The 138,533-nt window shown below is 52.4% G+C and overlaps 7 protein-coding genes across 10 annotated transcripts; 3 read left to right on the top strand and 4 right to left on the bottom strand.

Moving 5' to 3' along the window:
- Window positions 1-347: 347 nt before the first annotated feature.
- On the top strand, window positions 348-5,795 carry TMEM54 (transmembrane protein 54). Its single transcript, XM_058660828.1, has 6 exons — window positions 348-600; window positions 2,389-2,582; window positions 4,595-4,654; window positions 4,796-4,984; window positions 5,097-5,231; window positions 5,538-5,795. Exons 1-6 carry the CDS (start codon window positions 363-365, stop codon window positions 5,610-5,612), a joined length of 891 nt encoding a protein of 296 aa, XP_058516811.1. The 5' UTR covers window positions 348-362; the 3' UTR covers window positions 5,613-5,795.
- A 556-nt stretch (window positions 5,796-6,351) lies between these two features.
- On the bottom strand, window positions 6,352-13,578 carry HPCA (hippocalcin). Its single transcript, XM_004591609.2, has 4 exons — window positions 13,498-13,578; window positions 10,794-11,192; window positions 6,748-6,853; window positions 6,352-6,641 (listed from the first exon to the last, which is right to left on the bottom strand). Exons 2-4 carry the CDS (start codon window positions 11,169-11,171, stop codon window positions 6,544-6,546), a joined length of 582 nt encoding a protein of 193 aa, XP_004591666.1. The 5' UTR covers window positions 11,172-11,192; window positions 13,498-13,578; the 3' UTR covers window positions 6,352-6,543.
- An 11,661-nt stretch (window positions 13,579-25,239) lies between these two features.
- FNDC5 (fibronectin type III domain containing 5) lies at window positions 25,240-31,041 on the top strand. 2 transcript variants are annotated; one of them, XM_058660827.1, is made up of 6 exons: window positions 25,240-25,512; window positions 26,914-27,029; window positions 28,079-28,277; window positions 28,555-28,644; window positions 30,397-30,530; window positions 30,911-31,041. In XM_058660827.1, the coding sequence occupies exons 1-6, from the start codon at window positions 25,305-25,307 to the stop codon at window positions 30,914-30,916; spliced, it is 753 nt and encodes a 250-aa protein (XP_058516810.1). In that variant the 5' UTR covers window positions 25,240-25,304; the 3' UTR covers window positions 30,917-31,041. The 2 variants fall into 2 exon arrangements, with proteins under 2 accessions (XP_058516810.1, XP_004591782.2); XM_004591725.2 differs by lacking the exon at window positions 30,911-31,041 and having other exon boundaries at window positions 30,397-30,721.
- Window positions 31,042-39,954: 8,913 nt separating this feature from the next.
- Window positions 39,955-76,229, bottom strand: S100PBP (S100P binding protein). Of its 2 annotated transcripts, none has more exons than XM_058678422.1 (6): window positions 76,097-76,229; window positions 67,005-67,843; window positions 66,207-66,292; window positions 62,490-62,593; window positions 43,830-43,917; window positions 39,955-41,173 (listed from the first exon to the last, which is right to left on the bottom strand). In XM_058678422.1, the coding sequence occupies exons 2-6, from the start codon at window positions 67,839-67,841 to the stop codon at window positions 41,032-41,034; spliced, it is 1,257 nt and encodes a 418-aa protein (XP_058534405.1). In that variant the 5' UTR covers window positions 67,842-67,843; window positions 76,097-76,229; the 3' UTR covers window positions 39,955-41,031. The 2 variants fall into 2 exon arrangements, with proteins under 2 accessions (XP_058534405.1, XP_058534410.1); XM_058678427.1 differs by lacking the exon at window positions 76,097-76,229 and adding an exon at window positions 75,932-76,086.
- On the bottom strand, window positions 61,590-62,143 carry LOC101524500 (small integral membrane protein 29-like; the record flags this gene model as incomplete). The annotated part of the gene is made up of 1 exon (XM_012928791.2): window positions 61,590-62,143. A coding segment is annotated over one exon (336 nt), but the record flags the coding sequence as incomplete, so codon positions are not given.
- A 197-nt stretch (window positions 76,230-76,426) lies between the features above and the next one.
- Window positions 76,427-104,509, top strand: YARS1 (tyrosyl-tRNA synthetase 1). The gene is made up of 13 exons (XM_004591610.4): window positions 76,427-76,553; window positions 83,241-83,387; window positions 83,519-83,694; window positions 86,376-86,505; window positions 88,113-88,193; window positions 92,159-92,251; window positions 94,390-94,525; window positions 94,902-94,987; window positions 98,548-98,683; window positions 100,240-100,337; window positions 101,129-101,322; window positions 101,721-101,862; window positions 103,923-104,509. The coding sequence occupies exons 1-13, from the start codon at window positions 76,497-76,499 to the stop codon at window positions 104,031-104,033; spliced, it is 1,587 nt and encodes a 528-aa protein (XP_004591667.2). The 5' UTR covers window positions 76,427-76,496; the 3' UTR covers window positions 104,034-104,509.
- A 1,493-nt stretch (window positions 104,510-106,002) lies between these two features.
- Window positions 106,003-135,861, bottom strand: KIAA1522 (KIAA1522 ortholog). 2 transcript variants are annotated; one of them, XM_058678403.1, is made up of 7 exons: window positions 135,489-135,861; window positions 111,148-111,318; window positions 111,009-111,064; window positions 110,715-110,838; window positions 110,094-110,210; window positions 107,409-109,991; window positions 106,003-107,018 (listed from the first exon to the last, which is right to left on the bottom strand). In XM_058678403.1, exons 1-7 carry the CDS (start codon window positions 135,721-135,723, stop codon window positions 106,996-106,998), a joined length of 3,309 nt encoding a protein of 1,102 aa, XP_058534386.1. In that variant the 5' UTR covers window positions 135,724-135,861; the 3' UTR covers window positions 106,003-106,995. The 2 variants fall into 2 exon arrangements, with proteins under 2 accessions (XP_058534386.1, XP_036350128.2); XM_036494235.2 differs by lacking the exon at window positions 135,489-135,861 and adding an exon at window positions 122,936-123,127.
- Window positions 135,862-138,533: the final 2,672 nt, after the last annotated feature.

Below are 138,533 nucleotides of genomic sequence, written 5' to 3'. Positions count from 1 at the left end.
GACGGGAGTCTCCTTTCTCAAGTTCTCTAATAAATCTTGCTTTAAAACTAAACTGTGCCCGCACGAAAATTCTTCTTTCCTGCGAGACAAGAATTGAGGTTGCAGCGGTGTTGGGGGGTCAAAAAAACCCTACAACACCTTCACCAGGCGACTTTTTCCACTCCTCATCACCCACCACGTCGTGACAACCCCAGCTGGCCCGCACACGGAAGCCCTCACTTCACTCCCTGGTCCGGGCAATCGATCACGACTCCTCTGGACCTCCGCTTCCGTCTGAGAAATGGGCATAACCGCAGTGGGGATGGATGGCCTGGCAGCGCCTGCGAGGATCCCCAGCGCATTCCGAGGGCGGGCCGAGAGCCATGACTCAGCCGCAGGCCCCAGGCTGCCCAGCCGGTCCGACCGGCCAGGGATGCAAAGGGGCCGCCCGCCCGCGGGGTGACGGGAAAGGGGGCGGGCCGTGGGCGCGGCGCGCTCAGCCAGGCTCCCAGGCGGCGGGCAGCGAGGATGCAAGCGGGACCCCGCGGCGGCCCGCAGCCCCAGGAGCCCCGCTGAAGCCGGCTGGCGACCCGAGCACTGGAGACATGGGCCTGCACTTCGGTGAGCGGCGGTGGGCCAGCTGGGTGGGGGGCGGCACTACAGCTCACCCCAGTCCCTTCTGCAGGGGGCAGAGCACTGTGTTGGGAGTCCAAACCCGAAGAGTCCAGGGCCGCCGGAGCAAGTTTTCCTCCCTGGGCCTCAGTTTCCCTAGCAGTGAGAGGGTGGGAGGAGGACAGACAGGTCCCAGCATGTTGACACCTTGCCACAGCTTTCTTGGGGAGGGCCCCTGTCACCCCACACGCAGGTGGAAGAAGCAGTGCTAGAGAGGGGACCCAAGCTTGGGTTCTCAGTTTGTCCTGCTTGCCCTGGGCAGTCAGCAGGGGGAAAGGGCTCGGCCAGCAGGATCTGGCCAGAGGAGTCCACCCCATGGGTGTTCTCCCTGCCACAGTGAGGCTGCCCTGTGCTCAAGCGGGCCCAGAGAGTGCCCACTGTCCAGACCTGAAGGCCACCCTTTCCTCATGGGTAGTATGGGGACAGGAACAGCTACTTCCAAAAGCTGCTCTGACTGTGCAGTGAGCACCCAAGAGGACAAGGACCAGCCACCATGCCCAGTTCTCCCTGACTGCCCTGAGGCTCTCCGTCCAGTGCTGCAGACATGGACCCCCAATGGTGTTTACCTCTGGTCTGTCACCAGTGTCTTGGTCCTGGGCTGCTACTCTTGTTCTTCAGCCCAGCCCCAAGCCAGGTGGTGTCTCTGCTACCAGGCAGGTAGGTGGGTGAGGCAAGGTGACACCCAGCCCCAGGGATGGAGCTGTGTGATCCATCCTGCTGGGCCAGCAGTTAATCTTCAAGACACCATTCTAGTTCCACAGTGCCTGTCAGCGCATCTGCCTGACCTCTGCTGCACCTGCTCCGGTCCCAGGAGGGCCGTGACCAGCCAGTGGAAAATCTGGGGCCAGAGGTGCCAGGGACAGGTGCACAGCAGGCCAGGGAGTGACCACAGCCCTCCCTGCTATCTGGGGAGTGTGTCTGGGAACATCTGGGTTAATGGTTTCTTTCTTTTATTGCTTAAAAGCTACAAGAAAGGTGGGGAGACTGAAGGAGGTGCTGTTTAGTTCTGGAGGCTGGCCACAGCCATCTCACAGAGCTGGCTGGAGTGGGGGGCTGTGGGGTCAGGAGCTGGTGAGTGCAAAGCCAGGACCCCTGGGGTAATTTCCAGAAAGCAGCTCTGGAATAGTCTGTGCTGCCCATGGAGGACTCCCCGTCCCTGAGGATACTGGGACAGGCACAGGAGGTTCTGGGCAGGCACCTGACCCCTTGGGTGGAACTTGAACCTAAGCAGCAATATCTTTGAACTCCAGCTTCCCCTCTTGTCCCTACCCAGCACCCCCTTCCACACACACACATATACCAAGGCGACTTACTTTTCCCAGTACCCCCAGGGTGGTTCCCACTGCCCGTCCGTGTTCAGGGACCCTCCTTCCCCACGGAGAGACAGGTGGAGTTTCTTGCCATCTTATAGATGGAGATTCAGAGGCTTGAGTGCCTTGCCCCGGGTCACCCAGCTTCTGGTGGTTCAGTCTGGAGCACTGAGTGGCTTCTGTATGCCAATCCCTATCGCAGCCTCAGCTTGGTACCTGCCTGCTGGACTAGAGGTTCGGGGTGGGGGTGAAGGACCCTCCCTGTGACCATGGATAAGGGAGGGGAGGCTCAGAGTGGACTAGGGACAGGCCCCTGTGGCGTCCAGATGCAGGCCTAGGACCCAGCATTCCTCCATGCTGCCCGGGCTTTGGGTTCCTCCTCTGCCCAGCAGGATAAGCCAACCCAGGGCCCTGACTGTCCCCATAGGTGCCCTGAGTGTGGGGGACTTCCGGAAGGTGCTGATGAAGACGGGCCTGGTGCTGGTGGTGCTGGGCCACGTGAGCTTCGTCACGGCTGCACTGCTCCATGGCACGGTGCTGCGCCACGTGGTCGCCCCCCATGATGCTGTGGCTCTGCAGTACTGCGTGGTCAACATTCTCTCAGTCACCTGTGCCATTGTGGTACGACCAAGGTGGCAAGATGGTAGGGTGGTGGGTAGGCGGGAAAGGTTTGAGAGGTCTTCCATGAGTACTCACCAGGGCCCCGGGGCAACTAAGCAGAGAGCCCCAAGCACTAACCCCTGCTCTACCACTGTGTCGAACTGTACCCATCCCTCCAAAACTCTGTCTCAATCTGTTCATCTATAAAACGGGGATGGAAATGGTGTCCACCTGAGAAGGTTCCGATGAGTACTGAATACGATCATCTGCATAAAGTGCGCCATGCGTAACACATAGTTAGTGCTCCAAACATAGAGAAATATTCAAGTTGGACAGAGGGCAGAAGGAACACTAGGTCAGTTTGGGGGAAGGGTGGGGTCTGGGAAGGTCTCACAGGGGTGGGAGGGTCTCTGAGCTGGGCACTGATGGGCCAATAGGAGTTCACAGCTGAGCTGCAGTGAGCATAACTAGGGGAAGAGGCAGGCTGGGGCCAACAGGTAGGAAAGGAAGCTGGGACGGCATCCCAGGTCATGGGGCCTGGCAGGTGCAAAGGTGTGGCAGTGTGCAAAGTTGGGATCTCTTCTACAGATGCAGAGCTGAGCAGATGCATCCGGCAGGAGCTCAGCAGGGAGGGCTACTCTGTACTCACTGCTCCATACACAGCAGCTATGACTGGCTGGCCAGGCCCGGCAGATACAAGCATAAAGAAAGGAGGGTGGTACTGTCGAGTTGCAAAGCTCTATCCTGCTGGTCAGCAGAGGCAGCCATGAGCCCTGGGTAGCATCCCTGCCTGATGTCCATGCTTGGAGCAAAATGCCTGTCCCCGGCCCCCTGCTTGGCCCCAAGGCTGAGGTCTGTGAGGACAGGGGGGGTGTCGGGGGGGAGAGGGGGTAGGGCAGTGTCCTTGAACCACTGCACCTGTCTGAGGGGCAGGAGACCCACCGAGGTGGGACAGCCTCGTCTCGGCCTCCCTCAGGTGTTTGCCCATGGCTCACCCATCACCACCTCTCTCTCCCAGGGCAGAATAGAGACCCAACATTTACCCAACCTCCTGGTGCTAGGAAGCAGCCCTCAACCGAGCCTGCCTGTGGCTGACCCAAGGGCGCAGCCAGCAAAGCAGCAGCAGGACCAGGCCCAGAGAAGCTGAGGCATTTGGCTCAGTGAACCGAAGCCATGGCTGGGAGCCTGGAACAGTAGCCTAGTGGCTAAAGTCTTTGCCTTGCATGCGCTGGATCCGATATGGGTGCTGGTTTGTATCCCGATTGCTCCACTTCCCAGGCTTGTGGCCTGAGAAAGTAGTGGAAGATAGCCTAGGGCCTTGGGACCCTGCACCCACGTGGGAGACTTGGAGGACATTCCTGGCTCCTGGCTTCAGATCAGTTCAACTCCATTGTGACCATGTGGGGAGTGAACAAGTGGACGGAGGATCTTTCTCTTTGTCTCTGCTCCCTCTATAAATTTTACTTTCTAATAAAAATAAATAAATCTTTAAAAAAAAAAATGCCATGGCTGGGCCAGCCTCCACGGCTCCATCACAGGCCTGGTCCCTAAGGAGGAAGCTGGGCTGGCCAGAAAGCAGCTGCTGGGCTGCTCTGGCAAGCCTGGCTGAGAATGGGCAGGGCTGGCAGGCAGGGGCATCCTGGGGCAGCCCGCCATGCTCTTGCCAGGATTTGGGGCTGTATGCCATAACACAGCCTGGTTTGTTTTCCTTTAACAGTTTCTTGCCACTTGCTTTCCTTCCCGACCTTTTTCACTCCAGGGAGCTGCGCCCGTACACCCTGGGATGGGCATGCTCCCCAGAGTGCGTCTGCAGGCAGGTGGGAGCCATAGGCCCTGACTCAGACTCAACAGCTTGGCAGTAGGGAGTCACAGAAGAGGGGGTGGGCAGGGACAAACCATGCTCTGGAAATGTCCTTCCAGGGCCAGTCCAGTGCCTCAGTGGGGATGGAAGCGAGGCCCACACTTGGGGTGCCAGGACCTGGGCTCTCTCCAGGTGGTCCTGACCGCCCCACCTGCCACCTGCTCCCCTCCAGGTCATCACAGCTGGCATTGCAGCCATCGTGTTGTCACGCTACCTCCCCAGCACCCCTCTGGTATGTGGCACCCCTGGGGGCTCAGGCAAGGCTGAGCAGGGGGAGAGGGAGGAGGGGGCAAGGCACCGTGCAGCAAGGGCCTGGGCCGGCTGTGGGGTCCCAGCCCTGCATCCCCTGACCAGTGCAACCTCCCTCCCGCAGCGCTGGGCAGCATTCAGTTCCAGTGTGACCTGCGCTCTCCTCTCTCTGACCTGCGCCCTGGGCCTCTTGGCCTCCATCGCTGTGACCTTTGCCACCCAGGGCCGGGCCCTGCTGGCTGCCTGCACTTTTGGGAAACCTGAAGTACTGGCACTGTCCCCCGACTGTCCCTTTGACCCCACACGCATTTACGTGAGTGCCTCCGCTGGGGCCAGGCACTATCCAGGTGCTACATGGCAGGGGGAAGGTGGCGGTGGGCAAGGGCCCACGGAGCCCACTCATGTCGGCTTCCGTGGTTCCACAGAGCTCCAGCCTGTGCCTCTGGGGTATCGCGCTCATCCTGTGTGTGGCTGAGAGCGTGTTTGCCGTGCGCTGCTCTCAGCTTACCCACCAACTGCTAGAACTGAAGCCCTGGTGGGGGAGAAGCAGGCACTACGCGGTGAGTCCCCCCCCCATGGTGGTCCTGACTCCCCATCATTCTAGATGAGGCCCCACCTCCCAAATTGGGACCAAAGCAGGGCAGGAGCGGGGAGGGGCAGTGCATGGAGGGTCAGGCAAGGTCAAGGCTTTCTTGGGCCAGGGAAGGGTCTGGAGGGAGGGCAAGGGGCAGCAGGGCTCCACCTAGCACCACCCCTGGGTCCTAGTACTGGCCCCATTTACCCTCAGAGATCCCTCCCCACACCTCACCTCAGAGGAGACCCTGGCCTAGATCCCCATAGACTTGGCAGTTTGGGTGTCTCTGCAGGTGCAGGAGAACGTGGAGCCTACCGAGGGCCAGGATCTGCTGAGCAGTACCCCGTCTGTGCCACTGACCCTCTGAGAGCCAACGCCTTGCCTGGGCCCTGCAGTTGCTGCACCCATGTCCACACGAAGGGGGACCAGGCCAGGTGTCCTAGAGCCTTCCAGGGAGACCCCAGAGTGTGGGGCCTGCTCCCGGCCACCCAACCCACTGCACTGAGACAAGACTTTATTGTGAAGTTATTAAAAAGGACACAGATGCTCCAAGTAGTTGCATGCACGGGGTAGGGGGCTGGGGGCGGGGCTCGGCCAGGGGGCTGTGCAGCTCTCCACATGGGCTAAGGTGCCGGTGCCCAGCTGCCTGTGGGGCTGTGTTTGCACTGCAGGAGGGTGACAGACAGGGGTCCTGGAGCTATGTGTGGCTGCCTGTTCTCATCCACGTGCTGGGACAAGGCGGGGTACGCTGGAGCCTGCAGCCCAGGTGGGCTGGGATCCCAGGGCAGCCCCAGGCAGGAGAGCTACCCCCCAGGAAAGGGGTGAGACCCCCTTGCAGGCAGGGTAGGATGTGTTAAGCAAGCTTTTTCCCAGGCCCCTCATTGCTCTCCCCAACCCAACCCCACAGAACACCCTGGAATCCCTTTGGAATCCCGCTCTCCCCACCTCCCCTACACAGGGCTCTCTTCTGCCCAGCTGAGAGACCAGCAAGCTAGCGGGGAGCCTAGCTGCGGTGGGTGGACAGGACCTTGCTGTGGGGAGACAGGGGCCAGCTGATTCAAGTAAAGGAGCCCGCTGCTTGTGCTGGCTCTCTCTCTCTGTCTCTCCCTCTCTCTTTCTGATGCTTGGACCCCGGGAAGGGGGCTGCAGAACTCCCTCTGCCAGAGCTCCCCCCCCCCCCGGCCCCACGGCAGGCCTGCAGACCCCATTCTGCGTCTAGCCCCCCGTCTAGCGCCTGGACAGACACAAGGAGAAGGAAGCCGGGAATGCAGGAAGCAGGGGACTCGGGCTGCCGGCTCTCAGAACTGGGAGGCGCTGCTCGGGTCGCACTGCAGCAGGCGCACGATGGACGGGTCGCTCTTGGCCCCGCGGATGAACTCCTCCAGGGAAAGCTTGCCTGGGGACCAGAGGAACGTGATGAGGATGTCGGCTGCGGCAGCAACCGCGACCCAGGACGCGTCGTGCAGAGGGGCAGGGGAGGGGAGCCCGGCCCACCCGCTCACCATCGTTGTTCGTGTCCATCTGGCGGAAGATCTTCTCGGTCCTCTTCTCCGGGGTCGACTCGTCCTCAGGCATCTTCATCACAGACGAAACCATCTTGTAAATGGCCTGGGGGGGGGGGGGAGGGGGGCGAGAGGAGAAGGTAGGAGTCAGAGGAGCCCGTCTGAGCCCCCTACCCAAGACGTGTTTGCAGCTGGGAGTCCGGGAGGCTTCTGCAGGGGAGGGGGCTGCAAATGGGCTTTTGGAGAGTTCTGCTGGCAGAAGCCGCTTTGCACGAGCGGGCCTGCGGTGTGGAAGCTGGAGAAGGGGGTCGGCAGAGATGTGGGGAGTCTAGGACGCCAGACTGATCGTGCCCGGGACGAGGTGCCTAGTGGGTGCAGATTCGCCGCACCCACCCAGGACCTGGGCCCAAGGGGTGGCACTGGGCTTGCTGTGCTGCTTGCGGCCGGCAGAGGGCGCAGGGCCGCGTCCGGGGCTGGAGGCAGGAGGAACCCAGAGGGGGCGGGAACATTATGCAAACGAATGCAAATTGGCATCCGCTGCGGGGCGAGGACAACCTGTTCCCTGCTGGGCAGAGGGAATTCCCGAGGAGACCCGAAGGAGAAGCTTACATGACCCTGGGAAGCACGCGCGGCTTGGCCTGAGGAATGGGCTGAGTGAGACCAAGGACCGGATCTGTCGGTCGCATTGGTCTCCCAGCTTTATCAGACCAACACCTCCTCCAGGAAGCCTCTCATCTCCCATCCTATAAACTTCCCCTGCCGGATCCCATCTCAGCCCCCGCGCTGGTCTCTTCCAGCCGCTTTCCTGGGGTCCGTCCCCCACATGCTGTCTCTCTGAGCTTTTTGCAAGTACAGATCTCCACGGCCACGTCCGCAGCCCAGCAAGCCGCCCCCGCACTCCATCAGGCTCAGGCCTCCCGCCAGACCCAGAGAGCCCCTTCTGGAGGCTGCCCCACGCTCCTTCTGCTGCCGCCCACTCCTCCTTGGGGCTCACTTTACACGAGGCTTTCTTGGAGAGGCCTTCTCTGACCCACCCCACCACCACCACCACTCTTGCAGTACTTCTATCTTGGTAGGACTGATCCAAGAACCGGGCACCTGTGGTCAGCACCTGAGGGACACCCCTGTTTAGAGACCAACTGCCCCAAGCTCCATGTCCAAGCCATCCACCCCTGACATTCAGGACACCATCTGCTTGCTACTGGCCTCTCCACCAGTGGGGTGATTCTGTCACAACGGGCACCATGGGCCTGTCTGCATGGCCAGCTTTGGCCTGGACAACCCGCTTGGCCACCTGGTAGACGATGCTTGCTCAGCGCCAAGTCCTTTAGATGCACCCATTTTCCAGAAAGGAAATAAGTTGGATGGAGAGAGAGATGGAGGGTAGGGCAGGAGTTGTGCGCACAGCATCCCACATCAAGTCCCAGTCCTGCACAGCCACTTGACCTCCATGGGCCTCGGTGGCCCCATCCATAATTGCACCTCCCTCCTGAGCACTGTGTAAGAGGACTCATGCGTCCATGTATGAGTAGTGGCTGGCTACAACAGCCATCCCTAAACAGCAGCTCCTGTTATGTCCATGGGGTCATGAGGTTCCCCCTATCTACTCAGTCCCCTCACCCCCATCCCTCCACATGTCACCTTTGCCCCCAGTCACTGCACATTTCTCTCTTACCAGAGCAAAGGCACCTAGAGACCCAACCTCTCCCGACCCAAGATGCCCACTGCCAGCCCAGGGCCAGCTCCTGAGAAGGACCGAGCAGCTACTGTCCCCTCCCCTGGCGACAGCCCTTCTCCTGGGCCTCTTAATTCATTGTTCGGACTTGATGCTGGCTCCCATTGTCTCCAGAGCCGCCTCGCCATTAATCAGGTCCTGCAGTTGGCAGAGTGCTGTCTGCTCCGACTGTCTGGGGGCTCCTGGGCTGCCAGCAAGGAGACCAGAGACCAGGGAGCAGACAGCAGCCACACAGGGGTCTCAGAGGGGCCCATGGAAGGGGCTGGCATGATGGTTCCAGCAGGCCACAGGGTCTCCTGGTGCAGCCCTCACCCAATGGGAGGTGCCCTGCTGCTCCCATCAGCAAACCCAGAGCTACCTGCCACCCCCGCAGCCAACCACTGAAGCTAATATTTGGCCCATGGGACATAACGAGGATCATGGAGGCTTCCTGGCCTACACCTGCTCAATGCAGAAGAGAAGGGGCCAAGAACTTGGCTCAGCTGTGAGGCAGGAACACGCAGGGGCCCTTCAGAGAGTGGCCAGAAAGGACATCCTGTGACTGCAAAGACGGGGGGGAGGTGGCAGAAATCACTGAGGGGCACCAGCACTGGCCCAGTGCCAGCTGCATGTCCTGTCCCGCTTCGAGGCCCAACAGCCTCCACTCCACAGGTGAGGAAACATGCAGGCACCTGGTGGACAGTTTGCTCAACAAGTCAGCAGGGCCCAAGGCCAGGCTGTCCTCAGGGCTGGGCTGCTGGTCTACAGGGCAGGGCCTAGAAGGACCTCTGAGCAAGCGCCTGTGTGCTGCACAGGGATTGAAGTCAGGTCCCTACCTCTCATCAGGTCAGCATCTCTGGCCCCAGCCAAGAGGTAGGGTCAGCTCCAGCTCTGAACTGGAAGTCAGCACTCCTGACTGAGCACCCAGAGCCATCACAGGAGGATGCAGTGCGTGCTGGGATACAACCCAGCAGGGTAGGCCATGGCTTGCGATGCTGGCATCCCATGTCAGAGTGCCTGGCATTGAGTTCTGCCTCTGCTTCCCTTCTGGCTTCCGGCGAATGCACACCTGGAAGGCAGCGGGTATGCAGGTTCTGCGGCCCACATAAGATGGAGTTAGTGTTCCTCGCTCCTGGCTTTGACCTGGCACAGCTACCGGGGCATCTGAGCGGAACTCCAGCAGATGCAAGATCTCTCTCATTCTTTCTATCATTCCACCTTTCAAGTACATAAAAACAAATTAGTGTTTGAGTCTGACATTATAGCCTAGTAACTAAATCCTCGCCTTGCATCCACTAGGAGCTCAGATGGGCGCCAGTTCATATCCTGGCTATGCCACTTCCCTTCCAGCCCCCTGCTTGTCATGTGGGAGACCTGGAGGAAGCTCCTGGCTCCTGGGTTTGAATCAGCTCAGCTATGGCTGTTGTGGCCACTTGGGGAGTTAAAGCAGATGGATCTCTCTGTATTTCTTTTTCTCTGCCTTTCCAATAAAAAATAAATTAATTAATTAATATTTCAAAAATTGTTCTATATGATGGTCTGATTTTGACTCTGCTTACATGCTGTGTGACTTTGGGAAGATCATTCCACCTCTCTGAACCTCATGGGGTGGCCGAAAGGAGGCAATGAGCACCTGGCTGTAAGTTCCTGCCTCAGTGGACCCCAGATCAGTTAGCTGGAAGGTGGCTGGGTATCCAGAAGTCACGTGGACAGTGGAGCCAGTCTGCCCACTCACAGGCTGTGTGGCCATGGGCATGCCTTACCCCTCTCAGCACCAGAGGATGGAGAAAACAACCCTGGCTTGTCCTCTACAGAAAGCCAAGTTAGGAGACGCAAAGAAAAGCTGAGGACTTTTCCAGATCAAAGGGACCAAACAAGACATGATAAGAAAACACAGCCCATGACCCTAACCAGAGGGGAGAAAAAAAACATGATGGAGACACTTGGCAGAGCCGGCATATCTAAATGAGACAACTGCATTGTTTCAATGCTAATTGCTCTTCAATAATCACATTACAGGTTATGTAAGAGAACGCCCTGATTCTTAAGAAACACATCCTGTATATTCAGGGGTAAAGGCTCCGTGTTCAGAGCAAAGCATCCCCCACAGCGGTTGGCACGCACACACACCAAGGGGACCAAGCCACAGTGACGAGCTGCTCACCTGTGACTGGTCAAAGGGAGCTGAGAGTTTTCCCAACTTTGCTTTAAGTCCACAATGATTTTTTTTTCTACTAAAGAACTTCAACGGGATTATAGGAATTGCACCTACCCCACGTGCCTCTGGAGAGGAGGATTAAAAGGAGTGGCGGCTACAAGCCCCCAGGCCCACCTGCACAATCTCCAGCATCTCCTCGCGGCTGATGTAGCCGTTGCCGTCCAGGTCGTACATGCTGAAGGCCCACATGAGCTTCTGCTCCAGGCGGCCACGTGAGGTCACGCTGAGCGCGATGATGAACTCCCGGAAGTCGATCGTGCCATCGCTGTTGGTGTCAAAGGTGCGGAAGACGTGCTCGGCGAACTTGGAGGCGTCGCCATAGGGGAAGAAGTTGGCATAGATCTTCTTGAACTCGTCCACGTTGAGGATGCCCGTGGGACAGTCCTTGAGGAAACCCTTGTACCATTCCTGCAGCTCCAGCTCCGAAAACTCCGTGTTCTCCCGCAGGTCCTGCAGCATCTCGGGCCGCAGCTTGCTGTTCTGCTTGCCCATGGCCACTGAGCCAAGTCCCACCTGGGTCCCCAAGAGGGTCAAGGGACACAGAGGAGCCCATCAGGTCCTGCTGGTCACTCAGCCCCACTGCAGATCTCTCTCTCTCTGTCTCTCTTTCTCTGTCTCTCTCTCTCTCTCATACACATACACACACGCACACACACACACACACACAAACACACACACACAGCCTCTCCTTAGACCTGGCCCAGGGTCACAGAGCCTGCACCCAGGTGTCCTGCCTCTGGGACAATCTCCACCAGGCCTCCCTAGCGCTGGCTGCTCCCTGGGATCACAGCTGGAGAGGATGGAAGGGAGGAAGGCTCACACCCGCTGAGACCCCTCGTGGTGCCAGCTAGGGAGCCTGCACAAGCATACATCATTGCTACCTCTCAAGCAGGTGTTGAGGGAGTACCCCCCGTTTTTCACATGTAAAATCAGATTTAGGCAGTCAGGTTGCCCTGCCATGGCACAATGGGGTGACCCCCCCAGGGATGGCACAGGAAGGGCACAGGGACCTCTCCCCCTTTCCCCATCACTGCTCCCTCTCTGCCTCCCACACACCTGCTCACCACAAAACACACCTGTGGCCCAGACACTGCCCTGCTTCCAGGGCCACAGGTGTGCCTGACAAGAGACAGTATGGAAGCAGTGTTGGCCTGGGTTCTGGAGCCAGATCACCAGGACCAGAATCCCCTAGACTGTCTTTTAGCAGCTGTGTGACCTTGGGTAAGTCCCTTACATGCTCTGTGCCACAGCTGTAATGAGGGGAGGGGAGGGGACACTAATAACAGTACTGAACCCATAGGCTCGTGATGGGGATTCAGTAGGTAGATGCGTGCGCGGTACTTAAGAGACATGCCTGCACAGGTAAGCGCTACGTCAGTGTTAAATAAATAAAAACGACTGACGTATGCCCAGATGCACCCGAGACACGCATGGCCCTGTGCAAACAAGGCTGACACATACCACTGTAACCCTGTCACACACACAGCAGCCCACACCCCATCCACTGGGCTCTGGACCCCCCTTCCCCACCCCTGCACACATGACAGCCTCTCCTCCAGCTCCACAACCCTGACACAGGGCACCACGCACAACCCCCACACCCCAGGCAGCAAGACACAGCAGCCCACGACCCCACATGTCTCACACACCATCACATGCCCACTCGCATGCCGACACCTCTCACATGGCCAGCCACACGTGGGACCTCCAGGCACCCCTGCCATCTTTCTTTCTTTGGGGTGCTGCCAGATCCCGGAAGAAGGAACTCCAGGCTTTCTCCCACCTCTGTCACTGAGAACCCCAGCCTAACTGACTCTCCCCAACACTCACCCATCTTCTGTTCCCCAAATCCCTTCAGTGCAAGAGGCTGGCTCAGGCAGTCCCCAACAGGGATGTAAGGGTGTGTGCCAGGGATCCCCAACCAGGCTCATACTCCAAGCAGTGAGTGAGCAGGCAGAGGGGGTTCCTAGAGGGTGCCTGGGTCCCGTGCACATATGGTTGAGTGCGGGCGTGAGAACACTCGTGTGCCCACATAGCCTGGGTCTCCCTTGTGTCTCTGTCGTGCCTGTACATCAGATGTTCATGCGCTGATGTGACCAGTTAGTGCAAGGGGAATGTGCCCGACTGGCCATTGGGGGCACCTGCGTGCCCACGAACCCATGTCCCTCCTGTCGCCATCAGCCTGTTTCCCCCTGGCTGAAGATTCCACTGAACAATCATGGGGAGTGACTGCATATGCTGGGGCGAGGGAGTGTGTCCACCCCCCTCTACTCCCGGACTCAAGGGCCAAGGAACTGGGTCACCAGGGCGGTGGGGAGAGAGACGTGCTGGCCAGGGGAGCTCCTCCTGCGCGTCCTCTTCACTCCCACCCTCGCAGCCCCACCTCCTCATCGGAAGACTCTGGGGTTCTGCGGAGCCCCCGGGGCCCCAAAATGGAAAGAACCCCCAGCTCAACCTGAGACAGCCATCCCGGGGACCCCTCCAATTTCTCCCACCCACCCATCCCCTCCCTGGCTCTGGCCCTGAGCCGCCCGCGAGCCCTTCCGCGCGGGGAGAGCGCTCGGAGCCTGCCCACTCCTGGAGGGGGCGCGCTGGGCGGCCGACCCGGGGTTCCCGGGTGCGGTGGCCCCCCTCGGCGGTCAGCACCCTGGAGAGCGCCCCGTTCCCCGTGGGAGTCCCCGGCGCAGCCGGCGGGGTGGCCAGATGCCCCGGGGGTGCGTGCAGCAGCGGCGCTGGGGGAAGCCCTGGACGTGGTCCCCGACTGCGGGAATGATCCCTCCCCGCGTCGCCGGCCCCGACCGGAGCAGCCCCCACTCACCCAGCCACGCCGAGACACCGACTGCGCAGGGAAGGCGGCGCTGCTGCGGCGCGCGGCGGCAGAGGCGGCCGGAGGGGCGGGCGGGCCTGCGAGGGAGACGCCCCGCGGCGTTGGCCCTCCCCTCGGGGGGTCCCCCCCAGGCCCGGGGAGCGCCAGGCTCCGCCCCGAGAGGGGAGGGGACGCCCTCACTCCCCCGACCCCCTCTCCAGGACTTGCTTTACCCCTGGGTGCCGGGGGTGGAGGATGGGGGGGGCAGTGTGCAGGGCCGAGGCGCCCCCATCTCTGGGGCCGCGCGACTCGAGATTGGAGGGGCTGTAGATGACGAGGCCTCTTTGCTAAGCTGGGACCGGCCCCGTGCACTTCATTGCCATTCTCCCATCCCCGCCCGGGCGCCTCGAGGGCAGAATCCTGATCTCGGACTCTTGCTGCCCCTAGCGCTGCCCCAACTCCAGAGCTGAGCCGGGGGCTCCTCGGAAAGGAGAGGGGAGGGGCGCCCATCCTTCCACCACCCCCCAGGTCTCGGTGTGGAGGACACGTCCCCCGCCCCCCTCACCTCAGTGAGCCGACCCACACCTGGCCGCCTACCCGCGACCTCATTTCCCGCCCCCGCCTCAGATTTAACCCCACCTCCCAACGTCCAGGAAAACTGCTCCCTGTCATCCCCCACCCCCAACCCCGATCGGGGACACCCCTCTCTTCGGGCATAGGTGAGGGCAGGGGGCGCCTCCAGCCGGGGATCAGAAGGTGAGAGGACCCCCTGCCCTGCCGCAGCTTGCACACCAGACCCTCCTGCTCCAGGAGGCCACCCCGCCACAGCTCCTCCTGCCGGCGCCTGAGCCACGATGATCCCACATCCCGAGCTTAAAGCGTGTCCTTTCTCCATCTCCAGGAATGACCCTGACTGTCCCCACTTCACAGAGAAGGCTCGGAGTCGCGTGGTGACGTCACCAGGGGGCTGACCGCCACAGAGAGGTGGCCGCGGGGCTCAGGCTGGGAAGGGAGCCACGGGCTGGCCTTCCTTCATGTTTCCATCATTTGCCGAGCTGACCCAGGGTAAGAGGTGGCCAGGGTGGCAGAGGCGGGTGCAGCGTGGGACTCATGGCATGTGCCCCCCACCGAAACGGCTCCTCCAGGGCAGCATTCTGTGGTGTCTTGGGGTCCTCCACACCTGGGAGGCAGCAAGAGGTGTCCCCGGAAAAGCCGGGAGGCAGACTGTGCGCCGGACTGCGGCCAGCTGGGCGCCGGTACATCCGGAACACGAGCTCCACTGTGAGCCTTGGCTCTGGTGCTGGGACCCCCATGGAAGCGTGAGAGACGCCAGACGAATGTGGGGGCGGTTCCCAGCTGCCTCCTGCGCTAGGAGGTGGGGAGCTGCACGGTTCGCCCCCCCACTCCATTCCAAGCAACTGACTGGCTCTCCTCCGCTCTACCCACCAAGCCTGGAGGGGCCTGTCCCGTCTCCTGGCTTGGTCCCCTCTGGCCTGCCTGAGGCCAAATCTTGCCAGCCTGGTCAGCTGGGGGGGTCTTTTCTCCACACTGGGTGGGAGTAGGAGTGGGGCTCCATTTACCTCCACCTGGAGTAGTTCAGCTTCTCTCTTGCCCTGCTCATCACCTGGCCCCAGATTTGCCTCCTCCAGGCTGGCTTCCAGATTTAGTCCCTCAACACCATCTCTTTAGGTTCTACTGCTTTTCTAGGCTGAAACGCCTAGGCACTGTTTGCAGAGCCCCCCCCGGCTGTGTCCTGTGCCCTCAGCATCCAGGGACTGCCCCTCCCGCTGGGCAGTCGCTGCACCTAGAAAGAGCAGGGTGGGTGGAGGCAGATGGGGTCCAGGGCCGAGGTGTGGAGGACTTTGCTTGGCTAATTCCCATCAGGCACTGAGCAACACCCAGACCCTGACCTGATGCCCCGAGTACTGCTGGCAAGGGGGCCTGTGTCCCTTGCTTCGAGGCGACCAGAAGCAAGGGTCCCCTATCCTCAGAGTCAAGCAGATGGCATCAGACATACAGTGACCCTACAGCCAGCAACCCTGCCTCCTGGAGCGGCATCCAGCAGTAGGTGGACAGGGCGCAGGGAGGGCAAGTCCCCAGCTAGGGAGCAGTGATCCGAGCGGGACAGAAGCCAGAATGGCTCCCTCCTGTCACCGGAGAGTCCAGGGCCTTGGAGGCCAGAGAGAGAGAGAGAGAGAGAATGAGCACTCTCTGTGGCGGTCAGCCCTCAGTGAGCCCAGGGAAGCGCGTATGTCACTGCCACTTTACAGATGTGAATACTGAGGCTTGGCCCAGTGTGATTCCCTGTCTGGGGTCATAGAACAAGACAGCAACAGTCAAAACTGGAAGCCAGTGCCCTTTGGCTCAGGAGCATAAGCCCCCTTCTGGAAGCCCCTCGAGTAAGGCAGACCTGTGTGATCCCTCCCCAGCCCCCTCTGCGGCCCAGCCCCCTGCCCACCCTGTCATCTCTGGTCCCAAACGGTTGGGAAAATCCTGATGGAAACAGATGGTGGGGACAGATGGAGTGAAAAGCATCTCAGGGCTGAATGACACAAACAAACATTGATAAAGTGATTAAAACCTCAAGCCACCCCTCTCCCGAAGGCCCTGCCCACCCTCCCCAGAGCCCAGTGAGCCTGGAAGTGGGGGCTCCCAGGGGCCTCCAGATGCCAGGAGTCTTAGCCAGAGCCATCCCGACTTCTGCCCTCTCCGCTTTCTGCCAGGGACCACCCCCGGACCAGAGCTCAGGGCACAGCGCTGCCAGGAGCACAGCCCAGAAGGAGGGGGGTGGGGAGGAGGGCTGGCTGTTCCTGAGGCAGCAGGGCCGAGGAACCCATGACTTTGCTGGAGGCAGGGAGGGGTGGGACCGGGGGCAGAGAGCGGCTGGAGCCACAGACCTGCAAGGCTCTGGGCTGGGCGGGGGAAGTAGAATGTGGCTGGCGTCCCTTCCAGGGAAGCCCCCCTTTAGAAGCAGGGCTCCAGAGGCAGCTCAGCTCATGTAGCAGCCTTGCTTTGCCACCTCCTGGCCACGACCCCAAAGTGGGGCTGACCACATGCCCCTGGTGGAGAGTACCACTGTAGCTGGTTCCTCATCCAGACACAAAGAGGATAGTAACAGCACCTCCCTTCAAGGGTTTGTGGGAGCACCTGGTTCCTGCTGGTTTTGGATGCCTGGCTGAGATCTTGGGTACAGGTCCTGCTGGCAGCTGCAGGGGTAGTGGGGGATGGTCCTTAATCCCTTGCTCCCCACTCCCACCCCAGCAGAGGCAGCTGAGCCCTGCTGCAGGCAGGCAGGTTCACCCAGTACCCATGGGCAGGGGCAGCTAGCCAGCTCCTCCAGGTGATGGGTGGGAACCCGAACTGCCCAGGGGGCAGCTCTGGGTTCCTACCCTGCCAAGGCCTTTTCCTGGTTTGGGGAGTATGAGCAGAACCGAGCTTTCTGTCTTCTACCTCTCTCTTGGTACACCCTCGTTTCCAGCTGCTCCCGGGACCTGCTCCCCAAAGCCCACAGACAGCTGCAGCTTGAGCCAGCCTGTGTCCAGCTCCTGGCTGGCGCTCACAGCCTGCCTGACCCTGGGTCCTCCCCACTCCCCGCCCTTCAGCCACCCAGCAGGCATGTGGCCCCTCACCTTCAGGATCCAAGGACTTCCAGGCCCCCAGCACTGACTGATGACAATTGGGGCAGGGCAAGTGTTATCCAGTGGCGTAGCTTCCCAGCCAACCTCTGTCCAGCCCAATAAACTGTCTTCCTGCAGAGCTGAAAAGGCCTCAGGGTTTGGCAGAAGAGGGACAGTCACTTGCCTGAGGTCACCAGACAAGCCCTCCCTTTGGCCTTTGTTCCAAGCACAACCTCAAGTATAGAAACATTTGGATAGTTCTCCCTCCCAAGGTTCCAGGGCTGGAAGCTACATTCCCTCCCTGCTCCTGCTCTGTCAGGAACCCAGGGAGCTGGATAGGAACTGGAGTAGCCGGGACTCAAACTGGCATACATAGGAGATACTGGCACCACAAGTGGGGGCTTAGCCTACTACACCACCATGCTGTTCCTGGGTTATTCCAGACTTAAACCCTAAGGAATGCAAAAGGTTTCAAAAGGAAAGTTGTTCCCAAGCTGCGATCTGCCTCCCAGGAGCCTGGCAGCCACCCAGCTCCACCGGGAAAGCCAGGAGCTACCCTGGTGACTGTCCTTGCCCGCTCCTCAGTACCTGTTGAAGAACTTGGACTCCACCTCTGTGTGGAGCAATGGGGTGGGGGGATGTTAAGCGGCTGGGCCACCAATGAGACCCAGTGTGTGTGTGGCACCTCCTTGCAGAGCTTCTGTGAGTTGTGGAGTGAGGTGCGCTTTCCAGGGGCCTGCCCTGGACCCCCTGCAGGCTTGGGGGTGCACACGGCTGGCCCAGGCAGGGACCAGCTCATCCGCACCTGCAGCTCTAGGATTCTGCTGGCACCTGCTGGTTTTGCAGGTGAGGACACAGAAGCCCAAGGGGCTGGCTTGGCTGCCCCGAGGCTGTGCCTGGCACCAGCTCTGTCTCTAAGCTCCTTCCAGTGGGTCCAGGTACCTTGAAGGAGGGGTGGGGAAGCTTCCTAGAGGGTCCCAGAAGCAGCGGGTCACCAGCTCCCGGGGATCTCCCAGCTGATCTCTCCACACGCTGATCCCACTGCTGCCACCTTGGGCTCCCCTGAGACTGGGGACTGCCTCCTGTTTCCATGGTAACAAAGAACGAAGGGGCCTCCTGAACCAGTGCAGAGATCCTGTATTGGCACCTGCAAGCGCTAGGGCAGCCTTGTACATGCACATACACACACCACACCAGTGCACATGCAGGCATACTGTGCCTATACCTGCACACCCTTGCCCCTTCATGAACACGCATGCACACTTTCGCAACGCAGGGACACGCACCCTGTCAAAGCCCTGGCCTACTCACCCCGAGCAGGATCCCGACGCCGTCCTGCCTGACATGACAGTTCCCCTGACCATCCTGGTCCTCCCTGGTCTGGAGGTCTTTAAGAGTCTTCGCAGCTCCTCACCGTAGGCCAGCTTCTGCCTTTTCTCATCCACACGTGGCTTCTTCTGTCGTCCGCACACTGCCAGCGGAAGGTAGGTAAAGCAGTTGGCTCTGGAGTGTTTGGCTCCAAGCCTTGGACTTGTGCCTTTTTCCACCAGACCCCGTAAACATCATTCTGGAACCCCAACCCTACCCAGCCCACCCCGCCAGGCACAGATGGGTTTGTCTGTCAGCAGGTATGGCCCAAGGGGTGGGCTCCCAGTCCTGGCCTGGGCGCTCTGTCATTCTGGGTCATTGGATTACCTCTGGCCATTCACAAGATGTGGACAGCAGGGGCTTGCCCCCGCCACTGCCTTTCCCCAGCTGCTGAAGATGGAGCTCTGAATGGCAGGCAGGGCCCAGCACCCACCCCTGCAACCAGTCCACTGCTAGGGGAGCTGCCTGCATCCCCCTCCCCCCGGCACCTGCCACTTCTGAAAAAGCAAGAGCCAGCTGCTAGCCTGCTCCCACCACCTCCTCTCCAAGCCTCTTGGGAGAAGCAAGCAGGCCTGAGGCTGGAGGCCAGAGCTTAGCCAGGTGGGTTGTGGGGAGCCTCCCAGGAGAAACCTCCCAGATCTGCCAGTGAAGATGACAAAGAGCTTTTTGCCCTTTTTGCCACTGCAGGCATCCCAAGTGGATAGGCACTGGATGTTTCCTGGGTAGGAAACCCTCCTCCCATCATCACATAGCCTCAGCTTGTTGGCCACCCTCAGTGTGGCAGCTACTTTGCCTTCAGTCCTCAGGGGTCCAAGCTCACAGAACCGGAATGGGCTCATTTACAGACGAGAAGTCTGAGGCTCAGAAAGACTAAATGGCTTGCACGCAGTATGATGGCACCGGACTGGTCTGTGCCCAGCTGGATGCAAGCCTCTTGGTTGGAGCCTGCAGCTCAGCAGCCTCCACCAGCTCTGGGGCTCTGGGTCCTCACCGGGTCCTTGGCTCAGCCGGCTGACCCTGGTGGTGTTGTGGTCCAGTCGGCGCCCTCTGCTGGCCAGCAGGGTCTTGACTCCTCAGAAGCTGTTAAGGTGGACAGCAATGTCTGGGATGCATAGAGGTGGGTCCCACATCTTCTCTTCTGCCTATGAAAGCAGGTCCCCGGGCCCTCTGCAGCCGGCTAGGGCCTGAACTGAGAAGAGGGGCTCCAGGACGTCTGCCCTTGGACCCCTTGCTGGTGGGGAGCACATCTCGTCCAGCTGCTCCCACTTCTTGCCCCCCTTGGCTACTTGGATTCCTTAGCTAAAGAGGAGCCTTGAATTGGCAATAGTGACCATGGCGGACAGATGGAAATCTGTTTGGAAAAGCTGGGGCCCACCTAGGGTTGGGGCACCTGCAGCCACTAGCTGGCTCTGTGACGTGGGCAGGATCCTTGGCCACTAGACTTCCCTCCAGAATGGAGGGACTGAAGGGGGTCTGAAGAGGTCCCCGCGGCCTGATTAGGCAGCCTCCTGCCCCCTCTACCAGCCCCCCAACCTTTCCTTTCCCTTCCCCTCCTCTCCACCCCCTTCATCACCTCCCCACTCTGCGGTGGATACTATTATTAGCTTCCTCTCCCAGGGGAAGCATTTGAGGCTCTGAGAGGTGGCGCCAAAGGCCCAGCATCACCCCTCCTCCCTGCCAGGTGTTTCAGAATCTGACCATGGGGAGGAGGGAGCTGACACCTGCCTAGCTTCCTCTCTCCGGTTCCGTAGGCATTTCATCCATCAATGACTCCTCCAAACAGAGCCCCTCTCTCTGTCACCTGCTAACTTCTGGCTTGCTCCTTGCAGGTCCCCAGTTCCTGTTTTTCACAGGGCAGCCAGACACACATAGGCAAAGGAAGCCTTTACAAGTAGAAATTGGATCACATTTACTCTCCTTCCTGAAGCTTCCCCTGGCAAGTTGTCCTGCATGCCCGTGAGGCCTTCTGCCAGCCAATCCCAACTGCTCTCATTTGTCTTTTTTTCCTTTTTTTTTTTTTTTTTTGCATCAGCTTCATTTGTCTTCCTGGCCTCCTTCCCTTTCCAAAACCCACCAAGCTTGTTCCTGCCCCAGGCCCTTTACACCTGCTGTCCTGGTGACCGCAGTACCCGCCCTTCCTGGGATGTGGTAAGCTCTTTCCTCTGGTGTCAGTTTGGAGGGCACCCTGTCAGCACACCTGCCATGACCCCACTCGGCCATGCTGGTCTGTAGTACTCCAACTTTCCCATAGCCCCCACACATGTTTCACTCAGCTGTCACTCCAGGGTTTTGGCTCATCTGTCGCCTGGAATGTGAGATCCAGGGGGATCTGGGCTCGTTCGCAGCTGTGTCACTGAGGTCAGCGTAAGACCTGGCCCTTAGTAGATGCTCAAGAAGGGCTTGTCAAGTGAATAAAGCCCTCCTGACCCCACTTCCTCTCTCAGAACAGTCTTTCTTTATATATGTGTGTGTGTGTGTGTATGTGTGTGTGCGTACGCATGTGTACATTTGTTTTTTATTTGAAAGGTCAAGTTACAGAAAGAGGAGAGAGAGAGAGAATCTTGCATCCATTGGTGCACTCCCCAAATGGTCAAACAGACCTGAGTTGGGCCAGGGTAAATGCAAGAACCAGGAGCTTCTTCTGGATCTCCCACCGAGTGCAGGGACCCAAGCCCTGGGGCCGTTCTCCACCCCCAGGCTATCCGCAGGGAGTTAGATCAGAAGTAGATCAGTACCAGCCTTTCTCGAGCCCTAGGGTCCCAGCCCAGAGGCTGAGGCAAGCCCCGCCTCTCTCTACCTTTGTCTCCATGGTGCTCTCACAGGCCTCAGGGCCCAGGATTCCCTTTTTTTAAAAAAATAGTTATTTATTTTTATTAGAAAGTCAGATGTACAGAGAGGAGGAGAGACAGAGAGGAAGATCTTCTGTCCGATGACTCACTCCCCAAGTGGCCACTCTCCCACGCGGGTACAGGGTCCCAAGGCATTGGGTTGTCCTCAACTGCTTTCCCAGGCCACAAGCAGGAAGCTGGATGGGAAGCAGGGCTGCCAGGATTAGAACCAGCACCCATATGGGATCCTGGCACGTTCAAGGCTAGGACTTTGGCCGCTAGGCCACGCCGCCGGCCCCCAGGATTCCTATTTCCTTCTGCCCCTTTTCCTATCTGACTACCAATACTTAGGAAGCTCAGACGTCACCTCCTCCCAACACCCTCTCTGCTTTCCTCTGTTCTGCCTCTGTAGATGCTGAGTGCCTTTTGTTCCAGAGGGTAAGCTCCTCTCTTTAAGAGAATCTCTCTCCTTTTCCCTAAGCTTGGGAGCCCCTCGAGGTTGGGGCTGTCTAGTTCATCACTATGTACTTAGCACACAGCCCCAGGCTGGCCTGGCATAGGCCCTCAAGGCACACTGTTCTAGGTTGACTTCATCACTGTTGGAATGGGAGAATGGAGGATTAGACAGGCCAAAGTGGTATCTCCCAGCCGTACAGCTCATAGCAAGACATTGGTTCTCTTTGGGTCTCAGTTTCCTTGTCTGTAAAATGGGACCCCTTAGTCCCAGCTTAGGAGGATTTGGAGACTTCTTAGGTGTGTGAAACGTAGAAGAGGAAGGAGAGACAGGTGCATGGTGCCTCCTCCTGTCTTGTGGCCATGGGCTTCAGTTCAGCAAACTCCTCCAAGCAGCAAGCCCTCTCCAGCCTGCTGGAGCTTTCTCTCTTATTTCCATTTAAACATTTCCTGATTGTCATCTTCTTGAAAGATAGAACAGAAAGAACGAGGCAGGCAGGGTGGAGAGATCTTCCATCCACTGGTTCACCCCCTTCCCTCAAATAACTGCCATAGCAGGGGCTGGACCAGGCTGCAAGGAAGATACCAGAACTCAGTCTGGGTCTCCCATGGGGGTGGCAGGGACCCAAGCTCTGGCCCCATCACCTGCTGCTTTTCTCAGTGAAGGACACCGATGTGCCTGGGCAAGTCTTGGGCCCTGGCACCTTGTCCTCTGAGGTGCTTAGAAGTGCTGGTGGCAGTGGACCAAGCCCTGTGCCCAGAGTCACATTACTGAAAGCTCTAAATGATTGCACAGCCCACTGGCTGTGTGAGCCAGGGCAAGCCTCGCATTTTTCTGATCTCCAGTCTCCTGATAGGGAAGCTAAGAACACACTCCATCATGAAATCTACACAATCCAAGAGCCACGCCCCAGCAGGTGCTCAGTTACCCCTCCCCCTAGCAACTTCCTGGGCTTCTCCTGATTCCTCCTATGATGGGGGCGGGGGCATCTACCTAGGGAACACCTTAACCACAAGCCATAGTCTAAGAGGAGGAGACTTCCAATGCCAAACGGTTCTTTGTGATCTGGCTGGAACAGTTGCATCCCGAATTAGGTGTTGGGACAGGCAGGAGGGCCTAAGAACTCCTGACTCCACCAGGTTCAAGTGTGTAGGGGACCCGCCAGCGCCCCTAGAGTTTGAGGAGCCCTCCAGAGACTCGCAAGGTGGCTCAGGATCCTGGACAGAGGCACGCCCTTCAGCCCGCACCACATTCTTCCATTGCTGCAGAGAGTTGCTTCAGACTAGCTGCTCGGCAACGGTGTGAGAAGGTCAGCTACATCCCATGCAGCCAACAGTTCTTGAACACCTGCTGTGTCTTGGGTTTGGTGCCAAGGGGTGATGCACCTAGAGCAGCGGTTCTGACAGCCCCTACTCAGGGCACGTGCTAGGCCCCTCCAAATCCTGCTAGTTCTTCCCTCCCCAGTCCTGCTCCCACAGGATCCTGAGCAGAACTGAGGTGGTGTCCAGACATGATGAGGCCTCCAAGTTCCTCCCCAGTCCTCCCAGTCCCCCCACTCCAGCCACCTTCCCTCAGACCTCCCAATCCCAGCTCTTGCCATCTCCCAACTTCCCGACGCCTGACATCTACCTGGGCTCTTACCCCCAGCGGCCAGCAGGTGGCGTTGAGGGCCCCCTCTCCCCAGGGCTGGACTCGGGCAGCTGACCCCCGGCAGGACCCTCTCCCTCCCCTACAGCCTGGACAGGAGTGGATTCTGTGGCCTTTAGCTGATCCCGCACCTTCCTGCTGGCTCCCGTGATGGAGGTTCCAGCTGCTCCTGTGGGCCCCCGGTTGCCTTTTCTGCCTGATGGGTGGGGTAGAAGGGTCCCTAGAGGCCAAGCTGCAGCTGGTGGGGCGGGGCAGGCAGCAGCTGCCAGGAGAAAGCAGAGAGTGGAGACACAGAGAAAGAGAGGAGAGAGGGAGAGAGGTGCCATAGCTCCTGGCTCCTGCTCGGGACAGGCCTGCATCCCCGCTAAGTTCCCCTACAGGATAAGGTACGTGGTCCTGGGAGGTGGGGGACAGATGGGGGCTGGGGTGGCGGAGGGCAGCCAGACTGCTGCTCAGCAGGAGCTGCCTCCCATCTCCCCTGTCCAGGGCATCAACCAGGAACTTGGGGCCAGTGGAGGGGACTCAGGGGGTGGCCTTGAGGGCCTGCTGACCACTGCCCTTAACTGTGTGTCAATCTGCTTTGTTGATGGGGGCCCCAGTTTCTTAATCCAAGCCCAGTCTCCTCCCCCAGGGATCTCAGCAGTGTCCTGTGTGATGGCTTCCTAAAGTGTCCCCTGAAAGAACCAGCCCTGCCAGGGCCTCCCGGGTGGGCAAAGGTCAGACAGTGGGGGAGGGGCTCACTTGGAGGTGGTGGCGTGAGGGGACCCTCCAGGACGGCGTGGCTGGGACCCTGCTCCCTGCTTCTCTCCTCAACCCGGAGGAGAGAGGGCCTCAGAAAGGACTACATCACCAGGTGAGCCCCGCCAGCTGCCTGGTGGGCCCTGGGGAGGAGGATGGGTGTGGGCAAGGGCACCTCTCTGGTGTTCGTGGACTGGTAGGAGGCTGTATGGACAGAGGCCCCCGGGGTGGCTGTCCCCTCGGCACTGGGGGAGGGATCACCTGAGCCCTTTCTAAGTGGCCTCACCAGCCTGGGGTCCCCAGTGACCCACGTACTTAGCAGCCATTAGTGTTCAGAGGGTTGGGCCAGGCCTGGGTGCATGCTGGCAGGCAGGCAGGCTCTTAAGAGATTGTTCAAGATGTCAATCTTGTAGCAGAGGAGCTAGTATTGACCGATGTTCTAGAACCCCTTGGAGCGGGGGTGTCAGACGAGTCCTGCTGCTGTGGGTTCCCAGGGTAGAGGAGGCCTTAGTGGGCTCCTGGGGGTGGGTGTGGAACCTGCATGCCTGTAGGAGCCAACACAGTGCAGGCACACGGAGCGCACTCATTCTGGCTCCCACAGTGGGGGTGGGAGACGATAAAAATGGAGACCCTAGAAATGGACTGGGCTGGGGATCCTAGGATGCCACTCCTGTGCCTCGGAGTGTCTTCAGCAATCATGGAGCCCCTACTGTATGCACCCACAGTATGCTTGCCCCTCCACTAACTCCTGCCTCAGCCAGCTAGGCCTGGCTCTGGCGGTGGGGGAGAAGCCCCTGGGGCAGCTCTGGGGTGTGTTTGTAGGGGAGTGGTGAGCATCCCCAAGGCACCTGCCCCACCTTCTTGGGAGAGGGCAGAGCTGGGGCCAGGTCGGGGCTCGGGGTGGGGGCTGGGGGCGGCAGGGGCGCAGAGGGCCCCGCAGCACCTGCGAGGAAGGGGTGGCAGGGTGGGGTGGGGGCGTGCTTCGGTCCGCTGCAGCCCTTGAGTCCCGGCCTGGCAATCGGCTCAAGAATGGGGGCGCCCTCCACCCCCGCTCTGGTTCTCCCCGCAGCGGGGCCGCCCCGCCCCCCGGGCGCCCGACGTGGACGCGGCCGCCGCCACCGCCACCGCCGCCGCCACCGCGCGGGAGTCGCTGTCCGCGGAGCCGACATGCAGGCGGCACGGGGCGGCGCGGGGCGGCCGGGCCGGGCGGGCCGCGGGCCGGAGCGCGAGCGCCAGCGGTCGCCGGACGCCGGAGCCTCGTCCCCCTGCGCCGCCCCGGGCCGAGCAGCCAGAGGGGCCGCCATGCGCCCCGCGCCGCCCCGCGCCGCGTTCCGCCTGTGGCTGGGCTGCGTCTGCTTCGCGCTGGTGCAGGCGGGTAAGGGGGCCCCTGAGCCGGGTCGGTGGGGGGCGGGCTGAAGCGAGCTCCTCTCCCGCCCTACGCGCCCAGGACTGCCGTGTTCTCTCCCTCCCCCTGGCCGTGGGAAGTACCCCTCCTCCAACCCAGCACCCCCTCCCCCCGCGGCTTCCCTAGTCTTGACCCCTGCACCTGTCCTTGAGCCTTCAACCCCTTTCCTGTCCTTCAGCCTTGGTTTCTCAGGGTCCTGTGATCCCAAGACCGGAACACCGTTCCCCTGGCCCCAGCATTCGCCTCAGACCCCCTAGCTCCTTTCTCTGACCTAGAGAACAGCTGTGGGCAACCCCCCCGCCTCCACTCACCCCACCTTAGGCCTCTCTCTCCCGCCTCAACGACCTGGTGGGGCCCTGCAGGCCAGCTCTGCAGGCCCTGGCCTGGGATGCACCCTGAACAGGTGCAGTGGCTTTGGGCCTGCCCCAGCGGCTGGCTATCCTGTCCCTGTCCCTTCTGGCTACTGCTGGCTGCCTGTCCCTCCCTGTCGGTCGCTGGTGCCCTCCGCTTGTCTCCCCAGCTGTCTGTAACACTTCACTTGCTCGTCTGCTCACCCGAGCTGTGCCCGTGTCCTTTTTGCCTCCATCCCCACGTCTGGCCTGTCTCCTTTGGGCCTTGTGTCCACTTGGCTGTACGGAGTGGAGCCGCAATTCAGGCCCTGTGGCAGCCCCTGTCCCCGTGGCGATGGGAACAGGTGTGACCCCACTCTGCTTTGCCCCTCTCCCCCCACCAACTCTCATCTCTGGGTCTCCATTGCTCATCTGTTCCATCCAGAAGGTCCTGTCCTGCCCTCTGGGCTCCCTGCTGAGCCGCCCCATGTGCCTCCCAGGGCTGGCAGGGAGTGGAGAAGTGTCCCCAAGCTGCACTTTGCCTGGTTGCCCCTTGTCTGGGGTGAAGGTGGGGATCTCGCTTCTCCTCACTGCCATCTCAGGGTGCCGCCCATCCTAGGCTCCTCTCTGGGTCTTTCTCCTCCCATCAAGGTCACAACTTGACCGTGCAGCAATGAAGGTAGAACACTGGACCCGGAGTCCCTTGGTTTACTTTCCAACAGGCTGGGTGTTTGCTTCTGTGCCACTTTGCTCCCCCAACCCTGACTCCAGGCACCCAGCCATTACACCCAACCTTGGCTTGGGCCCCATCCACTGTAGCCTGAGACCTCTGGTGGGACCAGCTTGGGGTCAGCAGGGGGTTCTCCCCCAATCCATCTCCACCCGGAGCTGGGAATTGTGTAATCTTCCCCCTTGGCCTGGCCTGGCCTGGCCTGGCCCGGGTTTGCTTTCTCAGTTCTGAGCGTATGGGTCCTGGTCCTGGCTGCACAGTGTCGGGGAGAGGGGTTCTTAGGTTCAGATGCCTTCCTGCCCCGCCCCGCAGACAGCCCCTCGGCCCCAGTGAACGTCACCGTCAGACACCTCAAGGCCAACTCAGCGGTGGTGAGCTGGGACGTCTTGGAGGACGAGGTTGTCATTGGGTTTGCCATCTCTCAACAGGTAATCATTTGTGCAGGCACCCCAAAGGGAGGGCGCCACGCTGAGGTGGTGGTGGGGTGGAGGGCAGGTGGAGAGGAGGAGCCAGGGCCGCAGAGAGCAGATTGCAGACCAGGAATCGGGCCCCAGGAGGGAGTCATGAGGGAGTCAACGAGCGAGGCTGAGGGGCCTTTGGGAATGAAGAGCTGCATGGCTCTCGCATGCACCTGGGTTGAAGACCTGGCTCCAGTCCTCACAGGGTGTGTGGCCTCGGGCAGCTTTTTTAAGGCCTCTGATCCTCAGCTGTGAAGCAGAGAATGGGGCCAGCATTGTGGGGCCTCAGGTTAAACTGCTGCTTGAAATGCCTGCGTCCCATATCAGGGCACTGGTTCTAGTCCTGGCTGTTCCACTTCCTCTCCGGCTTCCTGCTCGTGCCCACGGAAGGCAGCAGAGGATGGCTCAGGTAGAGGCCCTGCTGCCCACATGGGGTGGGGCCCAACCACAGCTATCGCAGCCATTCAGGGGAATGGACCAGAGGATGGACATCTGTGTGTTCCTCTCTCTCTGACTCTGCCTTTCAAAGACATAAAATACATCCATTTAAAAACATTTTAACACACTGATTTTTTTTTAAAAAAAGATGGGTTTATTTATTTATTTGAAAGGCAGAGTTACAGAGAAAGAGAAAGGGAGAGACGGTGAGAGAGGGCAATTTTCCATCCACTAGTTTACTCCCCAGATGGCTGCAAAGGCCAGAGCTGAGCCAGGAGCCAGGAGCTTCTTCCAGGTCTCTAATATTATGGTCCAAGCACTTGAACCATCCTTTGCTGCTTCCCCAGGCATATTAGCAGGGAGCTGGATCAGAAGTGGAGCAGCTAGGACTTGAACCAGCACCCATGTGGGATGCTGGTACCACCAGTGTCAGAGCTTTACCCACTATTCCACAGCACTGTCCCCAAAACCACACATTTTTACAAATGGCAAGCATGATGGCTGCGGTGTGGGGTGGTCAGGATCGTCACCACTGGGAGTGGCCAGGTTTTAACAGCCGTGGCCGGCACCTGCCTTTGCAGAAGAAAGACGTGCGGATGCTGCGCTTCATCCAGGAGGTGAACACCACCACCCGCTCCTGCGCGCTCTGGGACCTGGAGGAGGACACGGAGTACATTGTACACGTGCAAGCCATCTCCATTCAGGGCCAGAGCCCGGCCAGCGAGCCAGTGCTCTTCAAGACGCCGCGTGAGGCAGAGAAGATGGCCTCTAAGAGCAAAGGCAGGCTGGGCTGCTGTGGGGGCACAGGGGTGGCGGGGAAGCGGCAGAGCATCTGTTGCCACAGCCTTCCCCGGATAAGGGGCCCTCAGGGGGAGAAAGTTCTTGCTCTTTTCCCCAGGGTGCTGGGTAGCATCTCCTACCCTGGGACCGCCTTCTCTGGCTGCCGGGCCGCATGGAGCCCTGCCGGGTCCATGAACCCCTGCGTACTGGGTATATGGACACCTGCCTGGGCAAGGAAAGGAACCCTAGAGCCAGGGTCTGTCTCTGTCTTCTGCAGATGAGGTGACCATGAAAGAGATGGGGAGGAACCAGCAGCTGCGGACGGGAGAGGTGCTGATCATCGTGGTGGTCCTGTTCATGTGGGCCGGTGAGTTTGGGGGTTGGGGATAGCCATACCCCTTCCTCACACACTTAAGAAGGGATCTAATGGCATCTGAGGGTTCCCATCACCGCCCCCCCCTTACCCACGAAGTAGCCTCTAGTAGCCGCCTTGGAGCATCCCTGGAGGCCTTTTCTTCCTCTCCTCCCTCCAGTGTGGCTCAGCCTCTGCACTGGACACACCCACAGCCAAGGCCATGGCCAGTGCTCCTCTGCCTCTTCTGGGCTGTGATTGAAAACTTCAGGCTTGGGAAGCACTGAGGCCTCAGACCTGGAACATTCTAGTAGCTCCCTCAGTCTTCTAGATTTAGCTCAGTGATCCCCTGTGGGCACAGCGTGTGCCTCCCTCCCTGCTCCACACCGCCGCCCCACCATCTGCGAGGCTGGCCTCAGGGACCCCAGCTCCTCTGCGCCTGATTTGTCTTCCATGGACTCCCTCTTGGTAACGGGGCTCACCCCTTGGCCCAGGAGCTTCCAGAGCCTGAAGACAGTTTCATTCACCCTGGTATTCCGTGCAACCAGCAGGTTCTGAACAGCCATGTCTTTCCACCCCATAGCACGTCCTCTTGTGCTTGCAAGAACTCAGGGTGGAGGAAGGCATGACTCTACACCTGACTCTAATTCAGCATGGAGCGTGCTGCAGCAGCCCCATGTATGGATGCAGAGGAGAGGGGAGGATTCATTCAGAGGCTCGGGGTAGAAATTAGAAAGAAGGCAACGTGAGGCTTGGGCTTCAAAGAATGGACAGTGAGGAAGGGTGTGTCAGGGCCCCACTGTGGCCAGCAAGCAGAATGAGCTCCGCCTGGCACAGGGGAGCTGGGCTGCCACAGCGAAGGTACAGAGGGGCAGTTAAGAAAGGGTGAGGCTGTGGCATGGCTCCATTGACAGATCCAAATGCCCCACTACAGCTTCGGGAGCAAAGTGGCCGAGAGGGTAGGCTCTGCCGTAGACACAGGGAAATTATTCCTTAGGCACCTAGAAATAGGGAGCTGGGAAAAAGCAGGGAATGCCAAGGCTCACACGAGGGAGGAGGAAAGTTTGCTTGTGGCCCGTTATTAGGCTGGGCGTGGGCAATGTTTACATAATTGTACCAGTGTCAACATGGGGAGCTAACCCTGAGTCCTGAGATGATTCTGCTACAAGGTTGGCGAGAGCGGCAGGGGGAACTGCCCAGCGTTCTTTGCCAAAGTGGGAAGTCGGCAGATACCCGGGGTGGATGGAGACATCACTCTATAAACACAGAAGTAAAATGGGGGCAACACCTAGACGTGCAGCCAGCTGCCTTGACACCATCTTGACTCTTCAAGTCTTCCTGGTGTGATGAAATTAAACATGTCAGGGAGATCCTTGCCAGCCACACCACGGGGTGACCTTGAAACCTGTTCATTCCATTCGTCAGCATTGGTGTAAGCTGGGAACGGATGCGAGTAGGCACCCTCCTGGGGTTATAGGGATTAAGTGAGCTGGGACATGCACGGCGCAGGGCCTGGCACCTGCTCCATGCATGCTCATATGGCATTTGATTTTCCCTGAAGGGAGCGGGGAAAGGAGAGATGCAGGTTGCTTGTAGGAGGCTCGGCTGAGCTGCAGGGAAGGGTGAAGAGTACGAAGCCTGAGGCAGAGTGAGGCTGCTGCAGCACCGGGAGAGACCAGCTGGAAGGAGCAGGCATCAGCGCAGGTGCAGTGAAGGGGGCAAGGCCAGAACACGGGCCCTGGCCTCTGACTGCCCCTGCATGTCCAGGTGTCATCGCCCTCTTCTGCCGCCAGTATGACATTATCAAGGACAACGAGCCCAATAACAACAAGGAAAAAGCCAAGAGCGCCTCAGAAACCAGCACCCCAGAGCACCAGGGTGGGGGTCTTCTCCGCAGCAAGGTGAGGGCAACACCCGGGGTGTTGGGGTAGGTGGATGGCCCTGTGCCTCGTGTCCTGGGGAGTCCCTGGATTGCTCAGGGCTTGGCACAGCTGTGGCTGGCCAGAGCCAGGCTTGGCCACTGCCTGTGTGACACTTGAAATTGATTTTTGGATCCTCTCCCATTGCAGGATGCCAGGGGCCAGTGGTGGTTAAAACACACACACACACACACACACACAGTGCAGAGAGCAGGGTTGGGATGGGCAGAATTCCTGATAATTCTTGGTTGGTGTTGGGACAGCGACAGGAGGGGGTCTGGGCTCCCTCCTGCCCCTGCTGTGCTGTGGGACCTTGAGCAGATGGTCATCTGTGTGCCTTCATTTCCTCCTCTGCATAACAGATATGAGAATCCTTTCAGTACTTGCTCTGAGCAGCCTGGAAGACAGACAGTAGAGGATGGGGAAGGCTGTCCCGGTCCTGACGGGGACTGTCCGACTGGCATCCGGCCCTCTCTGCATCTCCTCTTCCCTCCGGCTCCTTGCACCCTCTGGCTCGCCGTCCTCTCTTCTGGCTTTTCTCTCTCTCTCTCTACTCTCTCTCTTGGGAACCTTTTCCCGGAGTCTCTTGCTAACTCTAATCTTCCAGAAGCATCTCAACAATGGCTGAGGCTGCACACAGAAGCAGATCCGCAGGATGTGAGAAGCAGCCCAAGGGAGGACTCTGCAGGGTGTGTTCGCTGCTGGGGCCCAGGCCCTGGGCGTGGCTGTTGAGCTGGGCGAGGCTGAAGGCCAGGTTTAAGTAAGCAGAGGGCCAAGACTGCCAGGCAGGGCTGCTCTTTCCTTCCCAAGGGGTCAAGAGCCCAGTCGCTAGGCTGCTGTCCTCTCTCCTTCCAACCTTGCAAGAAGTCCATTCAATCGGCCCTGGCCGCTTCTCTCATTTTTCTCTCCCAGTTTCCAAACAAGCCCTCAGTGAATATCATCGAAGCTTGACTGCAGGGAGAAGGATTTCCTCTTTCTTCTGTTCAGGTCCCCAGGTCCTTGGGCACAGGGTCAGGGACAACTGCAGCGGGGGAGGAGCCTCAGCTGGCTGCACAGTCCCTCTTCCCTTTGTCCTGGTCTGATGAGGGAGGCTGAACTACAAACCCAAATTCTGACAAAAAAAAAAAAAAAAGCAAACCATATAACTCAAGGCCTGCCCGCCCCCCTCGTTTTCTGGAAAAGGCAAAGCTGCATGAGACACGGCCTTCTGCCTCCTCCTCTTCTGCTGGACTGGCTTCCTCTTTGGAGAAAATTCACAAAGCTCTGTGAGTTGACAAGCGCCAAGATGGACTCCAGCTGTCTTTGGGACGAGGGAACATGGAAGCCTCAGGCTGTCTGCACGCGGGGCCATGGCTGCCATCCAGCCCTTTCCTGACCCAGCCCCAAGGGGCTTCTGTGGGTTGGGAGGGGGGAGGTGCAAACCCTTGCAAGTGTGGGAGACCTTGTGTTTTATGTCTTTTTGGAAAACAGAATTGGAAGGCTGCACTCCAGAGGGCAGAGGCATTTCCTCGGGGCCTGAGCTGCCTGCCTGCGTGTCTCCTTTGCCCCTTATTCTAATTCTAAGCTCCTCAGTCTGCGGCCTTCCAAAAAACCTGGAAGGTCTTGGCCTCATTTCCTTAGGAAGCGTCCTTGAGAATTTCAGCCTCAGCGCTGGCTTGGGTGGCTGAAATGGCACAACCACATCCCGCATCCAGGGGGCCGCTAGGCCACCCCCTCACGCTGCAGCAGAAGCTGAGCCATGCACACAGACTGGCAGAGCAGCCCTTGGCCATCACCACTGCCCTCTGTGTGTGTGTGTCAGGGGAGGTCTTCATGTCTTGCCATCTCATCCGGGGTTCCTACGTGAATTAACCCAGGGTCTTCATGTCCTTCCCTAGAGCCCAGGTGGTGTGACAGGTCTGTCTCCTCACTGCCCCCTTCTGGTTAAAAGGTGCTTGATGTGAGCAGGCCGACTCTTGCCTAGCACTGATGCCTGCGTGGGAGGAGGTGGACTCTGCATCTTCCACTGGTGGCCAAGCATGGGCGCGTGGGAGGATGGTGCCCAGCATGCAAGTCTGGCGCACAGTAGGTGCTCGGAAAATATCTGTCAAATTGGATGCTAAGAGCGTTGGCCCCCAAGCTGGAGAGCTGAAAGCCATCATCCAGGGACCATCAACCGGTCTCCTGGAGCTCTCCGGGCTGGTCAGCCTCCGCTCTGCTCCACCTTGCAGAGCATGACAGCACAGGGGGCGAGAGACGTCAGTGACGCTAAGGGCTTCTTCAGGGGAGGGCATGAGGCCCTACTCATTGTCTTGTGACTTCCATCCCTGCCAAGTGGGGCTGCAAGGCCAAGGCCCCTTAGGGGAGAGGTCCTTACCTCTGATCCAGTTAGAGCAATAACCACTTTTTAAATGTAAAATAAAAAGACAAATGAAAAGGCGCATCCTTGTCTGCTGGTAAATGCCCAAATGTTGCCCTCTTTTTCTGGCGGCTGGCAGCCAGTCAGGATGTGTGGAGGAGGCAACCAGTTCTCTCTCTTTCTCCATGTTGGCCTGCAGCTTCTTGGGGACGCGCCTGCCAGCCGAGCTAGAGTTGGAAGGGAAATCTCAAACAGATGGGGGTGCACGTGTAGAAGAAAATAGCTGCGCTATCAGCCTCTTCCCGAGGCTCCCCCAAACTGAGCTGGGGCTGCCTCCCCGCAGAGGTGTGCGGGCTGCTGCCGCTTTTCTAAAACAAAGGGGTTTTCCCCACTGGAGGGGCTGCTGCTTCCGTTGGCCTGGCCCCCCCACGGTGAGGCAGGAAGGGAGAGGGAGTGGCTAAGGTTGCTTGGGGCAGCTCGGTCCCTACAGCCTGCTGTTTGGGACTGCTGGTATCTGGTCTCAGCTGTAGCTGGAAGGCAATAATGCTGTTCACCAGGCAACAAAGCAGCCAGCAGAGCACTTGGAAACCCTCCTGTCCAGAGCCAGGGAGGGCTTGGAGAGAAAATTTTCAGGTTAAGTGAGGCTTAGAGTAGGATCTTCTGGAAGGTTCTGGAAATGGAGGGAAAGCATGTCTCAGGCGTTAAGTGGGGAGGTAAGAAACCAGTTAGCACTCAGAACTCTTAGGTATTGACCCGGCCCTCCGTGCCCATCTAGCGCCAACTGACGGGGAAGGCTGTGTGGACACTGGACACAGGCAGCTGCCAGCAGGGCTGCCTTCCCTGCGCTTTTGGTGTTTCGCAAAAGGGACAGGGAAGCGGAGCCAATACATGCTGCTTAGACAAAGCTCCATTCCTTTTCACTGCCTCTCAAGTTCCACAATAACTGCTTCTTCTGGATGCAGGTGAGCTGCGTACTTGAAGCCTGTTGTTATCTTGGGTCCTTGCAGCACCACAGGTGGATGTGCGGGTCCCTCACAGCAGGTAAAAGGCACAGGCAGGCACTGAGCTGAGGAGGACGGCTGGAAGCAGGTGTGGCGGCTTGCCTGGCCACCAGCAGCACCTTGGGCAGGGCTGCACCAGGGGCAGCTCTCACTCTCCCAGCAGGCTCCTGGAGCTCACCCGCCTTCTAGGCGCACGCTCCTAGGGAACACACAGGTCCAGGTTGGCAGTAGGGGTAGAGAAAAACTAGTCCTTGGATCCTCTGACTCGTGTTCCTTCTCAGTTCCTTCTAGAATTCCTCCTTTAGAACACCATTCCAATCCTTCACCCAAGAGGGTAGGAGCTCCCTGGCTGTTCAGGCGAGGCGCCACTCCCCTCCCCCTGAACCCCCCCCCACTCTATTTCTTTCTTTAAGATTTATTTATTCTATTGGAAAGGCAGATTTTACAGAGAGAAATATCTTCTGTCCACTGGTCCACTCCTCAAGTGGCCACAATGGCTGGAGCTGAGCCGAACCAAAGCCAGAAGTCTGGAGCTTCTTCCAGGTCTCCCATGCAGCTGCAGGGTCCCAGAGCTTTCCCAGGCCATAAACAGGGAGCGGGATGGAAAGTGGAGCAGCCAGGATATGAACTGGCACCCACATGGGATCCTGGTGTGTGCAAGGCAAGGATTTAGTCACTGAGCCATCATTCCCATTCGCCCCACCCCTGCCCCACTCCTCACCTTCTGAGCCTGCTTCACAGTCCTTGTACCTAGTTTTTAAACAGCAGCCTTCCAAGAACACACTGATTCCATGATGGGACCCTGTGCTGCAACCCCCAAATTCCATCAGCAACAAACCACTCCCAAATTCTCAAAATTCAAGGAAATCTTCCTATTTAAACAGTTCCTTAATGATAGATTCTGAACAGCTTTAAAGGGTATTCCAGATTGCATCCCACCCCCTGATCAGTGGGAGCTAGGAGGGCCACATTTTCTGTCTCTGGCATGTTGCAGTTGTCCTCAGAGGAGGAATGACAAGGCAGGAGCCTGCTCGTGAAGGAATTCCACAACCGACCGGCTGACATGCTCTGTGACAAGTGGAAATTTTTTTCCTGACAGGTGCTCTGGCACACAAAGCGAACAGTGCCTAGAAACAGCTTAGTGAATAACTGTGTCCTCCCAGAAAAGCAGGGCATTGCTGAGAAATCCAGGGGACTCTGCCTCTGGTTTTAGGCAGTTGGATATTTTTCCTTCCTTTAAAATTAAGCTCAAAACGTGCAGGTTACAGAATGAACCTGATCCTCTTAGGCCAAGTCCTTTTCTGCCTTAGTTTCTTAGGACAGAGAAGGAACCGTGGGCAAGGGAGCCCACCCCTGCTCAGCGAGTTCAGGTTAGTCTCAACTGGCAAGGACGGCAGTGGTAACACACTGCTGGGACGAATGCGACAACTGGGCAGGGGAGCACCCACCACCGGCACAAGCAAAGCAGGCTAAACGTTGAGTAAGAGCGCCCCCCCACACTGGGAAGAGCCTGTTGCCAGAGCTCAGACTACAGGCTTGGTTTTGCTTTGTTTTAAATTTTATCTTTGATGATGTTTACATAGCCAAGAAGAATACATGCTCGTGTGGACCACTGACCAGTGTGGGAAGGGTCGAGTAATAGAACAAAGTGGATGAGACCATTGTTGCCAATTATTTTTCTCCTTCCTGCATCTGGGGGAAGAGGGCGCACACAGAAGGGGAGAAGCCACACCCAGCATGCCAACTGCATCAGTACCTGACAATGGAGGACAGTCACCTGATATCACCCAGGGTCCCCAATGTGGAGTATGCTCCAAGGGTGCTACAAGTGGTTCCAATAGTTCTGAAATGCTGTGGATTTTGTTGCTGCAAGCGAGGAAATGCTGCCAAGGTCCATGGCCTGACATAGTCCATCTTAGACTTTCCATTTGCCCAGATATTTGCTGTCAACTCTGGGCTGGAGTAGTTGTCTAACTTGTTCTGCCCTCCATCCTCTGCTATGGTACTAGATGTCCTCTGCAGGACCCAACGGACTGTCATATCCCACATGTGCATCTGGGCATGTCTTCCACTGGACCACCTTCAGCAACTGAGGAGGCCCAATTCTGACACTTGCACTTCATGGTCGGATCACAGATCCTGCAATTTTCCCGGTTGGAATTCTGAGTTCAGTAATCCAACTGGGAGGGTCCCCACTGAAACCTCACCAGAGGTGACCCCAGATCTGACTCCTGTGTGTGCCAACCAGCATGGGGTCTGGCTCAGTCCATCATTTACATCAGCTTATGCACACATACTGGTGGTTGCAGTGTTGGGTCAGTTCTGTCCTCAGCCCCATCTCTTATGCAAACTGGTGGATGATGCAGCCCAACCTAACCCTGCCCACCACACGCTTGACCTTTACGTATACCAATGGGAGCTGCAGCCTAGTCAAAGTGACCCCCAAACACCCCCTACCAGGCCTGCCCGACCCTGGCTCCTGGGCATGACAGTGTGTGCAGTAGACTCAACTGGTTTGTCCCACATCCCATTTGACTTTTACAAACACCAATGAGTACTTTAGCCTAGATAGTTCCACTATCCAGCCCATACTTACACTTGCGGGTGCTACTACCTGTCCAGCTAGGCCCATCCCCAGCCCTGGTTCTCACACTCACCAGTAGGAGCTGCAGTCCATCAGAATGGTGCCCACACTTTCCATATTAAGCCCACTCCCAGCCCCAGATCTTATACTTTGGGTGTCTCTGTAGTCTAGCTGGACAGGACTTGCCCCCATTCCTAGCACTTGCCAGCCGTGTGGCAAAGCCCAACCAGCCTGTACTTACTCTGGTTCATGCCTGCACCAGTGGACATAGTCATTTATCCCAGCCTGGTTCTCACCCTAACCCAACTCACATGCAGGCCAACGGGTATTGTAGCCCCTGCCTAGCCTGGTCTGCCCACAGTCCTAGCTCTCACACCAGCAGGAGCAGTAGTCCAGTAGGGGAGCCCCGGCTGACCCCCCCTACCGGACTTTTTTCCCTCCCCACCCCTCCCCTGGTCTTATATGTGCTGGTGGGTGCTGCAGCTGTTTGGCACAGCAAGCATCCCCTTGGCAGTTGTTGGCAGGTCCTACAGCTTGGCCCGGCCCAGCCCAGCCTGCCTCCAGATCCAGCTCATGCTGGTAGATGTTACAGCCTAGCCCAACCCAGCCAGCCTCCAGTCCTAGCCTAAAGTGAAATGGCTGGTGTTGTAGCCTGTCTTGCACCACCTCCTGCTTCTCACATCTGCTGGTAGGTGTTATGAACTGGCCTAGGCTGGCATGCCCCCAGACCTGACTCATAAATATGCTGGTGGGCACTGTAAGCTGGCCTGGTCTGGGCTGCTCCCAGCCAGCCTTGGTTCTTGTACTCGCCTAAAGGGACTGTGACCCAACAAGAGTCCCCTAAATTCCTCTATCAGGTCACCTCCCAGTGGCAGATCTCGCACACACTGGGTGGGTCCTTGTCCCAGGCTGACTTGGTCTACCTCCTGTCCTGGCAGGAACAGTAGCCTTGCCTGACAAGCCCAGACTACAGGTTTTTGTCTACGATGCATCCACTGAACAAAACTTACAGACCAGCAGGCCAGTGAGCCTGTTTCAACATGTTGCTGTTTTTTTGTTTTTTTTTTTTTTTTGTTAAGCAAAAGTGTTTAATCTCTACTTATTGTGTGTTTATTTACAAATGCTAAATCTGAAGAACAGTACAAGAGGAAATAACCGTCTGTTTACACATCTGTGGGGCTTGCTTATTTTCTGAGTAGGAGTTGAGATTCCGAAAGCACTGACTAACACAGGTGACAAATTATATTACTGCTTGCCCTTTTGTCTCTGCTCCTAGGGGTAAGTTTTTCCAGCTCAAGTTCACAAGAGGACCCTAAGGAGAGCTCTCTCACCTGCCTCTATGCCAGGATCTAGCAGCAGTGGTCCCTGAAGAGGGCTAGCTAGAGCCTTGTTTCCCACAGTCTTTTAAGGGAAGAAGGCCCACCTCCTGCATACAGGGCTGTTAGCAAAGCAGTGGCAGGGTCAACCACAGTACAGTAGTGTCCACCTGGTTGGACCGGACAAGGCCAGGCTGAACCATCTGCCTTCCCCCTCTGCAGAAACAGCAGCAGTGATATTTCAGGCTCTCCCCGTGTCAGGTTCCTGACACGTACCAGAGGTAGCTGCAAATCCCAATCAATTTCAACATCTCCCTGCTGGAACGCCTTTCTCAACACTGTAATTTACCCTCAAAAGAACAGGGAGCGAGCACCCTCACCTTCCCAGTTCCCCATTCTATTAGCTGCCGCTCCTCCCATACCCGCTAACCTACCCACGCAAGGGAGGAAGGCAAACAGCCCTCCTCCACAGCCGGCAACAGACGCGGCCACAGTACAGACTCCATGGACAAGAAATTTTATTTCTTTTTAATGACATTAAACACAACTGCTGCAAGAGGGTAAAAAAAAAAAAAAAAAAAAACATGATAAAGAGGAGGCACCAAACAAGTTTCATAATTGCTCCTGATGACAATGCAAGTAAATCAGGACCTGCATTCAATACAAAGACACAGGTTATCTTAGGCTCCTTATGCACAAGTCAACAGAATGGCACATTTTACTCTGCTTGCTCAAGACCCCTGTGGTGAGAATCCCACAGATGAACAAAGCTAGGGAGGCACTTAAATGCACATAACTCTACTTAGATTCAAATACAGCAAGAATTCCACCTGAAATGCAAGACTGAGAGACCGACACCAAATAAGACATGCAGCTTGAAAAGAGATTCAACCTCCAGATTCTATCCACCACCACCGTTTTTAAGGCAAACATGCCAAAGAATGGGTTTCCTTTGGTTTCTTTTCTTCTGAAAGAACGCTCTGTTAGCTCTCTCCCCCTCCTTCCATCTCGCCCCAGCCCAACAGATTTAATCAAGCTGTGAAAGCTTTGGAAAAACAGAATTATTTGAGCTAAGAGGAACTGTGATTGTCACGTTTTCTAGTTAACCTGTCACTCACTCGATTTGGCAAAGGCAATGCTCCCATTACACATTTAGTCTTAGAACTCTGTACTGGGGGCAGCAACCTGAGGCCTGGATTTTGACATGAGCAAAATAACATCCCTTTACATTCTTGGGTTTAATGTGGGGAACCCGAAGCTGCAAGGCTAACTACTCTAGCTACACTTCCTTTTACTTGTTACGATCCCAAAGGTGGGAGGGCTGGCACATCTCACTCTATTCGGGCTGACTTAGAGCAGCCTGAAGAAGTGACCAACAAAGGAAATGCCAATTATGTCAACTGAAATAACAGATTTTTACTATTAACCTCCAAATAGGAATTTGTATTTTGGCTCCAGAATTTAAACCAAATATCCAAGGAAAAGAGAATGAAGAAAAAGAGGAAACACTTACGGACACCTATCCAGATTTATAGGGAGCTTAAAGAATCCAGATTTTCCCAGTTTCTGCAATGGGGTAGGGCTGCCTGAGGTGGGTGACTGAAATGCCAGGACAGGACAGGTAATTCAACCAAACCAGAGACAGCAACTACAGCAGCTGTTCCAGGCAGCTAACAATTCTAACGCGAACAGCAGGCTGTGAAACTGTCCAAAATGACACTTAGGCTGCCTGCAAAGAAAGAATGACACACTGATAAGACATCCATTTCAGACAGATTAACACAATCTGTCACCTTTGGTTAGAACACCAAATGGGGGCCCGGTGGCGTGGCCTAGGGGCTAAAGTCTTTGCCTTGAACGCCCCGAGATCCCATACAGGCGCCGGTTCTAATCCCAATAGCCCCACTTCCCATCCAGCTCCCTGCTTGTGGCCTGGGAAAGCAGTCGAGGATGGCCCAAAGCTTTGGTATCCTGCACCCGCGTGGGACACCCGGAAGAGGTTCCTGGTTCCCGGCTTTGGATCGGCGCAGCACCGGCCAGTTGCGGCTCACTTGGGGAGTGAATCATCGGACGGAAGATCTTCCTCTCTGTCTCTCCTGCTCTCTGTATATCTGACTTTGTAATAAAAATAAATAAATCTTAAAAAAAAAAAAAAAAAACCCACCAAATGAGGAGATCAAGTTATGTTTACTATGTACAAAAGCTTGTGTCAGGTGGGTCAGACCCCCAGAGCAGTCATGTGAAACCTCGCGACAGGGCCTTGAGTGGATGGAAGGAGGTGATGTCCTCTCGCTAACAATGGAGACGAAGAAGCACGTGTCCCAACTCTCCCATCTCCCACAGGAGGGGGGCTTCTCGACACACACACGTGGAACTTCAACCATTAACTCATCCGAGAAGTTGGGGTTCAGCATCTGACACTGCAGAGCAGCTGTAGCTCAGTGGCACTGCCTGTCGCTGAGCCAAGACCCTGGGCAGGCAGCTCTGCAGGAAGGGGCAGGAGGACTGAGAGGACAAGCTTAGGCAACGGGAACTGGGGGAACATCCTTGAGGGGTAGTGGAGATGGCCCCAACACCACAATGTATTCCTTGTGACATTAAACACAAGGTCAGTCAGCAGCCTTTTGTCAGAGTTAGGATACGGAGATTTGGGAATGCTATTGTACAAAGCTTAGCAACAAGTGACAAAGCCACTTAGTAATAAATGCAGCTGTAGGGTACAGAAAGGAGAGGATCTGCACTTTTAATTCATCCTTTCAACAGAATTTTCTTCTACTTCAAATGTCCTGGATTGCCAACTTTAAATACTGACAATTATTCAGAAATTCAAACAAAAAAGTAACAGACGTTGTTAAAAGTGGCACAGCCGTCCCCAAGTAGTCAGCACCAATCAGCAGTGCCTCGCGCCACAAGGGTGACTTGTCTGAGGCACTAGGAGACATCACTCCTATGCCCAGGAGCCGGGGCATTTCAGTTCAATGTTGGCTTTCAGGAGGCAGCCACTTTCAACTTAAAAAAACAAAAGGTATCAATTTAACATTATTTAAACACACATATATAATAACATAAAAATAGGAGGGACCGCATACAAAAAAAAAAAAAAAAAATTAAGTCAGCAAGACATTTCCAAAAGGTGACAAGTTGTTTAAATAAAATCATATGAAAAATAAAGCTCAAAATCTACAAGCACAAACAGCAGAAGAAAATGAGCTGCTCCTCTGGCAAGGGCCCTGGTGTGGGACCCTCACTGCTGCTGGGATGAGACAAACGGACTGTACGACAAGTCGGGAAGCTGCTGGAACCGATGGTAGCTCCGCTTATTCCAGTCAACCCACTGGTTCAGGCTGTATTTCTGTGGGGGAGTCTGTCGGTACCGGGCGTAGTTTCTATTGAGAGAATAAAAACAGGATGGCTGGAACGGCTGTTTGTACACAAAAAGGGTAGCACACCTAGTTTCAGGATAGCTTCACTTCTGGAAATTACATAATACGTTTTCATTTCTAATTTTCCGATTTCAGACATTTAATACTATATGTGAAAGTCACATCATAAATAACTATTTCCTTCCCTAATGCTCAAACCCACCCAGTTCTCACAAAGGTAGTATGGTAATGCGCCACATTTACATTGTTCCAGGAAAAACTGAGCAGAGAAAACCACAAGGCCTCCCTCTCCCCAGGCTATCTCATGGCTTGCCTCACATCTGAGCCTCCAGCACAACCTCCCTGGCACACAGCCCCAGGTGGCTCAGCAACAGTCACATGCAGGGCTAGGGTTCCCAGCAGGACCCTCAGAGATAATCTGCTTCCATTCACAACTGCAAGACCCTTCCTAACAGGTACCTGGAGAGCTTTTCAAATAGAGGGATTCTTTGTTTCTCCTTGCTCCCAGATTTCACCACTTAGGATCCCCAGAGTCAGGGTCCCCCAGGTGGTGACAAGGATAGCCAGGTTTCAGAGTACTTTCAGCAGGGCCTGGCATGTATCTAACACTATACACAAGAACGTACTGAATTCCTTAAGCCTCTCATCTCACTTAATGCTAAAGACAACCATACTAGGAAACCACTCCCATAACTCCTTTTACAGGCAAGGAAAGGGAGCCTCAGGTTAACTTGCCCAAAGTGCTTAGAGTAAGAGGAGGAGCCTGGGCCTCAGTCAAATCTGAGTTCAGAATTCATTTAATAGCAGTTGAAATACACTGTTTTTCTGAGAACTACTGTGATTTTTGGCAACTCTTGAGAACTGTGAGGGGGAAATGTCTGACAAGGTTAATTAGAACAAAAGAAAACACCAAAGGGCTAGGAAGTCAGCTGAACTAAAGCAGAGTGAGAGAAGAGGAGAGGAGAGGGGAGGAGAGGGGAGGAGAGGAGAGCAGAGGAAAAGAGAGCAGAGAAGAGAGGAGAGGAGAGCAGAGCAGAGGAGAGGAGAGCAGAGGAGAGCAAAGGGGAGCAGAGGAGAGGAGAGGAGAGCAGAGCAGAGGAGAGCAGAGGAGAGGAGAGCAAAGGGGAGCAGAGGAGAGGAGAGGAGAGCAGAGCAGAGCAGAGGAGAGCAGAGGAGAGGGGAGCAAAGGGGAGCAGAGGAGAGGAGAGGAGAGCAGAGGACAGCAGAGCAGAGGAGAGTAGAGTAGAGTAGAGGAGAGCAGAGGAGAGCAGAGCAGAGGAGAGAAGAGAGGAGAGCAGAGAAGAGGAGAGAAGAGCAGAGGAGAGGAGAGGAGAGCAGAGGAGAGGAGAGCAGAGGAGAGCAGAAGAGAGCAGAGCAGAGGAGAGGAGAGCAGAGGAGAGCAAAGGGGAGCAGAGGAGAAGAGAGGAGAGCAGAGAGAGGAGAGCAGAGCAGAGGAGAGGAGAGCAGAGAAGAGCAGAAGAGAGCAGAGCAGAGGAGAGGAGAGCAGAGGAGAGCAGAGGAGAGGAGAAGAGAGGAGAGCAGAGCAGAGGAGAGGAGAGCAGAGGAGAAGAGAGGAGAGCAGAGCAGAGGAGAGGAGAGCAGAACAGAGGAGAGCAAAGGGGAGCAGAGGAGAGGAGAGCAGAGGAGAGCAGAGGAGAGGAGATAAGGCTGGCAAGTTTAGGCCAAATCACAGAGGTCTTCAGAGTGGGCTGATTTTTAAATTTACTTTCAGAAATTTTTTTTTGTATTTGAAAGGCAGATTTACAGAGAGAGGAAGAGAGAGAGCAGAGAGAAGGCACTTTCATTTGCTGGTTCACTCCCCAAAAGGCTGCAAATGGCTGGGGGTAGTCCAGGCCACAGCCAGGAACCTGGAACTCCCTCTGGGACTGCGAAATTCATGGCAGGGTCCCAAGTACTCGGCCTTCTGCTGTTGCTTTCCTAGGCACATGAGCAGGGAAGAGGTTCAGAAATGGAGCAGCTAAGACTTGAATCAGCACTTATACGGGATGTCAACATTGCAGGGGATGGTTTAACCCCCTGTGCTACAACGCTGGCCCCTATCGTGGATGGAAAGGCAGCGGAGAGGATGTGTTTTTATACTTTAAAGTAGACTCTGTATGAGTTGAGAACAGTAGATAGCCAAGATAAGCAGGGAGCACATTTAGCAACTTGCAAAAATCTAACTAAAACAGTAAGAAATGGCCAGGGCCAGGATGTGAGTGGAGCCTACAGGATTTATTGACAAACTGCTGACTGGAGCCAAGAATGACCCCAGGGTTTCTGAATAACCAGATCCAAAGTAACTCAATAAATCTGTAAGGCACAGCTCCAAGAATCCAGATTTCAAAGAAAAAATAAAAAGAATCCGGATTTCAGAACTAGGAAGGTCCTTTCGTATCAATTAGTCCAGCATCTTCATTTTACTGATGTGAGGACCAGAGAAATACAGAGATTTGATCAAAATCAGACAGTCAAAATAAAGACATCTTTCAAAAAAAATCACACAGCCAGTTAAGTATCTCAAAGTAAATACGAGAGCCTTGGTTTCCTGAACTTCAGTTCAATTTGCATTCTCTTAAACATTTCTTATCTCACCTTGAAATTAACAATTACAACCCTGACAACCCGCCACATTTTCTCCTTCCAATCATCTACTCACCGCATGGTCAGATCTGAAGGATGCTGCCGCTTGGGGTTCTGCATATGATGAACTTGATCCATCAAGGCGTACAGCTCTCCCAAGGCACCTGGGACACAAAGGGATCAGTGGTTGCAAACAGCTGACCGAGTGAACTGCCCGACAGCTTCGGCCATAGCACATACTTTCAGGATGAGAGAAAACGGGCCCTGCTCACCTATGATGGCAAGGCACTAACAGCAGCCAGCACTCACTCAACATTCACCAATTCCTACAAGGAGTGAGGGACCTCACTGGGCCTTAGGAATGCAGCAGCCAAAGATACACCGCACCTGTCCTCAGTGAGGTTTCTACAGCAGAGAGGGATCCCAAAGTGATGTGATACAGAAAAGGGGATTGCAGCCACCAAGTGTGGGGTCAGAGAAAGCCCACATCGAGGAAAGCAAACCATGTGAAAGATACACAGAAACCGGTGAGTAAAGAGAGTTGAAGGTTGAGTGTCTGAAAAAATAACTAACACAAAGGGCTGGTGACAAAAGACAGCACAATACATTTAAGAAACAGGAATTTAGAATGAATGAAGGTGGGTGCTCTCTGCTAGCATGAAAAATAGCTAGAGGTAGAACTTCTCCAACACCTGGGATGAGCATGGCATCATACTAGGCACTTTACATGTTACCTTATTTAGTTCTTGAAAAAAGAGAAAGAAAAAGTCTTAGATGAACTGAGGTCATTTCAGGAACTTGCATTGAATGCTTAATAACCCAGACTCAACCAGCTGCTATGTGAGTTGTGCCCTTCCCATTGTCAGAGAAACCAGCTTTGCACCTAAGGGTTGAGATTTTAACAGAAGCTCAAAGAAAACATTAGGAAATATCTCCAGACCAGTGGCTCTTACATTTTAATATTCATTATTACAACCTGCAGGTATCATAAATAGATTGCTGGGCCCCAACTGTAGTTTTTAATAACATAGGTCAGGGTAGGGCCCAAGAATTTGCATTTGTTTTCTTTCTTTTTTTTTTAAGGATTTATTTTTATTGGAAAGTCAGATTTACAGAGAGAAGGAGAGACAAAGATCTTCTGTCCGCTTGTTCACCCCCACAAGTGGCTACAACGGAGCTGAGCCAATCAGAAGCCAGGAACCAGGAGCCTCCTCTCAGTATCCCACACAGCTGCAGGGTCCCAAGTCTCTGGGCCATCCTTGACTGCTTTCCCAGGCCACAAGCAGGGAGCTGGATGGGAAGTAGAACAGCCAGCACGAAAACTGATGCCCACATGGGATCCCGGCACATGCAAGGAGAGGACTTTATCTACTAGGCTACCATGCCAGGCCTACTGATCCACTTCTGAACCAGCTTTCTATTACTGTGCCTGGAAGAAGTTCCAGGCTTTAGAACAGTCCACCTCTGGCTGCTGTGGCCGCTTACGGAGTGAAACAGTGGATGCAAGATCTGTTTTTCCTTCTCTATCTGTAAATTCTGCCATTATAATAGTTACATATATGTATATATAAAATATATATTATATATATATGTAAAATCAAGAGCTACTCAGAAAAAGGGTATATTCTATAGTTAGTTGTAGTTGAGTATCAGGGACACTGCGCATGAAGGACTTGGCGATGTTTTCCAGCACATAGTAGCTGTGCAGTAAGTGGGAGTGGTGTCAGACAGGATCGGTCCCTGCAGGTTCGTGAGCCCCCACAACAATGGAGGGAGCTTCATGCAGTCAGCAGGTGTAGCAGCACAGATTTGTTTTCTAGGGAAGCCGGAGCACAGGCCATCAAGCAGCGGGAGTGGGTCTGAAAGCAGCTTAGCTCAGGACGGGTGGGGAGCAGGGCTGTTAGGGAGATCCCCACCACAGGCTCTGAGCAGGTAATGTCAAGCCAATACTGGACTGGCCCTAGATCCTCTACAGTACGGTCTACACTTCAACATGTGTTTTCCAAGATAGCTTTCCTCTTATTACTATTATTCTTAAAAGATTGATTTATTTTTATTGGGAAGTCAGATTTACAGAGAGAAGGAGAGAGAAAGATCTTCCATCTGTTGATTCACTGCCCAAGTGGTCACAAAGGCTGGAGCTGAACTGATCTACAGCAAGGAGCCAAGAGCCTCCTCCAGGTCTCCCACATGGGTACAGGGTCCCAAGGCTTTAGGCCATCCTTTACTGCTTTCCCAGGCTGCAACAGGGAGCTAGAAGGGAAGTGGAATAGCTGGGACTAGAATCAGTGCCCACATGGGATCCCAGTGTGTGCAAGCTAAGGAGTTTAGCCGCTGGGCTACTGTGTCAGGCCTCAAATAAATTTTCTAATTTGTATAGCCTTTGACATCTTCTTTTTTGTTTATTTTCCTTAGTTATATCCCGTCTCAGCAGTGATTATTATGATGCAATAGCATCAGGCTCATGTTAGCTTGCAAAGATTTTACAAATCCTGTACCAACCAACCGTTTATTTGTAAGAAAAAAAAATTTTGACAAATGGATCCATACACACAAAAACTATGTTTTAGAATAGACTTTCCTTTTTAACTATAATGAGATGAGCCTTTTCAGGAAAAACATATATTCATTATATTAAAATGGAATGCTTTTGAGCAGTTAAAATTTAAAATGGACAACCAAGGGTGATAGATAATTGACAAAAAAGAAAAACGTACTTAGAATACATTTGATCAAAGTTTTTATTTTTAAAGATGTATTTAATTATTTGAAAAGCAGAGTTCCAAGACAGAGGGAGAGAAACAGAACAATTTCCCATCTGGTGGTTCACTCCCCAGATGGCAACAACATCTGGGGCTGAGCCATGCCAAAATCAGGAGCCTGGAATTCCATCCTGTTCTCCCATGTGGGTAGCAGGGGCCCAAGCAGTTTCTCTGCTTTCCCAGGCACATTAGCAGGGAACTAGACAGGAAGCAGGGCAGTCAAGATTCTAGGGGATGCTGGCATTGTAGGCAACAGCTTAATCCTCTGCATGACGGCACCTGTCCCTGCCACCCATTTTTTTTAAATAAAGATAAGTTTTAATAATAATAAAAAAAGCAAACTATCAAGAACTTGAATAGGCAATTAACAGAAGTAACACAAATGACCCAAAAACATAATGAAGGAGTGGGCACTATGGTACAGCAAGTTAAGTCGCCTCTTGCAACAGCAGTATCCCTACCAGAGAGTCAGGTGAGTACTTCTGCTCTGCTTCCAGCCCAGCTCTCTGAGAAGCCGTGACGATGGCTCCAGTGACCGAGTCCCTACCACCAACCCTGGCTTCTAGATTCAGCCTGGCCCCCAGTCTGTTACTGCAGCCATTGGGGGGAGGGGTGAACCACTGAACAGAAGATTCTTCTCTCCCGCTCTCTGTCGCTCTGCCTTTCAAATATTTAAAACAAACAAAAAATGAAAGGACTGTGCATTTTCACAAATACAGAAAGAAAACCCAATTCTCACTCGTTAAGGGAGAGAATAAATCCAAAACGAGTTTTCCTTTTGAGGGAAGCAGCTCTTGATTAACAGTGTCCTTATTTGTTAGATTTGTGAAGTTAGAACCCAAAGTCTCAGTTCAGATCTCCTTGTCTGTATCCACTGCCACATCTCTAGCACCTCATTCCCTGAGGATCCCAAACATGACATTCAAGCGGGAAGGGGGGCACCACTGGCTTTTTTAAACTTCCAAGATCTGTCTTTTCCCATGACGGCCATCACCAGGCTAGCACTTGATGCAAACTCTGTGTCCAGACCTGTCCACCTCCCTCACCCCCTAACACTTAGATTCCATCAAAGTGTCCTGGCAATGGGGACTGACTAAAGACATACTACAGTTTTGCTACTAAGAAATCTTCTCACCTTAAACAAAGCAATGAATGAACAGCCAGTGAGGCCTAAGCAGCCTAATATTCAAATACTAGGAATCAAATTCCAGCAGTAGTAATCTACATAGCTTTATCATGTACCTGGCACTCTCCTATGGATTTTAAACAAAATCATTTATTTATTTACTTAATTATTTATTAAACACTTGAAAGAGCTACAAAAAGGGAGAGACAGACATCTTCTATCCGGTGGTTTACTCCCCAAATGGCTACAATGGTCAGACCTGTGCCAGTCTGAAGCCAGGAGTGAGGACTTTCTGGGTCTTCCACATGGATGCAGGCGTCTAAGTATGTGGACCACCTTCTGCTGCTTTCCCAGGCATACTAGTAGGGAGCTGGATTAGAAGAGGAGGAGCCAGGACTCAACCAGCATCTATATGGGATGCTGGCACCATAGGTGGCAGCTTTACTCACTATGCCAGAGTACTGACCCCTGCCTTTTAAAATTAAGATTATTTATAAGGCACAGTAAGAGAGAGACTGGGGGTGCGGGCGTGGAATTATCTTGTCTACCAGTTCAAATTCCAGATGCCGCCCAGGGGCCACAGTTAAGCCAGGCCAATCCCAGGAGCCAGAATGTCCATTCATGTCCCTCGTGTGGGTGACAGGAACCCAAATACTTGGGCTATAATCTGCTGCCTTCTCAAGACATTTGGTACTTTGACAATGGGATGCAGCCATGGCTTGGCCCTCTGGTGCTCTAATATTTGTCCTTCGTGTTTCTTTATAATCCTGTAAAGTACTTGCCCCATTTTACAAAGAAAACTATTAAAAAGCTTGAAAAACACAGAAGCTGAGAAATGTTAAGTGATTTGCTTAAGATCATACAGCTAGTGACAGAGCCAACACTCTAGCCATGCTTTCAGGATTGAGATTTTTTAAAAAACATTTCCAGGACTGACATTTCACAGCTGAGATAAGAAAAAAGAAAAATACTGCAATGTGTGTCTTGTACACCAGTTGGAATCTAGCAGAGCACTGAGCAAACAGGGCTCAGTAATTGTCTCAGATCATCCAACAAGAAGTGTTAGTTTTCATTAGCATTAAGAACTTACTGTTCTGGTCCCCAGTGCTTCAACAACCACAAGTTACAGTACAGACAGGGCCAACTCCAAAAACCACATCACACACAACTAGCCCTGAAAATGACACAGAAATGGGATCAAAGAAACCAGATTGGGGCTGGTTAAGCTGTTGGCTGCCTTGCTAGCCACTGGATTGAGTCTCAACTACTCCACTTCCAATCCAGCCCCTTGCTAACCATCTGGGAGAAGCAGTGGAAGAAGGCCCAAGTGTTTGAACTTCAGCTACTCCTGTGGAGACCCAGAGGAAGCTTTTGGCTTTGGCCTGGCCCAGACCAGTCACTATGGCTATTTGCAGAGTAAACCAGTAGATGGAAAAACCTCTCTGCAATTCTGCCTTTCAAGCAAATAAAAATAAGTCATTAAAAAAAAGGAAGAAAAAATGCCCCAATCACAAGGGTAGAAACCTCTGAAAGGAGTGAATCCCAAGTTCCTGAGAAACATGCATTTTGCCAAGAAGCACAAGAAGGGCTGAAGAAGAGGCAGGTCAAGGCTGTGAGTGCACATGTGAAGCTCTCAGGGCCTTTATCAAGCCAAGTCCACGATCCCAATGGGTGTCAGCCACAAGCTCAACTGACCTGCCTATATTACCTACTCCAAACTTGCAAAACGTGCTCATGTCCACACTGCCAAGGGTATTAGGATGCCCCAAAGACCAAGGCAAAGGCTGAGACTAAGCCTCCAGTCAAGGGCAAGACCAGCTGCACCTGCACCTGCAGTCCTGGCTCAGGCGTCTCCCCAGAGTGACCAGCCTCCAACACAGGTTCTGTAGCAACACCTTAGCTGCCCAATGCAAGGCCCAAACACACTGGTGTGAGTCCTGGGCTGCTGCCTGCTTGGGGCTATTGTCTTCCTGTGCTGCTTATACAAATCAATCTGAGACTATGCAAAAAAAAAAAAAAAACCAGAACTCACTGTGAGTAGGGCAATCCTTATTACTAGTAAGACTTGGTGGTTTACATTTGAGTAAGACCCTCGGAGCATGCCCCACATCTGGGACCTGGGGTGGGTGGGAGACTGGGTGGGGCTTCTACCTCAAAATCCCTTTTCACATCAGATATATTAGGGAAACAATACGAAACTAATTGTCTTGCCCATCTTCCTGTAGTGCTTGAGCCTTTTTACCCTAATTATGTCAAGATTGTCAAAAAAAAAAAAAAAAAAAAAAAAAAAGACTTAGTGGTTTAGAGATTATGGCAGCTAACATTTATGAAGCACTTGTTACATGACAGGCACTCTTAAGATTTTTCCCATGGATTCTATTATTTCACTTTAATAATCTTTTTTTTTAACCCTTTTATTAAAATTAATAGTCTTAACATTTCCACTCTCCTGTGTCACAGGTATTTGGTTATAGGTATATTTAGTTAGGTAAAAATGAAAATAGATATTGCTTATTATGATATCCAAATATTTATGTCATGTTATGTTCCATATAGAGGAAATTTACATATATTTACTTAACACCTAGAATCTTATGAGCACTTACAGGAAAATAAAAATGCCAACATTTAAACAAAACAACTAATAATATCCTATATTACCCGAAGTAGTGTTGTGGATTTATTCTCACACAGATACAGTGCATGCTAAGGAAACAGTGGAGTTTTCTTTTCAAAACCTGGTGTCATGATTCAAAGAGCTTTGGCTAGTAACATCTGGGCAACAGGACTTCTGCAAAAAGATGAGTGGGAGGAGAGTGCCAATCTGAACATTGGTTATCTTTATATCCCTTAGAATTATATTCACTCCCAGATTTTATCTCTACTGGATCACTGATGTGTCACAGGGAGGGTAGTTAACTGAGGACCTGAATGTCTATCACTTTAATAATCTTAAGAGGCAAATATCATAATCTCCATTCATGATAAACTGAAGCTTAGAAAAGCACTCATCCATGATTTGGTAAATGAGAAAGCTGGCATCTAAACCCAGGTGGGGCTAATAACCCAAAAACCTTATTTTAGCTCATTACTTCAACCTCTTCCTCCAAATTTAGAGATGCTAACAAGAATGGAAACATTTCAATGTTCTCTTCTCTCCACAGTCTCTAACAGATGGGCTTTCTTGGATCAACAATCAGTTCCATGGGCTTATTTTAAGTTGTGGCTACAGGTGGTAAAGACTGTCTTTTATTTTGTATTTAAGAACAAAATCAGGAGAAGAAACACTACCATTTCAGGCATCGGATCTGTAATCCATCTCAGTCGTAACACATACGTATGAAGCTGACTAGTTTCTGGGGAAAATCCAGTTGAAGAATTGCCCTTAATAAATTAGAAATCAATCATTACATCATAGAGAGGTGAGAATGGAGAATGCTAAGTTCTTGCTATATCAATTGTGACAAGTTTTCTGGGTCACCAGATTCGTACCACACAAATCTTTTAGCTAGCTAAGGTCTACAAAGTGGCCTGTCACCAAGGGGCCATTAGAGGAGTCAATCAGATACTCTCCTTTGGAATGTGAATAGGAGCTTTAGTAACAGGAATCAGAGACAACAGCACAGGCAGCGTCCCAAGAGACAAGAGTCACCTGAGATAGCTAGTAAGCAGCAAGGTTAGAACCGAGATCAGGACAATGTAAACAGGGACCACCCTTGTCTGAAAGGCACAGCATTGGGCTCTTTGGCTGACTCTTTCACAGTGAAGCTTATTGGCTACATTGTGGTGGGTCTAATCTTCAGCTCCTTCTCCAAGTCCTTGAACTGAGATACCAAAGAACAACTGTACAAGGGCAGGTGGCTGGCAGGTGTTTAGGTCATCACATCATACATTAGAGGGCCTAGTTTCGGGCACACATACTCTACTCCCAAACCAGCTAATGTGCACCCTGGAAAGGCAGCATGCGATTCCCAGAAGGAATTCCCGCCCCCGTCTTCGGGCAGGTCCATTCCTGGTTGTTGTGTGAATTTGGGGAGTGAACCAGAAGATGGAAGGACTCTGTCTTTCTGCCCTCCAAAAAAAAATTTTTTTTAAAGATTTATTTTTTGTTAGTAAGTCAGATTTATAGAGAGGAGAAAGATTTTCCATCCACTAGTTCTCTCCCCAGATGGTCATAATGGCCAGCCAGAGCTAAGCCAGTCCAGAGCCAGGAGCCAGGAGCCAAGAACCAAGAGCCAAGAGCCAGGAGCAGGGTCCCAAGGCTTTGGGCCATCCTGAACTGCTTTCCCACATTACATTCAGGGACTAGATGGAAAGTGGAGCAGCCGGGACATAAACCAACACCCATATGGGATCTCAATGCTTGCTTGCAAGGTGAGATTTTTTTTTAAGACTTATTTATTTTTATGGAAAGTCAGATTTTACAGAGAGAGAGAGAGAGAGAGAGAGAGAGAGAGAGAGAGAGAGAGAGAGAGAGAGAGAGAGAGAGAGAGAGAGAGAAAGAAAGAAAGATCTTCTGTCTGCTGGTTCACTCCCCAAGCACCTACAATGGCTGGAGCTGAGCCAATCCAAAGCCAGGAGCTTCTTCTGGTCTCACACGCAGGTACAGGGTCCCAAGGCTTTGGTCTGTCCTCAACTGCTTTCCCAGGCCCCAAGCAGGGAGAGCTGCTTATTTCTTGAGAAAGCAGCACAGAATGGTCCAAGTCTTTGGGACCCTGCACCCATGGGGGAGACCCAGAAGAAGTGCTTGGCTTCGGAATGGCTTAACTCTGGCCATCGCCACCATTTGGGGAATGAGCTCTCTGTAACTCTAATTTTAATCTGGAAAGGCAGATTTTACAGAGAAAAGGGGAAACCGAAAGATCTTTCATCTGCTAGTTAACCACCCAGATGCCTGCCAATGGCTGCAGCTGAGCTGACCTGAAGCCACAGTTTCTTTGAGATCTCCCATGTGGATGCAAGGTTCTCCACTTCCTTCCCCGACCATAAGCAGGGAACTGAATTAGGAAGTGGAGCAGCTGGGACACAAACCAGCACCCATACTGGATGCTGGCGCTTGGTGGTGGAGGATTAGCCAGTTGAGCCAATGTGCTGGTCCTAATAAAGATTTTTTTTTTTTTTTTTTTAAAGAAAAGGGAAGGGCCTGGCATGGTAGACTAGTGGATCAAGTCCTCGCCTTTCACGCACCGGGATCCTATATGGGTGCCAGTTCTAATCCCAACTGCTCCACTTCCATCCAGCTCCCTGTTACTCCTTCTCTCTGTATATCTGCTTTTCCAATAAAAAAAAATAGATAATCTTAAAAAAAAAAAAAAAAGAAAGAAAGAAAGAAAAGGAAAATCAGGAGCACTAGGTGTGGGCATTTGGTACAGCAGCTGAGACACTGCTGGTGATGCCTGAATCCCACATCACAGGGCCCAAGTTCAGATTTTGGTCACTGCGTATTCCAGCTTCCTGCTAATGTATACAGTGGAAGGCAACAGCTGATAGCAAGTCCTTTGTCCCTGACAGCCTTCCTGGAGCCCCACAATGAGTTCTGGGCTCCTGGCAGCAGCCCGGCTTGGCCTCAGGCTGTCTCCGGCATGTGGGAAGCAAATCAGCAGATGGTAGATCTCTGTCTTCTTGCCTTTCAGAAAAATAAAAATAAAGAGCACTGGAAATGTTAAATATGTGAGCAAATAAAGAAGTCTTCTGGTCATTTTTACAATGTCTTTTACAGATAACTGACTCAGGTAAGAATAGCGTATCACAGGTTGATACATAAAATGAGAACAAAAGCACACACTCAAAAAGAGGAATCTGGAAATGTTTTCTTTCTTCTTCTTCTTTTTTTTTTTAATGTTATTTGAAAGGCAGAGTGACCAACAGGGAGAGACAAAGATCTTCAATTCACTGTTTTCTTCAATTCACCCCCAAATGGCTGCACCAGCTAGTCTAGGCCAGGCCAAAGGCAGGAGCCACATGGGTGGTAGAGGGGCAAATACTTGGGCCACCAGCTGTTTCCTTCACAAGTGCATTAATATGGAGCTGGACTGGAAGTGGAACAGCCACGACTCAAACTGGCACTCGTACGGGATGCCAGCATTGCAAGCAATGGTTTAACTAGCTTGGCCACAATGCCAATCCTCTGAACTATATATTAAAACATAGTACATTTTATGTTGTCCCATTTTTTTTCTAACTATAATAAAAGCAGATTAATGTAGTAGCTTCAAAACGAATGAGAACCAACTTAAGGAAGCTAATGATCAGATCTGAGACAAAGAAAGAACCTAGAAGAAAAGCAAGTATAGCTAACTGTAACATACTTTTACAATGAGAGGGGACAAACTGAAGCTGAAAAGTAGACTTTGAGCAGGGGTTGGTCAGAACAGTGAAAATGCCTCTCAGGACAATCCTACACATCCCTTATCAAATGTCTGGCTCAAGTCCCAGCTCCTCCACTTCTAATCGATTCCTGCTGATGGGTGCCTTTGATCCACCAACAGGGAAGAGCTGGAGAGAGCTGGGCTCCTGTCTTCAGCCTGCCCATTCCCAATTATGGCAGATCCTTTTTTTTTTTTTTTTTTTTTTTTTTTTGTGGCTACAGGTTTATTTAACACAAAATAATCTCCTCCAACTTTACTGAGGTGGCTGCCCACGTCCACGACCAAATCCACCTCTAAACTGGAATTGTTTCTCACATAAAGTGAAAACAAGTCAGTCAAAATTAAAACAAAACAGGAATTTACAAAAGAATGCTGGCTAGTAAGTAGAAAATGATTTTTAAAATCCTAGCACAGGAGTTCATTCAGGCAAGGATCACGAATTTGTGTTGAACCATTAGGTAAATAATCAGTTGTTGCAGAAAAAGAAATTTATATGGTACTGAAGCATCACCCAACAGTTGACTTACTGATTAAAAAAAAAGGGAAAAAATGTTCCTTATAATGCAGAAATGTGGCATTAACACCTTAATAAACGTCATATCCTTATTAATGTAACAACCTGTCATTATGCATGTTTCATAATTGGATATAAGTTAAATATATAACAGCATTCATGAACCAAAAATATTTATTAGAATCTGATTCTGCCTCTAGATACAAGTTTCAATTTATAGGAAATAGTGTAACAAATATTAGGGGCTGGTATTGTGGCATAGTGGGTTAAGCCATTGCCTGCAATAGCAGCATTTCATTTAGGCACCATTAAAGCCCCAGCTGCTCCACTTCCCATCTAGTTCCCTGATGATGCAACCTGGGAAAGCAGCAAACATGGTCCAAGCGCCTGGGCCCCTGTGCCCAGAAGCAGCTCCTAGCTAGTCCAGCCTGGCCCAGTCCCAGTCACTGCAGCCTTCTAGGGAGTAAACCAGCAGATCTCTGTCTCTCCCCTCCTCTCTCAGTAACTGCCATTCAAATAAATTGGTACATCCTGGTTCACAGGTTTAGATGAAGAACCTGTTAGAGGAACTAGCTGTGTTTTGGGGAACTGTACCTTGCTGTTGACATGTGACTGGTTCAAGCCCCTCCTCCCTGGATGCCTACGTGACAACCTTCCTTTAAAAGCCTGGTGCTGCTAATAAACTTCAGCTATTGACCATTCAAAAAAAAAAAAAAAAAAAAAAATTGGTGAGTTTAAAATAATATTTTTTTTTCCCTAGGGAGGACAATCTGGTAGCATTTAACAAGGTTTTAAATATTCACATACTTTACCAAGCAGTTCAACTTCTAGGCATACATCCTGTACATAAGACCTGTACATAAATACTAACTAGAATGTTACTGTAGCATTAGTAATGAAAACTACCTAGTTATTCAGATGGAATAAATTATTTAAGACTTTGCAATCAGCAACATCTTAACTTAAAATGCCTAACATGGAAAAACATTCCTAAAAACATATTAAATGGGCTCGGCGGCGTGGCCTGGTGGCTGGGGTCCCCGCCTTGATCCCATAAGGCTGCTGGTTCTGATCCCGGCAGCTCCACTTCCTCTCTATCTCTCCTCCTCTCAGTATATCTGACTTTGTAATGAAAATAAAATAAATCTTAAAAAAAAAAAAAAAAAAAAAAAAAAAAAAACCATATTAAATATACAGAAAGCAGATTACAAGATAGTAACTTCCATGTATATTTTCTACCACACAAAAAAAATAAGAATAAAAATGTTAATTTTGCCATCTCAAAGTGGCAGGATGAATTTATAGATGCTTTTTTTGTATGGAAGAAAAGATCATTATTTTTAATATCTGAGACAATTAAAAAAATCAGCAAGCAAAGTTATTTTTTGTAATCCTAGAGGGCAGGACTAGAAATGAGCACCAGAAATTACAGGGAAGCCAAGACTGGCTCGATGCAAGTAATAATTTTCCAACAATTAGTTTTCAAAGCAATGAACGGCCTGCTTCATGGTAATAAATATTGCATTACTAGAACTCTTAGTAAAGGCGAAATGGCCATTTGGCAAAGATACACAAGCAGATTCATGTTAGGAGATTAAAGAGAAGATAGAAATGGTTTCTTTCTGCTTTTTTATAATTTCATGTAACATTTTCCATTAATGGGTACTGCCAGAACAGGAGACTTCTGGCATTTCTTTGGTGCAAGTAGGCATTTGGAACAGTGACTGGGAAGCCTTCATCCTGCGTGGAGTGCTTGGGTGGGACTTGTGGCTCTGCTTCCTGCTGCTGCACGTCCTGGGAGGCAACAGATGTGGCCCACACGCCTGGGGACCTGCTACCCACAGGAGACCAGAATGAAGCTCCAGGTTCCTGGCTCTGCCCGGACACAGTCCTGGCCACTGTCTAGTGAACCAGCAGATGGAAGACTTCTGTTTTCTTTTTCTCTCTGCCTTTCAAACAAACTTCTTTTTTAATCTATTATTAAAAATTATTTTTATTTGGAAGGCAGAGTTACAGCGAGAGAAGGAGTGATAGAGATTTTGCATCTGCTAGTTTACTCCCCAAATCACTACAACAGCAGAAGCTGCACTGACCCGAAGCCAGGAGCTTCTTCCGGGTCTCTCTGTGGGTGAAAGGGCCCAAGCACTCAGGCCATCCTCCACTGCCTTCCCAGACCATTAGCAAGGAGCTGGATCAGAAACAGTGCCACTGGGACTTGCACTGGTGCCCATATGGGATTCTGGCACCACAGGCAAAGGATTAACTTGCTGTACCATGTTTGTGCATCCCAAATAAACAAATTTTTAAAAATAAAAATCAATCACATACCTAAAAATAAACACCAGACACTGAATTATTTTACCTGTAACTTTAGTATGAAAAGTTATAATTTCTGCTAATAATGGCTAATCTTAGGTTCCAGAGTGACATATTCTACTTACATAGCTAATTTTAACATAAGCTAAGGGTCATTATTATCCCCATTTTATAAACGGGATTTAAAGATTAAAGGTTATCCAGTCTATAACAGTGGTGCCAGATTGCAAACCCAGAAATTCCTATTTTTTTAAAATATCTATGTTTATTGGAAAGACAGATTTACAGAGAAAGAAATACAGAGAAAAAGATATTCTGTCTGCTGGTTTACTCCCCAAGTAACCACAATGGCCGGAATTGAGCCGATCTGAAGCCAAGATCCAGGAGCTTCTTCCAGGTCTCCCATGTTGGTGCAGGGTCCCAAGGCCTTGGGCCATCCTTTGCTGCTTTCCCAGGCCACAAGCAGGGAGCTGGATGGAAAAAGGAGCAGCCAGGACAAGGGCCAGCACACATACAGGATTCCAGTGGTTATAAGGCAAGGATTTAGCCAGTAGGCTACTCCAGAAATTATTTCTGAACCAGCTTTTATTCTCCTCACCTCTGAAGTATGCAATTTTTCTACTGTATCAGCCATTCCAGCTGCTCTTGAGTATTGGGGGTAGAGATTATTGCAATAATGGGATAGAATCGCTGAAGAAGGAAGAACATGTTACAACACAAGCAGCTGCTCACTGCCTTTCTTGTGAAACGTGCTTTAAATGCCCCAAATGAGCACAGAAAACATAATTGGAAATTACCAATGTCAAATGCTTAGGACATAAACCAAAGTCAGTCCCCTCATGGAGGGGAGAGCCGTGACCAGGCCCGTTCCACAGACCGTGAATGCAGACACACTGCTTTCATATCAACCCTCCGGCCCTCCCCCAGGCACTCTGGAGGGTAGTGCCTCTGCTGCCACCAACCTAAAATAGTTCAGGAAAAAACACTTCACCAGCAGAGGCCTGAGAAGTCAGTATGAGTAATATCTGACTGCTTAATGAAATCTTGAGTAAAAAATAAAAGAACCTGGAACAAAAAAATTCTTCTGACGTCTCAGTTTTTAACCTTTCCCTTCACAGATGCAGAAAACAAATTTTAAAAATCTACTAAATAATTCGAGACTTGGCAAGAGGGGACTTTTTCCTGCATGGTGGAAAATTGCCCAAAACCTTTCCAAGCAAATCTTAGAGTAACTAAACTAACAGGCTCCTCTGTGGCATCTCCCCCCACTTCCTCACCTACAACCCTTTCCAAACACAAACAGAAAGCTTCCTTCCTTCCTCCTTCTGCACTAATCATATTGTGGTAGAATCACTGTCTTCTCTAAATCATGAATTCCCAGAGAACCAACAACATCCTGTCTTCCTCTTCTAATCAATAACCTTCAAACTCAGTGCTTCTGAAAGTACTAGACACGAGTGTGCTGAATAGGGAGAGAAGATTATGAGAAGGAATTCTCTCACAAGAATGAAGCTTCTCTAACTTCTATGCATCCAGTTCTGCCCATAAACATCTCTTTAGGAATTTGCCCACTGAGCCCAGCACCATAGCCTCGTGGTTAAGGTCCTTGCCTTGCATGTGCTGGGATCCCATATAGTCCCTCTGGCTCACAAAAACTCCTAACAGAGTAGAAAGAACTCAGCTTAAAGGATCTAAATGTTGGTCAAATCTTGTACAAGGTTTTATTCAGAAGATGCAGCATGGTATCTGAGATGCAATTTTTCCTATTTGAATACTGAAGGCAGGGACAAATACCACGGCACAGTAAGTTAAGCAAGCCCACAGCCTATGAAGCCAGCATCCCAAACAGGTGCTCCATGCAGCTCCCTGCTAACGTGTGTGGAAAAGCAGTGGAAGACAGCCTAGGTACATGCTCCTCTCTATGCATACACATCTGGATGAAGCTCCTGGCTTCCACCTGGTCCAACCTTAGCTATTATGGCCTTTTGAGGAGTGAACCTATGGAAGCCTCTCTTGTTCTCTGTAACTCTACCTTTCATAAACAAAACAAAACAAAAAGTTGGGGAGTGAGGGCTGCTAGGATTGCTCAACAGGTTAATCCTGCACCTGCAAGCGCCAGAACCCCACAGGGGTAAGGGTTCATGTCCCAGCTACTCCACTTCCCATCCAATTCCCTGCTTGTGGCCTGGGAAAGCAATGGAGGATGGCCCAAATCCTTAAGAGCCTACATCCGTGTCAGAGACCTGGAAGAAGTCTCCTGGCTCTTTGGATCATCTCAGCCCTGGCTACTGCAACCATTAGGGGAGCAAACCAGCAGACGGAAGATCTTTTCCTCTAGTTCTTCTCTCTGTAAACCTGCCTTTCAAATAAAAACAAATAAATCTAAAAAAAAAAAAAGTTGAAGGCAATAGGAAAATTAATTTCTTACAAAAGCTCAATGATAAGTAAGCTATACACAGTCAGTTACATTTTTTCTCCTTTCTAAGATTTATCTTTTAATTGGAAGGCAGATAGACAAGAGAGGAGACAGAAAGATCTTCCATCCACTTATTCACTCCCCAAGTGGCCACAACAGCCAGAACTGAGCCAATCAGAAGCCAGGAACCAGGAACCTCCTCCAGGTTTCCCACACAGCTGCAGGGTCCCAAGGCTTTGGGCCATCCTCGACTGCTTTCCCAGGCCACAAGCAGGGAGCTGGGAAGTAGAGCAGCTGGGATACGGAGCAGCAGATGCAAGGCAAGGATTTCGCCACTAAGCTATTGCACCAGGCCCTACTTTATTTTTCAAATAAGGAAATCCCTAACAAAAGAGTATTTGGGTAACTAAAAGGTTAATGGAGAAAGGATTCAAAAATAAGCTTATTTTGGTATTAAAAAAAACATTTGTGAATGCCCTCAGAGACTGAGAACTCTGAGGTCAGTCATTTCCTACTGGATTTCCCACATGGGATGGTAGCAGCCCAAAACCCTCTCATAGGGTCTGGTGACATCAGAACTACAGTCAGGAGTCCCGGGTGGCACTCAGAGATAAAAGGATTGTAAATTTCCTTCTGGACTCAGGAGAGGAGCTTTCTCTGGTCCTTATCTAGTTCCAGCCTTGGCTCCCAGGCCTCTCTTACACCAACCATCAGAGTTGCTTATGAGCCCCAAAATTAGTTCAGATAGACAGAGACTAATAAAGGTCAGCTAGTTGATAATCACGCAGCTTGTACCTTACTGATCAGGCTTCCCATTTGGCTTTTCAGATAGAGAGAGACACTGATATAGAAAGTCTGGAACAGCCAGGGAAAAGGACAACTAGCCTATAATCGCTCAGCCTGTATTTACTGCTCAGGCTCCCTATTTGCTTCTCCTGGACTTCACCACGTAGGATGTGGAGTTAAATTCTTCCTCACTCACCGGGTTGCTGGCGATTTCCCTGTTAACCTGCCTAAAACTTTTCTATTCTTCAATTGTTAAAATGCAAAGGTCTGTAAAACCATGCTTAATCACTATATACTGCAAAGTTTAAATTGTGGCTTAAGACTCTTCCCCAAACAACTTTAAAAAAAAAAAAAAAAAAAAAAAACTTTGGGGACCGATGCCTAATAAACAGACCTTAGGAGGACACTCAAACTAAAAAACAAAAAAACACTATTACTCAAAAAAATAGGAACTAGTATTAATAATAATAATAAAAAAAAAGTAACTCAGAAAAGAAGACCACCAAAATTGAATAAGCCATCAGATTTTAATACACTTTATAACTTTTCAGATTTAGGTTTTATAATCCTGTCAATAAAATTATTTTCAGACATAATGTAGAACAGTAGTTTCCCATGGTTGGGGCAGAAAAATGGAAGAAGAGGAGTTATTTTTTTAATGTGTGCAACGTTTCAGTTTGGAAAACTAAAAAAGTTCTGGGGAAGGGTTGTGATGATGGTTAACAGCAATATGAATGGTCTCAATGCCAGTGAGAGGTGCATGTGAAAATAGTTAAGGCAGTAAAGTTCACGTTTTGTCACGATAAAGAATTACTTTAGGGCCTGGCGTGGTGGCCTAGCGGCTAAAGTCCTCCTCGTCTTGAACACGCTGGGATCCCATATGGTTGCTGGTTCTAATCCCAGCGGCCCCACTTCCCATCCAGCTCCCTGCTTGTGGCTTGGGAAAGCAGTCAAGGATGGCCCAAAGCCTTGGCACCCTGCACCCGTGTGGGAGACCCAGAAGAGCTCCTAACTCCCAGCTTCGGAGCACCGGCCGTTGCGGCCACTTGGGGAGTGAATCATTGGACGGAAGATCTTCCTCTCTGTGTCTCCTTCTCTCTGTATATCCGGCTTTCTAATAATAATAATAATAAATAAATCTTAAAAAAAAAAAAAAGAAATTGTTCATGGAGTCCAAACTACATTTTTTTAAGGTTTATTTATTTTTATTGCAAAGTCAGATATACAGAGAGGAGGAGAGACACAGAGAGGAAGATCTTCCGTCCAATGATTCACTCCCCAAGTGGCCGCAACGGCCGGTGCTGCGCCGATCCAAAGCCGGGAACCTGGGACCTCTTCTGGGTCTCCCACGCGGGTGCAGGGTCCCAATGCATTGGGCCGTCCTCGACTGCTTTCCCAGGCCACAAGCAGGTTGCTGGATGGGAAATGGAGCTGCCGGGATTAGAACCGGCGCCCATATGGGATCTCGGGGCGTTCAAGGCGAGGACCTTAGCCGCTAGGCCACGCAGCCGGGCCCATTTCTTTTTTTTTTCCCCCGCCACAAAACATTTTATTTACAAAATATATAATGAATATTACACATCTGGGTCCATCACCTTAAAGCCCTTGTGGGATTAACCTATAGGGGCCAGGTTGGCTCCTAGCTCCTTTTCCACCCCAGGAGGAGGTGCCCATGAGTGCTTGCCGGTGGGTGTGCGGTTTCAGCTGTGGGGCTGGTGGGAGGAGGGACAGACCCCAAGGTCCAGAAGGGCTAGGTTGGGGGAGGGTCAGGTCTTGACATCCAGCAAGGGTGTCCGCTTGTGTTGGTAGCCGCTCTGCCAGCCATGGATCACCTTAGGGTCTCCCACATCTGAGAGGAGCTCCTGCTCGGCCTCGTGCAGCTCCTCTGCTGGGTCGTAGCTATACATGGGGAGCAGGTGGTGGCGAAGCCAATCCACCTGCTTCCTCTTCTGGACATACATGACCACTGCCACCACCACCCCGACCAGGGTGACGAGGATGAACGGGCCCAGCACATAGCCCACCAAGGAGTCACTGCTGGCCTGGGGAGCACTTGGCACTGTGGTGTTCCTAATGGCATCGGCAGGTTGAGGGCCCGGTGGTCAGCATGGGCAGCGGCGCCTTGGGAGGGTGCCTCTGGGCTCCCTCCCGCCGCGGCAGCCCCGACAGGAACGCCCTCACCTGGCTCCCCGGCCCCGGAAGCGAACAATTTCTTCATCATATGCAGAAACACTCTGATAAGTCTACTTAGATTCTTCCCTAATAGCAGCTACCCAAACCTCTTAAGGGATTATTGGTGAGGCAATCTACTGAGGTAAAACTCTGGATAAGAAAATTTTCCTTCTCATACATTTAAGAAAATTCCAAACAATGTCCCATGTTAAGCTGCATTCTGTTGTAAAGGTAAAGACCCATCATGTGGTTCATGCGCCAGTCTGTGGCAATTACCTTGGCTGGAGTCCATTGGATCTTCTATATGAGCAATGACCCTCCTGAGATAAATTTGCTTCTGATGTTCTAGATCCGATTGTGAAAATGTCGGAACACTTGTCCTGAAAGAAAGCAAAGCAGGAGAGAAAACTGTTCATCAGAACAAGTACAGTTATTCTCAGTGAGAAGACAGGTTCTGGTATTTAGTTAGAACCAACTTTCAGAGGCAAAATCCTCTTTAAGAGCTCGTGCCTGGAAGGGGCCATTGGTGCAGCGTTTAAGGACCTGTCGGGGACACCCAGGTCAAACACCAGAGTGCCCAGCTCGAGCCCCAGCTCTGCATTGGATCCTAGCTCCTCACTGGGAAGTATTCCATCCCCATGGAAGACCCTGAGAGAGTTTTGGGTTCCTGGTTTTGGCCTGGCACATTGTTGGCTATTGTGGGCCTTAGGGAAATGAACCAGTGTGATATAACAGCTTTCTCTTTCTGCCCATTTCTCTCTCAAATACATTTAAAAAAAATTTAAGATCTAGTGGCAGAAAACAATGTTTGTCAATGAAGTACGAAGTTAAATCAAGATAGGAACTGAAACAAAGAGGCAAAGAAGAAATAGGTACAAACTCTCTATTGACAAGGAAGGCAAAGCTTACCTAGTCCCTAAAAACAAAAAAGCCTTATTAAATAATTGAAGGTCAGGAAACAGCTTCACTGAATCACAGACAAGGAGGAGATAAAGATAGAATACAACCAGCTAAACCTGGCAACTGGGGCAATGGGGACCCTGGAAAAATGATTTGTGGCTCTTGCTGACACTGGGTCAGTGGATAAGAATACAGAGATCATAAATGTAGCAACTCGTCTTGTTCTCTGGTAGAATTTCCACCATAAGCATTGCACAAAGTTTTCCTCAATTATACCAAGAAAATAAAAAACAAAAAAACTGGGATTAGGAGTAGCAGAAAAATGAATTTTCTTAGTCTTATTGGTGATTTTTTAAAATTTCAAGCAGAATATAATAAAATATATAACTGTACAATAAAAAACACGTAACTGTGGGCCCGGCGGCATAGCCTAGCTGCTAAAGTCCTCGCCTGGAACGCCCCGGGATCCCATATGGGCGCCGGTTCTAATCCCGGCAGCTCCACTTCCCATCCAGCTCCCTGCTTGTGGCCTGGGAAAGCAGTCGAGGACGGCCCAATGCATTGGGACCCTGCACCCGCGTGGGAGACCCAGAAGAGGTCCCAGGTTCCCGGCTTCGGATCAGCGCAGCACCGGCCGTTGCGGCTCACTTGGGGAGTGAATCATCGGACGGAAGATCTTCCTCTCTGTGTCTCCTTCTCTCTGTATATCTGACTGTGTAATAAAAATAAATAAATCTTAAAAAAAAAAATACATAACTGTATAATCTAAGAGTTTTTTTCCTAGGACATTCAATTGAAACAGCCCCTGTAGAGAGACTGCCATCTCCTGGCAACAAGAGAATGCACTGAAAAATTGGTTTAAATCTCTTTATATACTTATGAGGGTATGTGTGTATATATGTGTATGTATGTATATGTATGTATGAATAATATGGCTTTTAAATGCAACCAACTGCTTTGTCTGGTACTGAAGTAGAGAAAAAGTCACCTGTTCCAGTGCTGTTATGAAAAAGGATTTAGAAGCACCCTCCATGATCCAGTGATAGAACCTCAAGCCATCTACTTCCACTTCAGATAGTACAGTTGCCTTTCCCCAGTTTGGTGGTTAGAAATATATACTCTTACGTATGTGAAGAAATACACAAGATTATAAAATGCTGAATAAATTGTTTAAAATGAAAAAAAAAAAAATGGTTTAAATCTGCCACTCCTACAAGAATTTTTCCCCCAGGATAGCTGAATGCAAGCTGCAAGAGATGAGTAGATGATTTTCTATATAACCATGCTTAAACAGTTTTGTTAAAAATTATTCTAACCTTCTATCATATGCATACCCAGATTTTCCGTACACAAGGGAATGAAATCTAGCATTTAGATAGTGTTTTCATTAACAGCACTTCAAAATGTTGTTGAAAAGGGGTTAGTATTGTGATATATCAAGTTAAGCCACCACTTGAGACCCTGGCACCCCACACTGGGAAGTCAGTGTAAGTCTCGGCTACCATGCTTCCGATCCAGCTCTTTACTAACTCATCTGGGAAGACAGCAGATGAGGATTCAAGGGCTTGCTCCTGGATGGAGTTCCTAATTGCTTACTTTAGCCAGGTCCAGCCCTAGCTGTTGTAGTCATTTGAGTAACAAATCAGCACATGAAAGTTCTTCTGTCTCCCTCTCTATCGTTCTGCCTTTCAGGCAGATATACAAGGAAATACATATATATATATATATTTTTTTTAAAGATTTATTTATTTTTATTACAAAGTCAGATATACAGAGAGAAGGAGAGACAGAGAGGAAGATCTTCCACCCAATGATTCAATCCCCAAGTGAAAGCAACGGCCGGTGCTGTGCCGATCTGGAGCCAGGAACCAGGAACTTCTTCAGGGTCTCCCACGCGGGTGCAGGGTCCCAAAGTCTTGGGCTGTCCTCAGCTGCTTTCCCAGGCTACAAGCAGGGAGCTGGATGGGAAGTGGAGCTGCCGGGATTAGAACTGGCGCCCATATGGGATCCCGGGGCGAGGACCTTAGCCGCTAAGCCACGCCGCCGGGCCCCATATATTTTTTTAGATAATAAAACCAGCCTTGGAACCCTGCCCCTGCGTGGGAGACCCAAAGCTCCTGGCTCCTATTTTCGGATCGGCTCAGCTCTGCCCGTTACATCCACTTGGGGAGTGAACCAATGGATGGAAGATTTTTGTTTCTCCTTCTGTCTGAAAATCTGCCTTTCCAATAAATATAAATCTTTAAAAAAATTAATGACACTAAAGTTAAAGAAAATAGAATTAAAATAAATGAATAGACCAGGCAAAAGTCAGTAAATATAAGATTTACCCAGGTCTCCCTCGCAGGTGACAAGAGCCCAAGTACCCAGGTCATCCTCTGCTGCCTTTCCCGGGCCATTTAGCAGGGAGCTAGATTGGAAGTGGAGCAACTGGTACAGAAAGCGGCACCCATATGGATGTCAGCATCACAAAGGCTTTATCCGCTATGACATTGTACTGGTCCCATATATTTTCACTTTTAGAACAACCTTGAGGACCCGGTGCGATAGCCTAGTGGCCAAAAGTCCTTGTTTTGCATGCTTCAGGGTCCCATATGGGCACCAGTTTGTGTCCTGGCGGCCCTACTTCCCAACCCCCTGCTTGTGGCCTGGGAAAGCAGAAGACAACGGCCCAAAGCCTAGGCACCCTACACCCGCATGGGAGACCTGGAAGAAGGCTTCTGGCTCCTGGCTTCAAATCAGCGCAGCAACAGCCATTGCAGTCACCTGGGGAGTGAATCAGTAGACAGAAGATCTTCCTCTCTATCTGACTTTATAAAATATATATAAATCTTTAAAATAAATAAATAAAAGAAAAAATCCCTTTAAAAAAAAAACAACCATGAGAAGCAGCAGAGAAGGTATTAATGCAGAAACAGAGATTATTTGATTTTCCCAAGATCACACAGTTGATAGTACCAAAATTTCAGACATTAAAATATACTTATTTAATATTATTTAATATTTTACTTATATTAAGGATAACTGAGAAGCAGAAGAAACAAACTGAAGAAAACCAACAAAATTCAAAATATTCAGTTACAGTTATGTTACCTGGTTTTAGTTTGTAGAACAGGAATGACTTTGCCTAGTCTTTTCTCATTGGCTTTCATCTTCCCAGAATCTTTGTCACAAATATCCTGTTGTTTTCGCCCCCAGGACAGAAAGAATACAAAAGATAGTTTTTAGTTGCACCAGAGCAGCACTATTTATGTAAATACTTTTAAACCCAAGACTACAAAGGCGTGTCCCCAGTGCACATCCTCAGACTCTGCTGTATGCTGTGCACTGTCATCTTGCTAGCGACTATGCTTCTCGGGAAGAAGCAAAGGCAAAGAACCGCTAAGCAGCAGCGATGGGAAAACAGGGTAGAGAAGGTAAAGCTGCTCAAGCTTCTTGACTCTTCCCCGACTCAGGGCTGCTACCACCAACTAAAAAGCCTGCCACCCCAGGATGGAGGCTTAATCGAAGACAGAAATGAAGAAACCATTACCATATTAGTTATTTATTAAATCACAACTGAATAAGGTCTATCAGGGACCATAAATCCATTATTCCATGAATCTTTACTACACTGTGAACCGTAATATACTCCAATTTGCAGATAAGAAACGTGACGGCATATGGCCTAAATAATTGATCCACTGCCAAGCAAGATGAAAACTGATTCTGTCTCAATACAAAGCTCTGCTAGGTTGACAAGCTACATGAGGTGCAGGACTTCTAACAGGGGAGGCTGTGCATGTACGGAGATAGGCAGTACTTGAGAACTCATCCACACAGCTTTTGAATGAAAGTAACTTCAATTTTCTTTTCACCTTCAAAAAACAAAACCAAAAAAAGGGCACTTACTTTGTTGGGTGCATTAGAAACAACCGAAAACTCCATTTCAGAACTACTTGATTTTTGTGATTCTTCATTTTGCCAGGTTGACTCCGCAGTCGGAGTCTCTGGACGGTGTGAGATCTGAGGGGATATAGGTGTAGGTTTCTTACTATGAGGCAGGTTTTTATCAGAGACAGTTTGTTGAATGTTATCATGTGAAGAAGAGAACAGAGGCCCATCCTGGGTGGAATTAATGGGTCTGACCCCTTTGGATTCAGTGCAGGGTCTACTCTCATTCAAGGTGGGACTATCTCTCATCTCTTCCCTGAGGGAAGAGGGGTTTTCTGTAATTTTGGAGGAATTAATCTTGCTCTCATCATGCACAGCATCAGAAGCTGTTGGATTAAATGGTGCAACAACAGTTACTTTTATGAGATTATTTTCTAGCGCAAAACGTCTGTTTAAGGATTTAGGAGGAGTTGGCCGGACACCAACTGATGTATGTAGTTGAGGTAGTTTAGAGAGACCAGGGGACTCAGGTACTGGTCCCGGGCTGCACAGGGAGCTATCCTCTCTGGGAGGATCAAGGAAAACTGCACCCCCTTTCCCTCCTTTCTCAACATGTCGACCATCATCTTTCTGCAACCCTCCTCCCCAAGAATTTGACAGGTCATCATCTTTTAAAAGCTCCTGGATCTCTTCCTCTGTGTAACTGAAATGGCCGTCATCTTCCTCGCCATCAGACAGCTCCAGCAAGGAATCATCCAATTCTTCATCCAAAGAACCCCAAGAAAACGAGGCTCTGTTGCTTTGCAGGAAAGAGGCCCCAGAAGACCGTTCAGAGGGCATCAGTGAGCACATCATATCTGGAGAAACAAGAGAATGCTTCACTGGAGGTATAGAAAAAACTCTAAACCAACTCTAGTGCACTCTAAAATAGAAGGGTTAAAAAAAAAAACATGGAAAATGTGGATTATGAAAAAAAAAGTGTTTCAAATGTTTTGCACCAAAATAAATTCTGAACTTTAGTTTTACAATTTAAAAAACAAAAACAAAAACATTCATTTACTTATTTGAAAGACACAATGACAAGAGAGAAGGAAAGGCCAAGAAAGAACTCAGCACACCTCCAATGGCCACAACGTCCAAAAGCTGTAGCCAGTTCTCCCCCACAGGTGGCAGGAACCTAAGCACTTGGGCCATCTGCTGCTTCCCAGGCATGTCAGCAGAAGGTGGATAAGCAGCAGAGCAGCCAGGATCTAAACCAACACTCTACTATGGGACTTCTGCATGGCAAACAGCAACTTTACCTGTAGCACCACAACCACAGCCTCTCCTCCAGAAACTACTCAAGGTAACTTCATATGGAGGTGGTGTCTTAACGCCCATATTTTTTATAGTATGACTTACAACAAAAAAAACTAATTTTAAAATAGCTAATCTTATCAGATCATGGAATTACATGTTAAAACAATGGGCTCCTTTTTTATCAAAATGTTAAAAATTTAAGATTACCTGATCATCAGATTGATAAGCAGGTGGAGAAATAAATAGTCACACACACTCTCAACAAGAGTGTAAATCAGCATAATAGTTTGTTAAGAGAAATCTAGACATACCATTTTATCGAAGAACTCCACTTCAGCAAACTTATCCTATAGAAAAGTACCTATTAAAACTGTTTGCAGATAAATCTACAAAGCTATTCAAAGCAGTGTTACACAAAAGAAATCAAATAGTTGTGTCAACCTATACATACAACATTAAGCGAAATGCTTACAGACTGCTGCTGTGGCATAGCGTGTAAAGCTGCTGTCTGCATTGCCTGCATTCCATATGGGTACTGTTTCAAGTCCCAGCTGCTCTACTTCTGATCTAACTCCCTGCTTCTGGCCTGGGAGAACAGTGGAGGATAGCCCAAGTGCTTGGGTCCCAGTATCAGTGGAGGAGACCTGGAGGAAGCTCCTGGCTTCCCAGTTGCTACAGCCACTTACGGAGTGAAGCAGCAGATAGATCACTCTCTCCCTGTAACTGCTTTTCAAATAATTAGAATATATCTTAAAAAATACAGTTAGGTGGGTACTAGCCTAGCAGTTAAGACACCTGTATCCCGTATAAGAGTGCCTGAGTTCAAATCCCAGTGCTGAATTTAGTCTCCTGTTAATGTACACCCTAATAGGCAGCAGGCAGTAACTAACAAACATGGGTCCCTGCCATGGGAGACGCAGAACGAGTTCCAGGCTCCAGGCTTTGACCTAGCCCTGTCCTCACTGAGTGGACACTTGAAGAGGGAAGGGTGGCTGGGAGCACTAGCTAAGCCTCTCTGTCTCAAATATTTAAAAATAAATAAAAATACATGTACCACCATGGAATGACACCTACAATATGCAAGCTAAACAAATACGTATCACATAATAAAACGATGCGTATTCCTTATGAAATTAAAAATGAATCATGACAAACAATTGCATTGCATACTGTGTAGAGCTGCTGGAGAGCTCTCTGCCTCTGCCACAAAGACCAGATGGAAAAGGGTTCAGCTCCTGCTAGCTGTTCTTTTCAGGGGACTTGTCAAAATGATTGACTCCCACCTTCCTGCAGACACAAAGAAAATTAAAGGATCTTCTCATCACTTTCAACTCTGCTAATTACGAAGTCAACTGTATGATGCTTTAAGGTGCTCATCTACTAATTTTGAGCTTGACTTAGATTTTTTTGAGCCAAGTACACGAAAGAAAAATCTTTAGATGGAATAATTATGCAACAGAGGAACTAGTTTTATTCCCCCCCCAACAATCTGTACTTTCTCAAGCCCATCCCTTGCTTTAGTAAGATTAATGTGGGCATGGCGGTCCTGGTTCTGTCACTAACCAGATAACTTAGGTAAGCCACCAACCATTTAGAACTTGTTCCCTCATTTATCAAATGGGAAAGGGATGAGGAAAAGGAACTAGCATTAGGTAATGTCTAGACTCTATAAAAATTTAAAAATTAATCATGACCACAGACACACAAATCTCATTTTCAGTATCAATATAAACGCAAATCTATAAATGCAAATCTATACAGATAAGACAAAATTCAGTGACTGTTCTGACCAGTGGGAGGACAGAGTAGGTCAAGGATAGGCTATGCCACTGTCATTTGACTTTTCTACTCGAATATTTGCTTGTATAATTAAAACCCGTTTTTTAAACCACTAGCAGCAGATCTAATATTTTCCAGATGGGAAAGGTGATAAAAAGCTACTATTTGACCTACCACATCTGAGATGCTAGAAGTACTTAAGCACTGAATTTAACAATTTGGAAAATCCTGTGACATTTTACCTAGAAACATTTTCTCTACTTCAATACCACACCTTGCATTTCAGTTCACACACTCTTTTATAAAAACATTTTCTGAGGGGCCTGGCGCCGTGGCCTAGTGGCTAAAGTCCTCGCCTTGAACGTGCCAGGATCCCATATGGGCACCAGTTCTAATACCGCCAGTCCCGCTTCCCATGCAGCTCCCTGCTTGTGGCCTGGGAAAGCAGTTGAGGACGGCCCAAAGCTTTGGGATCCTGCACCTGCGTAGCAGACCTAGAGGAAGTTCCTGGCTCCCGGCTCCGGATCGACGCAGCACTGGCTGTTGTGGTCAGTTGGGCAGTGAATCATTGGACATAAGATCTTCCTCTCTCTCTCTCCTCCTTTCTGTATATCTGACTTTGTAATAAAAATAAATAAATCTTTAAAAAAGCAGTGAGTTACACATGTCTCTTAATGTTTTTCAAGAACTAGCCGTGGTTCCCAGCATCAAAGAACATAGAATTTTACTAAGACAATATTGAAAATTAACTAAATAGTATAGACAATAAAGTACTAGTTAGAAGAGGGGTTACAAACTTTTCTAATCAGAAATAGTAATTATCTATTATGAACCAAGAAATGTAATTTAACTCTTTCAACACACCACTGTAAAACTGATCTTATCGGGTCGAGCATGGATGGTAGCATAGTGGCTAAAGTCCTCATCTTATATCTTCTGGGATCCCATCTGGGTACTGGTTCATGTCCCAGCTGCTGATTTTCCATCCAGCTCCCTGCTTGTAGCCTGGGAAAACAGTCAAGGATGGCTCGAAGCCTTGGGACCCTGCACCTGCATGGGAGATGTGGAAGAAGCTCCATCTCTGACTTAAGATCAGCTCAGTTCTGGCCGCTGCGGCCACTTGGGGAGTGTATCAGTGGATGGAAGATCTTCCTCCCTGTCTCCCCTCCTCTCTGTATATCTGACTTTCCATTAAATCTTAAAAAAAAAAAAAAAACACAAAAAAAGCAAAACTTGATCTTATCAAGGAAACCCAGTCTTCTATTATACCTAGACTTAGAGCCTTTTTAATACTTTTTAATGTACCATAATCCAGCAATGTTGAGAGTCCCAGGAATTACAGCAAGTGCTTCTATGAGGAGAAAATTAATTCTACTTCCTAAAGTCTGAGCTATTTTATAGAAGGAAGTTATTTTTTTAGGGAGCAGTAAGAGACAAGTCCACTTTGGGAAAATTTTTTTAAGTTAACGTTCCATTGATAAGCACAAACAATCCCACCCATGGGGCGTTCTCAGAAGCACTCCCTGAGCCACCTCTCTGCCTTGTCCCCAGTCCTTCCAGATGCTTGACTAAGGAGTTCAACTTGGAAAACAAGCTCACAGGCATTAAGAAACTTAACCAACTACAACCAGACAATATTCTAGAACAAGCATCCAAATTTGGGTCTAATACCAAAATCAGTGTTCTTTCTATCCCAAATTGTGATAGGCTTGCTCAGAGTCAACCAGCAAATGGCAAACTAGACTCCAAACTCAGCTCTTTTAAATTTAATACTCTCACTAAAAATCATGGAAGATGCAGACACCAATGAAGGTTTCTGCCCTTGGCCTCCCAGATGAAATGGGAGAATACGAGTGACATCCCCAAATGTGGCCACGCATCATTCAGAGTAAAGCATTACAGGCAAGTTTCATTTGCACACATTCTTCACAACCACCATAACCAACAACTTCTTCATGACAGAGAGGCAGAGCTGGTTCTTGGGAGCTGTGCAACACACAAAAGCATGTTGAGTTAAAGTTCATGGGAGTAATGGAACTAAAAGATATGTTTAGTTAAGTGCAAAAAAAGTTCTAAAATCCACGCGTTTTAAGATTTATTTTGTTTATTTGAAAGGCAAAGCTACAGAGACAAAGAAGCGGAGAAATCTTCCATTCACTAGTTCACTCCCCAAATAGCCACAACAGCTAGACCTGGACCAGACCGAAGCCAAGAGACAAGGCTTCTTTCTGCTAGGCTGTAGGGGTCCAAGCATTTGGGCCATCTTCCATTGCCTTCCAAGGTGTGTTAGCAGGGCGCAGGACTGGACCTGGAGCAGCCACAACTTGACTGGCACTCACATGGGATGCTAGTGTTGCAGATGGCAGTATCACCTGCCATCCCACACTGCCTGTCCCTCTTCCTTGTTTTTCAAACAAGCTAATCTTTTTATTCAATTTTCCACAAACTTCTTTTAACAATTCAAGAGGTAGAGTAAGTGCACACACTCCCATCTACTGGGGCTCATTAAATGCCAGGCTGAGAGGAATTGGAGCATGAATCCAGGAATCCAGCTTTTCCACATGGTGGCAGGAGCCTAATTACTTAAGCCCTAACTGCCTCCCGGGGTCTGCAAGGGCCAGAAGCTGGAGCCAGGGCCCAGAGCTGGGAGACAAACGCAGGCACTGCCCTGAAGAACACAGGTGTCTTCATGGCTAAGCTGAACATTTGCTCCCATGGTTTTCTCATCGCCTGTATTCTGCATGAGCTTTCTAAAGACTCCGTGTATATACATACATAGATACACAACATTTTTTAGCATACACAAGTAATTCTTTAATTTTATTTTCTCATTTTCAAAAATACTTAAATGGAGAATTTTGATCATAAATATAACATAATGAACTCCCACAAAACCATCATTCAAACCCAGCAACTATCAATCCACAGCTAATCTTGCCCCAACCAAGAGTACCCTCTTTACCAGATTAATCTGAAGCAAATTCCAGGCATCACATCATTTTATCTGTATATAAGAAGAATTTCTTATAAAATTTCAAGTTTAAATTTCTAATTATACCAGCTGTTTCAAGCTTTAATTTTTTTTTAAATAAGGTCCATACAATAACTGGACAATGTCTTCAATTTATTTATTTAAAGATCGAATTATTTTTGTTGGAAAGGCCGATATACAGAGAGGAGGAGAGACAGAGAGGAAGATCTTCTGTCTGATGGTTCACTCCCCAAGCGGCCGCAATGGCCATAGCTGAGTCGATCCAAAGTCAGGAGCCTGGAGCTTCCTCCAGGTCTCCCACGCGGGTGCAGGAACCCAAGGCTTTGAACTGTCCTCAACTGCTTTCCCAGGCCACAAGCAGGGAGCTGGATGGGAAGTGGGGCTGCTGGGATCAGAACTGACACCCATATGGGATCCTGGTGTGTGCAAGGCCAGGACTTTAGCTACCAGGCCACCACACTGGGTCTTATTTATTTACTTAAAAAAAAATTTTTTTTTTTTAAACTTGAAAGACAGATTCACAAAGAGAATCATCTACTGGTTCACTCTTCAAATGGTTGCAATGGCCACAGCTGGGTCAGTAGGAAGCCGGGAATCTCTTTCGGGTCTTCCTAATGGGTGTAAAGGCCCAAAGACCTGGGTCACCTTCTGCTACCTTCCCAAGCACCTTAACAGGGTGCTGGATCCAAAGCTGGGCAGCCAGGATCCAAACTGGCACCATTCAGGATGCATGCCCCAACAATTAGTTGATAAAACAAATCCACATGTGTACCATTAAAATTATAAAAAAAACAGCGTGGAAATGAGAAATGACAAACTCAGGATGGTTTACTGTGGTGGTAGAGGAACGGCAAGTTTCACTTCTATCGCCAGAGTAGCTTTGTTTCTGTCTGTACTTTCTCATTTCTTAATAAACAATAAAAAGACAAAATGGAACATATTTGGCAAACACGGTAATACAAAGATGAATGGTATGTGGCATCGTGGCTCAGTTGGTTATGAGTGCCACTTGCATTCCTGGCTGTTCCATTTCTGATCCAGCTCCCTGCTAATGCCCCTGGGAAAAAGCAGAGCAAGATGGTCCCAGTGCCCTGCATTTATGTGAAGATCCTGATGGCGTTCGAGTCCGGGGTCAGGCAGTTGGGGCCACTTAGCGAGTGAACACACAGAGGGAAGTTTCTCTGTACTCTGCCTTTCGAATAATTAAATCTTTCACACAAAACGCAGTAAACTGATGCAGAACTCCTACTCTGCTTATTTAGAAATTAACCAAGATGCCCTTCTCTTCTACTTGAATTCCACGTTAAATCAAATCGTCACTAAGCACCAGACATCTGAAACATCACAAGCATCTTGTGAAGAGGCCCTGAATTCAGGCACCTCAGCAGCCCCCAGGGGGCTCAACACAGAGGGGGACACCGGCAGAACCAGAGGGCTGCAAGGAGGCGCAGCAGGAGAGCACTCTGAATCTAAAAAGGTCAAAGCCAATATTTTAATGAGTTTGCAAGGGACAAAAAAGCCTCTGAAAACCATTGAAAGCCTCAAGTGAGGTCCTACCAGGCAGGTTTCATTACTTCTCAAACAGGCTACCCTGTTCGGCACTTGTTTGCTAACCGCCATCTAAAATATGGGGACCCTTTTTGCTTTTAAAGGGAAAATTATTTTTTCCACTTCCTTATTCTGTCACTCCCCCACCCCTCCTGTGACCCTATTCTGTCCTTCCACATCTCTCTCACTTGTCCACCCCCTTCTTCACACTTGTGTTTGCCACCCCCACTTTGTTCTCTAACCTCCTGGTACAACCTCAGAAACTGGTTTCCTGTCTATTTTTATCAAACCTTAAAAAACCCAGTGCCTACAGCCTGGGGGCCCTAATCGGGCCACTGACACCGCAACCTCAGGCTCCAGCCGGCACCCCTCCAGGACTGGAACTTCGAGGCTATTTGCACGTTGGATCTGACAGGTAGGGCCAGAGGCAAGGACCACTTCTAAGGGACAGGACTTCCCATCAGCCTCGGATGTCTGAATTTACCCAAAGGCAATACACGTGAAAACATACAGCACAAAAAGCATTCATTCACTAGGCTTTGCGATTACTCCAGAACAAGGACACAACGCTTGCTTTGTTTTAAATCAAAGGGAACTGAAATTATCTGTGAAGGACTCTGCAACTCCCTTTGAGGAACTGGCAACACGGTGGGACAGAAATCCAAGGCAAGGCTGTTATTGTCTGAGACACCAGATATTCCTAAAACTGCTGCTGCAACAGGTCTGTCTCTAAAGCAAAAAAAAAAGAGAGAGAGAGAGAGAAAAGCCTTTTTAAGAAATCTAGACGGGTCGGCGGGTAATTCAAGCCCTCTCCAGGGCCGACCACCGTACCAGGCCAGCGTCCAGCCTCCAGGCCAGAGGAAGGCCGGCCCAGGTGCATCCTCCCTAAACAAAACGCCTCCGAAACGCCCCGCGGCGTGGCGGCATCGCTCCCCGGGGCAGGGTCCCCGTGCCCAAGCTGGGAGCGACGGCGCGGGCTGCTGCTCCGCACCCCTCCCCCGACAGCGGCCAGGTCTCCGGGCCGAGGACGCCCACCGCCCGCCGACCACCACCTCGCTCGCCCCCCAGTCCTCACGCCCCACGAGGGAGACGCTCGAGATCTTTTCCTGCCTTGACAACACCCTCCCTGCGAGCTGGCACGGGGGCCTCGCCCGTCCCGCAGGCCGCAGGCCCCCAGCCCCACTGGGCAGGGGACGCCGACTCCGTTCCCCGCTTCTCCCAGGACGAAACAGCCTCGCTGCTTAGCAGGATGAGGAGCGGCGCTCGCCCGTAGACGCTGGGGCGGGGAGGGTGGGGGGGCGGGGTGGAGACATTTCCCCGCCATCACCTCAGAAGCGAGAACAAGCTCTTCTCACGGTAGAACGAGGGCGTCCCTCTCCCTCAAAACCGGACGGATGGGGTGCGCAGCCCCCTTCGAAGAAGCAACAGGCGCCCCATCCCCCGCCCCGCCAGGCAACGCCGACCCCCCCCTCTCCTCCTTCCCGCGTTTCACCTCCGGAAGATGCGCCAGAGCCTGGGCGAACGACGCTGCCTCACTCCGCCCCCGGCGCCATTTTGTCGCCCCCTCCCCGACCTCCCCCACACCCGGCCAACTCCTGAGGGAGGGAAAGCCCGCTTTGATTGGCAGGAAACCGCCCCGCCTCTAAGCAAGTTGTGCGTGCGCGGGCGGTGCGGCCACGCCCCCTACCCTGCACCTCCCACCCTGCTTTCTGGCTACACCCCTTCCCGCCTCATCGACTCGTTCGACTCTCCGCTACTCCTCTTTTCCGCACTGCTCGCGTTCGGATCCAGGCCGAGGAAGAGGAGCGCCGAGCTCAGCTGACGCAACCCGGGCCGAACTCGCGTGACAGTTCCCGGCACGCGGCGACCGAGGCAGGGGACCACGCTGAGCCATGGGGGACGCTCCGAGTCCGGAAGAGAAGCTGCATCTTATCACCCGGAACCTGCAGGTTGGGCCTCGGGAATGGATGGAAATGTGCCGTTGGAGACTGGGGCCCCTGGGTCCACTGGTTTTCCGAGCCGCACTACTGGGTCCTAAGTGGATGGGGACAGGGACAGCTCGGAGAGGATACAACCCTTCCTCCTGGGCCAGTCAGGTGGCCATTCCCGGGGCTCCACGGACACCGATGAGCGGCTGCGTTGTGGGAGCGCGGCTTTGACTCCCGGACCCCCACCCGATTGTGGGCCAGGCGCGGTGCTAGGCGCTGGGCAGGCATCAGGGCCCTGCGCATCCAGGGCCTGCCGGAGGGACTCGGACGTTTCAGATGGCCCCTGACCACATCACGGCCAGTGGTAGCGAGCGCAGGACAGGACTGTGCGGGGGGAGGGGGCTTTGATTGGGTGTGGGGGCCGGCCTCCCTGAGCAAGGGACCTCTCCCCTGGGCCCTGAATGGCTGGCAGCCGCAGGAGTAGGGAAGAGTGTGCGGAAGGGCATTGCAGATGGAGGGAACAGTAGCAGAGGAAGAGGGCTGCCCAGAGCCAAGACCATTGGGCTGGAGTGGACTGGGTGCCTGGCTGACCTGCCGCACCTCCCCAGGCCCCGCCTGCTGTCTTGCCAGAGGAGGCCCACCTCACCAGGAACCCGCCCGCCACACCTGCCCCTTCCCTGCTCCACCTTTGTTTCTTTGTTGTTCCTTATTGCTTCTCACAATCAGACATGCTTTACTTTTACTTGTGTGTTTAGTGAGCGCCTGACATAAGCTTTGTTCTATGAGACAGTTTTAACTTGATCCTTGGCCTTGGGACCCTGCACCCACACGGGAGACCCGGAAGAGACTCCAGGCTGCTGGCTTTGGATCAGCTCGGTTCTGGCCATTATGGCCACTTGGGGAGTGAACCATCAGACAGAAGATCTTCCTCTCTGTCTCTCCTCCTCTCTGTCAACTTCCCAGTGCTTATTTTGTGGGTATATATATATATATATATATATATACATATATATATCACATACCATAAAAGTCACACCTAGTTTTGTTTTGTTTTTATTTGAAAGACAGATGGGAGAGAAAGAGAGATTTTCCACCCACTGGTTCACTTCACGAATGATTGCAACAGCCAGGGCTGAGCCATGTCAAAAGCAGGAGGCAGCTTCCACGGCTTTCTCAAACACATCAGCAGTGACATGAACTGGACTGCAATATCAGAAGTGGATGTTAGCAGCAGTTAAACCCACTGCACCACAATGCTTCCATCGCCCCACCCCCGAAAATTCACACTTCTACAGTGTATAAGCCAATGGGATAAAGTTTATTCCCAAAGTTGTGGAGATTATAGCCCTTGTCTGGTTCCAGAACATTCTCTGCCTCCTCCCAAACCCTGCACTCATCAGGAGCTATTGCAGTATCCCTTCTCTCTAGCCCTCAGGAGGCACCTGCTTCCCAGCCCCCTGTGTTTACGCAGCCGGCACGAGTCATATACCTGGAACCACATAGCACGTGCTCTTCGGCATCTCAGTTCTTGCAATTAACACACTGGTTGCGTGGTTCATCCGCCTGGTGTTAGCCATCATAACTTGATTCCTTTTTGTGGCTGAAAGATAGTCTATAAACAATCTACTTCTCATTAGTTCAGAACCATTTGAATTATTCTATTCACAGATTTCATGGTTTTTCTTTTTTATCCTTTTATTTACTTTCATTGAAAAGGCAGATTTTTTTTCCATAGAGAAAGATTTTCCATCCACAGATTTACTCCCCAGATGACATCAATAGCCAGAACCAAGCTAATCCAAAGCCAAGAGCTTTTTCTGGGTCTCCTATGCTGGTAAAGGGTTCCAAGACTTTGACCCATGCTCTTCTGTTTTCCCAAGCCACAAGCAGGATTTTGGATGGGAAGTGGAGCATCCAGGACACAAACCTGTGCCTATATGGGATCCCACTGCTTGCAAGGGAACAATTGACCGATCGAGCCATTGCAGAGGGCCCTGAAAGGCAGATTTTACAGAGAGAAGGAAAGACAGGATTTATTCCATTCTCTGGTTTGCTCGCCAAATGGCTGCAATGGCCAGAGCTTAGCCTATCTAAAGCCAGGATCGCTTCTAGGTCTCCTACGTGGGTGCAGTCTTCCAAGTCTTTGGGCCTTCCTCCACTGCTTTCCCAGGCCACAAGCAGAGAGCTGGATGGGAAGTGGAGCATCAAGGACACAAACCGGTGCCCATATGGGATCCTGGTGCTTAGTTAGAGGTAAAGGATTAGCCAGTTGAGCCATTCTACTGGTCCCAGCACAGAGCTTTAGAAAAAATATTTTTTTTTCTTGAAAAGCAGAGTGACAGAGAAACATTTTTCAATCACTGGTTCACTTGCCAAATGGCCACAATAACTGGGGCTGGACCAACCTATTACTCGGAATCAGGAACTCCGTCTCCTTCTCCCATGTGTATGACAGGGACCCAAGTATTTAAACCAGCAGCTATTGCTGGTCAGGTGCAAAAGTAGGAAGGTGGGTTAGAAGCAGAATAACCAGTGTTATGGTTTAGGTTTCAAAGGCTTGCAGATGTGGCCTGTACTTTATTAGTAAGAAAAAGGTATGTGATCAGGAGCTCTGAGGCTGCAGAATCCACTGCTTACAGATAGACGTGGGCCATGTGAGGAATGAATCCTTAGGGACACCCAACGACAGGGCCACTGTACTTGCAGGTAAGTGAGGGGACTGAGACCTGATGGTTTGGAGGGAAGAGACTAGAAGATCTTATGGGTCAGACTCATGCACCAGCTGTAGGCAACGCCCGCGTCGCCGCGTTCCCCGAGCCGAGCGGAGGGGCTAGGGTTACAAACAGACAACACAAGACAACACATAAGACAACACAAGACAACACGCAGTGGGTCACTCTTGTACACAGAATGCCAAATTTATTCCAAGTATCCTGCGTCTTTTATAGTCTGCAGTCTGCTTAGTCCCTCCCAGTATTATCCCAATGTTCAAGCAACACCTAAGCTCCCCTGGGGGCATCTTAACAAAAGGAAAGTAAAGAAGAGGGAACTTGCAGTCAAGCCAGGGGCTAAAAGCATTAGGCCAAGAACCAGCCTACATGGGAGTCCTGAGATAGGCTTGATAGCATGAAACATTGCTGACCACTACACGGCAGTTCATACGAAAGCTAGGGTTGGCGGCCTGTCTGGCAAAGCTAGATCCTAGTGCCTGACTGAATGTCGGTACAAGGGACGGGTCACATTAGGCAGGGCCATGACACTAATCAGCACATGAGAGAATCAGGTCCAGGGGGATATATGAGCCTGTGAAAATTCAAGTCCTGCTGGTTAGCTCAAGAGTTGGGGTGGATGGGCTGAACTAGGTGTGACTATGGAACCTGCCATCACTCGCGTGTGTAGGGACCAAGAACAGTCTGGGCAGATCTAGGCTGCAGCACCTACATGTGCATCCTAAAACAGGGTGTGAAGCAGACCAGGCCACAACGTTCACCAGCTCATGCAAGACCAAGATGGAGGGGCAGGCTAAGCCAGGCAGGGGCCTAGAACCCACTGACATGCATGAGATCTGTGTCTGGGAGTGGGCCGAGTAAGAGAACTTGGGAAATTCCCCTAGTGGGTCATAGCTCCCCCTGGTGAGCAGGTGAGCACGTGGTCCAGCCTGGAGGTCAGGCAAGCTGGGCAAGGTAGCCCCAACTGTTGGCAAATGTGTAGGTTGGTTTTGGAAGGGGGCAGACCGGGCAAGGCTGAGCAAACCTTATCTCATCAGCAAGTGCAGAAACCAGGCTGGAACGCAGGTCATGTCAGGCTAGGCTAGCACACCTACTTGTTTGCATGAGCAGGGTCAGGTTCCAGCACCCACCAGCGAGAGTTAGGACTGGGAGCTGACCAGATTAGGCCAGGCTACAGCATCCAAAGGCAAACGCCAAGAAAGGGGAGACTGTGCCAAGCTGAGTTAGAGCAACCACTGACACAAGCAGGATCTATGGCTGGGAACAGGCCTGGTTAGGAAGAAAAGGGGGTGCCCTGGCTGGGTTGTGATTCCCACTGGTGAGTGCAAAGGCTGGAGTGTGGGCTGCTATCTGGTCTGGACCTGGCTGCAGTGTCCCTCGGTGTAAGTGTGGACTGGGTCTGGTATGTACTGGACTGGGCCAGACTCCAACACCCACCAGTGCTTGTGTGAAACAGGATAGGTATAGGATAGGCTATGCCATGTGTGAGTTGTGCCTGGGTGTGAACCAGGCTTGGCTGGGCTATAACTCCCAACAGTAAAAACCAGAATGGGTGAGGGCCAGTCAGGAAAGGCCACTTTTCCTGCTAGGATAGGAGGTGCACTAAGTAGGGCTGAACCATGGGCTCACCAATGGGTGCGAGATCTGGCATCATCAGAGGTTCTGGTGGAAGAGCTTGGGGAACTCCTCTGTCAGGATATAGTCCCTGCAGATGAGCCCAAGAACCATGATATGGAGCAGACCAGACCAGGCCAGGTATTGGTTCCCACAGGCATACATTTGGTGCAGGTCAGGGTCCAACCAAGCTGGGCCAGTTCATATCACCCACTGGCAAATCTGAATGGAGTATGGGTCAAGTCGGGTTCGGTTGCAACATATACCAGTACGCATAAGGGCTAGGACTGGGTGCCAGCTGAGCTGGGCCAGGCTGTATCCCCCACCAGAGTGAGCTGGAAGTGGGGGTGGGCCAGGCCCAGCCAGGCTACAGCACCCACTGGCAAATGCTAAGATGAAGCGGGCAGGCCAGACTGGGCTGCAGCACCTAAACAGCACACGTGAGACCAATGGGGGAGGGGGGCAAAGCTGGTAGGGGAGCTTTGTGGGGCTCCCCTGCTGGACCACCACTCCCACTGTTGAGCGTGAGAGTTGGGATGGGAGCAGATCAGGCTGGGCAGGGCTACAATGCCTGTGGGCCTCATGTGAGCTAGATCAGGGAAAAGCCAGGCTGGGTTGACTGTTCCTACTGGTATAAGCATAAGACAGAGTGGGTGTGGGTTGGTTGGGCTTTGCTGCAGCTTTAGCTGGCAGATGATGGCACAGTTGGGGCGGGAGGGGGCAAATTCTGCGAAGTTAAACTGCAGAACCACCTGAAGAGTGCAAAATCCAGGAGTCAGAATGGGTTCAGTAGGGAAATAGTGGGCACCTCCCTCTTGGATTGCCACTCTGACTGGTGAGCATGAGAACCAGGACTGGGGTAGGCATGGCTAGACAGAGTAGCACCCGCTGGCACGTGTATGGGCTTGATAGTGGAATTGATTGGATTGAACTAAACTTAAATGCCCATTGACATGTGCGAGAGCTGAATAGGATGTGGGACAGACTGGACCAGTCTGCTGTACATACTGGCAAGCGCGGGAACCAAGGCAGGGGATGGGCCCGGTGGGGGCTATTGCCAGTTGCTCCGACTAGCTTGCAGCTCCCACTGGTTTGCGTGAGGGCCGAGTGTATGGTGGACAGGATCAGGCTGGGCTGCAACACTCATTGGTTTGTGTAGAAGACAGGGCTGGAGGCAGGACTGACCCAGCAATTGCAATCACCAGCATGTGCATAAGCTGATTTGGGCCACAGGCTGTACTGGACCCGGTATTGGCAAGCACACACAAGAATCAGGTCTGGGATCACCTCAGGTGAGGTTTCTTTGGGAATTCCCCAGCTGAACTGCTGATCTCAGAACCCCAGAACCCCAACGATGGAGAGAATTGTGGGTTCCGTGGTCTGACCGTGGAAAGCATGTGCCTATTCAGTGGCTTAGATGGCGTAGTGGACAGCATATCCAGGTGCACTTGGAGGATATGGCAGTACATTGGAGCCTGCAGAGAACACCTGGTACCATAATAGAGGATGGAGGATAGAACAAATTGATCAACTACCCCAGGCAAGTATAGGCAGTGAATATTCGGGCAAACTGAGACTCTAAAGTATACTGTGTCAACCAGTGGATTCTGGAGAGATTTTGTCGTGCTTGGAGTGGCAAGATCAACAGTAATTCAAACTGTTGGACTATCAAAACCTCTTGAGCAGGACTCTCAGAACATGCCAAACATCAAAGATCCTGGGTGGTGTCAGGTGACTGTCCTCCATCCCTGGGTACAGAGGCCTCTGGGAAGGGGTTGTGGCTTTTGCCCTTTTCCCCCCTTCCTCCAGATACAGAAAGGAAAAAAAGAGAATGTGGAAATAATGGTCTCACCCACCTCTTCCCACCATGGGCGGAGGGAGGGTATGGGGAGGGATTGGGGGAACCACAGAGCCTATGAAACGATGTCATAAAATGAAATGCAATAAAAAAAATAATAAAAGAAGCATTCACTGAATTTAGCAATATAGAGGTCATTCATGGTCTTGTAAGAATGCACGTGGTGGTTGGATTTCAGGAGCATGGTAGGGTACAGAACTCAGGTTGGAGCAGAAGATAGGAGATGGAGACCAGGACAGAGAGACAACTTTCCTAAAAAGCAGCAGTGGAAGGCAGGGAACAATCTGTGCTCCCCACACACATGCCTCTGGGTCTGTTCATGGGAGCACTGGAAGCAGTACTCATTGCCTTTTAGCACCGAGAGCATGGCTGAGCATAGTGGGTACTCCATGCTCGCTTGCCCCTAAGCCTGGTGACACCTGCTTCTGTTTCCATACCTCAGAGTAGAGGATGAGGCGGGGAGGGGAGGGCACCTGCATTAAAGCAGTTCTTGTGCTTCCACAACAGGAGGTTCTTGGGGAAGAGAAGCTGAAGGAGATCCTGAAGGAGCGGGAACTTAAGGTTTACTGGGGCACAGCAACCACAGGCAAGCCACACGTGGCCTACTTTGTGCCTATGTCAAAGATTGCGGACTTCCTGAAGGCCGGATGTGAGGTAAGAACATGTGCTGTAAACCCAACAGTTGCTCCCTGAGGGGTGAGCAAGAGAGGTTTGGCGAGGTGCGGGGTGGCGGGGGACGTCGGGACAAATTCACGTGTTGCTTGTCTCTGATCTCCTGGATACAGGTCACCATTCTGTTTGCGGATCTTCACGCCTACTTGGACAACATGAAAGCACCATGGGAACTTCTAGAACTGCGAACCAGTTACTATGAGAACGTGATCAAGGCAATGCTGGAGAGCATTGGCGTGCCCTTGGAAAAGCTCAAGTTTGTGAAAGGCACTGATTACCAGCTCAGCAAGTAAGTGCTTGGCTCTCTGCCATCCTGCTGGCTGTGGTGCCCCTGACTAATTACAGACACACCAAGTCCAGAAACTCGTTAAGTCTGGATTAACAGCTGTCCAACACTGTGTCAAGAGTGGTGAATCAAAGGTAGACCATTTGCCCCTTGAACGTGTCATCCATCAGGAATATCCTGACAAGTGAGTGCCTAGATGATGTCCAGACGGGGAGGCAAATCTCACCACAGCAAAGGCTTTGGTCTTGCAGCACCCACAGAACGTGAGGGGAGGATTCTGTGAATGACCCAGCTTCTCTTTCTCCTCCAGCCTCAGGTCAGAGTGATAAGCATGAAGGTCCTGGCTTTGGATCCTCTCACTCTGGCTGTTGAGGCTGGTTGGGGGAGTGAACCGGTACATGAAAGTAAGTCGTAAGACAGGCACAAATGAAACATGAATAGTTAGCAATAAAAACAGGCTTTTAGATCAGTTTTAATCACTAAAGAAAAACAAATACCCTGAATAGATAGAATTGACTCTAAAGTGAGTACAGTTGAAGAGAAAAGCAGTGGTTGAGTATTAAGGAATTCATCAAATCCGCAGTTCAGAAAGACTGAGAAACAGTAGTAAAGGTGCAGGCAAGGAGGTGGCTTTACCCACTACACCACAATACCTGGGTATTCCTGAGGAAATGTATGAAACACTTAGAAGATAGTGCATAGGACTATCTTATGATCTCAGGGTGGGAAAAATTCAGCCACATTATAGTTAGATCCTTTAATATACAAAAAATAAAAAGAGGAGCCACAAACTGAGATAAGATATACTTTTAACACATGTAACTGGCAAAGGATTCATATCTAATGCACTTCCCCCAAAAAATGAATCAGTTGTTTAGAAAACAAGTCAATGCAGCAGAGAAAGACCATATATTTCACAGAAGAAACCCAAATGACTGATAAGAATGTGGGTAGATTCTTAGGGTCCTGGGTTATTACTCAAAGAAATGTAGGTTAGAAGCATAGTGAGAAATCTCTCCATGCTCACAAAATTGGCAAACATTTTAAATGGTAACAAAATTAAGTAGCAACATTGAGCACCACTTTAGGAGGAAATACAGGGCTGGCATTGTGGCATAAGAGGTAACGCCTCTAACTTGAGATGCCAGCATTCCCAAAGGATGCCAGCTAGTGTCCCAGATGCTCCACTTGTAATCCAGCTTTCTGCAAATGACCTGGGAAAAGCTTCCCAAGATGACCCAAGCACTTAGGCCCCTGTCACCACATAAGAGACCTGGGGGAAGCTCCTGGCTTCTAACTTCCACCTTGGGACTAAACCAGTAAATAGAAGATGTCTCTCTCTAACACTGACTTTCAAATAAATAAATAAATCTTTAAAAACAGAGGGGGAAGAGGTGAGAGAGAGGAAGGAAGGAAAGAAAGATTAATATCCACTAGAGTTCAATATCCAAGTTACCTGCCATCCACATACCAGGTGTATATAGAGAAAGTTGCACATATGTAATGGGATACACATACGTGGCTATTTATCATACACTGCTGAAGATGCATACATAGCAGAAAATTACAAACAAATGTGTAAGTCCAGCACAGTGGTTATTCTGAAGGAGGAGGAAGTAGACAGGATTGTGGAGGAGCCTCAGGAGTTTTAGGAGTAATTGTCAGGTCTTAACTTTTAAGATTTTTATTTGAGAGGCAGAGTTAGAGAAGGTGAGTTCCATTTGCTAGTTCACCCCCCAAGTGGTTGCAGTAGCTGGAGCTGAGCCTACCTGAGGCCAGGAGCTTCCTCTGGGTCTCCTATGGGTACAGAGGCCCAAGGACTTGAGCCCTCCTCCACTACTTTTGCAGGGTGTATGCCTGGATTGGAAGTGGTGCAGCCAGGACACGAATCAAGACCCATATGGGATGCTAGCAGCATTGATGGAAGCCTTAGCTACTACAGCATGGTGCTGGCCCCAGTGACTTCTCCTGTATTTAACATTGGGGGGAAAGGCATAGACAATAGATGGAGAAATAAGGAAAAACTTTTTTTAGGGCCTGTGGCGTGGCCTAGTGGCTAAGGTCCTCGCCTTGAATGCGCCGGGATGCCATATGGTCGCCGGTTCTAATCCCAGCAGCTCCACTTCCTCTCTGTCTCTCCTCCTCTCTGTATATCTGACTTTGTAATAAAAATAAAATAAATCTTTAAAAAAAAAAAGAAAAGCTCTTTTTTAAAAAAGAGATTGGTTTATTTTTGGAAAGACAGATTTACAGAGAGGAGGAGAGAAAGATCGTCCATCCACTGGTTCACTCCCTAAGTGGCTGCAATGAGCCAATTTGAAGCTAGGAGCTTCTTCTGGGTCTCCCATGCGGGTGCAGGGTGCCGAGGTTTTGGGCCGTCCTTAACTACTTTCCCAAGCCACAAGCAGGGAACTAGAAGGGAAGTGGAGCAGCCAGAACTGATGCCTATATGGGATCCTGGCGCATGTGAGGTGAGGATTTAGCCACTAAGCTATTGCACTAGGCCCAGAAAAAACAATTTTTAAAAACATTATTTTGAATGAATCCTCTCGGTACTGTTCTCTCATAGCGCCCTCTTTGAATACCTTCAATAACTTTGGGGACATGCGTTCCCATGCTTTACCAGTGCCTCAGGAGTGAGGCCTGGAGCCCATCTCACAGTCATCCCCTTTCTTTGCCTTTAGAGAGTACACACTGGATGTGTACAGACTCTCGTCGGTGGTCACACAGCACGATGCCAAGAAGGCTGGAGCTGAGGTGGTGAAGCAGGTGGAGCATCCTTTGCTGAGCGGGCTGCTGTACCCAGGACTCCAGGTACTTGACAGGGTAGTGTGGACCCAGCTGGACAGTGGGCCATGCTAGGCCTTTAGTCTCTAGGCTTCCTCACCCATTTCTGACCAGGCAGAGATACCCATCGCTTCCTTTGTCAGGGCCATCCCACTGCGGTTGGCTTCAGCACCCTGTCCTCATAGGCTCTGTTTATAGGTCTCTACCACCTGGATAATAGGGCTTGTAGAAATGGGGCTCGGGGTCCGGCTCCCCGCAGCCTCAGTGCTGGCACCAGGCGTAGTGGGTAGTAGTGACGATCACTGTCTGTGTACCAGTTCCATCTCACCTGTGTTTTCCTGAGCTGTTATTGTAGGGTTTTTTGACCCCGAATACGGCAGAAACCTCAATTCTTGTCTCGCAGGAAAGAAGAATTTTCATGCGGACACAGCTTAGTTTTAAAGCAAGATTTATTAGAAAAGCTGAAAAAGCAGACTCCCTTCTTAGTGATGGGAGGGGGCTTTGAGATAGAAAGAACCCTTACCCCCTGCCATAGTGGCAGGAGGAAAAGTGGAAAAAAGGCCCATATTAATGGTGCGAAAAGCATCTTTTAAAGGTTCCCCTCAAAGATGTTTCTCCATAAACAAGAATTCCTGGTTTCCATGGTACTTGACCTTGGGACAAAAGGCCAGAAAGATGTCACTAGCCAACTTCCTTTGTCCCTTTCTAATGATAAACAAACCAGTCTGAGGCCCTCCCCCTTGGCAATGGCCTGAGACAGAATTGGGCTGGCACTTCAGGTCGGAAATTGGTATGTTAATGTCGCCCTTGTCTCTTAGGGCCTTGTCTTCTTGATATGTTAAAATATGCACTTGTCTTGGGAATCCAAGACATGGTGGGGAAACTATCCCTTTATATTTGAGGAAAAATATGATGACCTGGGGACCCAGAATACCCTAACTGCCTACTACCCAGTCTAACTCCTTTCTCACTGTCACAGGAGTTGGCCACACACTTGACATTTGTCACAGGCTGCCTTGTGTGACATGCCTGTGTTATATCTTCCTCTTTTCTCTCTATTCCCTTCCCAGTGCCAGCTTGTGAGTATCTGAGGGTGAAGAATACATACATTTTATTTGTGTGTTCATGTATTTTTATTTTTATTTCTCTAATGATAGAGAAAGCCAAAGAGAGAAAAAAAAGAGCCTCTGTCTGTTGCTTCATTCCCCAAGTGTCCTAAACAGCCAGAACTGGGCCAGGCCAAAGCCAGGCCAGGTCAGGTCTCCTTTGAGGGTAGCAGGACCGCAGCCTGAGGCATCAACTGCTGGCTCCCAGAATGTGTATTAGCCAGAAGCTAGATCTGAGACCTGATGTAGACACTCTGATCTGGGATGCAGGTGGCCCTGGCAGCAGCTTGACCTGCTTCTCCCTGTGGCCTGCCCCGAGGCTATCCCTCCTGTGCTTGGGTTTGGTCTAATGCAGTGACATCCAGATGGAGTAAAATTCCCTGTAGGCTCTCAGCAACTGTTCCAGCTGCTCTCAAGGCCGAGAGAGCAGTCCAGTCCTTCCAGTCATGGTAGTATAGCACTTCATATTTTCCCTAGCTTTTACCCTCTGAAAACTTGGCGATTTTCACCATGTGTTTCTTTCCACAGGCTTTGGATGAAGAGTATCTAAAAGTAGATGCGCAATTCGGAGGCGTGGACCAGAGGAAGATTTTTACCTTTGCAGAGAAGGTAGGTGTCCTCTTTGTTGTCTCTTCCTTTGAGCCTCCAGGTACGCCACAGAAGTTGATAGGACTATGATATTTCAGCCCTTCCAGTCATGATAGTATTGTGGGGTAGGAGACTCCTGGTTTTACATATCAAAAAAACCTAAGGTAGAGAAATCAGAAAGTTGTCCAGCCTCACAGTCAAGTCACACAGTTACTCGTGGAGCAGGAATCAGTGCCCAGCTCAGCTGCCTGTAATGGTCACACTGCCACCCACAGGGAAGCTGTACAGGACTCACTGATTCTGCTCTTGCAATCCCATATCAGTGCCAGTTCCAAGTCCTGGCTGCTCCACTTCTGAGCCAATTCCTTACTCAAGATGGCCCAAGTCCTGCCAGGTCATGGGAGATGTGGATGGAGTTCCATGGCCCTGACTTTGGGTTAGGGCCATTTGAGGAGTGAGCTACCAGGTGGAAGATCCTTTTCTTTCTTCTTATCTCTCTTTAACTCTGCTTTTCAAAAATAAATCTTAGAAAGAAAGAAAAACTTACTGTGTTATCAATTTAAAGCAAAAGTCAGTAAGTATAGTGTCAGGTACTTGGCCCTTCTCTCCACTGCTTTCTCGCATGTATTAACAGGAAACTGGATTAGAAGCAGAACAGCTGGGATTGGAGCCACATCACAAGTGGCAGCTTAGTATGCTGTACCACAGAACTGCTCCCAATCAAGTATTCATTCATCTGCCTACTCTGTTAAGTGATTTTATTGTTCTACCAGAAATATGCCAGTATTTTCTTAGGTTTGTATGGTTCACAGGCTAAAAGTGTTTTTAGTGTAATTTTTCATTTTATTTTTAATATTATTTACTTAGTTGAGAGGGATGCATGCCCATGGGGGGCCTCTGATTAGGCTGGGGAAGACTAAGACATGGAGGAAGGAAGACAGGACAAATGTTTCAATTTTACCTTCTTTTTAAAGTTGTTGTGTTTTTTGTTTGTTTGTATGTTTATTGGAAAGTAAGATTTACAAAGAGAAGGAGAGACAGAGAGAAGATCTTTCATCTACTGGTTTATTCCGTAAGTGGCCACATCAGCAGAAGCTGAGATGATCCGGAGCCAGGAGCTTCTTTCAGGACTCCCTTGTGGGTGCAGAGTCCCAAGGGCATTGTCTGCCTCTTTTCCCAGGCCACAAGCAGGGAGCTGGATGGGAAGTGGAGCATCTGGGATATAAACCCACGTCCATGTGTGATCCCAGCACATGCAAGCTGAAGACTTGAGCCACTAGGTTACTGCGCCAAGCCCCCCCTTTTTTTTTTTAAGTTTTTAGCAACTGTAAAAGGGCTGGTTTTGTGGTGTGCTACCCCCTACAGCACTGGCAATTCCATATGGGTGCTGGTTCATGTCCCTGTTGCTCCGTTTCCAATCCAGCTCCCTGCTAATGGCCTGAGAAAAGCGACCATAGCTGGTCCAAGTCCTTGGGCTCCTGTCACTTACCTGGGAGACCAGGAAGAAGCTCCTGGCTTCTGCGCTCAGCTTGGCCCAGCCCTGCTCATTGTGGGCATTTGGGGAGTGAACCAGTGGATGGAAGATCTCTCTCTTTCTCTGTCTATAATTCTGCCTTTCTAATAAGTAAATCATCAATAAGGGAAGAACTGTAAAAAAGGGTAATAAAGAATGTGCGATAGTTTATTTTATAATTTCTGTTTCTTTGTAAGGCAGAGAGATAGAAAGATCTTCCATCCCCCTACCAAATGCGTGCAACGGCCTGGGCCAGGCTAACACCAGGAACTCAGAATTCTATCCTGGTTGCCCATGTTGGTGGCAGGGCCCCAAACACTTCAACCATTATTTGTTGCCTCCAAAGATGCATTAGCAGAAAACTGGATTGAAAATAGAGTAGCCGAGATTCAAGCTGACACTCCAATACTAGATGCAGATGTTGCAAGCAGCAACTTAACTTGCTGTGCCACAGTACGTTGCCCCCATTTGAGTATCGTCTACTACTAACCTTTCTGTCAAGCTCAGTAATCCTGTCTTCTGTTTAGTCTACTATTGTGCCTTTTTCAACTTAACTCTTTTTAAGACTCCAGTTCTCTTCTAATTCTTTTACTTGTTTCATCCATTTTTTTCCCTCTGGTTTCCTTTATCATCCCAATCACAATTATTTTGTTATGTTAATCCGCTTGCTCCAATAACTGGATTGTTTCTAGTTCTATTGCTGTTGGCGGTTTTCTCAGACTCACAGCTCTGTTTATTTCTTCCTATTTCTAGTCTCTCTTTTTTTTTTTTCCTTTAATGGTATCTAAGAGATGATAGGTGTGCTGTGGACGCTGTGCAGTGTGTTTATGGAGTGCTATGTTTTCTGAGGGTTGCTAAATTACTGTTTATCACCTTGGCCCTCGCTGGGGTTGGTTTTAGTCTTTGTTAGAACACGTCTATGTTGCTTTTACCCTTGCTCTCCTAGGGTGTGGCCCTTCTGAGGTCTCCATTGCAGCCAAAGTCCTCTTGACTTTGAACCTCGGCTTCAGTGTCTGTCTGCCCAATCTAGTGCAGCCTCTAAAAGCTCTGCTAAGGTCCCCAGCCTCCCAGAGCCAGTGCTGTGCCCTGGCATTTCAGCACAGACAGTCATACAGCTGAGTCAGCCACAAAGTCACGGGGAAATGTGAAAAAGGCTTAGCAGGGAGGGGTACCCTCTCTCACTAAAACCCACCTGCCTCCTGCCAGCCCTGCACTCTATATTTTCTCTGCTTAGACCACTGCTGTCTACCTAAAATTTTGTTCCTAGCACTGGGTTTGAAAAAAGTGCCCTCAGGGAGAAAGCCAGGGTAAGCTCTCCTCTCTTAAAGATAAGTAGGCTACACTGGCTGTTCCTAGGGTTACAAATGATTGTTTAGTGTATTTCCAGTTTCTGTAGCTGTTTATGGTGGGAGAAGAAGTCCAGTAGCCTTAAAATGTAACATGAATAGAATACTTATCTTTTCCATTCGTGTTACTATGTAAGGGGCCAGCATTATGGTGTAGCATTGGTAGGTTAAGCTGCCACCTGCAATAATAGTTTTAGATCCCCAGAAAATCATTGAGTCTGAAGTCGGTGCTAAGGCATAAAGGGCAGTTTATTCAGGTTAACCTAGGTCTCCCAGCCACCCCTGCAACCCAGCAGGGCTGGAGGGGGAGGGGCTGCTGCAGCCAAGGCTGCTGCAGGAACAGCAGGGCAGGAAAAAGAGCGAGAGAGCCCCCAGGGTTCTTATACATTTCAGAAAAATTTCATACAATTGTACAGTCATGATTGGTCAGTTTTAACTGTTAACTTTCAAAAAGAGCAAGTTAGCAGGCTTCTATTGGTGGGTTTGAAGCAAGCAACTTTCAAAAGGTACAAATTGATGGGCTATAGGGCGGTGAATCTTATCAAACACCAGGGACCTCCTTCCTGAGGAGTGGTCTGCCTATGTGACCTGCCAGGTGTCCTAAAGACTATCAGGCCTGGAGTTCACATAGCCCCGAGCCAAGCCATTAAGGCAGAAATCACAAAGGCAGAGAACACTTAGGTTCTTCAACAGCATTCTATATGAGCACTTCTAAGTGTCCTAGCTGCTCCACTTTGATCCAGCTTCTGCTAACATGCCTGGTAAAGCAGTGGAAGATGGCCTAAATATTTGCACCCCTACCACTCAACATGGCAGACCTACAAGAAATTCATGGCTTGTGCTTACTCTTGGCCCAGCCCTGGCCATTACAGACAGTTGGGGAGTGAACTAGTAGTGGGTGGAAGATTTCTCTGAGTGTTTCTCACTCTACCTGTCAAAAATAAATATTTTAGAAAAGTAGTAGGAAAAATACCTTTGTCATAGTAATCACTGTTGAAAACTGTATATATTCAGTGGAAAGATGATTGGAAGGAACTTATTAGCTGTTAAATTGCTAGTCAGGTTAGAGCAGGACCCTGAGGAGGAGTTTATGCTAATATCTGCTTCTGTGTGTTCGCCTCTCGCAGTACCTCCCTGCACTCGGCTACTCGAAGCGGGTCCATCTCATGAATCCCATGGTCCCAGGACTAACTGGCAGCAAGATGAGTTCTTCTGAAGAGGTGGGTTGCCAGCCGTGACCTGTTAAAAAGTCTTCAGCAGGAGATGGCGAGGTTGAGAACTCCAAAGCACACAGCCTCGCTAAAGAGAATTATCAAATATTTGAGCAGTGAGGGACATTAATCCAATTAATTCGGCAGTTGCTGAGTGTTAAAAGAGCTAGAACCAGTCCTGATGGGATCCAATTGTACTTGGAATCATTTTATATGATTAAAAAAAAAAAAGAATAAGTGATTTCATAACACTGTGATACATTCAGCCCTACTAGTGAGAGGGCCAGACTTGCATTTTATTCCTTAACCTGTTGGTTCTTAGTGTGCTGTTTGATATAATTAGAATGACAAAGAACGTATCTTTCAATGTTTGATTGTCCTCTTAGGGAAAGGTATGCTTTTTGTTCTGATCTTTAAGGACACAGACTAGAGGAATTAGTAGAAACCGAAGGTGTAAGGAGTTGAGTACATGTTGTTCGGATCCTGTCCTTACAGATTCCGATCAGGTGGTTGTGATTTAACTCACAACCTGTCTCATTCTTTCTGATTTCTCAAACCGTACGTGATGAGAGATTGGCAAGTGCATGTGTAGTGCCATCACCCTGAAGAAACACTCATTCCTTTTGCTCCTTTCGTGTGAACACGCTCCGTCGTGTGACCAGCAAAGTACTACAGCCCTCAGCCTGAGTAACATCTCCCACCCTGCACTGCAGCAGTCAGCCCAGCAGCCGCAATCCCAAGGCATGACCTTGTCAGCATCACTTGGAGGACTTCTTCAGAACACAAGTGCCTTGGCCTAGCTCCCTGAGCTTTTGATTCATTAGGTCTGGGTAGAGCCCAGCGAGTCGTATGTTTTGTAAAAGGACCCAGGTGATTCATGTACAGTCACGTGTAGAAATCAGGGAGGTGAACAGTGAACTTACATGCCTCTAAACTCACTCACCCCAATTGACAAACAAAGCCTGTTGCCTAAAAAGGAAGAATTGTTCTAGATCCTGTGTAATACTAGTGTCTTAATCTCTTTTCTGTTGCTTTAACAGCATACCTGGGGCCCGAGTAATTTAAACAGAAAAGAAATTGATTTCTTAAAGTTTCAGAGTCTAGAGAGTTCAAAGTACTGGGCTCTACAGGGTAAAGGCCTTGTTTTTCTTTCTTTCTTTCTTCTTCTTCTTTTTTTTTTTTTTTTTTTTTGTGACATTTATTTTATTGGGCCCAGCACATTGGCTCAATGGCTAAATCATCAGCTTGCAAGCGCCAGGATCCCATTTAGGATGCAGTTCGTGTTCCATCTGCTCTGGTTCCCATCCAGCTCCCTGTTGTAGCCTGGGAAAGCAGGAGAGGATGGTCCAAAGCCTTGGGACCCTGTATCTGCATGGAAGACCTGGAAGAAGCTCCTGGATGCTGGCTTCAGATCAGCTCAACTATGGCCATTGTGGTCATTTGGGGTGTGAACCAGCAAATGGAAGATCTTTGTCTCTCCTTCTCTCCATCAACCTGATTTACCTTTCTAATTTAAAAAAAAAAAAAAATCAATCTTTAAAAAAATGGTATTTATTCGTTTTGAAGGCCAAGTTACAGAGGGTAAGACAGACATTTGAGGAATGAACCCAGCAAATAGACCATCTCTGTCACTCCCTGTCTTTCCAACTGCACTAGCCCAGGAAGTAAATCTATAAAAAGGAAAAAGTCAAAGCCATGGCACCCAGTGGGGCTGATTACTGAGGGCAGTGTCAGGGACCTTTCAGAATGCATTATTTATAAGTTTGCTTTTAACAAAGATCTAATGTTTTCATAATTAGGATGACACAAATGTTGCTAGCTTGAGTCCATTATTCCAAGTGGTTCATGCTATCAGTGACTTCCACGAATACACAAGTTTCTACGGGACACTGGGATAGCTTCCGCATGCTTGCAGGAGCTCCTCATGTCTTAGTAGGAATGCCAGTTTTTCTGAATCCTTTTTTTAGTTATCCTATTTTGCCTTCTTTGTAAAAAGATTTAGTGAACAGTCAGATATCTGCTCTTGTCAGAGTTGTTAAATGTTAAAATCTTTGTTTAAAAAAAAAAAATCCACAGATTAGTTGAGGATATTGTCATTTTCAACCACGAAAGATCCTCTTCTGCCTCCCCCCACCCCAACTTTCCAGGAGTCCAAGATTGACCTCCTTGACCGCAAGGAGGATGTGAAGAAAAAACTGAAGAAGGCCTTCTGTGAGCCAGGCAACGTGGAGAACAATGGGGTGCTGTCCTTCATCAAGCATGTCCTCTTCCCCCTCAAGTCTGGTAAGCTCGCCGTCTTCCCTAGGCCGGGCTGCAGCAGGCGCTGGGGATTCCTCAGACACTCCCCTCCTCCCCACCCTGTTGGAGCCACCCCTTCATTAATGTGTGGCTAGGTTCTGAGGGGGTGTTAGAGGATGTTAATGGGGGTGGGGTGGGATAAGCTGAGCTGAGGGACTCCAAAAGCAATCCTGTCATGGTTCAGGACCTTGGTTACCCCTCTGCATCTGCAGCTTTCTATCCTTCCAGTGTTAAGAGTGGTAAAACACCACATCACAAAGCTCGCAGCACACACACAAGACCCACAGCTGTGCGTGTGGCCGGGGCAAGCGGACACTTCCATTACCAATGAGCATGTGGGCACGGACCCTTTTTCTTACAGAGTTTGTGATCCTTCGCGATGAGAAATGGGGTGGAAACAAAACCTATACCGCGTACCAGGATCTGGAAAAAGACTTTGCTGATGAGGTAATACCAGAGGAAAACAAGCCCTTCCCTCTCGGCCTAGTAAGGTGTGCTCGTTGGCCACAGGATTCAGCCTTGATGCCTTCCGGAACTGTACAAGTATATTGTGTTAATGACTTAGATAAAACCTCAGGTCATTCACAGGTTAGGTGGGCAGGCAACACAAAGCTGGGACAGGTATGAAATCAAGATTCAAACAAGGGAAATAGAATAGAGGCTGATGTTCATTTCCATCAGTTAACAGAACTAGTAAACACCTGTGTGTTAGACACGTACTAGGAATTGATACTACCCAAAAGATAGTCTCCGTGCAACTCAGTTCAGTAGGGGAGGCAGATATACAAGCAAATACTATTTTCTATGTTACTGTACAATAAAGAGAACATATATGAGTAGTGTACACAAGGAATGAAATTGAGGGTTTGATTGGCTCCAAATTCAGGTGGAATCAGCAGTTTGATGGAACAGTGGAAATGTTAATAAAGGGGCAGGTATTTGGTGTGGCAGTTCTATTGGTGCTTAGGACGCACCAGCCTCCCCTATCAGAGTACCTGGGTTCAAGGGCCAGTCCCAATTCAATCCAGCTTCCTCCCTATGTGCACACTGGGCGGCAATAGGTAATACCTTGTAGTTGGGTCCCTGCAACCCATGTGATAGTCCACTCAGTGCTCCTTTGTTCCAAATGCTTTGAGGCTGTGCACGTTGGCCCTGGACTTGAATTTGCAGCAGTTTATTTTGATACCCTAGACAGATTGGATAGGAAAGGAACAACGGCATGGCAGGGAACAGAATCAACCACGTCACAAAAGGCACCATTGAGAGAACAGGGGTGTGTCCATGGGAAGCCAGTCGTGTTAAAACAGCCTCAGCTTTGAGGCGACCTCTTGTGGGGAAGGGTCACAGCAGGACTGCTGATGGAAGGCGCAGGGCAGCCTATTCATCTTTAGCATCAGGAAGAACCTTCTGGTGACCCCTGTTGCTTGAAGATGGACAGAGCTGCCTCACCCTGACTTTGTGCTCCCCTCCCCCTAAGGCATCCATAGGCTGGGTTGCACACGAGTTGAGCTTCAGGCCATTAGAAGGACTCTGTGACAAAAGCCTGAAGGCCCATCAGACCTTCTGGGGATATTTTGCAGTGGTGGTTCTGAGCCCCTTCCATCTGTCTGCCGTCTGGGGTGGACCTGTAGAAGTCACCCCTCTGCTCTTTAGCCTTGTGAACAGTGTTTGGTGGGAATGACGGGAAGGAATGCATGACGGCCTCTGGCCAACGTCTGCGGCCACCTCATCCAAGAGCATTTCCTGGTACGGGGAGGTGCCATCTGCGCTGCCTGCAGCCACATGGAGTTGCTGCATACCAACAGTGCCAGTGGTGCCACTGAGAACTGGATTTGAGTATATTTACTGCCCACCAAGGCTGGGGGCTACCAGACTGAATGGCAGCAAGCCTAAAGGTTGCACATTGTTAAATATTCTGAGCCACAATGATGATTTAACCAGCTCATCTTCCACCTCCAAGCTTCGGCATCCCATACAGGCAACTAGTTTGTGTCCTGGCTGTTCCACTTCCGATCTAGCTCTCTGCTTGTGGCCTGGGAAGGCAGTGGAGAATGGCCTAAAGCCTTGGGACCCAGCACCCACATGGGAGACCTGAAAGGGTCTCCTGGCTTCAGTCTGGCTCAGTTCTAGTCATTGTGACCGCTAGGAGAGTGAACTAGCAGTTGGAAGATCTTTCTATCTCTCCCCTCTATCAATCTGCCTTTCCAATTAAAAAAAACAATGGTCTTAAAAAATTAAATAATCTCAGGGAAATGAAGAGATGGCACGAGAAACAACAATGCTGGCATCAGTGGATGCTGGATACTGGGGCCTAAGGGATATCCTGTCAGAATATCTAGAAGATACTGCCAAGCCACATTTGGGATATAAAGGAGTAGTCACAGGACATGAGAAGGAAAACTGAATTATTTAAACTGCAGACTGAGTGCAGAACTAGAAGAATTTCAGATTAGGGGATAGCTGTATATACTTCATGAGATGGGGTTGGGTCCCAGATCCAGGCACGGAGTTCATTTATGTTTTCATATACACCTTTCACACATAGCTGGAAGGCAATCTTATACAGTATTTTTAGTGTGCCCACATTTTTGACTATGAAATGAGGTCAGATGTGGAATTTTCCACCTGTGGCACCATGTTAGTGCTCAGAAAGTTCCCCATGTGGAGCCTCTTGGATTAGGCCTGCTCCACCAGAGCCACCTTGTGCCAATACTGTGCTCCCATTTGTACACACATGGGGTGATTTAGCCCTCCTGCCAACTCCAGGACCCAGCTGTTGCTCTTCGTTTTGTAAGTGAAGAAGGCAGAACCTCAAGGGCTGGTTGCCTGTTTGGGTCATACAACTAGCTGGGAGTTGCACCCAGGCCTAACTCCTCAGTTCTTATTCTTTCTCCTCTCACATTCTCCTACATGATGCCTTTCACCCACCCACCCTGCCCCCCGAGTTACCTGCGTGAGCATTTCTCTGCCTGAGTGTAGAACTCTGTTGAATGGAAGGACTGGGAGAGTGAGAACAATGAATACATTCAGCCTCTAAAAATCTCTCAGTGCACGCAGAATTCACAAGCGAAGGCCATTGCTGTGGTGCCACCAGTGAAGCCACGGCTTGTGATACTGGCATCCTATATCAAGGTGCCAATTTGAGCCCCAATTATTCTGTTTCTAATGTAGCTTGCCTGATAATGTGTCTGGTTTTCTGTTTTGGGGGTTTTGTTTGGTTGGTTGGTTGGTTTTTGTTTTTTAAATTATGTGTCTGTTAAGGCAGCAGAAGATAGCATAGCCCAAATGCTTGGGCCCCTGACCACGTGGGAGACTAAGATCGAGTTCCTGGATGCTGGCTTTGGCCTGGGCTGGCCCAGACCCAACTTTTGTAGTCAGTCAGTCTGGCTGGCTGTGTCTGTTGCTCTGCCTTTAAAATAGACTTGAAAATCAGAGTTAGAGATAACTTCCAGCTGCTGGGTCACCCTCCCGTAAATTATTACGATGCCAGAACTGGGCCAGGCTGAAGCTAGAAGCCTGGCTCCCCATCCAGGTCTCCCTAATGAGTGGCAGAGACTCAAGCACTTAGGCCATCTTCACTGCTTTCCCGGGCACATTAGCAAGAAGTTGGATTGGACACAGAGCAAGCAAGAATGAACTGCACCACAATCCTAGCCCCCAATAAATAAATCAATACATCTTTTTCAAAAACAGATTTATTTGAAAGGCACAGTTACAGAGAAAGAAAAGGAGGGAGAGGATGAGAGTTTCCAGTCAGTTGTTGACTCCCTAAATGGCCCCAGTAACCAGGATTGAACCAGACTGAAGCCAGGAGCTTCTGGGTCTCCCACATAGGTGCAAAATTCCCTGGTTTGGAAAAGTGAGGTAGCTTTTCTGTATCTATTTCTTCTTTCCTTTATCTGCCTCACAAGAAGATCATGAGGATCATATAGCACTCCACATGTGAGGACTCAGCATCCCACACCCAGCTCAGGCCTCAGCTCACCAGGTCCTACTTGCCTCTGTAGGTTGTACATCCTGGAGACCTCAAGAACTCTGTTGAAGTCGCCCTCAACAAGCTGCTTGATCCCATCCGAGAAAAGTTTAATTGCCCTGCCCTGAAGAAGCTGGCCAGCGCTGCCTACCCAGATCCCTCAAAGCAGAGTAAGCCTGCCGGGGCGAGGCAAAGCCAGGAAGAAGAGAGCCCAACAGCAGGCCAGGAGCCCAAGAACCCGGGGGTTGGAAGTGCAGGACCATCATCTCCCACTGGGTGCTGCAGCGGGTCTGGAGTCATTCTGGTTCCAGGCTGGCCATTGTACCCATACTATGTTGCCTGCTAGGCTGGTTCAAGGCCCATGCCTATGCTCTGGGAGTGACCGGCATGAACCACAGGTGGTGTGCACCAGTTGTGGTGCAGCTACCCTGCCCAGCCTGCTAGCACCCCTCACCCAGTGCGTCTGCCTGGCTCATGGCCATTCGGCCACCCACACCTGGGCCCTGATGCTGAGACCCTGGCAATGGGAGCTCCACAGGACCCTTCCAGGACAGACTCAGTAAGTTCTGTGTGAAATGAATGGTGGCTGAGCTCCCACTGCCCTGCTCCCTCACACCCTGACAGCAGAGAGAGTAGAAGGAAATCTGATCACTCACTTCTGAAAGGTGGTTAGCCCAACTTTACTTACTTTTCTTTTTAAGGATTTGTTTATTTGGGGCCAATTTTGTGACATTTCTTGTTAAGCCACCACCTGCACTGCTGGCATCCCATATGGGCTCTGTTTAAGTCCTACCTGCTCTACTTCGGATCCAGCTCCTTACTGGTGTGTCTGGGAAAGCAGTGGTCCACTCACGTGGGAGACCCAGGGGAGGCTCCTGACTCCTGGCTTCAGCCCAGGCCATTGCAGCCATTTGGGTTATAAACTAATGGATGAAAGACCTCTCTCTCTGTAACTCTGCCTTTCTAAATAAATAAGTTTGGGGGGTGTTTTGTTTTGTTTTAGATTTGGTTATTTTTATTGGAAAGGTAGATTTACAGAGAGATCTTCCATCCACTGGTTCTCTCCCCAAATGACCACAACAGCTGGAGCTGAGCCAATCTCAAGCCAGAATCCAGGAACCCCCTTGGGATCCCCCACATGGGTATAGAATCCCAAGGCATTGGGCCATGCTCCACTACTTTCCCAGGCCATAAACAGAGTGGTACTGGAAGTGGAGCAACCAGGACATGAACCAGTGCCCACATGGCATGATGGCACTTGCAGGTAGGAAATTAGCCAGTTGAGCCATTGCGCCAGCCTGGTTAGTTAATTGAAAGACCTATACAAAGAGAGGGAGGGAGGGCCATTTGGTTCACTCCCCAAATGGCCACAAAGGCAGAGACTGCACTGAACCAGAGCTAGAATCTAGGAGCCTCTTCCAGGTTTCCCACATGGGTGACCACTGCCTTCCTAGGTACATTGGCAAGGAGCTGTGTTGGAAATAGAGCTGATGGAACATGAACTGGCATCCATATGGGACACAGGCATTGTAGGCAGCAGTTTTTCAAGCTACACCACAGAGCCAGCCCCTCACAGCCCTGCTTTAAAGCCTGGAAGTGGGGGGATTGATTCTGGGGATGCTACGCCAAATCTTGCCTGAGCTCTGCACATGTCAGTGGGATCAGCGACTTGCCTGCCGCGCGGAAGTAGGACAGTCCTAATCCCATGGGGTCCTCTCCTTTTCAGAGCCAGTGGCCAAAGGCCCTGTCAAGAATTCAGAACCGGAGGAGGTCATCCCATCCCGGCTGGACATCCGTGTGGGCAAAATCATCAGTGTGGAGAAGGTACTTTGACTACATCCCAGAGCAGCAGATGGGGTCAGGCTCCTGGCCTGGAAGTAATACACCCGAGGTCACATTGCAAGTCCCAGCGTAGGTGTCTGATTCTAGCATCAGGCTTTCCTGAACCTTGGACAACGAAACACATCTGGGAACTCATAGCTGGGCGGGGCAGGGAGGGCATCAGAGGGGACCTGTGTATCCGTGAAACCCCGTTCAATGGACTCGCCTGGTTTCACCCCACTTGTCTGGGTGAGCTGCCGGCTTCTCTCGGATCAGCACTTTGCCCCCTTGGACAGTTTTGGAGAGGGAAGGATTTCCTTTGCCCAAGATGAGGGTCATACACCGAGTGCCAGGTCTGTGGCTCTGGGAGTTTCAGCCCCCAGGTGCGGTGGCTGCTTGCTGTGAAGGCCTGACCACCAGAGCTCTCGGGACAACAGCTGCTGCTTCGGACACTAAGGCCAGCAGTCATACCTTGTCCCCCATCTCCCAAGCACCTGGGACAGGACTGGAATGGCACACGTACCATAATGGTGGCTACCCAGTGGGCCAGGCCATCCAATCTCTGATGCAAGCAAGTAAGGTTATTTCCCTCAAATCTGGCCTCTGGGTCAGGAGGACGACGCACCTTGGAGACCCATTCCTCCTGCTTACTGTCTGGGGTCTGGCAAGGGGCAGCTCCAGAGGGTCCTCTCCTCCAGGAGCCTCTAGAAGATGCCCCTCCCACAGTCAGAGTTCACCAGGCCCCCAGTGCTCCCCACTCAGCTCTTCTCCCACCTGCCATCTCTTGCTGGCAGCACCCAGATGCAGACAGCCTGTATGTGGAGAAGATCGAGGTGGGGGAAGCCGAACCCCGGACTGTGGTGAGCGGCCTGGTGCAGTTTCTGCCCAAAGAGGAGCTGCAGGACCGGCTGGTAGTGGTGCTGTGCAACCTGAAACCCCAGAAGATGAGGGGAGTTGAGTCCCAGGGCATGCTGCTGTGCGCGTCCACGTGAGTGAGGCCTCGTGGGGAGGGCTGGGAGGAAGCCCAAAGAGGAAGTCTCCTCGATGGGAAAAGATAATGGTACGAGATGCTGCACACATCTACAAATTGGAGCACTTGACTCAAAGTTACTTTTTGTTAAAAGGGAAGTTTTGTGTTCAAAAAAGTAAGAGGTGAATTTGGGATTCAAATACCATCCCAATGGGCTGTAAAGTCCCCTGCCTCCCCTTGAAACCCAGACTGTGGTACCAGATTCCCGTGATGACCAACACCAGCAAGCAAATGTGGCCCTCATGGGCTCTGGCCCCGAGCCACCTTAAGTCCCCTGTGGGTCCCCACATAATGGCCACTCTGGCCCCTGGAGGTCATCCATAACCTCCCCCCTCCCTTTTTTTGTGTCTTCCCAGAGAAGGGGTGAACCGCCAGGTGGAGCCCCTGGACCCTCCTGCAGGCTCCGCCCCTGGTGAGCGAGTGTTTGTGAAGGGCTATGAGAAGGGCCAGCCAGACGAAGAGCTCAAGCCCAAGAAGAAAGTCTTTGAGAAGCTGCAGGTAAGAGGCTGTGAAAGAGTGACACGAGAATGAGAAACAGATCTTTGCCATCTGCTGGTTCGCTCCCCAAATGACCTGGAAGAGTCTGGGCTGCTCCAGGCCAAAGCCAGGACTCAGGAACTCCATCTGGGTCCCACGCAGATGGCAGGACCACCCTCCACCGCTTCCCCACGTGCTTTAGCAGGGAGTTGCACCTGGGACTGGGGCCAGCCTCCCTACCTTCCCAGGTGCATTAGCAGAAGTGGAACAGCCAAGACTCAGACCTGCACTCATGGGATGCTGGTGTCACACACAGCTACCGCTGTACCACAACACTGCTTACCCTTCCCCAGCAGGACTTGGGCTCTGTCTTCCTTCCAGACCTTTCTGGGGAGCATGATACTCTGAGACCTTAATCTGCTGAGCACTGACAGACTGAGGCACTGTGGAAAGCCCTCAGACATTCCCCACTTGACCTTCAGTCCCTAGTAGATCATCCCCGGTTTATGTGACAGGATAGCTTCCATGGCCACGTGTGGCTGCTGGAAGTGGTGCAGCCAGTACTGGTGCCCTCTCAGGGTTCTCCCTGCCCATATGGGGCTCGGCACACTCATTCTCCTTGCCCTCTGGACACCATCACATGAGGCCTGCCCCATTCAACCATACCAGGTCCAGGACACAGTTGGGCACTGTCTTGAGTGCTGGCCTGTCAGTGAGTAAAGCAGCAGAAACTGGCTCTGCTGTGGAGCAAGCACTTGTGTGTGCCTCTGCTGCTAACACCTTGTCTCCACAGTCATACCAAGTGCTTAGTATTTCCAGGGCGTGTGGAAAGAGGCCAGCCCCAGCCCCACCCTCTTGCTTAGTGAAAACAGCTCTGCCTGCCCCCTCCTTTCCTGTTTTGCTAGGTGAACCGTTTCTAGATACATTACAAAACTGGAGCCAATACCTATAATCTCGCTGCCTAAACTAAGTGGGTTTTTTGTTATTTTTAGGATTTACTTAAAGGCAGAGTTAGAGAGAATGTGCCATCCGCTGGTTTACAAATGCTGGTTGAGCCAGGCTGAAGCCAGGAGCCAAGAGCTTCTTCCAGGTCTCCCGCATGCTACAGGGACCCATCCACTTTCGCCATCTTGTGCTGTTTCCCCAGACACATTTACAGGGAGCTAGATAGGAAGTAGAGCAGCCAGGACTGAAACCAGTGCCCATGTAGGCTGCCAGCACTGCAAATGGTACCTTTTTTTTTTTTTTTTAAAGATTTATTCATTTTATTACAGCCAGATATACACAGAGGAGGAGAGACAGAGAGGAAGATCTTCCATCCGATGATTCACTCCCCAAGTGAGCCGCAACGGGCCGGTGCGCGCCGATCCGATGCCGGGAACCTGGAACCTCTTCCGGGTCTCCCACGCGGGTGCAGGGTCCCAAAGCATTGGGCCGTCCTCAACTGCTTTCCCAGGCCACAAGCAGGGAGCTGGATGGGAAGTGGAGCTGCCGGGATTAGAACCGGCGCCCATATGGGATCCCGGGGCTTTCAAGGCGAGGACTTTAGCCGCTAGACCACGCCGCCGGGCCCAAATGGTACCTTAACCCATTACACCACACCATTGGCTCCCCTCTGTTTAACTTTAAATGCCTGGATTTCTTTTTTAAGGTTTGTTTACTCATTTGAGAGGCAGAGTGAGAGATGGGAGGAAAACAGAGAAAGATCTTCTATCTGATTCAATCCTGCAAGTGGCCCCAACAGTGCTCCATGTGGATCTCCAAACGGAGTAGCAAGGATCCAATTACTTGGGCCTAAGGCTGGCCCAATTTCCTTATCTTCTTAAATACTGAGAGGGTCACACTATGGTCATCATTTAACTAAAACCTTCTTACACAATGAGGCTATTGCCAGTTTTTCACTAACAGAATGTCAGGATGATACAAATTCCTAAAATAAACCTGCTCAAGTTAAAAGATAGGAACTAGTGTGCTTCAGACCAGCTTTTGTCTTCTCTTACTCCAGAACACACTCCTAGTAGGCGGTTTGTCCTGTGAGCACATCCCCACCGCCATCACCCTCTCTTTTCTGTCCCATCCAGGCTGACTTTAAGATTTCCGAAGAGTGCATAGCACAGTGGAAGCACACCAACTTCATGACCAAGCTGGGATGCGTCTCCTGTAAATCGCTCAAAGGAGGGAACATCAGCTAGCTGGCCTGGTGGCCTCCTCCCTCCTCCCACTGGCCTGCATCCTCCGCTGTTTCCACAGTTTGCTCCAACAGTCATCGTGTTCCCACCTCAGGACCCCGAAGCGGCAGGTTGCGGGCCTGCAGCTTCCCCCTCTCCAGTGTCTGGGTTCGTCCTGTATGGATGCGTGAGGAGCCAGGCGAATGGGCAGCGGCGGCAGGAAGTTCAGCTCTGCTCTCCTTTCTTGGCAGCCAACTGGAGAAATCTGGTTCCAATGTAACTCAAAGAAAGGAAAAGTTCATGCCACCATCCTTGTAATTGGAAAAATACAGGTTTTCAGGTTTTCTTGGAGTCAGCCCAGCAGCTGTGCCTCTAGCGTGCCCTGGGTTAATGACAGCTTCTCCCCAACAGGAAACTGTGGGGTTCAAAAAGAAAAGAGAAAGGAAAAGAGAGAACCTAGTGGTCTTCCAAGCGGCTGGCAGTGTCCCCCACGCCTGCCTCCCTGAATAGTCCCTCGATCCAGTCAGAGCTGGAAAGGATGGAAAAGCAGTGTGCTTTTCCTGCCAGAGGGTTGGGCACTAATCCACAGAACATCTCAATCAAACACCACTGATGGCAGAGATTCTAATAAACCATCTGAACTCGGGAGCCTGTGTGGTGTTGTGTGCGGACTGGACCATCTTGGCAAAAAAACAGGCCCTGTGATGGGGGTCAGGGTCAAGATGGATGATGGGCACTAAGGCCAAGTCTTAGGTAGGAAGCTATATACATCCCCTTCTAAACATGTGCCCTGTGCCTACTGCCCGGAAGCAGCAGCCTGATCTGTTGGTGAGGATGGCGGGGTAGGCAGTGTCGTGTGAGATGTGCCTCCCTTGTACCCTGTCAGGGAGGGTGACAAAAGCAGCAGCACTCACAGGCAAGTTTCATTCATCATTTAATTAATTAACACCTTTAAATGACACACAAAGCCTTTTCCATGTGTCTCACGCAGGCTCCCGGGCAGAAGGAACGAATTGTGTAGACATCAAAGATGCAAAAATTTAAAGAAATATATATATATACATATATTTCTGACATTTTTAAGGAAATTAAAAATCAGAGGCTTTGAATCTTTCCATCTGCACTAGGGTCAAGCTCGCCCTAAAGGATGAGGAAGAGTCACCTCTTCTGGTTCATGCCCTCTGCTCTGGTTCTCTGTCCCTCCCAGGGGACAGAAGCCAACTCAGAAGGTCCTGACTGAGGTTAAAACCTCTAGTAACCTCGCAGGCAAGGAAAGGGGAGATGGAGTACGGGCCCCCCAGCACCTCCAGCAGCTCCAGGGCCACACCAAGCCCTGCTTCCATGCAGCCCCTATCCAGCCCTGCCTGGCTCCTGGGCTGGGAAGCTGGGTCCTGCTGACTGTCCTAGCTCACCAGGCAGGCGCCACAGACCAGCAGCTCAGGGCTAGGGAAGGACCTGGGCTGAACAGCCACAGAGAGGCAGCAGGGACAGACTGCAGGCACCCCAGGAACCTGGGCCCTTCCCCAACCCCTGCTGTGTGCCTAGCTCATGTTTGGGGAAGGAGGGCCAATCTCAACTCCTGGGGGCAGAGAAGCTTAAAAAAAAAAAAAAAAAAGATCCCTTGCCAGGCTTGATGATCAGGGAGGAGCCTGGGTGGCAGGCACACTCCAGCCGAGACAGCCACAGGGGCAATAGGGAAGCCAGCTCACCTAGAGGGGTGGCACAGGCTAACACAAAAGGGAAGGTCCATTTAAATTCCCAGGGAAGAGATGAGGAGCACAGGCCGATTTCCAGGGGACGACTGCCCGGCCTGCTGCTGCACAGCCCCGAGGGAATTAGGCTGGAGACATCTTTGGGTCTTTGGCTTCCAAGTCTGTGTGGCCTCACCTGTGCTAAGAGCACAGACCAGACACGCACCGAAGGACAGCAGAGCGACAGGCCAGCGAAGGAAGGCTGGGGGACTGTGCCTGGACCCACTGCCAAAGCATGACCAGGCCTCTTCCCTGTCTATCTCCTTGGTATTTCCTACCAAGCTGACAGGGACACAGCCCCACGGACTCTTGCCCAGAAGTGCTGTGCTCACCCCAACCCACTTGAGTGGAATGCCAGGCAGATGCTTGGCATGCCAAGTGCCCACCGAGATGTCTCCCTAACTCTGTCCTGACACACAGGGACAGAGTCAGACCGGGGACCTCCCCACTCTGGCTCTTCCTCCACCCACCCATTGGGGCCCTGGCAGTCTCCTTGTACCCTGCATGCAGCACCTGGCAGAACTGGAAGGCAGGAGGGTGTTTGGTGGTAAGTTGAGGCACAGGAAGGCTAGCCCCCACTGCATCTCTTGTGCTTTGGAATGCCACAGCCCTGCCCCTGCACCCCACTTGGGGAGGCCCATGAGGGACAAAATGACTTGCCCACCTCCACAAACTATGACAAAGGTGCAAACTGGACACCATGAAGACGGCCAGGTCAGACCAGCTCTGGGCCAGCTGTTACAGGGACCGAGGCTGCTGCCATGTAAACAGGCCCTGGGAGTGTGGTTTCACAGGCCCCAGAGGATGGACGTGCAGCCACTTTTTCAGAAAGTGCTTCTTGATTCTGGACTACAGTATGCGCATGATTTGGACACACACACAAATGGAACAAAATGAAAACTAGTGAGGTGCTCTGCTCTCGCCTCTGCAGCCTTGGGGCCAGCAGGGGGCGCAGCCACCCACTTCCTCCAGCTACCTCCTCCAAGGTGAGGCTAAGGCCGAGACTGAAGCCACAGCTGCCAGAGGTGATCCAGTCCCCAAAGAAACAGTCCAGTGACTGGGAGGACGGGGGCAACGCCAGACTTGCATAAATATCGAAGGCTGTGGAGGTTAAGGCTGCAGGTACCCTCTCTTTCAGGCTGTTGTCCACCGTCTCCTCTGGTCCTTGGGGCTGCTCAGGTCCCTGAGATTGTGTTCCTGGGATGGGTCAGCAGTGCCACGGAAGTGCCCCAGTGTCAGACCAGCTCCTTCTGTGGTTCTGTACGGAGAGAAAAAGAACACTTGACAAACTCCCAAGATAGGGACTAGGAGCCCAAAGCATACCCTTTTCTAACCCCTTCAATTTCCAGGCCATACCAGCACCCTCACTAGACACGACACACCCTACACCCCACCCCCGACGCTGCAGCAAAGGTCAGTCTTACTGTCCTACACTTACTTCCCAGGGCACCAGGACAGGCAGGCAAAGTGGCCAAGCTAGAATCCAAACTGGTCAGACTCCCAAGTCCCCCCCCACCCCAGCCTTCTCCTCTTGGTGGCCTCCCAGGTATCCCAACGCCAGCCTGCAAGATCCAAGAGCAAATCAGGCAAGTGGGACTCCAGCCAGCTCTCTCCTGTCCTTGCCACAGGCCCGAAAGGCACACAGTACCTGAGCCTGGAGGGGCCCTCTTCTCATCCGGGCACCCCAGCTGCACGACTCCTCCATTAGCGGCCAGCTCCCCCTTAGTCCTGTCATCAGTGTGTGGGAGGCCATTGGTAGCAGGAGTGCCAAGGGACTCTGCCCGAGGGGAGATGGGGGAGGCAGGTGGGGGGACTCCCACAGAGGGCTTGCGGGCCACGGGCGGGGGAGCCTTGGGTGGCTTCTTTGGGGCCTGAACCTCTCGTTGCTCCGATACACTCCGAAGTTCGGCTACCATTTTCCGCTGCAGGTCAGCCTGGGCCTCAGGAGACACAGGCCGCTCCAGCTGCAACTTCTTGGTGCCCTTGGAGAAGATGAAGCTGGCAGTGGAGGCAGGAGATTGGGAAGCCCGGGGTTCTGCCTCAGGTGCGCTACCAAGCTGGGCACCCAGCAGGCCGTCAGTGGCAGCCAGGCTGGACGCCTTGAGTCGCACAGCAGCATGCAACCCTGAAGCGGCAGGTGCAGGGCTGGCCCGTCCGGACAGGGCCCTCCGCAGGGGTTTCTGGGGGGCTGCCAGCCCCGACGGTGGTGGCGTCGATGGCGCTGTGGTGGGGGCCCCAGTGGGTGGACCCACGGAGCGTAGCCGTACCATCTGCAGCAGCGAGGGCGTGACCAGGGGTGTGCCCACGTCCTCCCGGGGGGCCCCACTGCTTTTGCCACTGCAGCCCACCGGTTCCTTTCGGGGGAGCTTGGTTGCAAGCCCAGGAACAGAACTGGCTGGAGGTGGGGCTGGTGGCGCTGGTGGGGCTGGTGGGGCTGGTGGGGGCTCGGAGCTGCCCTGCAGCTGACTCTGGGAAGAGGCTGTGGCTGGCGAGCAGCCAGGATCCGGGACAGCAGACGAGTCTGCAGGTTCGGGGCCAGCCACAAAGAAGGCCTCCTCAGGAGGGGGGAAGTCAGCCATGGACAGGTCCTGCTCCTCGGGCACGGGCGGTGGTGGCGGGGGCCAGCTGGCATCTTGGAGGGGCTCCTCAGCAGTGTCTGGGGCAGCAGGAGCCTCCTCGGCCACCTCCAGCTTCTTAGTGGGTGGTGGTGGAGGATGGTAAGATGGGGGTGGAGAGGGCGGGGGCGAGGGGTCTTTGGAGATGACAGGAACCTCCAGGAGTGGGGTCAGGGATGTCTGGGCAGCAGAAGGGGAAGGGGCTGTGGGACTGGCCCCAGAGGGAGAGGCAGGTCCAGAAACCAGAGCAGGAGTGGCCAGGCTGGGGCTCTTGGGTTTGGAGGGAGGCGGGGAGAAGGGTGCAGGCACCTTAGGGTGAGGAGGTATAACAAACCTATCCCCCAGGGGGGTTGACGTCTGCGGACCAGCGCGGTCGGAGGGGACAGGGTCCGAGGAAGAGGAGCACAGCGAGGTGAGGGAGGAAGAGACTGAGGCCCCGGGGGATCGAAGGGAAGTGACCCGGTCCAGCTTAGGGGCCTGGGCCTTGCCTGGGGAAGCAGGGGCACCTGCCAGGCCCTTGGGTGGGAGGGTTGGGGTCCCACTTTGGCTCGAATATCCACTGGAGGGTGAAAGTGTCCGTTCCGGGGAGCGTGGGGGACGCCGGGAGCCACTTGGGGACAAGCCAGGTGCCCAGGCTCCTGCTGAGCCGGGAGGACAAGCCGCTGCTGCCCCCAGCCCTTCGGATCCCCCAGTGGTGGGTGGCCGGGGTTGTTGTGGCTGCTGCTGCTGCCTGCGCTCAGGCTTAGGAGGCAAGCCCAAGGGGCCGTCAGGTGCAGCTGAGCCCCGCTGGTGCAAGGAGTAGGTCCGGCGGGGAGGCGGCGGGGGCCGCTTCAGCTTGCGGAAGGACATGCTCCGGTTGGACAGCTGCCCACTGCTCCGGATGCTGACAGTATCCGAGGCCTCAGCAGTGCTACCTCCACTGGGAGAGCCTCGGCCACTGCCCCCCTGGGGAGGGAGTGCCACACTGCTGCCAGCCACTGAGCCCTCTGGCCGCCCCTCAGAGCCTCCCTTGGAGGAGAGGGTGGAGCCGTCAGACACGATGGTCTCTGAGGACTGCGAGTGGCTCCAGGTGTCACTGGAGGAGGAGGGGTGCCAGCTGCGGGGCCATGGGCTCGAGGCTGAGGAGAAGCGGCCCAGGGAGCGTACAGAGGCCGGGCTGGCGGACAGCAGGCTGCAGCGGCTCAGCGTGCGCAGGCTGCGGCGGCCCAGGGCCACTACGTCCACAGTGGGCGGCAACACTGCATGTGGGATCAGCTTGGACAAGTAAGTGGCCTGTGGTGAGATGGACATGGCCGGGCTCAAGGGCTCTGGGGGCCCCGCCCCTCCTGTCATCCCAGGCACTGCTAAGGACATGGGCCGGGTCAGCGGCGGGGGCCGGGTCCCAGTGGAACGGCCCACAAGTATATCATCCCGGTAGACGCGGTCAATGTGGCGCTGCAGCATGGCCTCGGTTTCGGCGCCAGCCTCCGCCTCTGCCTCCAGCGCCTGCAGAGACACCCGGACCCCAGTCCCCAAGGCTGGGTCTGCCGGGCGGCCATCCACAGTGGGGATGTGTACAGCATCCCGTGGACCAGGAGGCCGAGGTGTGCCCGGTGCTTCTCGCTCATTCCGCAGGCCTGGGAGGGATTGGGGGCAGGGGTGGCGGTTAGCAGAAGGGGCCTGGGCAGGGCTTCCCACTGCCAGCCCCGCCACTACTGCCTTCCCAGGCCAGCACTCACCAAGTTCTTTCTGCACATGCTGTGGCAGACCCAGCACCGTGCTCCGCCGCTCCCGTCGCCGCCGCCCTGACTTCCCAGATGACTTTGGAAATGAGTCATGGGGTCGGAAGGTGGAGCCTGGGGGCCAAGGGGAAGGGAGAGAAAAAAACCGTTAGAGCAACAGGATGAGGCACATTCCACAGAGCACACTACCTTAATGGACTAAGAAGGGAAGCTATTTGCAGTCAAGTCGGTGTGGACAAAGCTCAGTTGTACCCAACTGCAGAATGCTTGCAACAGTCATTTCTGTTTAGGAAACGTGATTATGCGTGTGTTGGCAGGCTCAAAACACTTGGCATTCATTTGAATATTTACAGAACATCAAACAGAGGCTCCAGAAGGGTAAGGGTGTGCCCAAGGTCACACAGCTGGCACATGGTAACACCATGCCTCAAAACCAGTTCACAGGCATTGTGATTCTCCAGGAAGGACACAGCATACTGTGTTTCCTGAATGCCCCAAGTCCCAGACCCTACAGGAACTCTGGGCTAGGAGGAACAAGGCAAGCACCAGGTACTGGGTCCCAAGTGTGCACCACCTGCCCTTGCCCCTGCCCAGGAATCCTGGCCAGCAAGTAGACACCTTTGCGCTGGATCATCTCAGAACGGATGGAAAGAGCGTCCTCAGCCGTGGAGCTCTCAGCCGTGTAGGATGTGGTCTGGCTGCAGAAGGAGATGCTGTCTTCATCTGGTCCCGTCCGGGAGGACTATGATAGAAGCGGGAGATCAGGCCCTGGCCAGGGTGGGGCTGCCTCCTTCATACCCCCTCTGCCTCCCAGCATAGCCCAGCCCTGAGCTGCCAACAGCTGGAGCAATCTGCCAGGGAAGGAGGCATCCGAAGGGGTTGGGGGGCCGCCAGGGGGTGAGCAGAGCTCACCTGGATGCTCTGGGTGTCTCCATGGTCCCAGCCACTCTTGCTCAACTTCTGTCTTTCTAGAAGATACCAGAAGGGTGTGTTGGGCCAGGCCCCCAACCTTGGGAGCTAAGTGGATCCGCGGCAGGGAAAGGCGTGGTACCTTGCTGCTGGAGGGAGCGGAGCCCCTCCTGGGCCTGAGTGTGCAGCTCCTCCAGGTGCGGCGGCCGTCCACTGGGAAAGAAGACATTGTCCTGGTGCTCCTCTACTACAGACCCAGGCCCCTGGCCGGACCCAACACTCTGCCGCTTGTCACTCTCACCCTTGGCAGAGCCTGGTGGGATGGAGGAGGGAGGGGGTGAGGCTGGCAGACATCCAGGTCCTAAGCAGGCGCGGGCACCCCCTACAAGGACATCGACAGTGCCCAACCTGCACACAGCCCCTGCAGAGACATGCGATCCCCACTCCCCCCGCCTCCACCAGGACACATGACCCATCATCCTGGGATGCTTCCCCAACACACACAGCTCCCCAGACGCAGGGCCCTCGACCACTGGGGGGCGGGCATATCCCCATGTTACCCAGGGTCCCACATGAGCCACACGCAGCCCACAGCACACATATTTCTCTGGTCTCCAGACCCCAAGCCACTTTATACGAAACCAAGCCAAACTTTTAGTAAAACCTCTGGGCCCTGGTCCAAGAAAGAAGACCCCAAGGGAGGCCAGGAAAGATAGGGAGCAGGCAGGAATCCTATCCAGATGATCAGAAAAAACATGGAGGGAGGCGGGGGAGGCAATATAGCCAGGAATACAGCCTTGTGTATTCCCTACTCACCCATGTGGCTGACCCTCAGAAGGATGGGCAAGGGAAGAAGGGCCCAGGCCCTGCCAGTCCCAGCCAAGAAGCTGCAGGCTCCCCGCTGGGGAGACCATGCCAGGTGTCCCCCCAGCCCCCTCCCAGGGGCCCTGGCCCTGGGTGCAGAGGAGTCCGATCCATTACAAAGGATCCAGTTACAAGCCCCGCCCATGGAGGGGTTGGTCATCTAATCCTGGGGATGGTGGGGGGGCTGTGTCAGCACTTCACAGTCCCGCCCCTCTTTATATGAAACCCACAACATAAGCAAAAGCGCCAGGAGGGTCACATGACCTTGGCAGCACCTTGGTCAGGGCGGTGCCCTAGATGTCAGGGGCCTTCCTAGATACCCCACCCAACCCTTCCTGCCTTCTGTAGCACGGTCCTCACCAAGGGGTTCCCCAGGGGACTGGGCCGGAAGTTTTCATCCACAACCCCAGATGCCCAACCTCCTCCCCACCCCAATTTGACAAGCGCGGAAAACAGGTTCCAAGGGGGAAAGCCCAGGCTAAGGTCACCTAGCAAATGGGAGCCAGGACCACACTCTTGGTTTCCAGAGGGGACTCCTGCGTCACTCCCTGGTCCACTTTTGGGAAGGTGGAGCTCTCTTTGGAAAAGGGGCATAACAGGTCCCTCCACCTTCGACCTCTAAGCCCCCTGCCCCCTTTCAAGAAAAAACTCCCTGTGGAACTGTTTTGCCTGCCTCTGCTCCAGCTCCTGGAAACCACAGCATCCCTGCAGGTGGGCGGCAGAGCCTCAAGGTCAGGACACCTGGCTTCCCTCCTCCCAGTCACAAACTGGACCCAGATAAAGCGGCAACAAAGCAGCTGGATGGACAAAGGCAGGCCTAGAGACTCTGGCCTCAGCAGCGGCCCCCTCCCCCAACCCATCACTGCTTCCCAGCCTCCATCCCTGTTTTTCTCAGCGTCCAGCTTAGCCACCAGGAGGTTTCTGTCCCGGATCCCTCCTCTCCCAGGGCAGCCACACCCACTCACCCTTCTTCTTAAACAGCCCAAGAAGCGCGGGCAGGTGGCGGCCCAGGAGCACCACCATGGCCGCGGGTACCACTCGCCACCTTCCCCTCTCCCAGCCTCTGGCGAGCGCCGCGCAGCGTCTTCACCATGACCCAGCACTAAAGCCAAACAGCACCGCCGCTCCAAGCAGAGGGGGAGGGGCTGCTCCAGGTCCTCCTCCCACCTTCGCCACTGATCCCGCCCACCTGCCAACCCCGCCCCTCCAGAAGGGTGCAAGGCACAGGAGGGAAACTGAGGCACAAGGTCTCATGCATTCGCTGCTCTGGTGGGAGAGCACAATGACAAAAGCTAAAGATTCTCAATTCCAGCGGGGTGTGGGGTCGGGGTCTGGGAGCAGTGAGCTAAGGCTGCCAGATGGGAGGGACAGGGCCACCAGCATACACTTGGCATAGTGCCCACCTCTAAGCCCTACTGACTGGTGGCAATAATGGGGCAGTCGGGCAGAAGCCCAGGGCTCCCATGGGGTGCGGGGGAACTTGGCCCAGCATCCATGACACTTACTGGGAAGCCAGGGGAAGGCGCGGAGCAGAACCAGAGTGGCTGCAGGCCACTACCTCTGTCCCCTGTGCTTGTTCAGCCCCACACTTTCCAGAGAGACCTTCTTCCCCCTTTGGTAACGTGACATCATCGCACAAGCAGGACTTTGGCACAGCCCTCCAGCTCCTCTGACCCAGCTACCCTTCCCTGACCCCACTCTGGGACTGCCCTGGCCAGGAGCACAGAACGAGCAAAAAAGCCAGGAGGCAGGCAGCTGCCCTGCCTGCTCCTGAGTCCCTGGGCTCAGGAACCAACTCTGACTCTTCATGCCAGCTTGTGATTAAGTGCTAACCCCAGTGGGAGAGGTGAAGAGGGGCCAAAAGGAATGGGTTCCACCTGGGAGCCCTGAAAGAGCTCCTGCCTTCCAGCTGGGGCCCATCACAGCCCCAGCCAGACACTGCAGACATCTAGAGAGTGAAGCAATTCAATCTCACTCTACCTCTCAATTAAAAAAATAAATAAATAAAAGGGGAAGAAAGGCCAGGTGCAGTGGCCCAGTGGCTACTCGCCTTGAATGCACAGGGATCCCATTTGGGCACCGGTTCTAGTCCCGGCAGCTCGACTTCCCATCCAGCTCCCTGCTTGTGGCCTGGGAAAGCAGTCGAGGACAGACAGCCCAAAGCCTTGGGTTCCTGCACCCGCGTGGGAGACCTGGAGGAAGTTCCTGGCTCCTGGCTTCGGATCAGTGCAGCCCCGGTCGTTGCAGCTCACTTGGGGAGTGAATCATCAGACAGAAGATCTTCCTCTCTGTCTCTCCTCCTCTCTGTATATCTGACTTTGCAATAAAAATAAAAATAAAATCATTTAAAAAGGGGGTAGTAAAGTCAGCATTGTGGCAAAGTAGGCTAAACCACTGCAGTTGACATCAACATCCCATATTAGAACACCAGTTCAAGTCTGGCTGCTCTGTTTCTAATCCCAGCTTCCTGCTAATGCAAACAGTATCAGAAGATGACTCAGAGACTTGGGCCCTGCCACCCACATGAGAGACTGGATGGAATTCCATGCTCTTGGATATGACCTGGTCCAACTCCAGCCACTGTGGCAATTTGAGGAGTGAACAAGGAAAAAAAAATCTCTTTATCTTTCCCTCCTTCTCTGTAATTCTTTCAAATAAATAAATCTTTTTAAATTAATCTTTTAATTATTTGTATTCGAAAGTCAAATATATAGAGAGGAGAGACAGAAAGGAAGATCTGTCTGCTGACTCACTCCCCAAATGGTTGCAATGGCCGGAACCCAGCCAATCTGAAGCCAGGAGCCAGGAACTTCCTCCAGGTCTCCCAAGCAGGTGCAGGGTCCCAAGGCTTTGGGCTGTCCTCGACTGCTTCCCCAGGCCACAAGGAGAAAGCTGGATGGGAAGTAGGGCTGCCAGGATTAGAATCAGTGCCCATATGGGATTCTGGTGCATGCAAGGCAAGAGCTTTAGCCACTAGACTAGTGCTGGACCCTCAAATAAATAAATCTTTTTTAAAAAGAGAGGGAGGGTCAGATATTTGGTCTAGTGATCAAGAGGCCAATTAAGACCCCTGTGTCCTGTACTGGAGCAGTACTTGAGCTCAATTCCTGGATCTAGCTGTCAGCTCCAGCTGACAGTGTAGACCCTGGAAGGCATAGGTGATGACTCAAGTACTTCGTCACTCGGCTGGGTTTCCCAGCTCTGGCTCAGCCCGGCCCAGCCCAGCCCCAGTCTTTGTAGCAATTTGGGGAGCGATCCAGTAGATGCTCAGTTAATGTCTTGTCTATGTCTCTTGAACTAAAAACAGAAAGGGATAGAGAGAGAGAGGGAGGGAGGGATAGGGAGAAAAGAGGAAGTCAGGTCCAGATGCAGGTTCAAGCCCAGCCCTATCACCTACAATTCATGACCTCTCAGGAAAATAAGTCCACAGTATTCAGTCACTTGATCAGCAAATATTTTTTTTTAAAGATTTATTTATTTTATTACAAAGTCAGATATACAGAGAGGAGGAGAGACAGAGAGCCGCAACGGGCCGATGTGCGCCGATCCAAAGCCGGGAACCTGGAACCTCTTCCGGGTCTCCCACACGGGTGCAGGGTCCCAATGCATTGGGCCGTCCTCGACTGCTTTCCCAGGCCACAGGCAGGGAGCTGGATGGGAACTGGAGCTGCCGGGATTAGAACCGGTGCCCATATGGGATCCCAGGATGTTCAAGGCGAGGACCTTAGCCACTAGGCCACACCGCCGGGCCCTTGATCAGCAAATATTTAGGAAGCTAGTACTGGAGGTGACAGCCTACAGAGAACTTGACCTTGTTCATCAGTGTATCCCCAGTGCCGAAATCAGCGCCTGACACAAGCTATAATGGCAGAGAAGCACATGACTTAGCTATAGAATTTGTGAGCCCAAGGTAGTGAGGCCCCCGGGAGCGCCAAGGGAAAGGACGCCTTTACACAAGCTGTCTCAGAAAACCCTGGTGAGGAAAGTCCCCCATGAGCGAGACCTGTGTGACTGTGGGGCAGGGTCTCCGAGGGAGCGACATCAGTGCACAGAGGCCTGCTGAGGGGGCTGTGTGGGAGCAGCAGAGGTGTGGTTATAAGGGTGCGGTGGGGCCATCTGAGACGTAAACCAGCAAATGTAAGACTTCTCTATCTCACCTTCTCTCTGTAAATCTGTCTTTCAGGTAATAAAAATTAATTAAAAAAAAAAAAAAAACACAGCTCTAGCAGGTAGGCACTTGAAACCCCATTTGGCGGAGGTAGAAATGAAGGTCAGGGCCCAGCGCAGTGGCCTAGTGGCTAAAGTACTCGCCTTGAACGCCCCGGGATTCCATATGGGCGCCGGTTCTAATCCCAATAGCCTCGCTTCACTTCCCATCCAGCTCCCTGCTTGTGGCCTGAGAAAGCAGTCGAGGACGGTCCAAGGCTTTGGGACCCTGCACCCACGTGGGAGACCTGGAGGAAGTTCCTGGCTCCTGGCTTTGGATTGGTGCAGCCCCAGCTGTTGCAGTCACTTGGGGAGAGAACCATCGGACAGAAGATCTTCCTCTCTGTCTCTCCTCCTCTCTGTATATCTGACTTTGCAATAAAAAGAAATAAATCTTAAAAAGAAAAAAAAAGAAAGAAATGGAGGTCAGAAAAAACAAGCATTCTAAAGTGGTCTCTGTGGTCTGCACTGGTGAGTGACCGAGAGGCCCTCTGACTCGGAGCAAGCAGAAACCGAATACCTTGCCCATCGGCTGCCCAAGAACAGCAGCCAGGGGACCCCACCATCTCTACAGGCTGCAGGCTTCATGCCCTGTCCCCCTCCTGCTCCGCCCAGGCCAGACACCCCCCAACCCTGGACTCTTCTCAGCCCCACACACCCAGAAAGCAGCAGCAGATCAACCTGGGCTGGTGTTTAATCATGCCTGGCATTGAGTCAGATGCTGACAGAACCCAAAGCACAGTCTCTGCTCTGTTAGATCTGCTTTTCTCTTTAAAGACTGATTTACTTGTTTGAAAGGTACAGTTACAGAGAGAGAGAGAGAGAGAGAGAGAGAGAGAGAGAGAGAGAGAGAGAGAGGTGGGGGGATTCTGTCCACCCACTGGTTTACTTCCCAGATGGCTGCAAGAGTCAGGGCTGAACCCTGCCAAAGGCAGGAGCCAGGAGTTTTTTCTGGATCTCCTGTTGGGGGCCAAGCATTTCTGGCCATCTTTCACTGCTTTCGCAGGTACATTAGCAGGGAGCAGGATTGGAAGTGGTGCAGCCCAGACTCAAACCGACGAACATATGGCATGCAAGCATCGCAGGAAGCAGCTTGACGTCACAATGCTGGCTCTTGACCTCCTAAGATTTTACATCAGCCGTCAAGGGAGGGGTTGGAAAGTTCTCTCGTAGCAGCTCATCACTGAGCCGTGAGGCCTAGACAGCTGGGTGACTTTCTAGGACCTTCTGCTTTAGGTCTTCAACAAGCAGAGCAGCCATCCCCAGCTTCCCCCTAACTGTACATTAAGGGCCGAGTGCCTGCTAAGAGTGGACAGGAGGAGCTGGTAATGGGAGCGGGCAAGGAAACATTAGGTCCTGGAGGTCCCAGACCCCATAGCTGAAAGTCAAGGCCACAGCTGCAGATCCCTACAGGATCCAAGGCTCTCACAGTTGATAACATCTGGTTGACCCAGCAACAACAGCCTGCCCAGAACCTAGGGCCTCTCAGAGCCACCCCAGGACCAGGTCTACACACCAAGGGTGTGCCTGGGAAGGGACTCAATAACCTGGATCTCAGGGGAAAGAGCAGGCACCTCCACAAAAACCTGAAGGACCCTGCCATGGTCACAGTGTCTGCCCTCTCTCCCCACCCCCCTGCACTGCTGGGGCTTCCTGTTTCGTCATGGCCCACAGGTGCAGCCGGGGCCTCAGGGAAGCCTCCACCTGTCCTGAGGCCTGCCTGAGGGAGGAGGCTTTGAAGGATGGGAGAGGAGGCCCAGTTCCCAGGCCACAACCCCCAACACACGGGACACCCCAGAAAGTACCCAGGCAAATGCAGGAGCTGCAATACAGTCCACTGAGACATGCTTGCTCCCCAGGGCCACCTCCACAGGTGGGCCCTCTCAGGACCACACCCACAAAACACATCCGGGTCCCTGTCCACCTCACAGATTATACCTCAGAGCCTGCCAAGTGCTTGCATGCACAGGAAGGCAGGTGCACACAGCCACCACTCAGGGGCTTTCCTGAGCCTGAGGACAGGGAAGAATGGAGAGGAGGGGAGGGAGGAAGAGAGGGCCGCCCGCCAAGGCCACGCACATGCGCACACGCAGTCTTGGCAACCTCCTCCATGGGGTGAGGCCTCAACCTGCCCCATTCCAGAGAGAGGGGTGGGGGCAATAGCACCCACAGCCTGGCAGGCCTGACTCAGGGGAGAGGAATGAGAGGGGGAGGGCGGTGCTGTCCAGGTGGCCTTGCTCAGAAGCTGGAACCCTCCAGATGGCCTGCTTCCCACTCCCAGTCCTGTTTCTACTGCCCCCGGCCAGCCCCAGAGCCAGCATTCAGGGTTAGTCAGAGGCCTCCGCCCTTCGCTGTCCAGCTGGACAAATGAAGGCCCCAAGGGGACCAGGGCCTTCCCCAGGTCACACATTCTAGAGGCGGGAGCAGAAGCCGCAGTAGCGTGGGTGGTGGATTCCCTTCCCGTAGGGCTGAGTCAAAGGGAACAGAACATAACACACTTCCAAGGTGGAGGACCCAGGCAGTTCTCAACACACTTTGCCTCCCATCTCTGCCCTGAAAGGCACCGGTCATACTTCCCTTTTCCAAAGAGGCACAAGGAGGCTCAGGGGAAGGCGATAGACTTGTTCAAGGTCACCTAGATTTGAACCTGGGTTTGTCACTGCAAAGACCTTAGTCAAGTCTGAGAACATTAACAGGTGACTTGGGGAGAAGGAGGAGCTGAGCCCCAACCCATACCGAAAGGGAGCGGTACACCGCACCTCTGCAGCAGGGGACTCCCCTCCCATCTGCCACCAGTGTCCAGCCCCACCCCAGCGGGGGCAGAGCAGCCAGGCAGGTTCTAAGGTAAATATTGGGGCACAGGGCAGGAAGATCCCACCCCACAGGGCACCCTGGGGGGGACTGGTGCCAGGAGGCATTAGCTACAATAATACAATTAAAAAAAAAAAAAAACACCATCGAAGTTGCCAGGCCAGTGTTGGCCCCTGACAATGTCGTAATAAGTCCCTCTCCATCCAGAACCACCCCTGACTTTGCAGCCCCTGTCCTTCTGTCCTTCCTTTGAGGCCCGACTGGCTCCATCTCCCATATATATCAGAGGAACAGCCGCCATGAGGTCGGGAACAGAAAGGGTTGGAAGTCGGGAGTGAGGGGAGGGTCTGCTTTCCAAACCTTGGACAAAAACCAGCCTCTCTGGGCATCCATCTCATCTGTCAAGTGGGTCTAATGTCCGCCCATCCTTCAGAGGGCCTAGGAAAGTGGGGGAAGGGGCCCCCTATCCCGGCTATGGGGGTCAAAAGAAGGACCTACCCAGGCCCTTGGCCTCTCCATTCACAGAATCACGACAAGCCAGCACTCACCAAGAGATTCACACGGACTCACCAGATCCCTCTCACCAGACCTACCCAAGGTCACTGGGCTAACAAGGCTCTGCAAAAGCATGTTCTTCCCAATCACCCACTTCTTTAGGAAGCTCTCCTCAAATCACAAGTGGAGTTAAGGACCATTAAGATAAGGCCTGATAAGGGCCACTTAACATCAGTTCCCTATCTCTGGGCAGTGAGTGGGCCACTTCTGGCAGCCTGAAGCCCCTGCTGTTGGGGAAGACTCGGGGATCCCAGGCCCAAGTCTGAGCTCAGACAACGGTGCTAGCCAGGCAGTGTCCTTCATTCAGCCTCGGCCTTCACCCATGCGGCCCTTCACCTGTGCTGTGCGAGGTTCTGAGGGCCATGTGGGAGTGGCCCTCAGCGGCGGCTGCCAAGGCTGGGCTAGGGTCCAGGATGGAAAAGGGGCTCAGCTGATCTCAGATCCCCTCAGATCACAGAGGGCCAAGGCAGCCTCTTATCAAGCATGTGGTTGGTCACAAGTCTCTCCCCAGGAAAGGGGAGGAGCCACGGAAGACCAGGGGACAGCCCCGGCATTCACTCAGCTGTGGCCCCGCCAGGCAGGAGGGCACTGCCAAAGAAAACAATCCCACGCGGTCTGATTCCATCAGTTCCATCCTTCACCCTTCCCATCTGCAAGATGGGAACAAGACAGCCAGTGGCAGGGAGGACTCCATGGGCACACCTGACTACCCTGAGCTCAGTCCTCCATCTGTTCCCCAGCCCATTCTCTCTCCCCTCCAGGGCCACGTGACCCAGTGGGTCAGTCCTTCCCTGTCTCAGCTCTTCCTCTGCTCCATCTCTAGGCCAGGGGCGTCAGTACTTGGTCCTCACTCCTCCAACTCACTGCGCTCTCCAAGAATCATGGCTCCCCAAAGGCTCAGACCTTCTCTGTCTGGTTTCCCAACTAGAAGACAAAACCCACATGTCCCCCCGAAGCACCCCAGCGCACGCATGGCCTCTGTCAGTGGGCAGGCCAGGGCTGGAGGCTCGGTTTGGTTCTCTCCCAGCTGTGGGGCCAGTATCTGGGTCCCTGCTCTGAGCTCCAACTTCCTCACGGGTACCATGGGGGGAGAAGAGTCAGACTACCGGAAGACAAGTAAATTAGCTAACAGAGGGCCGTCCTCTTAGCTCTGGGCTTCCGTGCCCCAACCAGGCAGCCTTCCTCCTGACATTCGACTCAGGCGGCCGCCTCCTCCAAGAAGTCTTCAGCTGCCACTCCTCTCCACTCTCCCAACCCCCACTGGGTGCCCAGGCCTCACCTCATCACCTCTCCCCTGGATTGCTGCAAGGAAACCTCCACTCTCAGCACCCCACCTCTCAACCTGTCCTGCCTGCACCTGCCTGGGCCCTGAAGCCATCTTCCTAACACACCAGGTCCCGGGACTCGTGACAGACATCCCAGCCCTCTCTGACAGCCCTGTCCCCGCCCTCACCCACTCACCAAATGGCTGTTACTCAGGCTCCAAGCCCACACCTGGGCCTGTGGCAGCACAAGCAAGGGCTAGGGGAGAAGCAGAGGGACTGCAGCTCACACTCACAACAAAATCACTTCTGAGAGGCACATGGATGGGGCCTCCATGCTGGGTCTCAACTCGGGGCCTTTGCTCACCCTTGCGCTTCACCACCAGCGTGAATCCTGGGCTCTCTCACTTGATCAACAATGCAGGACTGACCCTAAGCCAGCAGTTCCCATCTACCCAAGGGTCTTGCAGCTATGCCAACTCAGAAACATGGCCTAGATGGGGTCTGGCCCGGCTGGGACTTCAGTTGTTGTCTGACTTCAGTTGTTGTCTAACAGTGCTTGCTGGTTTTGCAGCCACTCCAACTAGCCTGATTATTGTCCCGGGGCTGGCGGCAGCAGGGGCTAGGAGCCCAGACCCCTTCCTCCAAGGCCAGGTAAACACAGCCTTCTTATCCTCCACTCCAGCACCAACAGACACACCGCTGTTCTCAGCAAACCATCAGTTCAGAGCTGACAAGGAGTCCCAGTCCTGCACCCAGCTGGGCTTCTAGGAGAGGTGGGTGAGATTTGAAGACTGCTGAGACACCTCCCCTCTGAGGAATAATCAGAGAGCTCCCCCCCAACTAATTAGCTCTTTCCTTACGTGGGTTCCATTACGTTCTGGTCGCCGCAGGTAATGACCTTGAACAAGCGCCCACTCCCCCAACCTCAGTGTCTTCATCGATGAAAATGGTTAGCCAGAAACACAAGAGTGTTGAAAGATTATCTAACCCAAGATCTGCAACCCCCCCAACTCTGCAGAGAGGACCCCTCCTCTACCGGGAGCCAGGAAGCACAGAAGTGAAAACAAAAACAAACAAACAAAACTGCCCAAGGTCACCAGCGCTCACACACAGGAGCGGGTTCCCTCGGGCCTAGCCCAGGAGCTTTTCTAGCCCCCGAGTGCGCAGGAATGAGCTCATCAGCTCCTGTGCGGAACCTCGAGGAATGCGGACCAGCCAGGGAACACACGGTGGGTTCTCCCTCCGCAGCGACCCTTCCGGATTCTCTCGTCGACCCCAAGCAGCAGGTGCCCCTAGGCAACCCGCCCCAGGCCGCCGGAGGAGCATAAGGGTCAGGTCCACTCCCCTGCCCCTCCTCCCCCTCCCAGCCCAGTATTCGCTAGGTGACACAACCAGGCACCTGCGCGGCCCCTCCTCCACCTCCCCCGGCACTCCTGGGAATGCCCTGAGAACTGCCGCACACAGCTCGGGAGAGCAGGAATCCCATCTCCCGGGCCCCGGGCCTTCCCCCAGCGCGCTCCCCACCCCCTGGAGCCTGGAATGCGACCCGCGGAGGGATCCCGCAGCAAGCCGGGGAGGGCTGCGTTCCAGCTCGGCGGCTGCATTGTAAAGGGGGAGATGCGGCGGCGACCTCGGGGGAGGGGCGGGGAGCGCGCAGGGGCCGCGGTGGCACGGGTGGGGGTGGGGGCCGAGCCGAGAGAACCAGTCTGACTCCCGACCGCGCCAGACGGAGGCGGTCCCGAGCCTCCAGCCCCAGGTTTCCTGCTTCCCCCTCCACCTTTGTCTCCCCCTCCCTCCTGCAAACTTTCAGCCTGTTGGGGGCTCAGGCCTGAGGGCCGTGCGCGCGGGCCTGGGGGGGGGGGTCTTCTGCCCCGGAGCCTGGTTGTGCGGAGGGGAGAGGGCACCTCCGTGGGTCTCAGAGCCTGGGTACCTGTACCTACAGGGCGGATGTGTGTGCGCCTGGTGTGTCTGAACCTGCAGGTGAGGCGCCCGCCAAAGGTGCGCGTACCTGCGCGCACGGGACCGCGCGTCCCCTCGCGGGGGCGCGGCAGTGGAGGTGTGTGTCTGCAATGTCGTGTGTGTGCCCGCCAGGGGTGGGGTCGGCCGGGGCTCCTCGGCCGCCCCTCGCTCACCCCTTCCGGGCCCCGAGAGGGGACAGTCGCGGTAGCCATGGCTGCAGCGGGGAGACCCCTCCTCCCCTCCTGCTCCGCCCCCACCCCACCCCCCTACCTGCCGACCGCTTCGCCGATCGCCCGAATCGCCAGAAGCTGCGGGTCCGCGGACCGCTGGGGGCCTTCCTCTTGTGGTGTGAGTTGCCCATGGCGGGCGCGGGAGCCGGTGAGGGACACGGAGCGCGGCCCAGCCCGCCCGGCCGCCGGGCCCGCAGCCCCGGGAGGGAGGCAGCGCGACTCGCGGGCGGCCACCGCGGGCGCCCCCGGCCCCGGCTCGGCCCCGCCCCCGCGCGCTGCGGCCAATGGCCGGGCGGGGGCGGGGCCTCACGCGGCCGGCCGGTTCCGCCCCTCCCGGGACCTGGGCGACCTGCTGAGCCGCCCCGCCCCGAGCAGTCCGGGAAGCCCAGGTGGGGCCGGCGAGGCGCCCGCTCTCCCACTCCGGGGCCGGGGGTGGGCCGGGGGCGGGCCGGGGGCGGGCCGGGGGAAGGCCTCTCGGAGGACCGCGGAGGAGCTGCAAGAGCTAGAAGCCGAGCTCAGGCAGACGGGCTTCAGCGTCCTGCAGTCGCTAAGGCCCACCAGCCACCACCCCGTGAGTGTCACGTGTCTTGTTTACCTCCCGTATACAAACGTATCGAAATGGCTGTATTTCTGTACTGCATGGTGTTCACAGTACTATTAGCACCCTTGTGTTTAGTACTACTGTGAGCGAGGCACTTCTGATTGTTTTAGTGCATTATTTCATTTCACCCACAAAGTAATTCTGCAAGGTAGCCGGGGGTTTTGTCATCCATTTTACAGACTGGCAAATCCAAGTTTCTTTAAGTCAACTGAGGCAGGACTAAAACACAGACGGATACCAATACCCACTGCTCCGGCCAGTTCCTCTGCAGTTTGTCCACGTGTGTGCCTGACCTTGAAGCGCCGGTAACTGGACCTTTGTATGTAACTGCTCAGGCACGCCTGAGAGTTCTCCTCTGCAGGATCACACAGCGTGTGGTCGCGGCCACACCAGTGACTTTGTTTTGGGGATGTCTCCTGTGTGTACTTCTCTGTCTTACTGTGGAATACCCTCAAGCCTTGTTCACTGGAGTACGTGACCGTCTGCCTGTGTGTACGTGAACTTGTGTGTCTATAGGATTGTGTAATGAACATGTGTTTGTGCAATGGGATGACTGCAGTTGCGTGTGTTGAGTGCTCACTCACAGCGACAGCTGGTCTCTATGTGTGTGGGCACCGGAGGACGCAAAGAACCACTGGTGTCCGGCTGCAGTTGCATGCCCCTCCGGCTTCTTGGAACTGCGCGCCCTTCCCACTTCTCCCCTGACCCGGCCCTTTGCTTTCCCTTTTACTGACTGGAGAGGCAGGAAGCCCCCCTCTGCTGCCTCATGCCTACAGTAGCCTGTTCTGGGCCAGGCTGACAGTGGAAGCTGGGAACTCCACCCAGGATGGGAGGGACCCCAGCACCTGGTGGCTCCCAGTACTGACCCAGTGCAGGGGTCCAGGTATTCCAGTATGGGATGGGGCGTCTTAAGCGTTAGGCCAAACACCCCCCCACCCCAAATCTTTGCTTTTTTTGAAGGTCACGTCTAGTCTTTGCTCTTCTAAAAACCGCTGACGGTACCACAGGTTCCTCTTCGTCCTCACAGGTGCCCCTGGGCCCAGGGTCCAGCCCAGGGCCATGCAGCCCAGGATGTGTTCTCCTATCACGTGACGTGCCTCTCCTGTGTGGAGCAGCATGGTGTAGCAGAGACCAAACTGTAAGTGGTAGAATGGCTGATCCTTTCTACCACCTGCAAAAGACCCACGACTCCAACCAACTATAACTTCTTAAAAATTCTCCCACCACCTCCGGGGAGCTGGCATGGTAGCTCAACTGGCTAATCCTCCACCTGCAATTGCCAGAATCCCATAGGAGCACCGGTTCGTGTCCTAGCTGCTCCACTTCCCATCCAGCTTCCTGTTTATGGCCTGGGAAAGCAGGAGAAGATGGCTCAGGTGCTTGGGCCCTCCACTCATGTGGGAGACCCTAAAGAAGCTCCTGGTTCCTGGCTTCCGATTGACTTGGCCATGGCTGTTGCAGCTATTGGGAAATGAACCAAAGGATGGAAAATCTTTCTCTCTGCCTCTCCTTTTCTCTGTAAAATCTGCCTTTCTAATAAAAATAAACAAATTAAAAAATGTTTTTTTCATGCTATTTGACAGAAAGAAGAGGCAGAGAGAGAAATGGTCTTCCCTGGGCTGGTTTACTCTAAAGTAGCCAGGAGCAGGACACTCAACCCGAGTCACCCTTCACGCCCTTCACACACCTGAGCTGCTCTCTGTTGCCTCCCAGTGTGCACATGAGCAGAAAGCAGAGCTGGGACTCAAACCCAGGCACTCTAATATGGAATGCAGTGTCACTGCACCAACCGCCTGCCTCTCAGGTGACCACTTATGTCCAGTAACTCTAGGACACCTCTTCCTTCCTTGCAGTATGGGAGAGTTAAAGCTCAACCCAGGGATTTGCACGCTAATCCTCCACCTGCAGTGCTGGCATCCCATATGTGTGCAAATTCAAGTCCCAGCTGCTCTACTTCCTTTCTAGCTCCCTCCTGATGGCCTGGGAAAGCAGAAGATGGCCCAAGTTCTTGGGTCCTTGCACCTGTGTAGGAGACCCGGAAGAGACTCCTGGCTTCTGGCTTCAGAACAGCACAGTTCCAGGCATTTCCATTATTTGGGGAGTGAACTAGTGGATGGAATCTCTCTGTGTGCTTCTCTCTCTCTCTCTCTCTCTCTCTCTCTTGCTGTAGCTCTTTTAAGTAAAAATAAATAATAATAAGACCCAAACATCTTAAACAAAGGAAAAAGAAAGCTCAACTCAACACTCCCTGAAGGCCATTTCTTGCTAGTCTGAGGGTGACAAAAGCATAGTCCCTGAGGGGGTGGCATTCAGTTCATCCTCAGAAAATATGCATTGAGCAATTCCGCATGCCCAGCAGTGAGCGTGTGTCTGCCTGCTTGGCACAGAGGGTCCTAATGTCAAAGCTGGGGCCAGCACTGGGGCACAGTGAGTAAAGCAGCCACCTGCAACGCTGGCATCCCATATCAAGAGTATCTAGCTATCATAGCCATCTGGGGAGTAAATCAGGAGATGGAAGAGCTCTCTCGCTCGCTCGCTCTCTCTCATTCTGCCTTTCAAATAAATGAAGCTGGAAAGGAAGCTCAAAGATCTGCTGACCCAGTGCCCTTGCTTTACAGATGGGAAACTTGAGGCCCATAAGGGGGCCAGTGGAGTGGGGGTGCCAAGAGAACACCTCAGAGTACCATGCAAATCCAGCTGCAGGAACTGAATGGTGAGTGGCAGGCACAGAGCTTGTAAGGATGCACAGGGCTCAGCAGGTGCCTGCCACTGGCCTCTAGCAGGTGTACTAGGGGCTGCTCCACCTCTGATCACACCCTCCTTACAACCAGAGCTCCAGACACACAAAAGCACTCTCCATGCCCCATGGCCCCCGGCAATCCCCAAGCTCTCACACCTCTGTCTTCTCTCCCACTTTTGCTTAAAAGGGGTCATTTCGTCCTCACGGCCCTACTCAACAGCCTGTTTCTCCCCTGGCTCGGTGCTCCATGCACCCTGAGGTTTGATGCCCTCTGACCCAGAGCTGACCACACCTCAGGGCTCCCCCAGCACATTGTGTCCTAGCCTCGCTGGCTTCTTGGCAGGGGCGTCTGCCTTTCCAACCAGAGAAGTTTCTCAAAGAGCAGTGATTGTCCCAACATACAGTGCGTGTGCCATCTAGAAACTACTGATGTGGCCAAGGTGGGCCTTGCATGCCAGCTGTAATAGTAATAGTGGCATTTGGGCACTGGTGATGTTGGCACACAAGTATTGTCACTACCAAGGCACTGTGGGCTCCAGGATCCTGTACTGTGGGCAGTACTCCTATGGGCTCCAGGAGTACTGCCCACAGCCAGGAACATGACAGAGGTTGGGCTAGGACTGCTGGGAAGAAGAAGGTAGCACAGAAAATACATGGGCCAGAGGCTGGCACTGTGGCATGAGTAGTTACGCTGCTGCCTACAGTGCCAGCATTCCTTATGGTTCTGACTGGCTTGAGTGTCAGCTGTTCTACTGCTGATCAGTTCCCTGCTAATGCACCTGGGAAAGCAGCAGAAGGTGGCTCAAGTGTTTGGGGCCCCTGGCACCCAAGTGGGAGACCCAGAAGCAGCTCTGGACTCGTGGCTTTGGCCTGCAACAGTCCAAACCATTATGGTCAATTAGGAAGTGAATCAGCTAATGGGAGATCTCTGCTTCTGTCTCTCCTCTCTGTGTTATCCTGCCTTTTAAATAAATATTTAAATAAATAAAATAGCCCGGAGAGCCCAGGACGGCTGCACCCCATACCAGAGAGCTGACTCGAGTCTGACTCCTCCACTTCTGATCCTGCTTCCTGCTGATGCACCTGTGAAGGCAGCAGATGACGGTCCAAGTGTTTGAGTTCCTGCCATCTATGTGAGAGACCAGCGGGAGATCTCGGCCTGGCCTGGGCTGGCCCTTTCTGTTTGGGGGATTTTTCCCCCTCTCTTTTGAATAGATAAATAGTTTTATTATTTTTTAAAGATTTATTTATTTTTTATTGGAAAGGCAAATATACAGAGAGGAGGAGAGACAGAGAGGAAGATCTTCCATTCGATGGTTCACTCCCCAAGCAGTCTCAACGGTTGGAGCTGAGCCAATCTGAAGCCGGGAGCCAGGAACCTCTTCCGGGTCTCCCACGCGGGTGCAGGGTCCCAAGGCACTGGGCCATCCTCAACTGCTTTCCCAGGACACAAGCAGGGAGGTGGATGGGAAGTGGGGCCACCGGGATTAGAACCAGTGACCATATGGGATCCTGGCGCGTTCAAGGCGAGGACTTTAGCCACTACGCTATCGCGCTGGGCCCAATAAATAAATAGTTAAAAAAAAAAGAGGAAGAAGACTAGGAGAGATATGGCCCAGGATTCCAGGAGCCACGAGATTAGGCTTGCTGAGGGATGCAGTAGGAGCAAGGCAGTGCAGGCCTTGTCTGGTAACAGAGACTTGAGGAGTGTCACCTCCCCACTGGGCCTCCTGGGAATCATGTGCTTGGCCGCAAAAGTCAGGGTTGCACCCTGGGCTGGCTGAGCTGGCTCCATCTGCTCCCCTCACCTACACCATGTAGAGCTGGGCACCCTGCAAGGAGATCTGCCTTCCAGCGAGGAAGTGAACCGCCACGCTGCGGGTGGAAAGAGCTGTCACACTCCCTCAAGAAGCCGCTGACCTTTGTCACGTCAGAGAGGGGGCTGGAGGGAGGCCCATGGCGCCTATAGGTAGGAAGTGGATATGCTGCTTTCCCTGCACCATGCTCGCTGCAGCCAAAACCTCCCCCTCACGAGCTAGCTTCAGCATGTGACAGCACGAGCAGGGGCTGGCCTGGAGGGCTGGGGGAGAGGGGATTTCCAAGGAGCAGGTGAAGGGGGAGGCTCTCGTTAGGCCTACTGCTGACAAACCCAAGTGGACCTTTCTGGCCACACAGTTCGGCCCCCTTTTTAGCTATCAGCCCTGCCTGGGTGTGTGTGGGATGGGGGGGCTTCGGGTGGGGAGGCTCAGGATGGGGAGGCAAGGCAGATGCAGTGACTAGGAGCCCCTCCCAGTGGAAAGCTAGCAGTGGGAGCGGGGACTAGGGGGCTGCGGGGACAGGAGGCTCCGGGGCCTTGCTTCCTCCTGGGCTCTTCCCACGCCTGGCAGGGGCCCTTCTCCACGCCAGCACCAGATTTTCCTTTTCCGTTTGAAGTCTGAACAAAGGAGTGCGGCAGCTGGCATTGCTGGCATGGTAGGTGTGGGTGCCTGCTCCACCCCGACACTGGAAGCCATGTGACCTTAAACAAGTCACTTCCTCCTCTAGGCCTCAGCTGCCCAGCTGGACGAGGCAGGAGGGCTCCCTGTGGCATCTCCCGCCATCAGCTTTGCATATTGGGATCCAGAGATGCCCAGTTTCTGGGAGTTCATACCGATACCCCCCACCACCTGCGCAGAGTCGCTCATCTCTAGGTCTTCTGCTGGACAGAGGGGAGAACTGGTCAACCCGCCACATTCCTCTTCCCCCGCCCCCCAGGCCTGAGAACAGTAAGCTTTGGTGATCTTTGAGTCACTGGTGCCAGCCTCTGCTGATTCCAGAGCCACGAGCACCTTGCCATGGCCACCTCCCTAAGGAACCTGTCCTTGGTGTTCCTCCAGGAACCTCTGCGCTGCCTCTTCAGTTGCCCTTTTTTTTTTCTTAAAGGTTTATTTTTATTTGAAGGAAAGAGTGGCACACAGAGACATCCTCCATCCACTAATTCACTCCCCAAATGGCTACAATGGCCAGAGCTGGGCAAGACGGAAGCCAGGAGCCAGGAATGCCAGCTGGGTCTCTCACATGGCTAACAGGGACCCAAACACTTGAGGCATTTTTCATGCTTTCCCAGGGTCCTGAACAGGGAGCTGGACTGGAGGCAGAACAGCTGGGACTTGCATCTGCATTCTGATATGGAAAGCTGGCACTGTGCGTGCAGCTTAGCTGGCTGTGCTGCCACACGGGCCCCTAGCCACACTTTCAGACCCTCAAGGGCTTGTTCAGTGTTTTACCCCCTTCCCCAAATACACATTCAAATTCTAAGGTGCTCAAGGCCCAGGCCTGTGATCTCTGCTTTGTCCTCAGAACAGTGCCTGGCACAGAGCAGGCACTCAGTAGTACTGTCACATAATAGGCACTTGCACCACTTGTGATAAAAACAAGGGGGACTCCCTCTGGCACCAGGCCCTGAAGCCTATCCTCCCACAGGAGCCTAGAGCAGCCACTTTATCACATACATGTGGATGAACCCCGGACTCCTTTATGGAAATCATTGTCCTACAGCATGCATCTCATAGCAAGGGGACTCAGGTCCCCCATGACATTGGTCCAAGCTAAGGACCCAAGAAGGTGACCAGTAAAGCACCCAAACCTCTTTTCAGTCAGCTACAGAGCTGGGGGGCAGTGGAGGGGTACTCATTTCCCCATAGGGAATAATCCAGAGGGGATGATTGTAGAGCTGGGCTTTGACGGATGAATAGGAGTTCACTGGCCAGAGAGATGCTGGACAACACATCCTGGGGGTCAGAGGGGGCGGGGCAGCATGGCAATAAGAGGGTGAAAATATAGGGCAAAGAGAAGCCATCCTCTGGGACCGGCGCGATAGCGTAGCAGTTTAGGTACTTGCCTAGAACACACCAGGATCCCATGTGGGTGCCGGTTCTAATCCTAGCAGCCCCACTTCCCATCCACCTCCCGGCTTATGGCCTGGGAATGCAGTCAGACGGCCCAAAGCTTTGGGATCCTGCACCCATGTGGGAGGCCCTGGGGAGGCTCCTAGCTCCTGGCTTCAAATTGGCTCAGCTCTGGCTGTTCCAGCCGTTGAGGCCACTTGGGGAGTGAACCATCGGATGGAAGATCTTCCTCTCTGTCTCTCCTCCTCTCTGTATATCTGCCTTTCCAATAAAAATAAGTAAATCTTAAAAAAAAAAAAAAAAGAAAAAGAAGAAGCAGTCCTCACCTCGGGCAAGTCTCTTTGGGGGCTCCACTCGGCTGAAGATCCCACAGGCTCCTTTCCTGGCGGACTTGCCCTACCCACCTTCCCAGGACAGACAGGCCACTAAGTCACAATGTCACTGGGGCCTGGCCACAGACACACTCTCCCTTCCAGACATGGGTCCCATCCCTGTGCTGTGTCCCCCGCCCCAGCCGGTTCTCACACTCAGAGGATCCTAGGTGCCAGAAGGATATGATGGGCCTCATGAACCCCTTCTGTGTCAAGAGAGGGCCTGGGGTCTGGCATGGTAGCCTAGTGGCTAAAGTCCTCGCCTTGCATGCACCAGGATTCCATATGGGCACCAGTTTCTGTCCCAGCAGCCCCACTTCCCATCCAGCTCCCTGTTTGTGGCCTGGGAAGGCAGTTGAGGACGGCCCAAAGCCTTGGGACCCTGCACCTGCTTGGGAAACCTGGAGGAGGCTCCTGGCCCCTGGCTTTGTATCAGTGCAGCTCTGACCACTGCAGCCACCTGAGGAGTGAATCATCAGACGGAGGATATCTTCCTCTCTGTCTCTCCTGCTCTCTGAATATCTGATGCTTCAATAAAAAAAAAAAAGAGAGAGAGAGAAAGGGCCTGGCCAGCCTGAGGTGGCGCAGGCCCCGCCCAGCGGCACACAGCACAGCAGGCTCAATCTCCCAGGGCCTCCCTGAGTGGGAAGTGGGCACCAAATCCCAAGTGCCACCCCTCGTCCATGGAGGGGAGGATCACTCTGCAACAGCTATTCTCTGGAGTCAGAAACACACCCAGGGTCAGAGCATTGGGGAGTGTGGCATTTGGGAGCCGACCACACGAGTGGTGAGTGACATCACTGCCACAGGGGCTGCGACCTCAGCTGTCCCAGCCTCCAGGATGCCATCACCTTGAACAAAGCCTGACGCTACCCAATAGATTCTTTTTTTATTTCCAAATGACCACAGCTGAGTGACCTTGAGCCACTGACTTTCACCTTCCACCAAGGCCTTTGCCTCTCCTGGTTCCCCAGTCTACCTCCAGCCACTTCAAAGACAACAGGAGACCTCCGGGAAGATGCTCCTGCCGTGGTCGGGGTCTGATCCATGGCGCGCTGCCCAGTGCTTCTCTTCCTTTTGTTAGCCGGGACCCTGCCTCCTCCTCCTCGTACACTCTGTGCACCTCCTCCCAGAAGGCCTTCCCGATGACCTGCCAGGCTGCAGTCCTGGCACCCGTCCCAGACACACTTCCTCCCCACACACTTGTCTGCAGTCCAGGTGATAAGTTCTGGAAAATAGGGAGTCTTGTTTGTGTTTGTTTGGTTTTCCTTTAACAACTTGTTCTCAGATCTGAATCCTCCTGTGGGCCAAAGGTGGGACTCCAAGCTTCTGCAAGTTTCCTCCTCTGGGGACCCTAAAGGGCAGCCACATGAGCCGTTTCCCAAACACAGATCAGAATGACTGAGCTGATAGAGTGCCCAGGTGCCCTGTGTCACAGTGGCCGCACCTGCCATTCTATGGACTGTGCTCTCAGGGTCACAGGGCACTGAGATGGCTGTCCTCTAACATGATCCTTGGAACGCCGCTGCAAAGCCAGTGATCATTATCCCTACGTTACGGATAAGAAAACTGAGGCTAAGGAGTGCGCAATGGCTCAATTGGCTAATCCTCATCTATAAACGCTGGCATCCCATATGGGGTTTGAGTCCTGTCTGCTCTACTTTCCATTCAGCTCCCTGCTTGTGATCTGGGAAGGCAGTCAAGGACAGCCCAAAACCTTGGAACCCTGTACCCATGTGGAAGACCTGAAAGAGGCTCCAGCCGCTGTGGCCACTTGGGGAGTGAATCAGCGAACGGAAGATCTTCCTGTCTCTCTTCCTCTCTGTATATCTGACTTTCCAATAAAAATAAATCTTAGAAAAAGAGAGAGAGAGAGAAACTGAGGCTGTGAAAAGGGACAAGGAGCCCGTTCCTGCCAGGTCAGTCCTTAACCTTCAGGGGAGTAAATTTAGAGCACCCATCTCTCGCATGTCTGCCGTGCCTGCGCTTTCCCAGGATTTCTGTAACCTGCGTCGTGAGAATCTTGGCCTGACAGAAAGGACACAGACTATCAAGGCAGTACCCAGCCAGAGGGTCACCCCCCCAGGAGGAGGTCCCCTCCTCCCCCTGAGACAGTGATGGGGTCAGTGAACCCATAGACAACATGCTTATTCACTCTCAAAGGGCTTGCTAATAACTCAGCTAGGATTTAAGCTCTCAGAGTGGCTGTCAGGGTGGGTTAAACTACTGCTAAAAACCCTGGCATCAATGGGCCTGGCGCGGTGGCCTAGCAACTAAAGTCCTCGCCTTGCACACACCAGGATCTCATATGGGCACCGGTTCTAATCCCGGCAGCTCCACTTCTCATCTAGCTCCCTGCTTGTGACCTGAGAAAGAGGTAGAGGATGGCAGTGGGATCCTGAATCCACGTGGGAGACCCAGAAGAAGCTCCTGGCTCCTGGCTTTGGATCGGCTCAGCTCCAGCCATTGTGCTCACTTGGGGAGTGAATCATCTGGTGGAAGATCTTCCTCTGTCTCTCCTCCTCTCCATATATTTGACTTTCCAATAAAAATAAATAAATCTTAAAAAAAAAAAAAAAAAAAAAAGAACCCTGGCATCCCATATCACAGCACAAATTCAAGTCTCCCAGCTACTCCATTTCCCATTCAGCTCCCTACTGCCTGGGAAGCAGCCAGTGATGGCCCTGTCCCCATGCAAAAGACCAGGACGCAATGTCAGGTTCCTGACTTCACCCTGGCCCGGCCCAGCCCCAGCTGTATGGACATTTGGGGAGGGAACCAGCAGATGGAAGATGTCTCTCTCTCTCTCTCTCTCTCTCTCTCTCTCTCGTGTGTCTGTCACTTCACCTTTCAAATGAATGCATAAAGAAACCTTTAAATTTGCCCAACTGGTGACTGCCCCTCTAGGTCATCTCCCATCAGGAGAGTGGGCTGGGTGAGAACCCCACCCTTCACCCCCACTCTACGCCCTCGGGAGATACAGAAGCACAGGTCAGCTTTAGAGAGAGGTGCTTGGAGTACAAGTCTGGTCCAATCCCTTATGTCTTTGGTTTGGACGCTGAAACTCAGGTGACAGTGACCTTCGCCCAGAAAAGGTCCCTGACCTCTGAGGAATTTTCCATCTGTGCCTGCCTCCCCATCTCCCAAACCTTCCTTCTCCCTCAAAGAGTTAAGCCTCCTCCGGGTTTCCCCTTCCTGGCTAGCAGTGCCAGTGGAGATTAGAGAACGGATTTATTTCTCTTAATAAACAGAAAAGAGATTGGGCCAGGCGGGTGACAAGGAAACAATTGGAATAATAGGAGGCTGGAGCACAAGAAGCAGGACTTCCTCCAGGCGGCCCAGGGCCACCTTCAGACCTGGGGACACAAGAGCTAGGGGCAGGGAGGTGGCGCCCATGCACGTGGGCTCACGTCCGCCGACCTGCTGCTTCCCGGTAAGCCCAGAGCCACCTGATACCCAGTACAAGCCCAGAGCAGGCCTAGCTGCCCACCCCAGGCTGCTGGAGCAGGGGGCTGTGCACTCACCTCTTCCAGCATGCTGTTCCATGCTGGCCGCCCAGGGTCGGAGAGAAGCCCCTTCCCTGGGGTGCACCACTAGTCCCCCGGCCTCCTCCAGATCTGACCACCATCTGGCCTACTGCAGTTCCACCCCATGCCATGGAATGGCTTTGGCCTGAATCCCTGCAAACACACTCCAGGTCCCTGTTAGGACCTGGGAAACACCCATCACCCAAAGCTTCCCCTCAGGGCATGGCACCGCCACCCCAGCCTCAGTGCCCTCCTGACACCTCCGTGTGGCCAGAGCCACAGAAGGGGGAGAGGGCCCGATCCAAAAGGGACGTCGAGCTGGATGCAATCCACCCAGAAGCTTTCACCCTCTCCTTGGCCCTGAAAGTGTTCCTTAGAACTCTCCTCCAAGGAGGTGGTTAAAGGACGCGGGGAGGGTAAACAGGAGAAAAGAGCTGGGCCCCGGGAGCACACACCGCCATTTCCTCACCTTCAGCCCTGCAGTGAGTCTCGGCCAGGTAGCTGGCCCAGGTCGGCAAGGCCCCAGAAAACCCCACCTGCCGCAGAGACAAGCAGAGGCAAGCGGAGACCGAAACGGGAAAGAACCGCAGGTGACGCGGGTGCCCCAGCTGGGCTGCCACGGGAAACCTTCCCCTCCTGTCAGGCTGCGCACCCAGGCAAGAGGAAGGACCCAGGGGCTGGAACTCAGAGAGACTGGTAACGAGCTGCGGGTGGGTTTCGAGTATTCCCAGCCCACATACGGTCTCCCCATTCCCTCTGCTTCTCCCAGCTGTACACATACTTCCAACACCCGGGCTGGGGAACCAAGTGCTGGGGAGGGGGCTTTGGTTCATGCATCCATCGGTCAGCTCACCACTAGCAGGTGGCAGCTTGTCACTGATCTGGTCCAGGTAAGTGTCCAAGCGGCTAGCTGAGAAGAGCCAACACTAAGCTAAGATACGCTGTGCCCCAACTGGTTCCTCTGTGAGGATCCCCCCACCCCTCAAAACGCAAACTTCCCCTGGCGGGCAGAAACTCCCTTGGGAACTCAAAACCCACCTTCCAGAGGCAGAGAGACCCTCCCACACCCAGACACCCAAGGCCACCTGCCTCTCCCCCTTGGCCCGGGGCCAGAAGCAAGTCTCTGACCCCCCTGACTCAGCAGAGGGCAGAACCTGGAAGAGTCTGAGGGAGGGAGAACGGCCTCACCGCCGCCGCCACTTCCTGCTTCAGCCAGGCGATCCCGCCGGCCGCCGGCTGGGGGTCTCCCCCACCGGCTCAGCTCCCAGCCAGACGGGGCTGGAGAGCGCTAGGGGACGGCGCTGGATGCGGGTTGCCTGGGCTGAGCCCAGAGCTCTTCACTACCTCCAGCACCTACAAGGCCACCCCCTCCGCCCCCCGCAACGCATCACGGACCCCAATGAGCCACCACGCGGCCGCACCATCGACGCCGCCAGGCGCCCAGCCCAGGTGCCCCAGACGTCTTACCTCGGCCTTTGCCCTTGGCCTTCTTGGTCTTGTCGTCCGCCTTCTTGACCCGGGGGGCGGCCGACTCGGCCCCCTCCGTCCCCGCCGCCTTCTTCTTGCGCCGCTTGCCCCGCAACCAGCCGAAGGCGCGGCGGAGGCCGGACCCACTGGACCGGGACTTCTTCCTGCGCGGGGGGCTGCCGGGACCCCCCGACTCCTCGGCCGCAGGTGCGGCGGGGGGCGCGCGGGCCGCCATGGCGCTGCGGGCTGGACCTGGCGCGGGGCTCAGGCCCCCTACGGCGCGGCGCCCATGCGCCCGGGGCGGCCGCCGCACAAGACGCCCGGAGAAAAGTTTGGGCGGCGGAGACGGAGCGAGCGCGGCGGCGGGGAGCGGCCGGGAGGGGCCGGCCGGGCGGCGGGCGGGGCGCCGGGGCTGGCCGGGAGGGAAGGAGCCGGGGAGGGAGCGGCCGCGGGGCGGGAGCGGCGCTGTCGGCCGCCCCTCCCCGCGCCCCAGGGCCCTAGGAGGGCGAGGTCCGGGGCCCGGAGGAGGTGGTCCCGGGACCCTGCACTGGAGGGGGCTGCCGCGGTCCAGAGGGTGGTGTCAGGGGGCGGGTCGCAAAGAGGGCTCTCCCAAAGGGGTTCAGAGTGCGAGGAGGTAGGGACGGGGAAGAGAGAGCAAACGCAGGGGTGGACCCCCCAAGAGAGCTTGGTCTGTGGAGAGATGAGGGAATCTGAATTCTTTTTCTGGAATAAGAATAATCAGAAAATTCTTTCCAGAATGAGGATAGTGTTGGGGTGGGGTGGGGGAGTGCTGCAGACATAGGAGGGTACAGACAGCCCGCCTTGCTGTGACCCACAACTGTTCCCCTCCCACCTGGCCACTGGGAGTCACCCCTTTTCCCCTTCCACACCTGCCCCCAGGAGAACAGTCCTTGGGGATGAGGCTGTAGCTCAAGTCTTCCTGGTTCCCTCTTCACCTTGGGTGGCTGAGATGCAGGGGAGCCTGCCTCAGTTTACCCTTGAGTTGCTCCCTGCTGTGTGTGCAGGGGAGTCTTGGGGAGGGTGGGGGCTGCTGCTCCAGATCAAAAGCTTCACTAATCGCTGGACTGGGCATGCTCATTTCCTCCAGGCCGCTGGTTCTTTATTACAGCTGACCAAGCCCTTTTATGTCATCTCAGGGACAATGAACTGCCATGGGAGCAGGGCAGGGAGCAGTACCCATGGTGCAGAAGGGACAGAAAGGGCAGGAGGGCAGAGCAGAGGGACCAGCAGCAGCAGAAGTTCCCAGGCCAGCATCTGAGGCTGCTGGATCCAGGGCCAGGAGCTCTAGCAGCCAGAAGTGGTCCTGGGGCCAGCTGTGGGCCCAGTGCCTTGAGACCCACTCCCTGGGCCCTGGGAGGGGACCTGTGACCACCTCACCTGTCCCCCCAACCTGGCTGTATTACATAGCTTTCTCTGCTCCCTGGAGCTCAAGCTGTGTAGACAGCACACACTGTAATAGGGCAGGATGAGTGGGGGGCCCAGACTGAGACCTCCCTGAGTGCTTAGCCCCGCATGTGCCCAGACACTGAGTTGTGGTGATTCGCTGGGACGTGCTGCCCACTTGGAGGGCCTGGGCTGGTCCACTCATGCTTCTCACCAGGATTATTTCCTGCCTATCCAGGTTGTACTGCCAGAGCGCCCACTCTGGATCAGGCAGTGGGCCCAGCCAGAAGATGCTCTTGGCTCAGCCTAGTACGAGCCAGAGGACAGATCCTCCTATAGTGGGTGAGTGTCAGGAAACAGGGTTACAGGTAGGGCCGAGATTTGCCATGAGGGTAATGTGCAGGGATTCAGGTTGCTAGAGCCCATCATCGGGTGCATGAGAGGGAGGGAGGAGGAGAAAGACAAACCTACTCCGGCTTGTGGAAAAAGACAGAAATTTTTTTTTTTTAAAGAATGATTTAATTTTATTGGAAAGGCAGATTTACAGAGAGAAGGAGAGACAGAGAGGAAGATATTCCATCCCCTGGTTCATTCCCCAAGTGGCCGCAATGGCCAGAACTGAGTTGATCCAAAGCCAGGAGCCAAGATCTTCTTTCCGGATCTCCCACATGGGTACAGTGTCTCAGGGTTTTGGACCATCCTCGACTGCTTTCCCAGGCCACAGGCAGGGAGCTGGAAGGGAAGTGAAGCATCCAGGATTCGAACCAGCACCCATATGGGATCCTGGCGCATATAAGACAAGGACTTAGCTACTGAGCCATCATACTGGGCCCAGAAGACAGAAATCTTGATTGGTCGTTTTTTGTTTTGTTTTGTTTTAAGATTTACTTTGTTTGAAAGAGTTACACAGAAAGAGAGAGAATCTTCCATCCCCTAATTCACTCCCCAAATCACTGGGCCAGGCCAAAGCCAGGAGCCAGGACCTTCTGGGTCTCCCACATGACTCCTTAAGCACTTGGACCATCTTCCACTGCTTTCCTAAGCCATTAGCAGGGAGCTGGATGTGAAGTGGAGCAGACAGGACATGCCCATGTGGGATGCTTTTATCCACTATGCCACAACACCTGGTCCAAATTTTGCTCAGTCTTAGACCCTCCCCTCCAAGATACACACACACACACTTTCCAGCTCTTTCTTTCCAGTGGGCCAACCCTAGCTACACAATTTAAAGGGCCCAATGCAACGTGAATATGCAGAGCCCCTTGTGGGTTTTTGTTTGGTTTGGTTTTTTTGGTTTTTTTGTTTGTTTTTAAAAGCATTCTTGAGAATTTCAAGAGGCTAGAGCCAAGCATTCCCCCAAGCAGGAGCCCTGTCTGGGTGTAGGGCCGTGGGATCCGCAGTTTGCAGGCCTGTGAAGTTAGCTCTGCCTGTGTGATTCCTGAATATCCCAGGGGCAGGGTCCCCTCAAGCCAGAGCCCCCTAGAGTAAGTACCCCCACATTTGGAGACGAAGGGGGTTATCAAGGAAAGATCAGGGTTGCTTCTGCCTCCCACATTCAGACCGCCTCACCTGCACCCTTCTTGGTCCAGCTGTCTGTCCCTGGCTGATGGATAGACATGCTTCCTGGAAAGGGCTAGCCTG

This window comes from Ochotona princeps, chromosome 2 (genome assembly GCF_030435755.1).
Source record: "Ochotona princeps isolate mOchPri1 chromosome 2, mOchPri1.hap1, whole genome shotgun sequence".
In the NCBI taxonomy this organism is placed as follows: domain Eukaryota; kingdom Metazoa; phylum Chordata; class Mammalia; order Lagomorpha; family Ochotonidae; genus Ochotona; species Ochotona princeps.
Note: the sequence above shows the minus strand (reverse complement) of the source record. Positions and strands in the feature narration are given on the sequence as shown.

Bases quoted from the DNA above. Each gene is read 5' to 3' on its own strand.
- TMEM54 (XM_058660828.1), top strand. From the start codon at position 363: ATGACTCAGCCGCAGGCCCCAGGCTGCCCAGCCGGTCCGACCGGCCAG. The intron at 601-2,388 runs GTGAGCGGCGGT...CTGTCCCCATAG, and splicing joins AGACATGGGCCTGCACTTCG to GTGCCCTGAGTGTGGGGGAC. The intron at 5,232-5,537 runs GTGAGTCCCCCC...GTGTCTCTGCAG, and splicing joins GGAGAAGCAGGCACTACGCG to GTGCAGGAGAACGTGGAGCC.
- HPCA (XM_004591609.2), bottom strand. From the start codon at position 11,171: ATGGGCAAGCAGAACAGCAAGCTGCGGCCCGAGATGCTGCAGGACCTG. The intron at 6,854-10,793 runs GTGGGCCTGGGG...CCCCCCCCCCAG, and splicing joins AGATGCTGGAGATTGTGCAG to GCCATTTACAAGATGGTTTC. The intron at 6,642-6,747 runs GTGAGCGGGTGG...TCTGGTCCCCAG, and splicing joins GATGGACACGAACAACGATG to GCAAGCTTTCCCTGGAGGAG.
- FNDC5 (XM_004591725.2), top strand. From the start codon at position 25,305: ATGCAGGCGGCACGGGGCGGCGCGGGGCGGCCGGGCCGGGCGGGCCGC. The intron at 25,513-26,913 runs GTAAGGGGGCCC...CCCGCCCCGCAG, and splicing joins CTTCGCGCTGGTGCAGGCGG to ACAGCCCCTCGGCCCCAGTG. The intron at 28,278-28,554 runs GCAGGCTGGGCT...TGTCTTCTGCAG, and splicing joins GATGGCCTCTAAGAGCAAAG to ATGAGGTGACCATGAAAGAG.
- S100PBP (XM_058678422.1), bottom strand. From the start codon at position 67,841: ATGATGTGCTCACTGATGCCCTCTGAACGGTCTTCTGGGGCCTCTTTC. The intron at 66,293-67,004 runs GTAAGTGCCCTT...CGAAAACAACAG, and splicing joins TTTCTAATGCACCCAACAAA to GATATTTGTGACAAAGATTC. The intron at 41,174-43,829 runs GTGAGTAGATGA...TTCTCTCAATAG, and splicing joins CCTTCAGATCTGACCATGCG to AAACTACGCCCGGTACCGAC.
- YARS1 (XM_004591610.4), top strand. From the start codon at position 76,497: ATGGGGGACGCTCCGAGTCCGGAAGAGAAGCTGCATCTTATCACCCGG. The intron at 76,554-83,240 runs GTTGGGCCTCGG...CTTCCACAACAG, and splicing joins TTATCACCCGGAACCTGCAG to GAGGTTCTTGGGGAAGAGAA. The intron at 92,252-94,389 runs GTGGGTTGCCAG...CCAACTTTCCAG, and splicing joins AGATGAGTTCTTCTGAAGAG to GAGTCCAAGATTGACCTCCT.
- KIAA1522 (XM_058678403.1), bottom strand. From the start codon at position 135,723: ATGGCGGCCCGCGCGCCCCCCGCCGCACCTGCGGCCGAGGAGTCGGGG. The intron at 111,319-135,488 runs GTAAGACGTCTG...CCATCCCACCAG, and splicing joins GGCCAAGGGCAAAGGCCGAG to GCTCTGCCAAGGGTGAGAGT. The intron at 109,992-110,093 runs GTGAGTGCTGGC...AATCCCTCCCAG, and splicing joins GCATGTGCAGAAAGAACTTG to GCCTGCGGAATGAGCGAGAA.